Below are 122,139 nucleotides of genomic sequence, written 5' to 3' on the forward strand. Positions count from 1 at the left end.
TACATTTGTAATTCATAACCAAATGCAGATTTTCAGTGTAAAAGACTATTCAGAAGGTGTTCAAAAAAATGGTGCTACAGTCTAAACTGAGAATGTTATTTTATGTTACACTTTTTTTCCAGACAGTAATGGTGTATTTTTGTCTGAATAAGAGGACTCTGTGCATTGACTGTTTTAGAATTCACAATGCAAAAAATATTGCAAATATTCAACAATGGATATATTTCAATCACGAGAAATTGAAAAATTAGTTAAATCTTATTTAAGATAGATATATAAGTCAGTGGAAGTGGAATCCTGCAATGTGATGTCATAGTCATCAAGCACTTCATTAGGAATTTCAATTGACTTGTTTAGACTCTAGCTGTCAAACACATTCAACTGAAGTTTTTAAAAGCTAAATCTATATGTATTTTGGTTTCTAGAAAATGTATGTATTTATCTTTGTTTTATGTGGACAAATATACATTTGAAGGTGTGCTTATCAAAATGTTTAAACTTAACAATGGTTCAAGTGGCTCTGGGTAATGTAGAGGTTTTGCTCATGATGATAAACTCCTGGGAGAATTATCTGTAGTTCCCCTCAACTCTACTGAGAGTGTTAGCATCTTTAGCTATTTGTTTTGGTTTTACTGGTTTTAACTTTACTGTTGGGTTGAGGTTGAGTCTCACTGTTACTATCAACTGTATTGGCTATGCTATCAATTATGTTTCCCGCCTCAACAGGCAGCTGTAGTAGAGTAAAGCTATATAAAGTCACCTGCCGAGCACCACAGACAGGCTAAGTTAGCAACATTAGCAGCTCGCTAACGTTAGTGAACATAGTGGGGCATTTTGCAGCTATTTTTTTCCCAGGGGTTGATGGCGAGTATATTATATTATATACTATATTGGACTCATATCTATCAAGTGGTCTGAAACAGGACTCCTAATGAATGCATATAAGTATCCCGTGTCCTGGAGGGCTAACGGTAACTATTTGCTAATGCTAACATGGTAGCCCTGAACTTGTTAGTTAATAAGGAAATAACAGGTGTTGTTCAACTGCCTCCAAGTGGCCAAAAAATAAATATCATAATAGGTAAGTTCTTTAAATCAAAACATTTCAATGTATCTGCTACCGCAACATTTATTTCGTTTTCGTAATGCAGCAACTGAGTCCGGGCCTTTATTGTGAAGAGCCGGCGGCCCGGCCCCGGTGCCAGGTGGTGGTGTGGTGCGGTCCAGTTGACGCAGCTGAGGCCGGTGAGGGTGACGCGCTGACAGGACGCTGGTGGAGAGCAGCCGTCGGCGCACAGAGCTCAGTGGAGTGTGTCTGCAGCAGCGAGCTTAACGCTGGATAACCATCACACAGAGGTAAGCGTGTTCCTGCTCCATCACTGCTGCATGCGGCTCTATTAATGGTGTCTGGAGATGTATCGTTATTATTCCATGCCTACCTTCTTTTTCTTTTCTTTTCTTTTTTTTATTACATTGGCACCATAACAGCTGACTTTGTGTTATTATTATCGCATGATGCAAAACTAGCGCCACTTAATGCATTTGTTATTCATCGCTTATTGACTAAGTGCGAATTCAGCGGACTTAATCAAACGTAAGTGCTTTTTTTAAGAGTAAGTCCATTTTGATTTCGCGTCTGAGCAGAGAGCCTCTGGCTTTGGGACAGTTACTGCAGTACTCAGGCTGATCCATACGGTGCAACCCGCCATGGGGGCCGCACTCTGAAGCTAAATGCCCGGGAGAAGAGCCAAATTATCAAGCCTGGGAATTAAACGCCCCCTGACTTTTATACTTTGCAGAAAACTGCCCGGTATAAACATTTTTTTTTGAAAAAGGATAATTAACCATCCCTGGTGTGGTTGTTTCTTTAAATTGTCTTATTAGCGGCTTGTCCCAGTGAGTCATAGGGACCCTACTACTCCACAATAAGGCTGTGACATCAGGACCATTAATGGAATGCATATTATGCGGCATGAAGGTGTGAGGAAAAGTTGATCCAGTAGCATTTCACTATCATTTCTAGCACAGTGTTGTCAGATTAGACCGCAGCCTTTTGTCATTTTTCATTGGAGGACTTTGAAGGTGGAAATGCCTTGAGGGATGGATCATCAGTGCTGCATACTGAAGTAGTGATAACACAGCTTGAAGTGTCATTTCAGAGGAATATTGTCGTCCTTCCAGTGTGTGATTCGAGCAGCTGTGTTGTGTAACTGGTATAGTAGTTTTAGAGCCAGTAGTCTCTGCAGGTATTGACACAGTGGACCTGTATGTTAAACGTCCTGCTCCTTTCTGACAAGCAGGTCCGCCTGAGGCCTCGTAATGAACTGCGTGTGACACGAACAACTGCCTCGCAGCACAAGTGTGGAGCTACATAGACACACGGACAATCACATATACTGACCCCTTTGTTGCAGCGTTACAAAGCACAGCCAGAATAGGCTTTTTGAAATAGGGATCAAGCAAACTCCGAAAAAAAATAGCTCAACACTTAAAAACACTAGCAATAAAAGCAGATGTATTTGTCTCGTTCGCCTGCGTTTTCATTCATTATTTCACTACACTGGTGATTTTCTTTTTTACTCCCAAGGGATCTGAGTAACAAGACGCTACACGAGCTTGATCAAATATTAACCCCGGCGCAAATAATTCATCAACTGCTTCGAGGACAGAGGCAAAGCAGTCACACTGAAAACTTTTTTCCCCGTGTTTTGCTGTATGTGGAATGGATACCTCACTCTCTGCTGCTTGTCTTATCGCAATGGACACATTTAACAGAGATAGTGTATCGAGACAGTGTTTGCTCAGAAAGAACAGGACCTCCATTAGCTACATGTTAGAGGACTTTGTGTATGTGTGCTCTAATCCGTTCTGTTAAACAATATTTTCAATCTCCCCTAAAGGCACCGCTTGTGTCCGCTCTGCTCCTGGATACCGCTGAGTGTTATTAACTCAGTGGTACGAAGCAGAGCCCTGGCTGGTGACATGTCGGCAGAGGAGTAGCAGATGTTTACACTGAGATGGTGATGGGTTAGCGTGTGTGTGTGTGTGTGTGTGTGTGTGTGTCATATGTTATAGTGGTTTAGCCGGGAGCTATTTGCAGCAACCCAAACCCTTATGACCCGTTGCAAGCATTGTGCATTTAAAGCAAGTCAAATATGAACTATGTGACGCAGCGCTTTTGGTTGAGATTGAAAGGGTTCAGCGTACGTATGTATCCAGTTTACAGATACACAATGTATCTTTTGCAGTAGTTTTCAAAGAGGGTTATTGCTTTTTTTTTCCCAAGATGCAATAAATCAAGGTCAAAGTGTTACATCTCAGTCTTTTTGAGCCGGAACAAATGGAAGCGATAACCTGTTGAGCAAGCATGGGACCTGTTGATATGAACCCAGCACAGTTGTTAATATTTCATGAAGCTTGTTCAGAGTCAAGTTACTGCAGGTCCCCTAGATTTGAGAGGAGCAAACCCCCTCAGGGACATGAATCTCAAAACTGAATTTCAAAGATTTACCAGTCTGGCCTCCAGATCGCCCAGTCGGGCGCTGCGTAGGGAGTCTGACACCAACCATTAGAAAAGATGAGCAGTAAAATGAGTTTATTCAAGTTAAACCAACACACGTGTCATAGGAGTTTGACACATATGAGGAAGACATTGTCTTTTGTAGCGAAGGCCCATGTGTTCACAATGAGAGTAAACCTGACAAAACGGGACAATAGCGGACCTGATTGAATGATATTCTTCTCTTTGTCGAGGTATAATCTTAAAATCATCTTTCTTTATCAGACTTCATTCATGAAGATGCATATCAGCGTGACGTGGACCAGAACCTTTGTTGTGACAGTGTTTGTAGAAAAACAGCCTCGTCTTCACTGTGAAAACGGATTGCTTTGAACACCGGGTTTCTGTTTTCACTCTTCCTTGATGTTACAACAGGTTGCTTAGCAACCCTCCCCCCTCCCCGCAATCGTCTGGCTTCTCCATCTGCTGCCATTGGCTGAAGTGGATGGTGAAGTGAAGTGTTATGCTTTGGTTTTCCAAGGTTCGTGGCACAAAGGACCCCCGATCATGGACGCGTGTAAACAAGGCAGTGAAAAGACAATTTATGCTTCAGTGATGGATTTAAGCAGCACTCCTCTCACACACACACACACACACACACACACACACCCCTCCTCCCCCTGTGTTACATGTCAGCGACTGATGGGAAACAACAGTTGTTGGAATATATCTGAAAGAGAACCAGCATGTGTCCTCACTCATCATCACACCAACCAGACCGGAATGAAGAAGCGACAGTGACGCACGTTAGGTTGACAATTCACTCACCCGCAATGTATAACAAACAATAATGAAACTCTAATATCGGTGCCGCCGGCTGCTGTTGTTGATGATGGAGTGGCCTGCTGTGTGTGTGTGTGTGTGTGTGTGTGTGTGTGTGTGTGTGTGTGTGTGTGTGTGTGTGTGTGTGTGTGTGTGTGTGTGTCTGGGTGTGACGGGTCGAGTCAGACCGGGCCGGCGTTCCTCAAATAGTCGGATGATGATGGTGGGGGGGGGACCCGCTGGGGTCCTGGCGCTCGCCCCTTTCACACGAGGATACCTTCGTGGCACTTAAAATTGCTGGATTATCACATCGCTGTTTATATTCACGTTCAGCCGCCATATCCTATGACTCAATTATCAAGTGGTTGCTGTCACATAAGGCGCTCGGAGAGCTATATTTAGGGGTCAAAGCATCCAGCGGAGACGAGGCAACGCTCTCTGCACTCTCTCTCTCAGACAATGATTTGAATTGTCATCGCGGCTCACCTAATGTGTGCGGTGCGCCCCGTTAACCAAGCCAGGAGGAATCCGCTGGACGCAGCTGAGCTTGTTACCTCAATGCACGAACATCAAAGGAGCATCACGGGTTGTCTCGTATTCATATTCCCAAATTTAAATGGCAGTAACTTATTGTTGTGGATTTCCTTCCGATTATGTCGCTAACTGCATCAGTTAATGACTGTCTCCTTATTTGCTCATGAGACGTTCTTATTTTGAATGTTTCACTTTTCCGCAGGGCTGCTTGAATATTCGGTTGGATGTTTATCCTGTGATCCAGGCTCTCTCCCTCTTGGAGTGCAGCCTGGAGGCCTCGCCGTGAAGATGTATCACCCTGGGTAAACTGTCAGCTCGCTGACATTCTTGTATCACCGGCTCTAAAAGCCTAGCAGGCGCGTTATAAGCGGGACCGGCCCAGGACCCTCACGCGTGCTGGCCAAGTGTTCCCTGTCCCAGGGGGGGGGGGGGGGGATCTGGACACGGTCACGTCCGCTACCCGTCAGGGGCGTCTCGTGGACACGCTGGCAGGCGCCGAGGGACACATCTTTCACTGGCAGGTGGGATGGGTGTTTTTTCTCAGCCTCAGATAAAGGACAGTTTATTCCGAAAAGGTCACAAACATGACGGTGGTGCCATTAGATCAATACAAACTCGTCAAGTCTGTGATATTTCATTAGGTGAGGTTCAAATAATTAAGTCGTGGAGGCGGTGTTCATATAGACTCAGCGTAAGCTCCCTCCATTATCAACATGAATGCGCAATCCTGCCTCGAGGCCCATAATGACTCGCGGTGTTTAAGTTACATACATTTCCTTTTATGTTGCAGTTGTTTGAAACGGACTTCAAATAGCTCGGTGGAGGAATGTGTAGAATCCCAGGCCGCCGTCCCGCGTGGAAGCTGTTTATGGAAGGGAGTTGGAAGGGTGGGGGGGGGGTTCTTCTCAATTAGGGGGATAAGCTGCTGCTCTGGAGCGGTCCTTTCGAGCCATGTTTGGAGCTGTCTGCTGGGATCCACGCACAGCGCTGGATAGCTTCGCTCCTCTCTGCCATTTGTTGACAAAGCAGAAGTCAACCGGCGTTACGTAAGGCCCCCCCCCCCCCTCTGTCCGTCCATAGTACAGCTGAGCGTGTGGTGAGAGCTCTTTTGTGTCAGCAGAGCTCACTTTTAAGGCGGCCTCTGACTGCGACACAGAGACCCCCTGTGTGAAACCCTCCATAGCTCAACTTGGTACCAGCCCACCTTTGTTTGGGTTTCACAGGGGGGGGGGGGCTGATTCAGATATAGTGATTGTTGCTGCTCTGGTCCACTGGACATTGAACTCATGAAGCAATCCTGGGGGAAAAGATCAATAACAAAAAACTATATATACTGTATCCACTAGGGTCAGATAAATGAGTTGGATACCATCCAGTTTGTGTTTCCCAGATCTAGTAAGATGGAAGTTTCTCTCTGATCACAGCCACATAACAGCATCCATTTGATCTTATTTATTCATTTATAAAGAGTTTAACGTTGTTTCTTGCAATTTTATTTCTGAAAATGAAGTGATCCCTTCATGTCCCACTACAATCCAGAAGGTGAGGTCAGTCACACGGCTTTAGAGAAAAATGATGAATAGTGAAATAAATTGGAATGAAAATGGATGCATCATATTAAGGTCCAAATATCATCTTTGTTATAAAAACATTGGTATCAGCCTTCAAAATAACATATATGTTAGTGCTGAAATAATAATAAAAATCCAGAAATGTACTTATTCTCTTTCTTTCCAGTAGTTGGATGAGAAAACAAACTGATAGCTCTCTAATGACTCAATATGAACCAGCAGACAGTTTGCTTAGCTTAGCATAAACTGTATCCGTCTCACGTTTTAAAATATGCCTACCAACACTTTTAAAGCCCGCTAGCTATCCCATTTTATCTAGTTTATTTAATTTGTGCACAAACACCAGGCTAGCTGTTTCCACCTGCTGCTAGTCTTCATGCTAAGCTAAGCTAATCGACGCCTGGCTCCAGCTCCATTCACAAGGTCTACTTTACCAAATGTTCAGTTTTTCTCACTTTTACCTCATTGTCTTTGGCTTGTTGTACACATTTTTTTTGAGTTTTTTGTCATTGATAGTAATAGATGATTAAAATAGTTATTAGTTTTGGACCTGATATAGTTCAAACTGTAGTATCCACAACCATGGTATCTTACAATTCAATGGTTAAATAAGCAGAATTTATTTTAAAGACTTATGGCTGTCTCATAGCTGTTATCACACATTAGCGTGCAGCCAGTAACCATGTTGAAGTATTATGACCTTATGGACGGTTGACTCCAGCGGACGTCTGTCTGTCTCTCATCTATTGGCCCCGCAGGAGCTTTTCCAGGGGGCGGGGGAGGATTTTATATGGTGGTCTGCACAGTTGTTGAGTGGGTGCCACATTCCCAGGTGGCATGTGGTGACAGGTCCATCTGGGCACGCCTGTTGTCAAAAACAAACGGACCCCCTACATAGCGAGGGTCAAGGTCAAAGCCGGGACCGTCCCGCCCAGACGAGACCCTCAAAGCTGAGCCAGACGCCCCAGGAGGCTTCAGAGGGACCTGGTGTACGCGGACTAAGGACTCGCCGTGCCCACTGAGGAGGTAATGTGCTGGGATGATCGGAGTCTTTTGAGAGTTGCTTGTTTTGGAATGGCATTTCAGTTACACACTGAGCATCCAGTTGGAGAGAGTTATGTATCTGTGTGTGTGTGTGTGTGTGTGTGTGTGTGTGTGTGTGTGTGTGTGTGTGTGTGTGTGTGACTGTCATATAGTGGAGCTGAGAGCTTGCGGCTGTTTTTACGTTCTTCCTCATTTTGAAGGAAACGGGCAACATCTCGTTTGATTCTCTGTCACTGCTGGTCTAATTTAACGACGTCAGACCAAACCCCGGTGGAGAATGTGAGCTCCAACCTCACAAAGTTCTTATCTGTCGAGCTCCTCGGTTTAACTGCTGAACTTTGAGCTCGCTTTAACATCCTCATCCTCTTGTTTGTGCCCTAGACATTCTCCAAACTGACCCCGTTTGCGAAGAAGAGACGTCTAAAAGCCTCCCAGATTAGAAGGAGTGACGCCGCATTGATGGTTCTTGTCTGAAAAAAGTCAACTCTCACCACCCTGTTTGTCTCCCAGTCACTGCCGGCCGTCCCAGAGCTCTTGCACTGGTCTCATCTTTTTCACTGGCTGGACGGACGGCGTTTTTGTTTTTTTCCCGGCTCTGCTCTGAGGCATCTCTTCCTAAAATGGCCGGGGGGGGGGGGGGGGGGGGGGGGGGGGTCTGTGCTCTCGTGTGTTTATACAGCCTGCCCAACGCTGCGAACTGTCATCGTCCTTATTATCTATCATATGTGAGAGGTTTGAACACTCCCACATCACTCTTTGTTCTGTGTACTCACCATCTTGGGGTTCGTCTGAGGACGCGACAGAAGCACCCCGCGTAAGCACTCCTCAAAAGAATGTCTGCTAATGGTTTCCGTTGCGATGCAGGGGGGGGGGGAGCGAGTTGATTTTATTAAAGAGAGAAGGGGAAATAAATACACAAGAGTTTCTCAGCTCAGCTCCAAGACTGGAAGAATTTTTAAAAGGTTTTCAGCTCCGTGTCCCCAGGGGACTCGTTTGATATCGCTCCCGTTTTCCCTCATCCATTTAGGCCTATTGGTGGAGGTTTCCAGCTGGAACACGAGTCTCCTGCCAGGTTGGCTTATTCACCACCATGTGTAAACACCGTGCACACTCAGTCCCACACTAACTCACAGCGGAACAAAGCAGAGATACGACGTTAAAAGCACCTCCGAATCGACATTGTAGAAGAAATTCTAAATGGATTTAGTAATTTACTGCTTTTTCCATCATTATCATCCAAAAAACAAAAACACAGTGAGTGCGCGCCTGTGTGTGTGTGTGTGTGTGTGTGTGTGTGTGTGTGTGTGTGTGTGTGTGTGTGTGTGTGTGTGTGTGTGTGTGTGTGTGTGCGCATGCATGCTTGAGTGACCGTTTGAGTGCCTTTGTGTGTGTGTTTGTGTCTTGACTCAATCAGCGTTTTAAATGGGGACGTCTCCCTAAATCAGTGGTGCTAGCGGCGCACAATAGGAGGCCCAGCGGAGCAGTGGGAAGTGTTTCACAGCCACTCTTCTGGTGGCCTTGGTGTTCCACTGATGCAGCTCAGATTAACATGTTTGTTATCTCTCACACCCTCCCTCCGCGTCCTTAAAGGGGAACGCCGACGCAAGTTTGAATTCATATCGTCGGTCCTAAAACGGGCCAAGTTTCCTCCCCAAACGAATCTGAAGGCATGCGAAGCGAGGCTGAGATGAAGCTGCACCGACAGCACTGTTATCGGCAGTTTATCTTTTCCCCTTAACTGAGATTGAACTGGTCCCCATTGAATTTAAATGGTTAAAATAGAATCATTATACATGGAAAATACCATTCCCTAACTCACTTCACATGTTGACATCATAGATTAGATTGTTTTGTGGCTTCATAAACACAGATATCACTGTTGAATAGCGCATGAGTAACCGTAAACATTGTTCTGCTGTTTGCTCTCTTTGCTGCAAATTTGAATATCAGTGAGTTGAGCTTTTATATTATAAGGGTTTGTTAATAAGAAACCATCATTCTATATGTTAGATCTTTCCATTTGTAACACCAGAGGTCATTGCTTTTAATGTTCTTAAAGCAGACGGTTTTATGAATGAGTCAGTGATTACTACTAAAGTATGAAGTCCTGTGTGTCACAGATTAGATGTAAACAGACGAGTGAAGGTTCACCGCCTTCCTGTCTGTTGTATCTCATGTCAGTGTGTAACCCAACCACAGTACTAACACAATTTCATTAGCTGTATACGGCCCCCAGTTACATCTACTGGTGGCAGTGACTCCACTATTTCTACAGTAGGAGCTTCAGACATGTGTAACGGCGCTCCAGTACTCACATCTTCCATAACACAATACACCAGATGCTCCTATTCTTAGATCTAGATCTATTTTAGGTCTCCTTTTTAACTTTTTTTTTTCTTGTGAATTTTTATTTTATTTTATTATTTCTTTTATTTTGAATGTTTTTCCTTTCTCTTTTTACTTTGCTTGTTGCTGATGCTGTTCCTCAAATTACAATCCTATATATTTGATATCCTCTGTCTTATATCTGTGAATGTACATTAATATAATTTTATAACTTTTCTCTATAAATGGAAATGAGCATTGACACATATATTATGTCTAAACAAAAAATAAAATATGCCGCATGTTGCAGCAGAAAGGCGCTGTCCTGGTCGTGTTCGCTGTACCGATTAGTCTCTTTATGAATATTCTCGAGCTGATGTTTAATGACTTATCACACTTATTTATGTGCACTTTTCTTCCCAGACATCACTTCCTGTGTTGAATATTTGCCTCCCTGTGTCTCTCCTCCAGGGCTCTCCACTAGGGGGCAGCGTGAGACCGAGCACAACTCCCAGTAAGTCGTCTCACCCTCGAAGTACCAGTGAGTCATCATGCTTTTGCTTTAGTGCTTGGATGGAGGACGTAGCTTTTGCTGAACATTGAGAGGGGGGGACGCATCTATGAAGTGGGGGACGCATCTATGAAGCGGGGGTCTAGGGGTCCTCCCCAAGGGACATGTTGAGCTTCAAACATTTAATTTCCTGCATTCTGGGGAGTTTTTTGCGCCAATTTATGGAGGAAATGTTTTGTGTCTTTTGTTTTGGGGAAGTAATCACTATAAATGTGCCTCTGACACCTTTTTACATCCATGATACATGAGTTTAATGAATTTAATTGAATTGCTTTACAAACCCTTTAAATGTGTTTCAGCAACATTTCTGCTCATGTTTAAAACTGCATATTCAAAGTATATCCTTCATATCTGTGTTCTCTGAGAAGTTGCATCATTTTGAGGAACAAGATACTTCTTTAATCTCGTAATATTAGGAGAATTAAGTTGTAATTTAATGATAATAAAGTCATAATATTAAAAAAAAAAAAAATCGACCTGCTCTTAAAGTCTGCTGTGCATTATCCTAGGTCATTGCCTGAGCTCAGCTGATTTTTGGTAGTATTCCCTTTAGATTGTCTGACAGACGCAGAACCACGTGTGGGATTCTCTAAATGAGATCAAGTTTAGCGAAGCGGCTGTATGCTGCTCTTCATCGGCGGTCGAAAACCAAAAACAAACAGAAAACACTTCTGATCAGGCATAAATCTCACCACTGTGTGACTCATCACCCACCCAAATGTGAACTTCAACACCTCCGCAAAAGTGCAGAGCGACACAGAGCTGCCGCTCTCGTAATATCGTAATATTTGCTTACAAATACTACTTAATTCTATCAATGTCAGATTAACATTTTCTTCTCACAGTGGCCCTAATACTGCAGCGTAGTTGACAGACTAGACTAGATCCTGTCGCTTATTTGAGGCTGGACTAGAGAAGCTTTTTCCATCAAAATGATTGCTAGAGACATATACACAAATATATTCAAATCATATACACAAGCACTTTAACTTAAAGCTTTTCATTGGTGCAGAGTGTGTCGACATCCTTCATTACTTCTATCTGTTTCTACACTTTGTCCTCTGAATCGGGTAGTTTTGCATTAGCTTTGTGATTAACTGTCATTAGACACACAGAACTGAAGTGTCCTCGTCTTTCTGTGTGTGTGTGTATTGGAGTCCCATCAGGTCCCCGAACGCTCTGCGCTGTCCGGATCACACCTCTGACAACCATGAAGGGCTCTCCTGACCTGATTCCCGCCGCAGGTGACGTATCCCTCCGCCTCAGCGATCTCTCAGTGCCTACCACTGTGGGACACCTCATACTCACAAAGTCTTTAAAGTCACTTTAACAACCTGTGTTGAGACGGCACGCGCTCCCGCTGCTCTACTTCCTGCTCTGGCGGTGCGATCGTGGCAATTAGCTTTTACGGGACAGTAGGATATTAATTTGACGGCCTGGTTTTGGTGTTGCAGTTCTATTTCGGTCATTTGGGGCACGAGGTAGCAATAACTCGGATTCCCAGCAGCCCTGAAGCGGGAGTGCACTCTTGACGGCACCGAATATAGGACCGTTGTGCCTTGAACGATGAGGAGCTGTGGAAGTTGATGCTCTTATTTTGAATGTTTTTTTTTTCAGATTTGGACCCCAGCAGAGTGTGCAAGGGGAAAGGAGTGGTGACCCTGAGGGCCACCCTCGTCCACATAGACGACGAGGGCCGCATCAGCACGGAGCCAAATGTCATCACAACGCCAAGTAAGTCAGAGCGAGCGCCACAGCTGCTTCATAACACCCTCTCTCTGCACGATGACGAAATATGTAGAGGCCAGTAATAGTCGCATGGCCTTGCGAAAACAGGACACGTCACTGTAAAATGTGGACAGACAATGTGAAGGTAATTAAAAGAAGCACTTCATCATGTTCTTTAGTGGGAGAAATCGACCGCGTGCCTTTCACAGTTCTGCTTTGATATCAGGGTTATATAACGTGTCGTGTTTTTGAAGCAAAGTCTCCGAGCTGCGATATAAAAGTTCCGATTGCTCATATTTTCATGTGAGCGTTCAAAGAGCTTTATTGTTGCGGCCTGCCCACTGCTCTTTGGAGCAGGCGCCTGCACTGTGGGCTTGTTTGTTGCGTAGAGCTCAGTGGAGCCGGACTGGAGGCTGGCCAAGGCTTTTGGGGGGAGATGCTTTAATTGTTGTAGAGCCTGAACATAAAGGCCACTGGAACAAACAGCCTTTGCAGCTCGATGAAAGGCCGCTTTGTTCTGATGACAAAGTTCAGAGATTGTGGGAGAATCTTTTTTTTTTTTTTTTTTTCCTGTCCTGGACATATTAACGCCCCTGAAAACCTCCAAGGAAAGCATTCACGCCCTGCGCAATGAAACGGACATTTATTTGTTATGGTTCAAGTTCACTGAAATACGGTACTTTTTAGTGTCATCCTCTGTGTTTTTGTCCTCGCTGCGCTGGCTGCCAAACTGAGAGAGCTCTGGACTCTTTTCAGGTGGCTGGACAAGCCAGATTAATGGAGACAGCTCCAAAGCGGGATTGGCCGAGGGAGGCAGCAACATCACAGCTGATTTACCTCCTGTAAACAACACGCAGTGCCAGGTACGTTTACCTCCTCTCCGTTTACCTCCTCCCCGTTTGTGGTGTCACAATTCTGAGATTTCAGTGGAATTCCCTGTTATATCTTTGTGTGAATTTTTATTTTCTGTTACTTTCAGGCCAATTCAGCAGAGAGCCTAAAAGAGAATCAGGCTCCATCCTCCACCGACATCACGTCAACCTCCAGCTCCGTTTACCCCTGCAGCAGCACAGTTAACCCCACCATCGTCCTGCTGCAACACAACAGAGGTGAGCCCACCAGTAGGAGAGTCGGAGACGACGGGGATCACGCAGAGTTTACGAAAGCTTTTTTAAGTTTGCCGCGAACATGCTTTCACATGTCTGTGCGGCATCTTTACATAAAGGCTGACCTCCATTGGCGCCGTCGTGCTCTGTGACACATGTAACCTGTGCTCTCTCACTTTTGCTTGGTTTGCTGAGTCACATGTCACTGTGCTGTCCTTGTCTGTCTTTCTCTCACAACAGAGCAGCAAAAGCATCTTTCTCATTTCCAAGGTACACACTGGGGTCTTGGTGATGTCGAGTGGATATTTGCGACGTATTTGTCATTTCTGAGACGGCAGCCGTCCCACATTTTTATTACAGAGCAATTTATTTATTTTTTCCCTCGACTGAAGCATCTGTCACCCTCCTGCTGCCTCGACACAGCCGGCCGAATGCGTTCGCCACAAGCCTTGTGAAGTTAATGAGTCATGTTTAATTCATCATTGAAAACATTGGAAATGTTTATTAGCTGAAGGAGAACGTGCCGGACCATAAAGAAACATCACAGCCATTCACTGTACATGATCACACACTATCTGTATATCTCATGTTATTCAATGCAATACTTACATTTATTGTTGTGCGTTTATAAATGTGAGTTTTGTCTGGCTTACAGTGTTTTCTATGTGTTTTCTTTTTTTCTTTTTTTTACAACAGACCCGACCCCAGAAAGGGACAAAGGCCCTGATCCTGGGAGGGACTCGGTCAGTCCGGTCCCTGATATGGACTTGAAGAGGCTGAGGCTGTCTCTACACTCCCCGGTCCTCGGTCCTCTCAACAAGCCCATTGTCCCCGTACGGGTGAGCAACTAAACCTCCTGTCAAATGAAGACAGATCTACTCCCTGCGGATGTGTAATGGGCCATTTGTTCAGATGATACACGGGTCTCTGATGCTACAGTACAATAGTTAGTATTTATAGAGAGCACGTCGCTATACTTTCTTGTAACATAGCATTCAGCGTAACTCATTATGCTGGAAAAACAGTAGAATTTACAATGAGGAAACTATTCAAATTTGAAACACTTGCTCCCGCTGGAAAATCACAATGTTGATATAGTTGTCATGTTCGCTTATTATTAATTAAATCTCCACATCCACGTTTCAGAACACTGAAAAGTCCAAAGACTGGTACAAGACAATGTTCAAACAGATACACAGAATACCAGGTAAGAGGAAAATGCACAATTCCTACATTTATTTGTCTGATTAGTTTCGCCCGTCGTGATCCTCTGTTGGTGGCCACGCCCTGTGTGTGTTTTTTATGTGTGTTTGTATGTCATGTCACGCTGTGCTCTGTCTCTCCATCGCTGTGCTCAGAGCCTATTGAGGAAAACCCTTACCGCCCCACCTACATTTTCCCCGACAACTATGACAGTCAGATGAAATCAAAAGGTATCCGATGGCAGTGACTCCGCTCTCGCTGGCTTTACTGATCTGCAGCCAAACCTATTCCCTTTCAAATACTTTGGCTGTGTTTCGCCCGTCCTACCGGCCCCTGTGGCTAGTACAACAAAGACGCCCAAAGTCTTTGACAGGCTTTTACCTAATATTTCCCGACGTCTGTTCTCATACCATAGAGCCGCTATCTCCATAAGTTTTAGATACACTGCAGGTTTCGTGCAGATTTCCTGATCGAACTCCATTTTCAAGATCAGCAGGCTTTTTAAACGGATTACGCCTTTTTATTTTTCACAGAAGATATTTTGACATGTCCCAGTAGGAAAAGCACAGGTGTACACAATGAAATAAAAGATGGCTTGATTCCATTTCCCTGCTTCAGGGTCCTGGTATTATGCATGCTGGCCCACTGTCACGCTGTCATGACTTCCTGGGATACTTGAATAGAACGCAGCCATCATGTTGATGTTATTGGTGACGTCTGTGCTTCTCCTACTATGACAAAAGTCAAAATGGCTGCTGTGAGAAAGGCCTATGGGCCGAGTGGTACACATACAGTTAAAGTAACTCTACATTTAAAAACTGGGGGCATGCCATTTCAAAAGAGTTGCATTAGAGGAAATAGTAGTAGCCAGTAGGGACAAATAGTCAGGATATTCATTTTGATAATTGTTTTTTAAAATCTGTCTTGCGAGTCCCCCAATTTTATGGAAGCGCAATTCTAAATTGCTGGAGTCCCCCTTTGATGTTCTGCTCGGCTGTTTTTTGCTAAAGTTTGTGAAATTGCTGTATCGTCTAATTAATGTTGGCCTTCAACATCGCACACGAGACATTGACATGTTGACAAGGATGATGCACGAAGCCTCGTAGTGCCGCTCTACTTTCTCTTAACGAGTTGTAACTATTACTCATGCCTTTCTCTTTTTGCTGTTAAACATCTAACATTCAAAGCTTCAAGCTGTTATATTTTTTTCAACAATGTCATGATTCCCAAACATCCTCCTCATGTAGTGTACTGGTTTTGCCGCTAGATGCCGCTGCAGTCCTGCACCGAGGCTGTGGGCTGTGCTGCCCTGTGTACAGTCCCTCAGGCAGTATAAAGGGTTCAGGATTCAGGTTCCATTCTCGCTCCTGGTTTTAGTTTTGGGTCGGTCTGCCAGAGTGAAGGAGACAAGATTTGTATGAGGAGAAAAGAGCCTGAATGCTTAGATTTCTTCTTCAGTTGCTCTCAGTCTCAGCTTGACCTGGATTTCCTCCTTTGGTGGTTGTGACTGATATGATTCTGCAAACGTTATCTTACACAAAATATATATACAGAGATAATTTGGATTGTGGCAGTCACGACTTTTTTTTTTTTTTTGCTTTACAATGCATTATTTATTCAGAGCCTCGAAGCTCATCGATGTCTGCATCCCCTTTTTAGCTCAGTAATGCTTCCTGTAAAGTGCTTTGATTTGACACTGTTTGATTGTGTTTGGTGAACCTGTAGTGCTCGGCCTAATGGAAGGTGTGAGGTGTGTGTGTGTGTGTGTGTGTGTGTGTGTGTGTGTGTGTGTGTGGGGGGGGGGGGGGGGGGGACAGGAAAAGAGTGTTTTTAATGCCTTATGAATAATTTAGTATTCCAGCACCAGAACATAGATGTATAAAAGTTGTAATAAATGACTTGTGGTTGTTGTCTGCGCCTCTTTCAGATGATTGTCCCACTCCCTTTGGTTATTTGGAAGATGGTGAGTTTGGGATTTGGGCTTTTTCATTGATGTACAACACCAATAAATAAGTATTTATGTCGAGCATGCGGCGCACATGATTTACACTTGATGCATTCATTCAGCCTCACGTCGACATTGTTGTGCCTGTTTTGCAGTGAGATCGGTCCCGCGCTCCAAAAGTGACGCCGAGGTGGATTCGAGAGGCCGCTCGATGCCGGTGCCAACGCGCTCCTCTTCCCTCAGACCCTCCGCCAAAAGGTCAGCGTCCTCCATCTGCTCCAAACCCTCCTCCGTATGGCGTTCGCTTTGATATGAAGTACAAAAGCACAGTGCTGCTGGTGTTTGTTAGCGAAGAAAGGAGCGGTTTACAACTCAGAATACAAAGTAGGAAAAGTGATACAACTCAACATAAGTGGAGGAATCCTATTTATGTCTGTGTCTTTAACAGGGAGTGTTCCTGTGATATAAAGGCATGGCTGTAGTGGTAGCTCATAATGGTAGCTCATGTGTTCTCACAGTGTCGTTGTATTGGTCTTTATTTACATACAGTGCTAGTAAGCGTGACTAAACATGGCACAGCAGAGCAATGTCTTCTTTCTCACTTTGCAAGTCTGATGTTATTTTGTCCCCAGTGGCTTCCACTACTGTGTTTCCCAGTTTGTATTGGAGGGGTGATTAGTCCCACCCCCTTCACACACACACACACACACACACACACACACACATGTCAGCAGTGACACAAAGACGACCTGCTTTCAGAGAAATGAGTGATAGAGTGCTGAAGGAGGACAGGTGATGGAGGATAAACTGTTGCCCACTAGAGCTGCAGATGACATGTCGAGGACTGACCTTCCTCTTTCCTTCGGGGCTTATATGTATGAAAGGGGGCAGTGCAAAACGTGTCTTTGTTAAAAAAAAAAAAAAAAAAAGCTGCTTGATGTTGTTGATGCTCAGAAAGAATTTCATTCAGAAAAACAGTTGAGAGAATAAGTGTAGGATTGGGTAATTCTCATTTAAGAGTGTTATTTTGGTCCTTTTGTGAGTAGTCATTTTGGTGTTGACTGTCTATTACAGTCAGAAATTCTCCCGGGAAATGCTGCGCTCTGTTTTGTCTCACTGGGTCCAATCTTGTTTGCCTTATCGAGTTACTGATTTGGCTGAACCGTGAATTAGATTTTCTGCCATATCATCATTAGAGGAAGAGAGAGAGAGAGAGAGAGAGAGAGAGAGAGAGAGAGAGAGAGAGAGGTAATGATGGCAGACGTCATGTTCGGAAAAAAAAAACACAACAAAAAAAAAAACATCTTAGCCTCTGCTGGTTGCCATGGAGACTACTTGATAAGGATTGGCTCTCTTCCATCCCCGCACCCCACCCCCTCCCTGACACCCGCCCTCTCCACAGGAACGAGTGGGAGCCCCCGGATAAAAAGGTAGACACCAGGAAGTACCGCGCCGAGCCCAAGAGCATCTTCGAGTACGAGCCGGGAAAATCGTCGGTGCTGAAGCTGGAGAGAACGGTATGCTAGCCGCCTGCCTGTCTGCCCCTGTCTCTCTCTCTCTCTCTCTCTCTCTCTCTCTCTCTCTCTCTCTCTCTCTCTCTCTCTCTCTCTCCTTCTTTCTGTGTGCATGTCTGCGTAAGCTGTCCCCCACTCTCCACCCAACCACACACACCCTCACCCACCACCTCCGTATCTAAGCTCCCCGGGTGGCAGCCTCACTAACAGCTCGGACGGCGACCTATGTGTAGCCTGAATCGCCATGTGCGCCACATTCCTAAAGGGTGTCCTGTTGCGGTGACAGATGATCCTGCCGGGCAGCGGGGGAGTATCGCTTTCAAGGAGAGCCATTGTCTCCCCGTCTTCAACTTAAGGTTATTGGGTCGAATCGGCTCGGCGTGAGAGGATGCCAGCACAGACACTAAACATGGATCCTGCGTGTGTAATGCCCTCTACCTCGCTTCCGTCTCCAGCCTTAGCAGTTTGTGCTCAATCAAACGGAGCGGCATCATTCAGTGTCCTTGAGCGCTGTCTGTTGATGATGAGCTTTGTGCCATATGATAGATAATTGGCAGCTGCTCCCTAGATCTACGATGTAATATTTACCAAAGGAGAACGCATACATATTGCATTTCCTTTTATAATAGAGGACATGGAGGCGATCAGTGTTGTGATGAAGTAGATTTATGTAATGATGTAATTACTGTTTGTCTGATGCCTTCGGTTACATCAAGCTAGTAGATGTCGTTAGCCAAGATCCCAGTGGCAACAAACCCACTCATTAGAGGGAGTTCGCCCCAGTTCATCCTGGGAACTCTGTGAAATAACGGACTTCAATCACAAGCTCAGTTATTACGGGTCAGTGTTCCTGTTACCGTAGCGGGTCACTTTCTACCTCAGTTTTACTCTCTGGTGCTGCAAGATGCGTTACTTTAGCCCTCATATAAAGCTAATATTTTAAAGATTGTTACGTTACTTCTCCAAAAAGAATGCATGTTTTGTTAGTCGTCATCGGTATGTGTCGTCTGATTCAATAGAATAAAATAAAAACGACGAATAGTCTACTTTGAATAACAGCACTTTTTGGGTAGAAGACTTGGTTCATGTTTTTTCAAGTCTTTTTTTAATACAGTACCTATATGCCCATATGTACATACTTTAGTTGCTGAAATCAAACCTCCTGTCCAAACTGCCAGAGCCAAAAGCAATGGAAGGGATGCCACATGGCATTCAAAAGTTCAACTGAGGCTTCAGCCGTCAAATCAAATGACTATCTAACAAAAGTTAAAGCCTTTTTTGTACTAAATTCCCTCTTTGTCTGTAACTGGACAGTGTTTCTTTGCTGAGCTGCGGTGGCATAGTAACAGTATGTATAGGAGGAACAAGTACAGCGATCCGTAGCTTCCTTAATGTGTGTATGAGTATTGTGTTAAAGGAAACATTTGATATTGAGGGTAATATATGCTCATTGGCTTTCTTGTGAAGAGTTAGATGAGTAGATTGATACCGCGCTCATATTTGTCCAGTAAATATATAGCTAGAGCCAGCAGCTACTTAGCTTAGCTTAGTTTAGCATAAAGACTTCAAACTAGCTAGCCTGGTATCAGCACCTCTTAAGCTCAATCATGGTGTTACTGTGGGAGCCGCAGACGGTTTCCAGTCTTCATGCTAAGCTAAGCTAATTTGCTGCTGGCTGTAGCTTCATATTTATCGCACAGACTTAACAGTGGTGTCAATCTTCTCGAGTAAAGTATCAAAGTATCAGACTTTTCCTTTAAGATAGACTTGAATAAGTGTGAACCGATCCTTCAATGAGAACAGCTACAGTGCTGCTGATAATTGATGGTGTTGGGCTCATTACCGTGGTGTGTGTATTCTGTGCTGTCTGAACTGTCTTCTCTTTGTCTTTCTCCTCCTCCTCTTGTTGCCATGCCCCTAGACTCAGGATGTAAACCCAGAAGATGTAGATTTAGAGAATGAGCCTTGGTATAAATTCTTTTCAGAGATGGAGTTTGACAAAGCGGTAAGTGGTCGCTGTCTTTAAAGTGACAGTATTTCATTGCATGTGATAACATCCATGTTCAAATAATGCCTAAACAAGCTGTGTCTATATGTCTATGAAGACTACTCCAGTTTCTGCTTCCACTTTGGATATTCTACTGAATAATGGATTTATTGATCGGGCACATAAAAGGTTATGTGACAGCATGTGTAAGGGATAACCGTGTTTCCTCTTCACCTAAATTTACTACCACGTGTCCCATCAACCAACGTTTATACAACCCTGTTTTTAATCATAAACTCTTTGTTAACTTGAACTGTTTTTGGATGTATACCAGCAATCCCATCTGCAGCTGAACTTTTTTCAAAGCATTTGTCATCCCTCGTCATCGCCTCATACAAAAGGATTTTGTCCCTCTTAGTGTCTAAAATAGTCAACTGAGATCTATTTTTGCCCTCTTCAAACGTGTCTCTCAGCTATTTGTTTGCATCTGTGATGCTGAGTGAGCACAATCAGAAAACCACTGTGGCCTTTACCCTGTGCAGTTTAGATAGTTCATATTTAATATTGTTTAGGGTTTGTTATACTCCAGTAGTTGATAAAGTATCAAGTAAATCATCACAGAGTAGTTTTGAGTTATCACCATCCTTTCTTGTGATCTCTTGCCAACCCTGACAGTACCCCTGTTCTTCCATGTTGTTAACTCAACGCCCGTCGTTTGGTTCATTTTTGATGTCCACCTTGCCGACTGGCTGAGGCCTGGCCTGGATGATTCATCCAGAAGTCACTCTTCACGTGGAGAGTCTGCGGTCCTCTCGAGCATTAGGCTCCAGGATAATAACAATTGCCGCCCGTCTGCTGTCTGGTGTATTTACCAAAATACCCAAACGGACTCAGGCGTGTTGAAGCAGCATACGGTGCCGCGACAAAGTCCATGCCTCGGGCCTCAGCTGGCACCAGACAAGCGTGGCACCGTCCGCCTACAAACAGATGTTGGTTCCCCTCGCTCCCTGTCAGTCAGAGCCACACTGCCACACCCTGGATCATACGAGGTGGCACCGCTAGCTCCCACATGAGGTCATGTCCTAGCATCGGGCCAGACGCAGGGTCTCCAGCTCCAGGTTAGTGTATATGTGGAGGAGGTTTAGCGGTGGAGGTCTCATGGCAGCCTGGATGTTTGCCAGATGATCTGGGCTTGATGACTGGCTCCTGTTTAATGTCAAAGTCACTTCTAAAGCTGCTCCTGGTATGCGTAGCATTTGACCTTAAGGCCCAGCCAGACACTCTGGCTCATTGGAGTTTGATTGACATATCAGCACTCGCTCGGTTTTACCGGGGGGGAGAGATATGGGTGGAAGTGTGCAAAAACCACAGTGCTCCGGGGTTAAATGAAGAGCTCTGGTCCAGTTTGGTCTTATTGATGACCTTCAAAGTGCTGTGGTGAACCATTTCTACTAATTAAGTGGTATTACTCGACAGCATTAAAAGTTCCTCTGATCAACATCTTTATAACAGTCTTCTTATGGTTTCACACCGCTAATTAGCCCGTTGTCAGCTAAATACCTCTAAAGAGCAGGCTTAGTGTAAGTAACACATTAGATAATCCGAGCAGACTGCACTATTTCCTCCTCCTCTTTATCCCGTCCTGTCCAATCATCACTCCGCGTCACTTAATAGCCACTGGGTAAGAGTGACGCCTGTGTATCATCACAGTAATGGTCCTCTTGATTAACATGACGAAGAAAACAGTCACAGTTACGGTCAAACAGAGGCTCCTCGATGCACGTGGTCCACACTTAGCTCCGGTCAGGAAAGAGCCTTCTGGCCGCCTACGACCGACACAGTGACTCCATCTGTGGAGCATGTGCTGACGAGAGGGCTGCTGCCACACTGTCTCAGCGCTGAGTTACATAGCCCCCCCACCCCCCCACCCACCCCCTACACCGCCACCTGACATATTCTAAAGGAGGCGACTCTGTAAGCCCGCCAGCTCATTGTGCTTTTATATTTAACCTCTGTTACACACTTGGCCTTTTACCTTTAAGCGTTTAGCGGAGATGAGACGAGGGGCGCTCGCGGCTATAACAGGCCCTTCACACTGGGGGAGCTGTTTGTTTTCATGAGTACACATCAACACAAATAAGGTGCTGGAAAGAATGAGATTCATGTTACCATGACCTACTCATGATCGCTATTTTGAATATGAAAGTGGCTCCGAGTGGCACCTGTTAGGAAACATGCACCAAGGAATTCTGCAGAAACGTAGTCATCGGTGCTCCACTGACTCACGAGGCTTTCACTCACGTCCATGTCACGCTCTCGCTGCTTTCATCCTCTGTGTGCGTCTCCATCTGATAAGTCGGGCCAGTTTTAGCATCTCGTTTATATACGCTCTCTTCCTCTACCTTCTATTTGCCCCTTGTATTTCATTAGCTGGATGAAAAATGTCTCTTCCTCGTAATATGTTAAGTGATGTCAGAGTAGGATTAGTTTCAAGCGGAACAGTTTTACCTTTTAATATAAAGAAAGGTTCGCATAAAGTGACACTAATCAGGCATCTTGTAAATAACCAGATTAAGATGCCATTCCTTTACTCCAGATAAGCTTTCCATGCTTGTTTCCTGTTTACTTTCCACTGATGCCGTGTGTGTGTGTGTGTGTGTGTGTGTGTGTGTGTGTGTGTGTGTATTAGCCCAACTACCCAGGGGTGCAAGAGGACACTATCTTCTCCCCCTGATATCAGTTTTGAGGGAGGGGGTGTACAAGGTGTGGCGGAGCGAGGAAGAGCTGCAGATTATTCAATGACACTGCCGTGTTCCCCCGAGTCGACATGGAACATTTGGCTTTATAAATAGACCAGACTACAGACCTGCCAGCCTGATGTTCTGTTCTTACAAAGATTCATTCTGAAAGGTTATAAATGATCATCCTGCCCTGGCAACTAAGTGGAAAGGCATGTTGTGGCAAATGTCGCCGCGGAGAATGCTCCTTGTCTGGTCATCGGCGCGCGTGGAAGCGGACACTTGGCCGTGCGGTGGGGAAGTGGACGTGGTATTAGCGGCAGGGCCAGGCTGGCTGGGATGGGGATTGTGCAATCGTATTTGCAAACAACACTTGCGCTCTTATTCATAGTGCCCCGTGTCACATCCGTTATTTTTACCTGCTGTGACGTCTGAAAAGAAGGGAGCAACAGAAACAGTGGGCTAAAATTAGTTGGCTCTAAACCATTCAAAATGCTAGTGGGTGCCACCACACGGAATGACCACCCCTGTGTTTTGGAGATAATATCTGCTTCTAAATACTCTACTTTTACTCTTGTAGTCCTTTAAACAGTATTCACTCACTGTTTCCTCTCAGTTTATTTATTTCTGCCTTCATGTTTGTGCTCTTTGTCTTTATAACTGTGTTATAATGATCTGTTCCTACAATGAATATGTTTGACTGTATTCTTTACTTTGTCAGTAAGCATTTGTTTCTCTTTTTTGGCTCTTTAAGTGTGTGAGAGAGAGTGTCGAGTGTGTGTGTGTGTGTGTGTGTGTGTGTGTGTGTGTGTGTGTGTGTGTGTGTGTGTGTGTGTGTGTGTATGTGTAATCCGGCCTGCTTCCACCACCAGCTGGTTAATTGTCCCCCGGTCTGGTCCAGTGGTAATGAGAGTGACTCAATACCAGACAAAAGAAACGGCTTCGCTGGGAGACAGCAGCCCATTGGCTGAGCCCATGACAGCCCCCTCCCCGCATGGGTGCCCCCCTGACCGATGCACGCCCACCCGCCCATTTCCCCCCTCCCCTCCCCATCCCCTCTTCTCACTGCCGCTTGTTTTCTCCAACTTGCATGCAGGCCAAAACACACGCTTACTCCTCCATGCCGAGCCCAGTCCGGAGAAGCTAAGAACCCCGGCTGCTCGAGACAAAAAAAACCCAGAGCAGCAGAGTGAACGCCAGCGAGGAGAAGAAGAGAGAATCTGACCATAGCTAATGCCCCTGCCTCTGTTCTAGCTGGAGGAGAACCTTCCTGTGGATCTATCAATGACTTCTTTGTTTGGTTTGTTGCAGAGTGCCCCCTCTTTCAGCCCCCTGGAAACAGCCTCCGACCTGCAGCAGTAGTAAGTCCATGCCTCCTTCCCATTCCAATACTTGAGCTTTCAAACTTGCTTTCCTCCCTTCAAGCGTGCCGATGATTATTTAAGGCACGTTATGGGGATAAATGTCAGTGAGAGATTTTCTCCAACCCTGTAGAGCTGGCCCAGCCTCAGCAGGGGGAACTCCTGCTTCCTGAGGAGATCCTGTTAATGAGGCAAAAAGCTCCCAGAACAGTGTGTCCTCTGTCTGTATTTCACGGTGTTTGTTGGGAGGGTGGGAGTCATGGCTGCTATGTGGGGGATTTATTTAAAGACAGCAACCTGGATGTCACTGGGAGAGAGGGAACTCACCCAGCTGCTGCATAACTTAAAAACCGTTATCTTCTTCTGAATGGGCGTGTGCACAGAACTAAGAGCGGCAACTGCGTTGTGAAAGAGGATGCTGGCGGTTACTAAAACAAAGCCCTCCGAGCCCTTGATCTTTTTTGTTTTTGTCCGATGAGATTGACATATTCTATTTTCGTTTGCGTAATAAAATGTAAGGAATTCGGGACTGAGCCACGGTGACTGTCTCGCGCTACAGTCCGGGGGGAAAATAAACTTCCTCCCTCCGTTTCTGCTGAGAGCTTTCCATCTGCTACAATCATTATGTCACCGTGGCCAAGTACTTGAAGACAGATTCCCAATCCAACTTTTTAATCCAGCGTTTTGTTGTTAGTATCGAAAGGAAGAGGCTCCTGGTGAAGGGGAGGTGGAAGTTCACTCACGCAAACTTTTCAAAGGAAACCTCAGGTCATAAAGTGGCTTCCTTCAGAGGCACACATGTTTAGGGCAGGATGTTGTTTTTATTTCTCTGGGGTCTGTTTGAAATCAGAGACATTCTTGTAAATATATCATTTGATTGTAAAAATGCAAAACCATATAAATGAATGAATCTCTTAGTAAATGTGTGTGTTTTCAGGACTCGGTTAGACACACACACACACACACACACACACACACTGTGTTTGCATGCATGATAGCTGTTAACAGTTAAAGTATTTGGAAGATTGATTTAAATAGTCCCAAATTGTTTGAATGGCCTCACCACAAGAGCTGCCACGGCGATGCAGTGGTACAGACTCAGAAATTGGCATTTCAATGAGCTCCTCGTCGTTCCAGGGAAACAGATGAACATTACAGTAACCTGCAGTAGGTTCAGTCAGCGGTTCTCTCACAGGCTGATTGCTGACTGTTGACTTAACCAGAACCATAACAGGAGATGGACTTAAATCTCACACGGCTCCTGTCCTGCAGACTTCCTGTACAGCATTTATGTGAATTCTTGTAAGTAACCCAGAACCAACCTGATTTTTAATGGCCCTCTGCAGTCAGCAGTGCACACAGCTATGAAAGAGCTTTTTGTGTTGAGGTTAGGGAACAAGGAGCGCAATGTAGCCTTACGTTGGTGTAGGCTTGTAAATCTCTGACTTGGCAACACCGCAGATGTAAAACACATTTTGGAAAATAGTAATTCCTCTTTTTCCTAAAGGGTTTGTACGGGTTTTCATGTCGTGACACTGGAGTCTCTTCTCAGCTTCATCAACATGTTTGTCCGCACAGATAGACCCGCGGCGTGAGTAACACGTGAGCGCCATGTGAAGCGGAGTCAACCTGACAGCGGTACAGGTGCGCGGCAGCGGCTGATGCACCATGTGGGAATGTTCAGAGAATATTTATAGAAATGTGTCCCGTCGGCCTCTCTGGAATGCCAAGATATGTGCGGTAGCAGAATTCCTCCAACTCCAACTCAACGTCGCCCTCCAAATTTCTTCACTTTCTTTGTTTTTTTTTCTCTGTCTCTGATTATTTTTTTGTCTCCCACCAGCCTGTGAAAGACAGGAATTACCTCAAGACGCACTAAATGTGAACCATATGACAGCTCATTACCCAATTGGCGCCCCTCTGGTTATCATGAATCGGGCTGTGTTTGATTAGCCGTCTGCGTTCCTCTTGTCTAGCTCCTCGAGCAAGTCTGGACACAGCGAGGTGGAGAAGGACGGAGGATCATCCACGGGTGAGCCCGGGGCTCCAGAATGCGACCGCCATGTTTACAAGAGCGTCCTGGAGGGCGGCGACATTCCCTTACAAGGTCTGCGGGCCCTAAACAAGCGGCAAGCCAGCTCCTCCTCATCTAAAGGTAGGATAGCAGCCGCGTTATGTATGCCGCCAGTAAAAATGGCAGGTGTGTGTGTGTGTATGTGTGTGTGTGTGTGGATGTGGATGTTTATGGGTGCGGATGTGGGGCTAGACAGCACAGCGGGCCATTTAAGGCCTTTCCTGCTGGGTCAGAACCAATGAGTTACAGACTTAATGTTAGACCACTCAGTGTCAGACGGGGATACATGTGTTCCCAGTTACCTTTGTGTTGGAATCCAAACCGTTTGCTTTCGCCCAGACCTCACAGCATCGGCCAATCACCTCGCAGCTTTTCATTCCCCCCGCCAACTTTTGATTTATTATTGATGCCATGGATGTTTTCATCAAACGTGTACCGGCCATCTGCTTTGGAAAACTCATGGAGGGAGTGAGGTTGTCTCGCTAAGTCGATGGAAGCTAACCTTGGAGAGTTTAACACCACCCCCCACCCCCACCCACACCCCCATCTCTTGCTCCAGTTGTGGGCCGCCAGTCGCTAGGCAGGCTTAGGGCAAGACTCCAGAGCGTTTCAGCGCCAGAGAGCGGATGGATGAGGAGCGGAGATAAACAGACAGGGGTGAGATCAACAGGAGGGACACAGAGGGTGGGTAGGCATGAGGAAGTCAGCTGTCAGTGTGAGGTCCGGGGGGCTGGAATGCATGCGCACATGGCCGGGGGGGGGGGGGGACGCTGGGGGAGGAGAGGTGAGGAGATGTAAGGAGGAGAAAGGGCAGAACAGTGTGACCCAATACTGTACATTACATCTGGAAAGACACTCCATAGATAGACAATGGAATAGAAAGTTTCCACTCAAAGTTTTGTATATTTCCACAATAATAACGAATGTGTTGACGCTTGGAACTAAAATCAATCCCAAAAGTTTAACTGTGGAGCCCTTGCAGTAAATGCATTTGGCTCTCCAGTCAACTGACTAGCACGCTCCTTCATTAGCCTCCTGCCCAAAGAGATAAAGCACAAAGTGCCAGAAACCAAACACTTCATCATGTGTCTCTGTCTTGTGCTCATAAAAGACAAAAATATCCGTATAAATCTTTGTCTTTTGAAGAGCTGAGCCTCCTGGGGGGGCATTTCAGCGACCGGGACTCTTCTCTCTCTCTCGCTAGAATATCTAGTCTACTTCCTCAGTGTGTGTTTTCTCTGCTAGATATGAATGTGACAGATGGGTCACTCGTGCTGCTGAAGTGTCTCGCAGCATGTGAATGTGTTGTGTCACTTCCCGGCTCCATCTGCGGCGTTATCGCCAGCAATGCTACAGCCGGGAACGCAACGCGGGTATTCATCAGAGCTCTCTGACAGCCATATTTTTACCGGGCAGGTTGACTCAGGATTTATTTATTATTTACAACCGTGTAGGGGAGCAGCGTATTAACAGAGGTGCCATTGGGCATTTATCACTGCAGCCACCTGTCTGATTGCTAAAAGTAGAAGAGAAGAGTATACGGTGTGTAGGAGGTTAAAGCGGAACAGGCAGCGGTCATGTGACAGAAAGACGTATGAAAACAAAAGATTTGTATTTTATTTCATTTTTTTATCTTTTTGTTTTTAAATGTACTGATACTGCAGTCAGTGTTAATAATTCCTATACAACCTCCAACATCACATAACATCTCATGGCATATTGCTGTCTTAATACTTTATGTTCCACTTGTTATGTTTCTGTTAACAAATAATATTGATAATGCAAGAATCTTTCAGACAGTAAATATCCCCTTGTTCCATTTTTACAAAGCATTATTCTTCATGCTGTTAGTATAGAAGTCATATTTTACTTGATGCACAACGCATCAAGTCTGCTTCTTCTTCTCATCCACTTCTAATGGAACTTGGTCTTTACTTTAGAAATGTGCCTGACTCTGTTTTAGTGTGTGTGAACCTGTGACCATTGTAATCTAATATGTTGTTTATTCTGTTGTCCTGCATGCTTGCCAGTGGATTATAAAGGTGGGAATGGCTATATAATTTCACCCTGCTCCTCTGTAAATAGTCGATCGGTTCTTGCCAGTAATGCAATAGGTAACCAGTGTAAGAATATGAAGCCTCTGTCTGCTGCCAAAGCCTGCATACCCCAAATCCTGCCCTCTAAGTTCAAGCCCAAACTGCTGCCGCCCAGTGGTGACAGTCAGGAAAGCAGGACTAAAGCTGCCAGGCACCCGAAGGCCCACAGCTGTGAGGATCTGTACACGGGGCCGTGTGACGCAGACTTTGCTGGAGCGGAGGAAAGGCAGCGTGGGCAGCATTCAGACTCCAAGTCCAACTGCGGCACAGAGTGTGAGGACGGCCTCGGGAATGTTTCCCCCGCAATTAGGAGGAGCGCGTCCGACTTCTCCAGCCTGTACAGGACCATGCATCAAATCCAGCGGCCCAGCTCGGCCGGCTGCAGCCCCCACGGCAGCGTCCGCAGCCTGGCCTCCCTTTTTGAGAAGTCAAAGGCCGACGGGGGCGAGAGGTCAGAGGCGGACGACGGGGGCAACATTCCGCGGGATGCTGTGTCGTCACGGGTCAGCGAGTTTGAAACGATCATCCAGCGGTCCGGCTCGGCGCCCAGCCGCTCCTCCTCCCTGCCCACCCTGCACTCCGGCCACAGCCCCGGCCACAGCCCCGCCCACGTCTACATGGCGTCCGCAGTGTCAGCGGAGTCCCTTTTGGTAGCTGACGCCGCCCAGATGGAGTCCGAGGGCGGGAGCCGTGGGGAGGAGGCCCCGTCACCAGGCGTTGTGACCGTGGAGGAGGACGGACACAACGTCAGGACTGATTCCCCCTCCAACACCGAGGCCGAGGTCGAGCTGATCTTCAGTAAAAGTTCCCCAGAACTGAACCGCCAAAATGTGGGCGGATCAAAAAGTCCCTCTGCCCCGCTGCCGGCGTCGCCGTTGCAACACAACAACCTCCACCACCACCACCTCCTGCACCACCTGAATCACCAACTCCTCCTCAAACCCAGCAAATGCAAAGGCTCCTGCCCGGCCTCTTACACCCGCTTCACCACCATCCTCAAGCACGAGAGGCAGCAGGCCTCCACCCAGCAGGAGAGGCTGCCGCCTCTGGAGAAGAAGACGGCGCTGCCCGGGAACCTCTTCCTCATGGGGCCGGCTCCCTTCAGGCTACGGAAGAACCTGCAGTCCCACCAGAGTCGGAGGAGCCTGCTGGCCACCAAGGTGATGGCGGGCACCCAGAGGCCCAGCGCTTTGTCTCCCGAGCCCAGGCCTCTGATCCCACAGCGCCTGTCCTCCCTGGAGGTCCTGGAGAGGCTGAGTAACGGAGAGGAAAGCAACACTGACCACCTGAGTAACGGGCAGGGCTTGGACGCCAACGGGAACCTACTGCAGCCGCTGGCAGCTCACCGCAGAGGTGGCTATCTCCATACCTTCACCACTGTCACCCTCCTCTCACCCCCCCCCCCCTTCCTCTGTGGTCACCCCATTTATCTCGACTCTCTCTTCACCTTGTGTCCCTTTTTCTCCACAAAGTGACGCCGCCGCCCTCCCATCTCTAGTCTGTGTGGTGTGTTTACAAAGTGACAGGGAAGCCTCCATCTCATTGTGTCAGTGTGCTGTTTGGTGCTCTCCCATTTCACTGTGAATGAGTACGATCCCGCAAACACATCAAAACACTGCAGTGACTGTAGGAGGTTCAGGCCGCTTTTGGTAATGTATATATATCTCTCCTGGTGACATCAGATTTGAGTTGTATGCAAGAGTGCTAGAGCCTGCGTAAGCATTACATCCATACAGACGGAATCCTGTGTTTTATTACACTGCTACAGCGTAGGATAAATGTACATGAAACATGACTTTGGTCTTTTTTGTTATGATCCACAATGAGACGTCAAATCCTGTCCTTACATAGCAAAGAAAAGAAAGCCTCACCTAAAACTACAATCCCAGCACCCCTCTGTAATGGTTAAGCAGGATGTATCGATAAAACATTGCATACACTCTCTCAGACTGATGTCTCACCATGTCTGTATCTGGTTTTTTTTTGTTTTTTGTTTTGGGAATAATTTACATCTGCCGTCTTTCATTCTCTCACCATGAAAGGTTTGTTTTAGCCAGACAGGAAGTTCCCCTGCTTTGATTTCTTTCACATAACAGAATGAAACATCTATGGTGGGGAACAAATTAAGTCATGAAGACATCTAGCTAATATATAAAAAGGTGAAACTTTAGTAGACTAGTGGTGGATGCCGATTGGTCGATCAGTAAAACCATGATGTCATGTTTATTCTTTTGGCCAAGAAGCAGTAGGTTCCATATTTCCTTTCCTGCTTTTGTTTTTGTTTTTTCCATGAACACACATCGGATCATTCTGTGTTCATTCCTATGTGCATGCAGGAATACATTTGGTTCTTTGGATGTGTGTGTGTGCTTTTTGTTTTTAGTGTTACAGAGATTATGGTGTTGACTCAAAGCATGCCTACTTGTATTTATTCTATGTTTCTATGATTCTATTCTTTGGAATTGGGGAGTTGACTGCAATATCATCATCTTCTATTTGAAAAGTGTCGTTATCTCAGTTGGATTTGCCTTGAGGGTTTGACGGTAGAAAGGCTTCCCGGCGTAATCTCCATGCTGTTTCTGTTTCAGACTCGTCCCCAGTCCTCGGGGAGAGCCAGGATGAAGTGTTGCGAAGGCGTCACGGGGACAAAGAGGTGAACTTCCTTTCAGATTTAAGCCAAACTTTCATAAATACAGAAAAACTTTAGTCCAGAGAGCTGGGTTATGAATGAGGAAATCATATATTATGCATAACCGCTGTGTCACATGAATAAAAGAGTGGAGGAGACCCATATCTGGAGGGGGACAAACAGTTCGGTCTGGTTTCCTGGCAGAAAATCTTGGAGGAGCAGCGGCGGCTGAAGCGGGAACAGGAAGAGGCCGACACGGCGTCCAGGCGACACACGGGCATCGTCCCGACGCACCACCAGTTCATCACCAACGAGCGCTTCGGAGACCTGCTCAACATCACAGATAACACGGAGAAGAGGAAATCGGGCATAGAGGTACAACGCGGGGCCGCGTCTTATCCTTCTGTAAGCAGGAAGCCGGACGGCGGATGCTTTGTCAGTTTGTGTGTGAGCCAGGAAAACGCAGGGCTTTCTCCTCTGGGTCAAAGGCTCAGAGGGGGACAGCAGTGATGGAAGACACGCTGTTTACCGGCTATTTATCTATATATCGACACGTAATGCGGTATTAGTTGCACCCCTGTGGTGTTTACCGAGGCGTGTGCCTCCAGTCTCACTGTAAACAAAGGGCAACAGATTTACAGCTCATAGAAAATCTTCTCTTAATACACGTGCATGACAAAGCCCAGAGGGTATCGTAACCAGAAAGTGTCAAAAGAGGTCGGTCCATAATGGTTATTTAATCCTTTGGATAACTTTCATTCACCGAGTGAAATGTTAAGAATAACACTTGAGTCATGAAATAAGAGTGAAACGGGTTTCCTTTTTGTTTCTGCACAGAGAACTCCAGCCATGGCTCGCTTCGACTTCAGAGCAGAAACTCTAAAGTGAGTAAGGCGTCTGTTACGGGTCTCACAGCAGGTGGTTGATGCAGGGACGTTGGATTTTAAGATGCTGGTTGATTGATTTACGTACGAGCCGACCTTGTCAGCATTTGTTCTGTCTCATAGGTGGGGTAAGCAAATTCTGACAAAATGCCAAATCATACAATCGCAGGAAGTTACTGTTTAGACTAGTAGAATCCTAATAATAGATTTACAAGTTGCCTTTTACTTGAACGTGAATGAACCCCACCCATGTGGTGTTAAACACAGGTCTCACTCTTCCTTCATTCTCGTACTGTAAAATATTGCTGCTTTCATTTCATGTGAGTAACTACTCTGTTTGGGACATTTCTAGGGAGTTGCCGTTTCAGAAAGGAGACATTGTCTACATTATTCGACAGGTGGATCAAAACTGGTATGAAGGGGAACATCACGGAAGAGTTGGCATTTTCCCTCAAAGTTACGTCGAGGTACGCGAGTTCTCTCCGTCTTTCTCGAGTTATTGAAATACTGTTGTTTTTTTTCAGTTTATCATTTGTGTGATTCAACTTGTCTTTTCTCACTCAAACCTTTGTTGCTCGTTGCCTCCTTCAGCTCCTTCCCCCAACAGAGAAAGCCCAGCCAAAGAAAAGTGCCCCGGTGCAGGTGCTGGAATACGGAGAGGCCGTCGCCCGCTTCAACTTCAATGGGGACACGGTGGTGGAAATGTCCTTCAGAAAGGTGTGCAGTGGGAGTTAGTCATTTCATTTCGGAGCACTTTGAAACAAGTTTAAACTATTTTCTAACACGTAGAGATGCTTTTGTCTCTGCAGGGAGAGAGGATCACGCTTATTCGTAGAGTCGATGAAAACTGGTATGAGGGCAAAATCTCGGGCACCAACCGCCAAGGCATCTTCCCCGTCACCTACGTGGAGGTGAACAGACGGCCCCGCATCAAAAACGGGGTGGAGTATCTCGACCCCCCTGTCAGCCAATCGCCACAGCGCAGCACCAACGCTTCTCCTCAGGTAGAGAGGATGCATTTCGATGCGGTGAAGAGGTTTTCTTACTGCTGCGTCTCTTGAATCTATACATTTTCATCGATGTTCACGTTGACTTCACTTCTGATTTTATTCTTTTTTTTTGCCCAGTGAACTTGTCTCATCTTTCCTTTCCTTTTCCTTCTCTCATCCCCTCGTCGCCTCCATCTCCTCCCACCTTCCTGTTGCTCTTAAAAGCTGTATCGTAACCGTCTGACCACCTCCCCGCTGCCCCTCCCTCGCTCCCCCCGCCGCTCCGTGTCCCCCGAGGTCCACGCCATCTCCTCTGAATGGATCTCCCTGACCGTGGGCGGAGGGAGCCCCCCCTACGCCCCCACCCCTCCCCTGCCGCCGCTGCCCTCCGTGTCCTACCGCTGCGGCGAGTACCTTCCCCCGCCCTACTCCGCCAGCCCCGTGCCCCCCATCACCGGCAGCCCGTACTGTGTCTCCCCCATGGCGTCCCCGTCCGCCTCGCCTCTCCCGCCGCCTTACCCGCCCAGGCCCAACTCGACCACCCCCTTCCTCACGTTCACCCCGCCTCAGGGGGGGGACTTCCTGCTCTACCCTCACTCCCCGCGTCTGTCCCGCAGCGTGAGCCCCTGTGGGGGGCCGGTGCTGGAGGGCTGGGTGAGGGGGGAGAAGGAGTCGACGGAGGGGGAAGGTGCAGAGGGGGACGGGGGCCACGCCGCCCCGGGCGGCAGGCGACATAGCCCTGCAGAGGTATCTTCTGCATGGTGTGCGGTGTTGCATCCCAGGCTCACTCAGAAACACGGGCTTTTGGCCACCGTTTGATTCCCTAAGATCGAAGTGTGATGAAGTACTGACGCTGACGTTTGTGAGTGGAGGAAGGGACACAACTTGTAGATTTGACCTGAGGTTGGCCACATGGAGGACTCTGCTGCTTTAGCGGAGGCAGATTAGGTTCAAAGTGGTCACACCGCTTAAAGCTGCAAGTCTGCATGTTGTTGTGTGTGCGCTACTAACACGCAAGTGTTTTACAGTGTTTTACAGTGTCTCTCAGTGTCTTTCAGTGTTCATGTGGTGCGCTGCAGGTTTCCTAGCTGAAAGAGGAACTATTGTGTGTTTGCATTTTCAGGATCGATTTGAGAGCTCCAGTTTCTTCCTCTTCATAAAATTCAGCATGTTGTTGTTGTTCCATTCGGAGGTGTGATAACATGGACGCCGTTGGAGTTTGGAAGTTTATTTAGGACAGTGACATATTTATTAGTGCGTATTTATAGGTTTCACATGTTGCCTTGCGTTTCAAAAGCTGCTGCGAGGTTGAAATTTCCACCGACAGGGAAATGCAACCTGACAGTGGCTGAGGTATGACGGTATTCACAGCAGGTGGTGGGTGTGTGGTGCGGGCTCTAGAGAATAGCTTCTCTTTTTTTCTTTTCTTTTTTTATGTCCTCGCTGATTTGACATTTTTGTGTTGCAGTTTGTGAAGAACGAGGCTGACCATCACGGCCGGAGCTCCAGGAGCCCTGTGATGCTGTTTGACATCCAAGATAACAACAATGTCAACTCTTTTGCGGTAAGGTGGAGTTTTAAAAAAAGCAGTGTGTAGTTTCTTTAGTGACTTCATCATCTGTTTAACTTATTAACCCATCACCTTCAAAGATCATCTTTAACTCCCGTTATGTAGAATTTGTCCCTGACTGTCCCTTAATTAAAGGAGCAGTACAACATTTTGGGAAAAAGATATATATTTGCTTTCTTGCTGAAGAAGAAGATCAATATCACTCTCATGTTTGTCTGCTCAGTATGTAGCTGGAAGTACAGGCCAGTTAGCTTAGCTTAGCATAAAGCCCCCAAACAGGAGGAAACAGCTAGCCTGGCTTTGTCCGAAGCTGATATGATTCACCTACCAGTGCCTCCTCACTAATTAACATGATGTGTTTATTGGTGTCTTGTTTGTTTAATCCGTACACAGCAGTGACGTGCGGTGAGGTTCGTGGCTGGTGAGGCACTGACACTACATAAATCAGATTTACAAATATATGAACCCATTAGAGTAACTTAAATCACCATTCAAGTGGCAGCTTGCACATTGACTACTGGTTGTTTTTCATATTTCATATCAGCATTCTTTACACACACATAGGTAACGTACATATTTGATTCCACCGGGAGCGTTTCAGAAGCAGAGCGCTCGCGGGCGCCACCCGCCAAAATCGTGAGATTCCGCGATAATCTGCGTAACAACCCCGGATGTATAAAGAGAACAACAAACACATAAAAGGTTACTTTACCTGTCCGACGTTGAACTGCTGTTGATTTGGTCATATTTCCCTGTTTTTTGAGACATTTTAAAGTTTGGATATAGAATATCTTATATTATTGTGGTCAAAGCAAAATATAAGAAGAAGAAGAGAAGTGTAGAAGAAGAGCAACGACAGAACAAGCATGAACCCGACCCGTAGGCTCTCTCTTCTTTGAGGCAGAGGTAGTGTTTGCCTCTGTGCTTTTTCACTGCGGTTTAATGTCAGATCAGCAACACTAAATATGTTCTACACATACATGAAATACATTACCTATTCTATGGAAAGAAAGGACATCTAATAAAAGAGTCTACAAATATTACAGTGGTGACAAACAATGAGAAAGCAAAAAGGCATGCCTTCAATCCAGTTAGTGAGGGATTGCGCAATCTGAGGTGAGTCACAGCTCGTCGCTGCCTCACCTCACTGTCTCCTTTGAACAGGACATGCGCTAATTCAGCGATTTTGATTATAAAAATGCTTGAAATGATTGGAATCATACAGAAATTACATTTATAGCACAGATCAGTAGAGAAATATTCATATTTATTTTATTTTAGCATTATTTGACCCCTCCCCTGACCGCACGTCCCTGGTTCACAGACCAAAGTATTTGGGAGTTTAGGTACCGCATGACTGAAGGTGAAAGTGACTACAGGGCTTTTTTTAATTCCGCCCCCCAATGTAAAGGACAGATGAGGTGGTTTGGCACCGACAACTTTAAAAACAGTTGTTGAACCAGGTCGATAAGCGGGAGAAGTTATTAACAAAAGGTTTACAATAAAACAAGAGGCAAAAAATGTAGCTAAGCTAAGCTAGCCGGCTGCTGGCTTCAGCTTTAGATAGAATGGACGGATATGGGAGTGGAATCGCTCTTCTCATCTAACGCTCAGCAAGAAAGCAATTGAGAGAACACAAGAGTACATTTACCCAAAACATCAAGCTATAACTTCCCTTAAGCACTGCATGATCATACTGAACCTGTATCCTGTTAAAAAGTGAACTAATACCTCATGTTTCCTGTCTACATGCTCTCACTCTGCTGTCTTGCCTTTCCATGCCTCTCCTCCCGGGCTCCACCAACGTCTCCTCTGTTTTTTCTCCCGGCTTTTAACGGATCACTTCCTTTCCTGCCTTGCTACTTACTGGACCGACCTTCTTGTCTCGCCCCCTTCGCCCACACCCCTCCCCCCTCCCCCATCCCTCTCTAACTCTTCACCTCGGCCTCCTCCGGGACTGTCTGTCTCTCTGACGACTTCACCCACTGCTACCACTACTACTACTAGGAGGCAGTGTGTAATGAGATCTTGAATATAGCTGAGACCTCGGTGAGGTACTGCAGCACCCTGTCCCACCACCCTCATGACTCTGTCCATAGACTGCACCCCCACCCCAGTAAACAATCTCTCATCATTTCCCAGCAACCCCAGTCTCACAGCAGCAGCCCGGAGCCGAACCGTCTCAACTGTGGAATGTGAGTAAGATCGCTTTCGCTTTCACGCCATGTTCTTTTCATAATTTCATCGCTGCTTTCGGATTTTGTGTCTTCTTAGCTTAGCGACTTTACCAGTCTAGTTCTTTCCTCCAGTTTCCAGGCTCTGTACAGTTACGTGCCGCAGAACGAAGACGAGCTGGAGCTGCAGGAGGGCGATCTCGTCAGCGTCATGGAGAAGTGCGATGACGGCTGGTTTGTCGGTATGTGCCTCGCAGGCCTCCGGGGGCTCATTCCTCAGGGATGCAGTCACACTCGCTGTGTCACATTAATCCTTACTGGGTTTCTGCACAATGACAGCAAAGGACTGTACGCGTGCAATGTGCATGCTCAGGGCAGAAGTAGAGTCATTCTCACATCCTTCCATGTAGGGTTTCTAAAGCATGACAGCGGAGGATTGAGTGCAACATGCACAGGACTTGCCATTCATCTTAAATATGTTATTTTTGCTTTTAAGTCAACGTCATTTTAGCCTTTAATCTGAGAAAGAATCCTTTTTTTACTTGATCCTTGTTCTTTCTTTTCTCTACAGGAACCTCAAAGAGGACGAAACTGTTTGGGACGTTCCCGGGGAATTACGTGAAGGAGGTGAAACTGTAAAGACGTCTAATCTGGCTGTAACACATGGTCGCCTGTCAAGCTTGGGAAGTCACTACTATCGCGCATGGCTGTTGGTTAGCGTAGTCATTTAGCCGGAGCGAGTCCATTTTGTCTGGGAAAGTGTTCGGTTGGGCCTGAGGTATGTCAAACTGTACGTGGGGAGGCGGAGCCAGAGACAGCTCACTGCCCGGACCTCTGTCTGGTGAACACCTCGACAACGCTTTGCACACTCTTCTTGACAGAATTTCGTCTGTCTCCACGTGTGGAATTTCTCCGCGACAACCTACCGCAAAGTAGCTTTTATTGTACAGATAAATAGCTTCCATCTTGTCCATGTAATCTACAGTACATAAGTGTTTACGTAGCACCTGAGTCCGGAGGCCGGCAGCAGAGCAGTGTGTGGATTAAAGAGTGGATCTGATTACCGGAACTGGACTTGGGAGGATGCAGGATGTGTTTTTATGAGATGTGTGGTTGGAGCTGTTTTGCCGCGAGCTACCTTTCAGGACCGGAGGTGTTCATCACGATTAGCTAAGTATGAAGCGAAAGAAAACCTTCAGTGTTAACAGACATTTAATCCAATGTGGTGGTCCGTGCTTCCCTTTAGATTATGTATGAAGCCCCTCTAGAACGTGGTCTCTGACAGACCTGTTTTACTTTCTGTTACATGTCATGAATCTTCATTTTTCAGTATTTGAAGAACGTCACAGAACATTCGCAACTCAGTGCAACCCCAAAGCTTTAGATACCGGTGCAGTATTGCCTTCATTTTTCTATCTCAAAGTTGTTATACGACAGTTATTACCAAGTCATGTGCTGTTAGCTCCTCAACAGCAAACACAGGACAGGTGGACTGTGTTGAATGTGTGATAAAAGTGAAGAGGAACGGTGTGTATGCACAGCCTATATTTTCAACCTCTATTTATTTGTCCTTTCATACCTCTTCCGTCTAAATAGAAGTGAACCGTGTCTGCTGATGGCGAGGCCTGTCAGGTAGCTGGCGGCAGACGCCACGCTCCAGCGCAACCACAGGACAGGCGCGATAGCACTTAACTTCCTATTTGGTCATTAAGGGAGATCCCACCTAACAACATGATAGCAGATTAATCACAACAACAAAAAAAGGTATTTCATGTTTGAAGTGAAGCCAACGAGGTGTCTTAGAATATAATCATTTTTAAGAGCATATTGAGGTTTTAACCACGCCCCTACTGACAGGATTGTATGTTTTTCGCCATGTAAATGTGTACAGAAAACTTATAAGAGGCCTTCCAAATGTGGCTCCATATTTTCATATTGTAATGAATACAACTTGGCTTACACAGTGAGCGGAATGATTTGAATAAGAAGCATTAGCACAGCATGCACAGAGGTGGACGGATCAAATCGGAGCATGAAACACGATGAGCCATCGCCTCGACATTGGCCACCTTTAGCTTAAAGCATTAGAAGCGATGACAGTCCGCTGTTTGAGCTTCCATCGCTTCCCTAATGGAAGATCGCTTTGAATTTTTGATCCGAGGCCGTCTTCCCCCGCGAGCACAGAGCATGTCAGAGTATAGTCCACGCGGACAGGTTGAAAGACGATAGCTATTGTTTGTTCTCTGCTCGCATCTTCATCGGATTCCTCGTGCTCATCAATCCTTTGCAGAGCTTGTCAAATAGCTCTCGGTGCTTGTTACGACCTGCTCCGGCTGGCTGTTGTCATGCTAATTGCTAGGGAAGTATTTTAATGCAGTTTTGTTTATACCAGGTGGACTAGTGTGACTATCTGATCCTCCAGGTAACCGGGTCCTTTTCCACCCAAATCCACACATTTCTAATCAAATGGTGCCGGACCATCAGTGGGCCGACCCGTTACTAGAACTCTTCACGAGTGCACACAACCACAAACATGAATGTGAAGTATTAAAAAGAAAAGAACAGTAGCTCTCGCTTACATCTAGAAGTGTGTGTGTTTTCTACGGCTTTGTCTTTTCAATGTGTTAGCTACAGCTGTGCAGTGATGATAAACATTTGGAACATGTATGTGGCTGCCACATAAATGAAGTTTAATAAGCGACAAAGTGCATTCATGTAACAAAAGTCAGTAGCAATCAGCGTTTCATCCTCTCTGACAAAAAACTGTTGTTTTTTTTCTCACCGCCGACAATTTTGCCAACATCTGCAAAGGAATGTTTCCTCAAGATAACACGCCGCACTGTGGGTCTGCCTGTGTAGCACTGATATAATATTCAGGTATTTTGTTACACCACAAAAGCATGTTTTCCCCTCCACTGCTGGCTAAACGTTTTTTTTTGTGTTTTTTTTTGTTCCTGTGTAACTTCAGCTCCGCGTGAAAAGAAGGAATGATCCGCTCCATCTCAAACACACTACACGGTGGACAAATAAACAATCACTATTTAGTCTCACACACACACACACAACTCACTCGATACTGTTCCTGTGATATTGTGCTGCAGAAACAGGGATGTATGAATGTATTGAATATATGAATGTGGCGCAATGCACACACAATATGTAAAAAAAAAAAAAAAAAACCATGTCTGTATTTTCATCTTGAATGAACATGCAGACTACTGAGCAGCAAGGCACAAGAAGGATTGTAAATATGTAAAATAAAAAATAGACTGCGAGCAGACTGAGCTGTCCGTCACTCGCAGCGCTTTATTTACCTGAAGGAGGTTTTTTTTGGGCCAAGCACAGAGTGGAGCGTTACTGAGCACAGGAGGTTTGACGCATATGAACATTACGCTGCCATTTGTGACGATCATAATGCCTTATGTTAGAAGCAAAAGTGTGCCTCATTTTCATTTAGTTTTCTTTTTTTGGCTGGGGGGGGGAATCATTGAAATGTACCCATGACATATTTAATGTAACCATGGTTTTCCCATTAGTCCTTGTCTCTGTGATGGGAGAGCATTTACTAAGAACTTGTCAGTTACTGTGCGAGTACCTAAAAGTGTGACACGATGCTTTAACGTAATGATTAATAATCATAAGGATGGACTAGTTTGATGAGACACACAACCTGCAACAGGTTTGCTTTGTTTGCTTCAATTTGCAGTGCTGTTACATTGATAATATTAAAATAAAGATACTATACACTGCTGTGACTTTCGGTATTATGCAATATTTAATAAACCGTTTAAACCATTTGGTGTGTTACTTGTTTTCTGATTTCTGGCAAAAGATCTGAGTTAGTTTGACATATAAGCTCATTTGGCATATAAATGTTAACGGAGTAAAGTCAGCAGTATAAAGGTTTATGAGCTAAGAGCTACACAAAAGTGTTTAAAGGCTCATTCTCTGTGGCTGTGTAATCGTGAGCGGATGCAAATGTAGTGTGAGCTACAGGAGCTGTTAAGTCTCCGGGCTGCAGAACTGTATAAATTATTAGGGCCCGAGCAACCGACAACGTCGGGCCGCGAAGGCCCTATTGAAATTCGAATACACATAGTACATCGGGCGCATATTTAGGAGACTTGCCATACACGAAAACTCACCAAATTTTGCACACTTGTCAGGCCTGGTGAATATGTATATAGATATATGTTGCATATTTGTGTGTAAATAAATGGCTCTCTAGCGCCCCCTAGAATTTGGACCGGCGACACCCCCTCAGCCAATATGTCCGATTTACTTGAAATTCAACATGCATGTCCACCTCCTCTAGATCTACAAAGAAGCCTCTCAGATCCTTAAACTCCGCCTTCTTAGATTTTCCGCAATTTTTAATTTTGTTATTGGATCTACATCATCAAAAGTTATCAAAAGCTTTTTGATATCTCTTTGCGTTTACAAGATATGGACCAATAAACTTCTTAGGGGTGTGGCTTATATAACATAATATAACATACCCTGACATTTTTATTTCATTCAACCACTAGGGGGCACTACAGTAAACCCGCCATGTTGTGCTTTTTTGTCACTTTTCGCAGTTTTCAGCCTTTGTACTTTAATGAACTCCTCCTAAAGAATTCATGGGATCAACCTCAAATTTGGTCATGATGCTCTTCAGGCCTTTGTGATGAAAAGTTACCAAATCGGTGAGTTTTCATGGAAGAACCTTGACGAACCTTGACATGGTGGCTATTTTGCCTTCAGCTTGAACAATAAAGTTGTTATAACTCCAAGGTACATTATTCAATCTGCAAAAAAAAGTACATATGCATGATGCTAATTCAAGAATGAGCATATATCTATGCCAAAATGTTCAATAACTCATACCACCACCTACTGGCAAAAGGAAATGTCACATTTTCTACTTTTATTTACTCCTCCTAGCCAGTTGACAAGATCAGTCTCAAATTTAGTAAGGAAAGCCTTATGACATTGAAGACACTTCATCATGAATATTACAAATTAATAAGATACATTTATTTCCAGTTTTGGGTTCAAAGCAAAGGACGATGGTGACTATCACTTCTCGCACCCGCGTTGGTGACCGCACGTCACGTAGACGTCACGTCAAGAACAAGAGCAAGAACAACTCCACAAGATCATTTTTGTTACAAAGTATTTCTTGGGAAGATGAACACTAGAGAGACCTTCTTCCAAGGCATACAGGTGTCTTTACAGTGACAACAACAGATATTTAAACATAAAACATAAAAAATGGCTGATATGACACAATTCTCTAGTGGGCAAGAAACAGTACAAAGTAATATTTTGTTACAAAGTGTTTCTTGGGAAGATGAACACAAGAGAGACCTTCTTCCAAGGTGTACAGGTGTCTTTACAGTGACAACAACAGATATTTAAACATAAAAAATGGCTGTTATGACACAACTCTCTAGTGGGCAAGAAATAGTACAAAGTCATATATTTGTTACCAAGTATTTCTTGGGAAGATGAACACAAGAGAGACCTTCTTCCAAGGCATACAGGTGTCTTTACAGTGACAACAACAGATATTTAAACATAAAAAATGGCTGTTATGACACAACTCTCTAGTGGGCAAGAAACAGTACAAAGTCATATATTTGTTACCAAGTATTTCTTGGGAAGATGAACACAAGAGAGACCTTCTTCCAAGGCATACAGGTGTCTTTACAGTGACAACAACAGATATTTAAACGTAAAACATGAATATAAAAATGCTGAATCGACACAACTCTCTAGTGGGCAAGAACAACTCCACAAAATCATTTTTGTTACAAACATTACATTACATTACAGTCATTTAGCAGACGCTTTTATCCAAAGCGACTTACAATAAGTGCATTCAACATTGGTAATCAAAAGAACTACTAGTCACCAGAAGTCATAAGTACATTTCCTTTTCCAAACAAGCATCTAAGAACATGAAGCAGAGCATAACTCAGAGCCAAAGTACAGTACAGAAACAAAGAAAAACAGTTAGTGCTATAAGTAGTACGAATACAATAGGTGCAACAAGCTAGTATGAATACAATAAGTGCTAAGTGGAAGGCTCAGGGTAGTACTTCCTGAAGAGGTGGGTTTTCAGCCTGCGCCGAAAGATGGGCAGCGACTCTGCTGTCCTGACGTCAGTGGGAAGTTCATTCCACCACTGTGGGGCCAGGACAGAAAACAGCCGTGATCGGGTCGATCGGCCGCCAGGACCTCTGAGCGACGGGGCGACCAATCGCCCCGAGGCAGCAGAGCGAAGTGGTCGGGCGGGGGTGTAAGGCTTGACCATGGCCTGGAGATAGGAAGGAGCTGTTCCTTTCACTGCCCTGTAGGCTAGCACCAGAGTCTTAAACTGGATGCGAGCTCTTACAGGTAGCCAGTGTAGAGAACGGAGAAAGGAAGTTGTGTGGGAGAACTTGGGGCGATTGAACACCAGGCGAGTTGCGGCTTTCTGGACAAGCTCCAGAGGTCTGATGGCCGACGCCGGGGCTCCGGCGAGTAGAGAGTTGCAGTAGTCCAGGCGGGAGATGACAAGAGCCTGGATGAGAACCTGCGCCGTCTCGTCAGTCAGGAAGAGACGAATCCTCCTAATGTTGTAGAGCAGGAATCTGCAGGAGCGTGTAACGGATGAAATGTTTGCTGAGAATGACAGTTGATCATCCAGAGTCACACCCAGGTTCCTCGCAGTCCGAGTTGGCGTCACCACGGTATCATCAATGGTGATGGACAGGTCCCGGTGCGGGCAACCCTTCCCCGGGAGGAACAGTAGCTTAGTTTTGTCTAGGTTGAGCTTGAGGTGATGTGTCGTCATCCACTTCAAGATGTCAGCCAAGCATGCAGCGATTCGCGTCTCCACTTGGGTGTCACCGGGGGGAAATGACAAGACCAGCTGGGTGTCATCGGCATAACAATGGTAGGAGAAGTCATGCGAGCGAATAACAGAACCCAGAGATGTTGTGTAGAGCGAGAAGTGAAGGGGGCCCAGGACTGAACCTTGCGGAACCCCCGTAGTCAGCATGCGTGGTTCCGACACGGCCCCCCTCCAGGTCACCTGGTAGGATCGACCCATCAGGTAGGATGCAAACAGGTAGAGTGCAGAGCCTGAGACGCCCATCCCCTCGAGGGTGGAGAGGAGGATTTGATGGTTCACAGTGTCAAACGCCGCAGACAGGTCCAGGAGAATCAGGACAGAGGAGAGAGAGTTAGCTCTCGTGGCGTGAAGCGACTCTGTCACCGCAAGGAGGGCCGTCTCTGTCGAGTGACCCACAAAGTGTTTCTTGGGAAGATGAACACTAGAGAGACCTTCTTCCAAGGCATACAGGTGTCTTTAAAGTAACAATAACAGATATTTAAACATAAAATATAAAAATGGCTGATATGACACAACTCTCTAGTGGGCAAGAAACAGTACAAAGTAATTTTGTTACAAAGTATTTCTTGGGAAGATGAACACAAGAGAGACCTTCTTCCAAGGTGTACAGGTGTCTTTACAGTGACAACAACAGATATTTAAACATAAAACATTCATATAAAAATGCTGCATCGACACAACTCTCTAGTGGGCAAGAACAACTCCACAAAATCATTTTTGTTACAAAGTATTTCTTGGGAAGATGAACACTAGAGAGACCTTCTTCCAAGGCGTACAGGTGTCTTTACAGTGACAACAACAGATATTTAAACATAAAAAATGGCTGTTATGACACAACTCTCTAGTGGGCAAGAAACAGTACAAAGTCATATATTTGTTACCAAGTATTTCTTGGGAAGATGAACACTAAAGAGACCTTCTTCCAAGGCATACAGGTGTCTTTACAGTGACAACAACAGATATTTAAACATAAAACATGAATATAAAAATGCTGAATCAACACAACTCTCTAGTGGGCAAGAACAACTCCACAAAATCATTTTTGTTACAAAGTGTTTCTTGGGAAGATGAACACTAAAGAGACCTTCTTCCAAGGCATACAGGTGTCTTTACAGTGACAACAACAGATATTGAAACATAAAACATTCATATAAAAATGCTGAATCGACACAACTCTCTAGTGGGCAAGAACAACTCCACAAAAACATTTTTGTTACAAACATTACATTACATTACAGTCATTTAGCAGACGCTTTTATCCAAAGCGACTTACAATAAGAGCATCAACATTGGTAATCAAAAGAACTACTAGTCACCAGAAGTCATAAGTACATTTCCTTTTCCAAACAAGCATCTAAGAACATGAAGCAGAGCATAACTCAGAGCCAAAGTACAGTACAGAAACAAAGAAAAACAGTTAGTGCTATAAGTAATACAAATACAATAGGTGCAACAAGCTAGTATGAATACAATAAGTGCTTAGTGGAAGGCTCAGGGTAGTACTTCCTGAAGAGGTGGGTTTTCAGCCTGCGCCGAAAGATGGGCAGCGACTCTGCTGTCCTGACGTCAGTGGGAAGTTCATTCCACCACTGTGGGGCCAGGACAGAAAACAGCCGTGATCGGGTCGATCGGCCGCCAGGACCTCTGAGCGATGGGGCGACCAATCGCCCCGAGGCAGCAGAGCGAAGTGGTCGGGCGGGGGTGTAGGGCTTGACCATGGCCTGGAGACAGGAAGGAGCTGTTCCTTTCACTGCCCTGTAGGCTAGCACCAGAGTCTTAAACTGGATGCGAGCTCTTACAGGTAGCCAGTGTAGAGAACGGAGAAAGGAAGTTGTGTGGGAAAACTTGGGGCGATTGAACACCAGGCGAGCTGCGGCTTTCTGGACAAGCTCCAGAGGTCTGATGGCCGACGCCATCAGACTACCAAGTTACCAAGTATTTCTTGGAAAGATGAACACAAGAGAGGCCTTCTTCCAAGGCGTACAGGTGTCTTTACAGTAACAATAACAGATATTAAACATAAAAAATGGCTGGTATGACACAACTCTCTAGTGGGCAAGAAACAGTACAAAGTAATTTTGTTACAAAGTATTTCTTGGGAAGATGAACACAAGAGAGACCTTCTTCCAGGGCGTACAGGTGTCTTACTAGTAACAACAACAGATATTTAAACATAAAAGATTAAAATAAAAATGCTGAATCAACACAACTCTCTAGTGGGCAAGAACAACTCCACAAAATAATTTTTGTTACAAAGTGTTTCTTGGGAAGATGAACACTAGAGAGACCTTCTTCCAAGGCGTACAGGTGTCTTTACAGTAACAATAACAGATATTTAAACATAAAAAATAAAAAATGGCTGATATGACACAACTCTCTAGTGGGCAAGAAACAGTACAAAGTAATTTTTTTGTTACAAAGTATTTCTTGGGAAGATGAACACTAGCGAGACCTTCTTCCAAGGCTTACAGGTGTCTTTACAGTGACAATAACAGATATTTAAACATAAAAACACACCAACATTTGAATAAAGGGAGAACTGTCACTTTTTTCCACTTCAAGCACTGAATATAACAAAATAACAATAAAAGAAAATCAAAGAGGAAAAACTTACCACAATAGGTGTGTGTACCTGTGAGAGAGAGAGAGACCTATACCTACCGTATACCTGCTGCAAGACTTGAACTAATCTTTACAGCTAAACTAACCAACAAAAGCTATTCATGAAAGTCATTAAACGCCAGTCATAAAGTGAAAAGTGGTGTCGTCTTCTCCTTCCACGAACGATGGACATTTCCCGATGTTTCTTGATGATCCACTGGTATCAGAAAGTTAGGTATAATGAGAAAAAACTCTAAGTAGTATCTCTAATCCCATCAGCTCCAGAAAGTATTTCTAGAGCGGCAGACGGCTAGAGCGACGGCTAGAGAGGCAGACGGCTAGAGCGCCATTAAATTAAGAAACATTACAGTAAACAGTGAATTTGAACAAAACTCTTGCCTCCCTTTAACAAAAAGCAGATGGCTTCACAAGTGTAGAACCCATTTGCATCTCTCTTTGGTTCTGCTCAGTGGTTTTGTTTATCGCTACTCTCAAATGTTTACGAGGACAAAAATGTCTAGTAGGTATTAATATAGAGTCTTCAAAAGGCAAACGTTAAAGCGCTTTGCCATGGGATTCCACCATTGAATGACATGGAAGGACTCATTGTTATGGATACCAGATTGAATGTTTTTGTTTATGTTTGAATATAATGATTTCTGATTCATTTGTTTATGTTTGAATATAATGATTTCTGATCCATAAAATATGGAAAAGAATAAAATAGAAAACATATTTCTATTTTATTTCTCAACCTTTTAAAAACTTTTCTTTCTTCTGATTGAGGCCATAGTTTCAACAACCTTCTGTACTCGAGAGCCCCCACCGGCGGGGGCACAAGCGTTCATCCAAAAATTCACCCGCTCATAATGCCAAACAAGTGCACTCATCAGTAACGAATATAATGATGTCGTATAGCTACTCAAACTGCAGCTCCTGCCCTACAAAGTCATCTCAGCTGTTTGTACAAACTCCAAACACAACTCAGAAAAAAGCTATATATATATTACCAAATATCAATATCCATATAGGCAGATCCTCCTAGGCAGACCCACTCGCCACATTTATGCCAATAACTTTTTGAAAATTAATTCAATGCTAACAGATTAAAAGATCGCTTAAAAGATCGCCAGCAACCTGACGATCGCAGCCATATTTATCATATTCCGCTACGACACAGCATTGCCGAGTTACTTACAAAACAAAGCCATCATCACAATCCACATTATCGATTCACATCAACAACAACACCTGTTATCAGTTCTCCATGCTGAATTAACCTGGTAGTCGACCGGTAATCAAGACTGTTGTTGTTTGTGAGTGGCGAATCAGGGAAGGACATCACGTTACGTTGGGTGGGTTGCCATGTTTGAGCGCAGTGGCTCCACCAATTTCAGCTATATTTTTTTTCAAAAGCAATTTAATATTATTCAAACGTATTGTTCGGTTCATAATGCTTACCGAACCGTGAGCCCCTTACCGAAGGGTTCAATACGAATACGTGTATCGTTACACCTCTAGTAATTGAGCATCCCGATTGAGAGACTGCTCCTAAAACCAGAATGTATAGTTCACACACCTCAGCTCTTTATGCAAACCTGCCTGTCTGGCTGCTACTATTGATTTCAGGTTGTATAGGCATCCTATAATATATCTAAAAGCAACACTACAGGCTACAAATATCACAGAAAATCACTTTAAGTATTAACACTATGGGTCAATTTACAAAGGTACCACCTGAACCCTCCAATGTTACAGTTATTATTGGAGTGTTACAGGGCTGCTATAGAAGATGCATGGCCCAAGTATATTAATATAATGATAAAATCTCAACATGATTATGAACGAGGCAGAAGGCTAAAACATGCTTAAAGAAAGAATAAATGAAGTAGAGAGATAGTAAAAGATAGCTGAAACCGGCCAGTACACACGCCAACATTTGAATAAAGGGAGAACTGTCGCTTTTTTTCACTTCAAGCACTGAATATAACAAAATAGAAATAAAAGAAAATCAAAGAGGAAAAACTTACCACAATAGGTGTGTGTACCTGTGTGAGAGAGAGAGACCTATACCTACCGTATACCTGCTGCAAGACTTGAACTAATCTTTACAGCTAAACTAACCAACAAAAGTTATTCATGAAAGTCATTTAAACGCCAGTCATAAAGTGAAAAGTGGTGTCGTCTTCTCCTTCCACGAACGATGGACATTTCCCGATGTTTCTTGATGATCCACTGGTATCAGAAAGTTAGGTATAATGAGAAAACACTCTAAGTAGTATCTCTAATCCCATCAGCTCCACTGTGTGACTGCCAAGTGGTTTGTCCAATATGTAGAGAATACCTTCTAGTAGTAGAAGGAGTCCTGTCACTCAAGTCCTGTCACTCCTGTCACTCAAGATGTCAGTGACGTCACTCGTGACGCCACTGACATCTTGAGTGACAGGACTTCGCATAACTTAGAACACGGAACAATTGTCACACACACACACACACATACACAAAACTTCAGATACAATATATGTATACACATATGTATATATGTATATATATATATACACGTATGTATATATGTATATAAACATATGTATATGTATATGTATAAATATGTATATATATATGTATATATATGTGTGTATATATATATATAGATGTGTCTATTGTAAAAAATACAGTGCAGAAATAAAATATATATATATTTTATTGTTGAAGCTTTGCTAAAAATAGATACTTTGGAAAGTTTATTCCATTTGTGAACTAATTTACTGAGTTTCTTCAAATGGCACTAAAATAATGTTATGAGTTTAAGATTGTGAATAAGTAGCCTGACTGTTACAACCAGAGCCTCCTCATTACACTCGCTTGTATTGACATGTTGGCCGTTTCATAACATTGAAAAGGTCTTTCTTTGGTCATGTGATATTTGCTTTTTGAGGAAAAGGAGAGGAAAGTGGTCGGTCATTAATCTGTATGTAACTGTCCGCATTTATGGAATGTGCATAATGACGCATTTAGTCCTGCACTCATCAAACTGGCTATATCTCAGCATTATACATAGTTCAATGTGAACCATAGGCAGTATTGAACACGGTTCACTCAAATAAAAGTGGAAAATCTGTGATTAAAATACACATCTGGTCGTGAACAATTACAAAGTGTCATCAAAGTATTTCGTGGGAAGATGAACACTAGAGAGACCTTCTTCCAAGGCTTACAGGTGTCTTTACAGTGACAATAACAGATTTCCTCGTCTAAAAACACAACATAAAATTCACTATATTATATTCACTATATCACCACTCTCAAGTTGGCAACTAAATACTCCCAAACATCCTTTTGGTCAGACACTCTCCAGTGGACCAGAAGTTTGGCCAGTGTGGTTAAAACTTGCGTCACCTTCATTCAAGAAAAGTCTCTTGGGGCCATGCTCTAAACCATACCGGAAGTCGGCAATGATTTTGATTTTTGTGTCATTTTTTGATAGATTTTTGTTCATTTGTAGTCGCTATACTTTAACAAACTCCTCCTAGGGAATTTGTCTGATCCTCTTCAAATTTGGTCAGTAGCCTACAATCTGAGAACCTTTGTGATTAAAAATGATTAAAAGCTTTACGTTTGGTTGAATGGCTTAGCCGCAGCGGGCGGCTACTTTACGTGATTCCCCGTCAAAAAAGCTGATGTAACTTGTTCCAAACGGTCCTAAACGTCCCATGCTTGATAACACTCATGGCCTGAGGATGTCTACAAGCTAATTTTCACTAATACTCACAGCGCCACCTGTGGGCGAAAGGAAATCTGCGTTTTCTGACAAACGACATCCGATTTACATGACTTTTACGAGATGTGGTTTACACTTGATATAGAGCAACATAATGCATGTTTGCGCGTGTTCTGTAGCGCCACATAGCAGATACAGGACGCGGTGGACTATTTGCAAAGCATAATTTCCAGCGTCAGGCGGTCCACGCGGGAAAACAAATTCCGACGCGAGGGCCCGTTCATCGCTGCTCGCAGCTTTAATTATCTTTGTTTTTTATTTGGTGTGGCACATAATTTAGGCTACACCGTGGCTAATTATTGAGATTAATGAAACAAGTTTAAGTGTTAAAGAGGATAACGCAGGTTTACATTAACATTTGTGGAAAAATGCCATTGAGGTGATGATGTTGCCAGATGTGTTCGTACAGTCTGAACAGTCAGGAGCAGATGTTTTTTTTGCACTTGACTTGACGTTAAACACTTGAAGGGCTTCACTTTAAAGCCCTGACAGACTCCAGTGGCCCGGAGGCCTGCTGAGGATGCATGTAACCCCCACAAGAAAGGACGCGTTTCATTCGGTCAGTCTACAGAGCTGCTTTCTCTCCACTTTCAGCAGAGATCCTCTGGCAGGAATTCAAGTTTTTGGGAGCGGCACATTCCACATCCTGGGATTTAGCTCTACCATAAATGGTAAGCTCGCATATAACACGGTGACGTATACCGGCAGGCCGACATCCCTAAAACAAACACTGGAGCTCATCTGAGAAGAGCCGAACACGAAGAGGACTCACTCTGCTCTGCTTTTACAGTATTTCCATTAAAGGTTCTGTCGAAATGGTCATCAGAGGCCCTCTATTAAAGGATAAGTCTGCTGTCATCCTTAATTATTCTTGTTGTCAGTAAATCCCAATTAAGAGACAAAAAACAACAATGCATTTTTGTCACTCACCTTTGTGACTTCCATTACGGTCTGTGGTATTCAGCTCCACTCCCTCTAACTGAAGATGTTTAACATTAAAGTTACTCTGAGGAACTTTGAACTGGTTATGAAACAGTCTAAATGTAATACTGATGTCTCAATACACCTATGTAAGTAAATTTTGCTGCAGGGTCCACAAGGACCGCTAAAAACAAAAAGTCAAAGTTCCTTGCAGTAGCTTTAAAATGGGGTCCAAATGTATAGTTCCATTGAGGGAAAAACGGCTCAAAAAGGTTCTGATTATGGGCACTGTAGTTTTAGCAACTCAGACAGGAGTTTATTGGGCACTATTTTCAGATGCGGTCCTGCAAATTAATACACATTTATTGTATTGGTAACTATTTATATTAAAAAAAAGAGTGCCCATGTGTATTGTATTGCAGGAACAGTGCAACTCATTTATGTGTTTTTAGTAGGGTTTTTTTTTGGCACAGAAGAATAAGCTTTATTGGGTTTTGGATAAACATCAGTAAATTCAAACAATTGTTGGTTTTGTACTTTTAATCAGAACTGTATATAAAGGTCTGGTTGGGTCCTATTGTTGTATAGTAGTATAGTTGTCCACTAGGCTTAAATCACCTGTCATCCCTGTTAGCTTGGTCAGCTTTCCCGACACACATTACGTAGTGATACCTGTTCTCAATATACGATCTTTGCGCTCTCATTTATCAGCGAGGAAACTTCAAAATCTATTCGTCCAAGTGTAACCTGAGGGTCCACCCACTGCTCTGATGCTGCGGAGCCAGGCTCAAACTTGTGGCTATCGATCTCTGCACATGTCACATGCAGTAGGAAGTGAGCTGGTGGTCTGAGACGGATCTTTAAACACGGTAGCAGACTCCCTTAATAATAAACACCAACAATACTGCTATGCCTCTCCGGGTCGTAGTGCAGGGTCCTGGGCCCTGGGGCTTCAGGCTGGTCGGAGGAAAGGACTTCGAGCAACCGCTGACTATTTCCCGGGTGAGTGTTCCTGTTAGCTGCTACATGGTTACATTCATAACCACACCTGGGCTGGTCCCGACGAGACTTTCCCCTCTCACTGTTTCCTCCACTGAGAGCAGACAGTTAGTTCACGTTAGCTCGAGTTAACAAACGGCTAACGTCACTTCTCAGACGGCTAAGTTAACTGATATCACTTTAATTTAACGTTAGCTAACTATTGTTACACTGTCGGTGTATTGTACTTTGAGCCACTGACAATAATTGTCCAGTGTTTTTAATTCCTGCACTTTTATACAGCTAACGTAACATTTCCCCATTTCACTTCTTGTTATTTGAAAGCTCAACGTTATACGATTTTTTGAGAACGTTTTTTTGCAACCGTAAACTGCGTACCGGTTTAACAAAACTAGTCGAAATAGGAGTAGTCGACCAGTATTTCATAATGTCTGCAGACTTAATTATATACGTGGGCTGTCATATTTTATATATATTAGTCCTAACTTCAAATTAAAAGGGTAACTTAATATGGAGGAAACATTTTTTTTTTTTTTAATTTTGAAATTCCCGAGTGTCCCTGAACCTCTAAACCCCCCTTTTAACTTTCTGGTAGCTCGTTCTGTTACTTTACTAATAGCGCGTGTGGCCTAACGTTACCTCAATGCAAAGCGTTACTCTGCATCCTGCACGTTTCACAGTGTGACAGTAATGAATTAGAATATGACCCTCCATTGTGTACTCAGCCTGAGTGGCGGCTGCTGTTCCTATTGTAAATGTTGTTCCAGTGTGAGCTCCATTCCGCCCATGGAAAAGTGATTAGGAATGCCTGGACTGACTCTCTGCTTCATGCCGTTATCGATAGTGTGTCTGCCCTCTAGGCAGCTCTCGGCCTCACCCGTGTTTACTGTAAATAATGAGCCGTGTTAAGGTCCTTGAAGGTAACCGTTAAACAGTCCAGCTGTAGACCTGAGCTCTGGTTAGACTATAAGGTTGTATCTGACTGTAAACCAAACCTGTGTTCTCAACATATTCATGATTCAAATTATTTTATGCGTAAGTGCTGATTTAAAGAATATTTACGGAAATCTTTTTTTTTTTTTTTTTTAAATATGAAAAAGGTTGGGCTTTGCCTCTACAAGTGTCATATACCTTCCAGCTCATGCAAAGTCCTTGTTTCTTATCAGCTGTGTCCCCGTGTTGCAGGTCACCTCCGGCAGTAAAGCCGCTCAGGCCAACCTGTGCATCGGAGACATGATCCTGGCCATCGACGGAGAACCCACGGAGAACATGACTCACCTGGAGGCGCAGAACAAGATCAAGGGCTGCATAGAGGAGATGGTGCTCTCCGTAGACAGGTGGGATGTAGCGGCATGTGCAGAGTCTGACCAACGCTGAGTAACGTGAGACGGCTCGGCGGCAGTCCAGGTGTTTTTGGGGGAGTGACGTGGTGTTTATTCGTGTCTTTTAAAGGACAAGTCTTTCTTTTGTTTCCGACATCTTTACTTTGAGACAAGTATGTATGCTAAGCTGCGTTGTAGTCCTGTGTTGTGTCAGTATATTGTAACTTACTGGAGGTGGAGGATTTCTGGAGGATTGTTTTTATTTTTCTAAAGCCAATTTGTGTAGTACTATTTTGTGATTTCAGCATAATTTTAAAAAAAAAATAATAATATTCACGAAGGCTTCTTGTCCGTCCTCTGTTCCGCAGGTCAGAATCTAAAATGTGGTCACCGCTTTCCTCTGAGGAAGGGAGGACACATCCGTACAAGATGAATCTTGCATCGGAGCCAAAGGTGTGTGTGTGTGTGTGTGTGTGTGTGTGTGTGTGTGTGTGTGTGTGTGTGTGTGTGTGTGTGTGTGTGTGTGTGTGTGTGTGTGTGTGTGTGTGTGTGTGGGTGGGTGGGTGGGTGGGTGGGTGGGTGGGTGGGTGGGTGGGTGGGTGTGTCTACTGTCTCAACATCACAATGACCCCCCCCCCCCAAAAAAAAAAAAAAAACCCTCTCTCATTCAGCTTGGAATGTGGAGTCCTCACAGGTAGCCTCGTCATATGGTGTCTGGAAGCCTGCACGATCCTCTCCCACCACACCCACAAAGCCTTGTGGGTTTTTCTTCTTCTTTTTTTTTCTCTCTCTCTCTCCACACTGCCAACGATGAAGTCATTGTTTACTTCCCAACAGGAGGTTTCCTAGGAGACAGTAGTTTATCAGCCAAGCTCTGACGCAAGCCTCAGTTCCTGCCTGCTGACTGGAAAAGTGTGAATTCATGTAGGAAACGGCGTCTCGGGCTCCATGTGTTTCACAGCTCACAGAATGTTGTGCATTTCTCTCTCTCACACACACACACACACACACACACACACAAAATAACACGCGTTTCAGCAGCTTGTCTGGATTTTGTCACTTTTACTGCGTGTTCACTGTTTTATTGCTTTAAACCTTTTGCTTTGGGCCGTACGGTCACTGCTAGTGTTAGAGTTACTCGCTTCCAGAGACTCTGAGGTATTTGTGCAGTTCGGATGCTTGAAGCATGAGCTATATCTGGAGGCATTTCCGTGCTCCCACTGTGATGCATGAGCTAGATTTGGTGGTATTTATGTCTCCACTTTACATGGCGTGCCAGTGTCATGACGTGCTCCTCTTAAAAGAGACCGTTGGCTATAATTAAGTCTGAATCCACAGCCGTACATTATCCCGCTAAATTATGTGTGACTTTGAGTCAAACTAGAAGCAGCGGGCGAAGAAGCAAATGTTTTTGACGTTTTCAGTTGAACAATATTTTCCATCATATATTGAAGTAAATGTTGAGGACACCAACGGATGGGTGTTTTCAGATATTGAGAAAGAGACCTAACGGTCCTAATTATCTGCTGCATGTTCGTGCAAGCTCTTACTCTTTTCCATTTTTTAATGAAATTACAGTTCATCTGAAGGCGTCAAAAAGTTGTCACCACCGTTGCACAACGAGTGTTGCATGTTTCAGACCTCGCTCCCTCTTTTTGCTCGGTTACTCACTGAAAGCTCTAAAGTGTTACCGTCTTTCTAACAGGAAGTGAGACACATAGGCTCCACCCACAACCGGAGCGCTCTGCCGTTCGCCGGGTTTGGCCCCAAAGTTGTGACCAACCAGTACAACAGCCCGTCCGGTCTCTACTCTTCAGAGAACATCAAGGACTTCAACTCGGCCGTGGACGAAGTCAAAACCATCACGACGGCCAACGAGCCCAGCAACAAGTAAGCTGAGGCTCACTGCGTCAATATAACAACAATCTGACCGCGTGTTAGCTTTTAAATTGTACGTATTTATTGTGTTTGTTTGGTATCCACATCTACATGTTGCTCTATTGGTTCTTACTCGGCTCTGATTGGCCCTCTACTTACACTCCACAGTGTGTCCACATCCGTCAGAATCAGCAGGTCAAAGTTTAACTACATGCTCGGTGTTTCCGTGTCACATGCTTTTTATTCATGTGTGGGATGTGTTTGCCGTGAGGCCGTCCCTCCGCTCTGATCATCCACTTTAGCTCCAAACATTAAGTCCACAATATCACTGTTTGAAAAGTTTGATCAAAGAGGTCCAATGTTTCATCTTCAAAGAAAGAAGCCCAATACGTCTAAGAATCGATGGCATCATTGATTGGACACGTAGGTGTAAGTGCATCCTCAGTATTTCTGATCAGTTCGCTCAGCAGAAACTGAGTTCCAGAAGGCTGGGTGATGCATGTCTTTACAAGTCACAGTAATGTGGTTGTGGTGAGGTATTCACTCAGCTATTGGCAAATACAGGTAGCAGATTGTATCACTTAATGTCACCTTTTAAGACTAGGAAACGCAATATTACACTATATCACAAAAACAGAATTAAGAAAACACAACTCTAGAGATTATAGGTCTTCGATCTCATCTCTGTTGGCTACTAAACAACAGAATAAGTCTTATTTTATACACAAAAGAGCAAAGGTCTTATGATCTCTTGGACTTTATGGATCAACATCAGGAATAACGACGAGACAAAGCGCTTTGCCGTTTGTTTCCTAAGAACGCGTTGACATTTCTGCCTCCTGCAGACGTATTGAGATGAACCTCTTGCTTCGTAGGTCTCCATCAGATCCATCGCAGACGGGCAAGCGGCCGGCTGTAGCAGCAGATTCTGAGGTTTACAAGATGCTGCAGGAGAACCAAGAGTCCGACGAGCCTCCGCGCCAGTCGGCTTCATTCAAAGTGCTTCAGGAGATCCTTGAGACGGGTACGGAGCCCGCTTATTACGCCCAGCTTTTAGATTCCATTACAGAATTCTTAGGGGACTCAAAATCCCAAAGAAAAACGCTGTGTCATCGATGTGTGTAGAACCAGCAGAACCCCGACGTATGCTGAGGTGTTCCTCTGTGTTTGTAGGTGACCCTGATAAACCGTCGGGGTTCAGGAGCGTGAAACCGCCCGCCACAAAGATCGGCTCCTCCGTGGGGAACACGGACAAGTTACCCTCCTGTGACAAATGTGGCTCCGGGATTGTGTAAGTATTCTATGTTTCCTCTGCACATGTTCGTTTTGCAGCACTGAAGAAGTTCACCACAGTCATCTATTGCTTCATCTGAACAAGTTTCTAAGACGTCCACATTGTGACAAAATGTAGTGACGCAACACAAAGGCCTGAGAGTGTCTCTGTCTGGAGTTTGTCTCCCCCTTGTGGCTGACCTTCGTTAGGACCGACGTGACGTCTTGTTGCCGCTGTGCATTGTTACAGCAATAGATTTCCCCCAAATTCCCTTAAATCTATACTTTTTTTTTTTTTTTTTTAAGATTTAAAATATAAGATAATGTGTTACAAAATATATCTATTTTGTCTTTTTGTATAAATTGTGAAGTACTGTAAAGTAGAATCTTTTCTTTCTGTGCCATTTGAAACCTAAAATGAACCTAAGCTCTTCTACATCTCTTTTAGTTGCTCTAAAATATATCATATGTCAGCCCTGGTTCAGGTTAGGACTTCTTCTACACACTGTTGTCTGAGACAGTTCACAGTATATGAGAATCAGAATGGCCGAGAGTTTGTTGCATCTCTGTCTTTCTTTGTTTCCTGACGTTTCTCCCTCCTGTCCGTCTGTAATAAAAGCATAATAAGGCCGTTTTCTTTTTGAAGGACATGTCCAGCAATCACATATCGGTGCGATGTGAGCAGTACTGTTGGACATGTGGTCAAGCTTCTAACCTTTTTTTTTTTTTAGCGCTGCACATACCATGAAAACCTGATCCAAGTCGGTGAAACCCAGCTGAAGGTTAAGTGTCTGCATGAACGACATAAAACAATGTGATCTGTGTGATGTGTCTCCTTCAGGGGGATGGTGGTAAAGCTGAGGGACAAGTTCCGTCACCCCGAGTGCTACACCTGCACGGACTGCGACGTCAACCTCAAACAGAAGGGACATTTCTTTGTGGAGGAGCAGATTTATTGCGAGAAGCACGCACGCGAGCGAGTGACGCCTCCAGAGGGCTACGACGTGGTCACCGTCTTCCCCAAGTAGAGCGCTGAGCTGAGCTCCGCCTCGGACTGCACGCCACTACGGAACCCAAGACATTCCAACATTTAGCTCTTGCTACTCCTAAGACTCTCGAAGGGTCTTTCTCTCGCATTCAGCTTCAGTACAGTCACTGGTAGGCAGGACGGTAAAGAACTACATCTTTGAAAATGTTGATTTGCACATTGACTTTGGCATCTACAAAAGGAATATTGATACTATGAAATGATGGCATTCATTGTTTTCTCGCCCTAAAAAAACATGTCGAATTTTCCATTTGATTGACAGCCACTGTGTTTAAATGATGTTTGTCTTTGTACATGTTCAGTATGTTTGTTTGAATCCTGGAAACAAAGGAAAGCCACACTCTTTCACCCAGAGGGACATGTTTTATTAAATAAATAGACGTACTTTTATGCAGCAGAAACACATTTTGAATATCATTACCAAAATAAATATTTTTAGCTCAAACCAATTGTCTTGTCCTCCTCAATGATTGTGCTTCACGGTCTCAGAGTGGGACTGATTGTAAGTTGCTTTGTCTTGAAAGGGTGTTCTTAAACTCACTTTGTGAAGCGCTTGGTTTAAGTGCTTTAAAGAACTACGTTCACACTGAAGGTAGAGAAAGCTGCTGCAAGTGCAACATACCACAGAGCAGAGCAGCAGCTTTCTAAGTTACTCACAGTTCCTTCTAATAATAATAATACAAAAATAAAAATGCTCGCGATCATAAAGAGTCAAAAGCGCCAAGTGTTTTTGGGATCATCTTCCCCACAGACTGACTTGAAATAGAAGGTAACGGGGATGACAGTTGACGGGTCTCTCGATAACATCTTACACTTCATCTGAGGAGAGAACGTGTAACGGTGTGTCTGCTCGCAGACTGCAGAGGTCCCACAACCGGACTCTGCAGGTGACGCTGAGTCCCACTCCGCAGAGGACACGCTGGTCGGGCTGCTCAGGTCGGACCCCACCGGCGGCAGGTACTCCGGCGCGCGCCCGTGCTGGTCGGCCATGCGCAGAGTCTCACTCAGAGCCCAGATGTAGTTGTGGGCGAAGCGCAGAGTTTCGATCTTGGTCATCTTCGCGTCCTCGGGCAGAGCCGGCAGGATTGTCCTCAGCTCGTCCAGAGCGGAGTTCAGGTTGTGCATCCGCGAGCGCTCCCGGTCGTTGGCCTTCGTTCTGCGCCTTCCCCGCTGTCCGGACTGCTCGCGTCTGCTTTGGGGTCTCGGGTTTGTCATTGGGGAGGCTTCGTCTCCGGTGACAGTCGGCGGCTTTCGTGGCTCGTGTTCACTGGTGTCACCGGCCTCGTCCACGCGCCTGCGGACAGTTGGAGGAAACCCGCAGAGCGTCACTGCGGCTCCGGATGTGCGCAGGTCGTTTGGGGCGCACGGTGCTTTGGGAGACATCATCTGCAATAGAAAAATAATTGACATAGAATCAAATATCTGATGCATAACCATAAATATAAAAGAGCATTTCGCCGACCACGGTTTCGTTTGCAATAAGGAAATGATGTATTAAAGAGTCAGTTAATCAAGTTTTGTATAAAAATACAACTTTATTTTTTAAAGCTTTTGAGTCTGAATTTGTTTTCGTTGAGCCTCTAACATGTTTATGAAATTATTTCACCTAATGATATAACCAATGCAGCTTTTTTCCTCAAACTTGTTTAAGCGTTAAAACAAGAGTCATGTAACTGCGCTTCCATCAGCAGTCTATCAGTAAAAGACCAAATACCAGATATTTGAAAATGGATGAAGTGGATGGACTTATTTGCACTTACCTGACAGTTGATGCTTGGATATGGAGACATCCAGTCGTCCTTGTTAATCCTCTCTTGGAGCTGGAGGCAGCAGACGCTGTATGTGCAGCTGACAGTGAGGGATGGATGCGCATCTCTGCTATTTTATATGGCCTTTATCTTATCTTTTTTCCCGGTGGACGCCTGAATCAACAGCGACTGTCAGGGGGCCAATCAGCTTCCAGGCAGCGCGTCCTTCACCCTCTCCCCCTCTCGGCAGTCTTCACACTGCTCTATTTCTTTGTGTCATCTTTGTAATTTGAGTGGTGAATTGCCATATATGTAAGCCGTGGTAACCAAATGTTATTGTGAGATCAAAGTTGATTTTGTAGAAGAGATTTGTTTGGGGCTTTTCCCAAAAGTCTGCCTTTAAAACCAGCTGAGCATTCTGGACCGCGGCTGGTCCTGAGTTGCTTCTTTGGGGATCTTATAGTAACTGTCTATATACTGTTCGTTATATAGTGATCCCACAGAGCAATACGTGCTGGACGTCTGGTAAAATAACACTATTGGGAGCTTTATCGTGGGGTTCAGTGAGGACACGCGTGTTTCTGATGAACAACGTAGAGATCATCACTCAGCCTAGCTGGACTGTATTTTTCACATTTAGATTTCAGTCAAAGTTCATGAGCTGTGGAGTTCCAGGCATTAAAGAAAAATAAGTATATAAATATGTCTTCTTTTTACGCATAGCAACTCTTCATCCACATCCGAGCATTGTGAGAATGACCTGGTCCACGAGGATGGTACATGTTAATCTCCTCTGGAAGCTCTCAAGGCCGATCAGTTCTGTGTTTTTGCAGCATGCAGTAACGTCTCCGTGTTAATAAAGAGACGCTGGAAAGGTAGTCAACTGGTTGTCGTATCTTTTGCACAAAGGTTATGGAAAAATATTTAACACATCACTGTATTTCTCTCCAGTAAGATTTTTTTTAAGCACGAGGTGTGAGTTTGCATTCGCAGGTGTTACCAGATCTCTATCTTTAAGGATACTTGTAAGGCCACATTTTACGCACTCGAAATATTGGCACATGCCGTGCTGGGTACATGGTGGGAATAATAACTTCTTCTAAAATGACCTTCAGATGCACCACAGTACTGAAAACCGAGGTAGAAACAACAGCAGCTCCTCAATTTATTTAAAGTTAATTGCTTATTAGTACGTATACAGTTGCGTATTTTTGGTTGTGCGCATATCACATGACCGGGTAAGGTTGGCATTAAATAGCTTTAAGATGGTTGCAAGTTGGTCCTTGCTTAAATGTTGCCAACATTTATTTTAAGGAGTCACTTGTCTTCGTGTTAGCTCAGAAAATCTGATCTACATCAAAGGAACTGAGACGTTTAATGCCACATATATTTGGACAAACATTCGCTCAATGCCTTAGAGCGCAAAGCTCAGGTACTTGGACAAGGACAATTACGCATGGGGCCACCCAACGTAGAGTGTTCGAAAGGGAGAAACCTTTTGTGTGAACTGATAGCACAAAGGGTCCTGTTGTGTGCCACAACAATAAAAGCCCGATTTCTTCTGAAATGTGAGCCTACATGTGTGCGCTATGACATCTCCAAAAACATGTCCACTATCGCCACAACTCAGGGGCGCATTAGATTAAATTTACTTTTGGGGAGTTAAAGATTAGTAAAATATGTGAACAACACGCAGACACGTTTCAGCCCTGGTGGGGGAGGAGGAGAGGGAAGAGGGGGGAGTGTGGCAGAGCTCAAACATGATTTACAATTGCCAACAAAGGATCACAAAAAGCTCTCCTTAACTTTCTGTCTAAATATGTGTTTTGGAAACAATCTGATAACCATATGCTTTCAATAAACTGGACAAATACACCGGTGAGATATGAGATGGTGCCTTGCTGTTATAAAAGGCACAGAAAGTCTAAAGTAAACGGAATATTACCACTTTACAAATATCCATTGATGCCAAATCCATATTCGGATAGCGTGGACAGGTGTGGGTTTGAAGTTGTCAGTCTCTCTTTTTATCAGTGTGCCGTATAGTGTCCTGCTTGTTATGCAAAGTGTAAGCAAACATAAGCGCCCAGTTGCTGTGGAAATAGCAGATATCGGAGCAGACTTGGTACGAAAAGTGATTTAACAATATTTAACAATAAACTGAGCAAGCTCCGGAGCAGGTGATACCTGCCCGATGCTCCTGATTAATACTTCCTCAACTGCTTCACTTTACAGTCTCCTTTGATTATTTATTAAACGAAATCTATTTATTATTATTTTAGCAAACAGAGGTACCAGGTGGGGCTTTATTTTCGTCTTCAGCTTTTTGTTTGAAGGACGTTTTGAGGGGGGCAATCAAAGTCCAACAACTCGCTGACCAGATTGTTGTCATCCCGAACTAGCAGCGAAGCCTTTCAATGTGCCCCCCTTCCTCTTCTTCTTTTTCTGGCAAAGAGCTGCCGGGTGGGAAAAAAAAAGAAAAAGGAAACTTCTTCAAGATAGAAAAAACATCTTAAAAACATTTAATTGCAACCCGGATGCCATATGTACACCTCTTGTGAAACCCCTCAACAATGTGACTGCCTTTTAGAAAGTATGGAGTGCGTCTTTGGAGACGTGTGCGCTTTTGGAGAGGTGCGCGCATCGTGACCAGAATGACCCCGAACACACTTTACACAAGAAGTAATTCACTTTTAATGTGCTTTGGAGTTCCCTTTCACAGGCAAGGCATTGTACCTCTTACCTCAGCTTTAGAAGACAGTGTACACCAATTACAGCGGAATAGCTGTCCTATGGACACAGTTTGTCTTTTAGAAAAGACGTGAAGCACGAGTAGGGCTGTGGCTGCAAGCCGCCCTCTTTCTCCTCCTAAACTAATGCAGAATGCTTTTTCTTTCTTCTGATAGCTTGTTGTTGTCTATTAGTGGGTCTTCGTGGAAAAAAAGAACAAAGTTGCGTTTTCTGCAAATGGATAAAGACATGTTACCTTCCTTTTAAAAAAAAAAAAAATCATCAATTTAGTAATTGAAAATTAGTATATGTTTTTTTATCGTCTTTCTTTAGTTATTTCTTGCAGTTCATAATACAGAAATATTAATTTAGCTGACTTCAATTTCAAATTTGGACATATTGCCATTTCTTTCTCACAATTCTAATAGATTGAAATTAGTGAAATCAACAGAATCATTATTTGTTTAAGGCAGCCTGCTCTGAAGGTTGATACAGCAATTATAATTTGCTTTAATTAATATCTTTAGAGAAAATTATGACAATAATTAATATCATTTTTGTCTTTTTTAAAAAAAATGTGTATGTGGAGCTCAGTGGTGCACAACCTACCCGGGACAGTTTAACCACTATGGACCTGCAGCCATCACTACTGCACCATTGGGGATAATAATCAGCAGCTCACTGACTGAGTTATATATTCAAACAAGTTGGTCCATTCATATTACATCGGGGATCATTGTAATACAAGGATACTTTATAGAGCTATATTTCCACTTCACCAGTCCAGCTGCTGCGTTAAAATAAAAACAATACAACTCGCTTCTAAATAACGGAATGTATCTAAAGCAGAAAGGAGATGTGTTTCTGCTGCACGTGTCCTCATTCTATAGCTGTTGGGGGTGTTGTCGCAGTGCCAGAACTCGGCTGCTTTCACTCCTAAAGAGAAAACAACGTTTCATGTCATTATAAAGGCGAGACCAAACGATGCCTTCACGTAATGTCGGAAATATGGAAACTATAAGTAGAATAAAGAGGAACAACCCAAAAGAGTTGTAAATTTGAGTGTGCCACAAAAGCATCGCCATTTTCAAAATGCAGAGGGTCGAAAATACATGGCTGTCAGTTCAGTCGTTACTTTTTTTTTGTTTGAAACAGTGCTTGGTTCATAAACAGACATCATTATCACTCCCATCAACCCACACCCACCCGTGTATTTTGTTTTCCTGCTACTATGAGGGTCTAGCAATCTGTGGAAGTGTGGATTCTGGTTCCAATATGGTTTTCACTACTTTGAGGCCAATAAATAACTACATAATTAATGCTGTTGTGAGTGTTAACCAGAGTCGTCCAGTAAAAACAATGAATCTCCAAACTTGGTAAGTTTACATTTTTCAGAGAAACCCAAGTGTTATTTTATGGGTTGAGATAATTGTTTTACTTTCTAAAGTAAAAACCCGTTGGATTATGTAAAAAAAAAAAACATGGTCACAAAGATGGAAATAGATCTGTTTTTGTAAGCTCACGAAATTAAAAAGTAGAAAAATAAATGGATAAACAATGATAATTGAAAAGTACTTTATCGGTCTAGTTGTGTTGTATTTGTGATTATATGTATTGAACGCACAGACATGACTGGGAGTTGGAGTTTACGAAGAGCATTAGAACGCAGCATCAGCTCTTCGCTAACACGTTTAGTTGTGGGAGTCAAAACGTGCGGCGCAGCTGCGTCCTCCTCCTCCGTTGTTAAAAAGTAGATCTACACAAGGATGCGGCGCCACGCGGACGGCTCTCCAGCGCGCGATCAGACCCGTACGCAGCGTTGTCAGATCTACTTTGACTTAGACCGCGCGCAGCTTATTAGGCTGCTCGTTACTTCCTGAATCAGGGTTAGCTTGCTGCTGTTTTTTTTTGTCGGTAGCATGTTAGATGCGAGCCGGAGACTCAACGCAGGCTACTGGAGGCGACTTCCCTAAGTGGCACACACGAAAAGAGCACTTTCAGCGACAACATGGATGTGTGGGTAGGTGTCGCTTCACTTTTATCTGTTATTTCTTTCCCCCAAATTACAGACACACTGTGATACTGCTGCGAGACGCTGGAGGAGGAGAAGACTTGTTTATCTTTGTGAAGTGAGCTGACGTTAGTTCTGAGCCCACTTGTTTTGCTCACAGAGATGTCCCAAGTCCACGAAACTGTGTGTGTGTGTGTGTGTGTGTGTGTGTGTGTGTGTGTGTGTGTGATAGTGACCCCTCATGTCGAAGCCTTTCGTTACAGATTGATGGCTGTTTTTATGAAAAACCCTTTCACCCACATTGATTCTTTTGTTTTCCAACTCCTCTATAAGACAATAAAGGGAAGTACAGTGCAGCCACGTGACTTCACCATAATGCTTCTATTAAGCTGAATGATTATTTTTTTTTATATGGTGTCTGCTGGTAAGATTTACAGCTCTTTCCTGTTGTTTATTGCACTGTTTAAAATTAGAACTCCTGTTGATGTTAAACCTGCAGGAAGCTTAAACAAAGCGTTGCTCGTAGCACTGCCACCAGAGAGCTGTTAAGATTTGGGATTTTTTTCCCCTTAAGGGGCAGAATCCAGCTTTGTTGTCAACAGCCTTTAGACAGAGAGGACTCAGCACTAGGGGGCATCTCGTCTGTCACATATCTGCTGTCAGTGCAACATGAACCATCTGTCACAGGCCGCACTCCCATCTGATCAATACAAGGAACAAAAAGAAGAAGTCACACAAAAAAAAAAAAAGCATTTTTGTTTGCCCTAAATAAGACGATGTCATGTCTCTGGATCCAGTTAAAGAAAACACCACAGCTGTAATTATTCCCCCCCCTGAGTGATTTCTGGATCTCTTGTGATGTCGTGCTTCACAGTCTGTTCCTCCCTTGATGTATCCAGGAGCAGCCACCTCGCACCCAGTACATTTCCATGAGAACATGACCTCCCCTCTGAGACAACAAAAGCTCTCCTTACAGAATGGTCAAATGTTGTGCGAGTGAGGAGGAGGAGGAGGGGGGGGGGGGGGCAGCAGCAAAGGAATGGGCGTCCACTGCTCAACAATGAGTCGGACAACACTCGCACAAGTGTCTTTGTGTGAACTCCGAATAAAGTTTTCCTGAGATGCAAAGATAGCGTTGAATGCTCTGGAAAAGTGTCGGTGGAACCTGATAGGCCCCGAAAAGCGTGTTGGATAACAGAGAGAGGCCTGTGAGTCGAGGGACAAACTTGCCTTTTGCACAGATCTTAGATAACGCCGGTTTAATCTCGTCTTTATGACGGATGCGTGACATCGCCAGCCCTCGTATCTTCTCAATCAAACATGATAGGGGATCCCTATCATAACAGCTGGAGTCAAGCCTCCCAGTCTCACACACACACACACACACACACACACACACACACACACACACACACACACACACACACACACACACACACACGGTAATGGCTTTTTTTCCCCAGTGCTTCCTGTCTGGTTCTATGCAGCTGGTCTGGCCCAACCTGTATGAGAGCATGTCATCCAAACAGGCAGGTATTACAGCTGTGGTGTGGGCAGAGGGGTGGACTCCTGCGGCTCACCGGCAGCCCTCCATTAAAGCCTCACTCACTTAAAGCCGCTTGATATTCTCACCGGGAAACTCTTTTATGCATGAATCAAACAATGAACTCAGTGTTTTCAATAGCTCGAGGGCACTCGCCCCGTTGTGCTATTACGGCATGTTTGTATCAGACGCGGATTACTCAACATGTTGTCTTTTGAACCTTAAGCTTTCCTCCATCTGATTGTGGCTGAGTTGGAGAAACAAGGGTCCACGTTATCCAACGACCTGCTATTGTGTCATAAAAAAACACAAGTAGGGAGAGATAATGGAAAGATCATTTCGCTGCACTTATGAAATAGCATTCACGGGTCAATTTTTTGTGGTTATGTCTGTGATTTAGGCTCAGTTTGATCTTCTCAGGCTGTGAAGAATTCACATTCAGACTGACAACAAATAGCGCAGTGTTTATTGGGGATAATTGTAATAATTGTACATAATATCCCCGATAGTTCTGTCTCTCTTGAGGCAGACTTCCTGTCCCGTCTGATGGTGGTTGATTGCCAAACATCCCCTCCGCTGGTTGGATGTGTTGTCTGTGCGTTTCATTGCTGGGGAGGAGTCTGCTGATAGTTCTCCAGGCTGCTGATAGTGTTCTCTCACTGTCACCTGGAGAACGAAGGGAACACTGACAGATTAGTGTGAGGGGGGGAAACCGACAATGTCTTCTCATGTAAGTACTTCCATTTGGGACTCGTGGAAATCTTTAACTTGGAAAATGAGTTACTTGCCTTTTTAAAATCGTAAATTCAAGACAAATCTCTCTTTTGGTTCTGAGCAATTGTAGTTCACTGTTTATCAAGCTAAACTGTAGCGTGTTTTTTTTTTAATTAGCGGCAGCATGGTATTTATAAGAAATCCCATAAGGATGACGATAACTGTCACCAACACTGATTATTCAACAGTCACCCCCTCATATTGACATGTTCAGAGAAAACCAGCTGTCTATGTGATGTACGGTAAGCTTATTGTAAGACATGCTTGTGTCTCTGTGTCCAGAGTGCCTTGGAGGCGTATAAGGAGATGGTGCTGCTGTACCTGGAGGAGGGCCGGCGGCAGGTCAACTCTGGCTGCGTGGACCTGGAGCCGTGGCAGATCATCGGAGCGACGGTCTTCACCACGCTGGGAGCGGTCTGGATCAAAGGCTTCCTCTTCCAGCGAGAAAGTAATCTGTCACACGTGTAAAGTAGGGGGATTAAATCGAACGCGGCGACGCATGACTCAGGCCAACTTTCCTGAGGCAAAGAGAGCAAATTGTAACGCTGTAATTTACAGTCATATCCTGTGAAAATGTTAACATGTTTACTGACTTTTCTTAAAGCACTTTCCCTGGGTTAGGTACTTGTTCCTCTAGTATGTTTGACTGCGTCAATGCCATCAATCAACAAGACTTTCTAGATCTGCTATCTAGCCATCAATCAGTCAGTGGTTGAATTCCTCAGCAACAAGGCCAGCTCCTCCTTGTCGCGGCGTCTCAAAGGGAGCTGTGTGTCTCTGCTGCTTTGTGTAATCCGATTCTCATCGACCACATCTTGTCTTGACGCGTGATTAGAGGTCACAGTCAGCTGTTTAATGTCTGTGGTTGAGTGTGTGCCAGTCTTTCACCACAGCTGCTGCCTTGTGTTTTTTTTTTTTTTTTTTTTGGCCAATAGGTCTCCCGTCCAGAATCAAGAAGCTGTGCTTTCGACTCGTCAGAAAAATACCCTTTGTTGGCGCAACAGTAAGTATCAGTGGTGAACGGGTTCCTTCTTCCCCCCCCCAGCAGATGTGCACTGACTCTGGCGTCTGAGACTCTTTATGAGTCACTCTTGGATGACTTGAGTTCAGCACGTCAGCGTGGGGGGAGAGGGAGAGAGGGGGGGGGGTCAGACCTTTGGCACACTTTACATCATGCTCCCGTGATAACGTTCGGTTACTTCTGGTCCTTATATCACCAACGGAGAGCTCGCTTTCAGGCTTTTATCAAAAGCAGACAGGGAGTGTTGACAGTGAAGTGGACGTGTTGTCAAGTTCAGTCTGACACGCGTCTCGTTTTAGGGAATGGCATATTTCCCTGTTGTGGTTTTTGTAGTCGACGCCTGTAAAGTAACGTCGTCCTCTCGTTACGACAGATCCAGAGCCAGCTCAACAAGGCTTTGGATGACATGTCTGCCAGCCTGTGCACGTTGAAGGAGGGGATGAGCTACACCAAACAGCTGCCCTCTAAAGGCCTCTCCCAGAGCCAAGTGCTGGACAAAATCAGAGAGTACGAGACTCTGAGTAAGTCATCACTCGTTCCTGAGCTTCATCGTCTGTGCGGCTGACTTCCTGAGGAGCATGAGGAGGAGTGTGGCCCTTTTTGTCATATATTGAATAGAAAGAAATGTCTCATGTGGTTGCAGATGAGGTGCAGTGGGAGAAAGGCTGCGTTTCGGGGGCCGTGTACTGGGGTGATGAATCACTGACCAGTCTCCTGGTGAAGGTATGCATCTTTGTGTTATACATCTCCGGGCTTTGGAATTCCAAGCACGAAGAGTCACGGTTCAACTTGAATACATTTTCGACACAGTTAGCAGGGCTGACGCATTCATTGTTTCTTTATTTGTATTTGTTCATGCCTTTTTTTTAAAAGAGACTGCTGCAAACCGGCTATTTTAACTTCTTTTGTCACTTTTCTTTTGTTTCCTCTTTTGATCCCAGGTATATGGAGATTTTGCATGGAGCAACCCACTCCACCCAGACATCTTCCCCGGCGTGAGAAAGATGGAGGCAGAGGTTGTCAGAATGGCTTGCACGCTCTTCCACGGTGGACCGAACTCCTGTGGCACAGTAAGTCCTCATAATTGTGCTCACAGATTGTGAAAGCTGAGGATGCATCTAAACGAACTCTCTGCCTTCTTGTCCAGGTTACTTCAGGAGGAACGGAGAGCATACTGATGGCCTGCAAGGCGTACAGAGACATGGCGTATGAGCGCGGTGTGAAGTACCCTGAAATGTAAGACGAGCCTTATTACAGATGGTTGATGAGAGATTTCAGTTTTCTTGTTATGAATCATTGTGCCTTCTTGGGTTCTTCGTATCAGAGTTGATCCGGTTTTGGTCTGGATCATTCATGGGCAGTTTGATAAAACATGATAAACATAAATTCACACAAACAGACTCAGACCTTTTCTTGTATAAAAAGGTTTTAATCTTGTTTCTCAACCAATATGTAATGTTCTCTAGAGGTAATTGGTGCAGAGTCTTCTGATACCTCATCTTCTCTCAAATTGTCCACCCTGAACAACATGACATGGCAGTACTGCACTAAATGATGGTCATGACAAAATTGAAAAGACTTTTTTTTTTTTTTTAAGGCTTGTTGTTGACTGTGTCTTCTTCAACAGTTCTAACATTATCTTTGTGTTTTTTTTTGTTTTGTTTTTTTTTCCCTTTGTGCAGTCTCGCACCTGTGAGCGTCCACGCAGCCTTCGACAAAGCGGCGCATTACTTCGGGATGAAGCTTGTTCACGTTCCCCTTGACAAGCACAGCATGGAAGTAGACGTGAAGGTGAGAATACAGTACTGTGTGTGTGTGTGTGTGTGTGTGTGTGTGTGTGTGTGTGTGCGCGCGCTGATTGACTGCTCCCCTTAGACTCTAGTTATTCCCATATTGTTTCCTCTGTCTCAAGGCTATGAGGAGAGCCATCAACAAGAACACCGCCATGCTCGTGTGCTCGACGCCTCAGTTTCCTCATGGAATTGTTGACCCAGTTGAGGAAGTAGCCAAGGTCAGGAGTGAAACATTTTTCCCCTAAAACACTTCAAAAATGAGTATGAGGAAGTGAGCTCTCTGACACTTTCCTCCGGTGCGTTCCAGCTGGCTGTGCGCTACAACCTGCCGCTGCATGTGGATGCCTGTCTGGGAGGTTTCCTCATTGTCTTCATGGCTAAGGCTGGCTACCCACTCGCCCCGTACGACTTCAGGGTAAAAGGTGTTACCAGCATCTCTGCTGACACACACAAGGTAAGGAGTGGTTTTGTGTTCCCTTCAAATCAATTATGTCTCCTTTTGTTGATTTCCAAACTTAAAGAATACAAAGAAAGTTATGATATCTACCAACAAATCTGGAAATGGTCATTGTGAATGTTGACTGGCTCCATACTTTTGTAATACTGCATTGACCGCTACATGTCTCTCCAGTATGGCTACGCCCCCAAAGGATCCTCAGTGATCCTCTACAGTGATAAAAAGTACCGTCACTACCAGTACTTCGTGGCTCCGGACTGGCAGGGGGGAATCTATGCCTCGCCCTCTGTCGCAGGCTCCAGGCCTGGAGGAATCATCGCCGCCTGCTGGGCGACCATGATGCACATGGGGGAGGACGGATACATAGACGCCACCAAGAAGATCATCAGCACGGCGCGCAAAATCCAAAAAGAGTAAGACACTGGCGCTTATTGACCCCGAAGTAGAGATGTGTTACGAAGAACTTTGATTTCATGCATAAAATTATCACCCCCCAACATTCACTTTTTCTTTTTCTTCTTTTTTTTTGACAGAATCGGCAAGATAAACGGTGTGTTTGTTTTTGGGGAGCCAAAGGTGTCGGTGGTGGCAATAGGCTCAGATGTTTTTGACATTTTCCGTCTGTCTAATGCGCTGACGTCAAAGGGCTGGAATCTGAACACACTGCAGTACCCATCCAGGTACATATATTGAAAAAAAAAAAGAATAATATTATAAATATTTCAATCAATAGTCCAGAGTGTAATGTTAAGTGCGATGTTCTCTTCCACAGCATCCACATTTGTTGCACAGTTCTGCACACGCAGTCGGGCGTCGCTGATCATTTCGTCCGTGACGTCAAAGAGCAGGTGGCCATCATCATGAAGAACCCCAAAGAGAAAACCACAGGAATGGTGAGCTCGCTCTGCGTGTTTGGAAATGGAGCTAATCCCTCTGACTTCTACACACACACACACACACACACACACACACACACACACACACACACACACACACACACACACACACACACACTTCCATTGCGTTCATACACTGAATATACAGTACAACTTAAAACTTATAAAAAAAGTACAATCATCATATAGATACAGGTACACACATTAGATTTTGAGTGTGTATTCAACCTTGGCATCTGTCGTTGAGCCAAGTGAGAGATGGTACAATTTCCATTTGGCGTGAGGCGTGACGAACCATGTGAAATATGTTCGTCACTCTCTATTGTTTACAATGCCGTTGGTACACGTGGTATTTTGTTTTTCTGTCGATTCACGTTGACACACGCTGCTCGTGTGTGTGTCTGTCTGAGTGGAAACTCCACCCAGCAGACACAAACCTGCTTTGTGCCAGTCGGGTTCGTTGGGAGCACTCCCACGACTGAAGCGTCGACAACAGTTGAATAACGATCACATGATACATGAAGCAAAGTCCTACTGAAAATAGAGATCATGAGATTATAGTTATACATATGCACTATACATTCAGTTCTTACGTTACTGAGGCTCAGAGTGTCCCATTGATATTTGGGATGGGCTCAGCTGTCTCGGTTTTGTCTAAAACTCCTGCAGTGTCAAACGACACAATTGCTTTCCATCCGCAGTATATACAGCTCAGACGAACTGCATTCTATGGGGTTTGTTAAAATGTATGCTGGGAGATCTAGGAAATCATTAAAGGAAGTGCAAAATAGTCGAGGCACGTTTTTATTAGAAAAGCAAATCATCAAATATTTCCTGAAATGCTGTAAATCCACAGAGTGTGTTTTTTCTTTCGGTACTGTGCGCTTGTTAACTCATTGGTGTCGTGCTGTCGTTTCAGGGAGCGATCTACGGCATGGCCCAGTCCATCCCAGACAGATCCATGGTGACGGAGATCTCCCGAGGTTTCCTGGACTGTCTCTACAGCACGGAGGTTTCCAAGCCAGACACCAGCCACATGAACGGCAACGGCAAAGCCCACTGAAGCAGGACGGGGCCGTCCCGGCTCGCCCCCTCCGCACGCAGGGAATCACGCTCGCCTCCTCCCTCCTCTCAGAGCTAATGGCTCAACGGTTGCCTTATCTTGCATACCTACACCATACTGAAAACATCTGCAAAGATCTTAGAAGCACAAGCCACCGCTATTTACAATCGCTTGTATCATTGTGCCGCAGAGAAGAAATGATTGGTTCCAAACGAGTTCGTCTTTTCATTTGATTTTATTAATGTAGTGGAAGTGTGTGTGTTAGTGTGTGTGTGTGTGTGTGTTAGTGTGTGTTATTCTATTTGTTTTTTAAAAAATTCATTTCAATTTCAGCTTTTGTTAAATGCATATGTCTGTCATCTCAACCAATTTACATAGCAAAACCATTCCTTTTTGAATTTTTTTTTCTTTATTTTTTTTTTTACTGCCGGAACATTTCAGCTTGTTTCCATCACCGCTTCACCATCTGTTATGACTCGGCAAAAAACACAGACCACTGAATGCGCGTTAGAAACGCTGTGCTGCCCTCTAGCATGGAAGTGGATGTACTGCTTTAGACTGACTCTACCTGTGGAGGCCTGACGAAGGTGAAAATCATCATCATCATCATCATCCCCATCATGCCATAGTTCTCTGGAAGACAGCATTTTTTTTAATGTAAAAAGCACTGCAAAGCCCTGAAGAGAATTTATCAGGTTAATCTGTGAATCACTTGAAACAACAGCTCTGATGTTATAGCAGGGGTTTGTCCGGGAGCATGATCATGCATGTCCTCGTTTTTTAGCACTTAGTATGATGACGATCGTTTTGTTTTAAGTCTGCAGTGGTGGGATGTGTAGACAGAAGGAGAGAGATTTGGATAGTGGGACTTTTTAATGTCATTAATATTCAATAAAATTGTCTTTTAAAGTTTAAATAAGGGAGAACTTGTAACCAGGCCATGAATATTTTGAGAGCGGTTAGTAGAAGCCAAAGTGTTTTTTTTTTTTTTTTTTTAGCCGCTTTGGTTGTTTGTAATTGTTTTTCAGATTTGGTACTTCCACTCAGTAGCTGGCTTGTAAAGTAAAGCAATGAAATTTAACATACTTTAACAATCCCGACTGGAGGCTGTTTCCAACTCTGCTCCACTGTATTTTATCAAGAAGCAGAAACTCAGTATTTCCTGCTAGGATTCACCTGTGTACCACTTGTTCTAATCATTTGTCTCCTAATTCAATCTACCTCAGTTTGTAACCAATGCAATTATTCATCCACTGAAACATATTCCAACAGGACAACTGTGTTTTTCCCTCCATTTCTAACATAATAAACTTCACAATGTTGGGGCATTTAACAAACTGTTATAGAAGTGTTCTTAGATATACTGAAAGGAAACCGATCCATCCTGTGATGGAGGTTTTTTCATCCACAGACTGACAGATTTGATAGTTCTATGTTGAGAGAAACTCACTCTGCTCTGTCTGAATGTGGCTATATTTTGGTAAATATCCATTCAGCAGGATATTTACACATTTACTGACGGGTTGACGGCTTAACGGTGCATTCTGTAACACCAAAACGACCGTCTGTTGGTCTCTTTCTTTCATGTGTTTTCCTAATATTGCTTGTTGAAATTGTGTATTTTCCATTAGATTAATTCCATGTTTGTGCAATATATACCTTTTCTTTTGGAGTGAAACGGCGGGAAATACTCTACTATACATGTTTAGAAGAAAACTAATTAGAAGCATAGTATTTAATGACAGCTTATTGGCCTTGTTAGTGTAATTTAACCATTTGTGTGACCACTGGGTGTTTTTTTTGATCACTTAATTTGTGAGTGTTTTGTGTTTTCAGCCATTGCTTTTACACGCCGAGCAGTTTTAAAGAGATTAGACATGAATGTATTAAGGTTCTTCGTATATGTTCGGGGATTTTAGTTAAGAGACTGATGACAGACCGAGGACACAACATCCCCATTAGCAATTGAAGCGTATACCATCATGTGTCCATGCATCAATACTGTGTCCAGTGATCAGGTGTGGAAACCCTTACTGTTTCAATCATGACTCATCCTGTCTGCTTTGGAGAAATATCTTGTGACGATTGAACGGCAAAGAAATCTCTTTTGAATAAAAACATTTAATTCAAATTCCTCTTCAAGCAAAGTGACTACAAACTGTATCGGAGGAAATCTAAATGGGGACGTTATGTAGCAATAATGAGCGTTCACCTCTGTGCCTTCAGAGGTTTGAAGCAGATTTTCTCTCCAAGATCTTCAGGGATTTGGCTTTATAACTACAACATCATTAAGCTCCACTCAAACATGCACATGGTGCGCTAAGTAACACACAAACACCTTGACATATAACGCAAACAAACAGCACTTTACATCAGTCTTTAAATGTCTAATTCTGTATAATTAGTTTATTAGAGTGCTGGAAGGCATCTTATTGTAAGGTGTTTTGTACTTCTGTCCACCCCTGAACACGATGTCATCATGCGAGGTTCTGAATGTTTAAAGATTTGTCTTCATGTCAGAGTGCATGTTCGAGTGAGGAAGCACCTGCCGGTTTCACATGATCCACAGCAAACACTGTTAACCCACTCTGGCCAGTTAACACAGTCACACTCGTAGCTGACTACAGCAGATGGTCTGTTGTGTTTTTAATAAAATGCATTCAGTCCGATAAGAAGATCGTTTTCTGGTCGTTTTTTTTTTAGTTATGACAAAAACAGTTTGACAGAGAAAATAGCATTTACTGACAGTAAAGTACAAAAACATTGGCACATAAGACACTAGTTGTGACAAAGGGACACATGTACCATTGTGAATGTTATTTGTAATAACTGGAATGTTTGCTGAGAAAAATTACTTGAAATCTTTACTGTGTAAACATTATTTTACCTTTGGTTCACAATCTATTTATCACGTGCAAAACTAACAACATATTTTTGTTTTAAAAACACACACTGGACCCTTTGCACTACCTACAGCTACATTTTCCACAATTCAGTGGAAGAAGGTATTCTTTGGATTTGCAGGATTTCTCAGAGGAAAGAATACATGAGGAGGCGTTGGCTGATAAAGTGTTGCTCACATCAGTGATGCCTGGTCAATGAAGGTGGCCAAAGTGATGTCTTGCTGGGACAGCCCCCCGCAGTCATGTGTGCTGAGAGTGATCTGGACCTGGGGGGAAAGGGAGCAGGGAACTCATCATATGACAAGAAAGGATTATTTTGTATCAAGTAACCGTGTGTTTGCTTTAGCCATTAGATGGACAGACAACTTTATAAAAGCACCATCCAATCTTGCCTTCCCATTGACATACAGCAAAGCCAAAAAGAGATTCAATAAAAGCAATTTTGACACAGACACGTGCAATATTAATAAACTTTGTATAAATTGGCATTATCAGCACAACGCAATTAAATCTACTTCCCAGAAAAAGGATTTTAGGAAAGTTAGCAAGAAGTTGTTTTCCTAACATTGCGCGAATGTTCGGGTGGTTGTTCTTTTCTAATGTTTCGCGAACATTCGGGGAACGTTGTAATTCTAACGTTTACGAACATTCCGTTAGCCGCTCTATTGCAACAATCTTGGGTTGGAGTAATGAACATTTTCTCAAGGGTAGGGTTAATGGCTGTTAAAAGGTGGAGCTTTCAATTCTATGATGCAGTATAATTTAATGAATAATGATGTGCCATATATATATATATATATATATATATATATATATATATATATATATATATATATATACATACATATATATACATATACATATATATATATATACATATATATATATATATATACATATATATATATATATATATATATATATATATATATATATATATATACATACATATATATATATATATATATATATATATACACACATATATATATATATATATATATATATATACACATATATACATATATATATATATATATATATATACATATATATACACATATATATATATATATATATATATATATATATATATATATATATATATATATATGTATTCAAATTATACATAACCAGTGACATTTCTCTGTCAGGTAAATGTACTACAATGTTTTCCTCTGACAAGAGCACAGTAATGAGTGGTATGTTTAAGTGCTTTGGGGGCCTTTTGTAAGTAGGTTATGATTAATATCGTTCATATCTAAACACCATAACACATATACAGCAGTTTGGTTCCTCTTTAGTTGGGGAACCCCACTTAGACGTGTAAGGCAAACTATGTCATGTCAGGTGCGTTGCTCAGGACCAAAGCACGCGCAGTGTTGAGTGTGAAACTGTTCGTATGAGCGGTTCTTATCAGCAAACCACACAGGCATGTTTTCAACGGGCACTGAAACAAACATCAGTTAGCATTCACTTGCTGTCGTGTTTCCGGCCACCTGATGAACGTAAGTCCAATATCCACTCTCTTTGAGCTCTGCTTCAGTCTCCACCAACTCCATCTGTCAGCTGCGAAATGCTCCACTGTGTTCAGCAGCTAACGTCAGTAGCTAGCTAGCTAGCTAGCTAAACCGCGTCTGAGCAGCGTGCAGTGAGTTCACACCGTAAACTAGGGCGGTAGAAGTGAACCAAAACGGTTCAGCTTTAGCTCAGAGACAGACTCCTCAGTGCTTTTACAAGGACACTCGCGTTGCACGAACCCTTTCCTGTCTCATTAGCTAAACAAGACGCACCTGTGAGATCTTTGTGTGACAGCAGGGACATGTGTCCAATCAGCCAACTTCAGTTATTGGGACAGTGCTTTTAAATGTATGTCAGTGTTTTTCATGATTTTGCCTATAAATGTTGATAACATTAGTTGAAAGACTGCTGAATATGAAGCTTATGGTCACAATATTGACCGCTTCTTTAATAAAGAAAGCCAGTCAGGACCAAGCCCAGCTGTGCTCTCATGGAACCGTTTTTGCATGTGTCCTCTTTTACCTTATTATAGACATTGAACCACTCAGGGTGATGGTCCATCTTCTCTGCTTGCAAAGCCACTCTGGACATGAAACCAAAAGCCTGAAAAGGTAAAGAAATCATGCAGTCATGTATGTGCATCAGACACAGTAGATGCTAGTTATGTGGATTCTGTGAGTTAACTGTGACATGTTAGATACCTGATTGAAGTCTTTGAAAATAAACTCTTTGTAAATGGCGTCCCGCCCCACGACCTCCACCCACTGAGCATTGCGCAGCAGGGGGAGTAGGTGGGCCCTCTCCTCCTCAGCCAGACTCTGAATTTTACCAGCCTGGTAGGAAAGAGCAGAAGTAACAGATCTGAGAGGGGCAGTTTCACTAACACAGACTGTGATTGGTTGCACAGGATCCCATCTGGAAACAATGAGAGGCTGCATTCCTGGTGTAAAAGACTAGCTGGTTCAAAGGTATGTTGTGGTGGTGGGAGGGGAGGGGGGTGGGGTGGGGTGGGCCTCCCTTTTTGGTCACTCAGTTCCTAATCTTGACACATGATGCGGGGTCACATGGATTTAAACTTCTGCTCCTTTCATGCAGCCGTCGTGACCCTGACTCTAAACTGCACTTTCGACATTTCACAACATTCCTCAAATAGATGTCCAGGGGGGGACTTTTGAGGGCTTTGTCCCCAGACGAGCGGTAAAGCCTACAAACCAGAGCGAACAGATGTCACGACCAGAGAGCAATGACATCAACAGGTATCATAGCAACAGTCTAATCTGCTCAATCAGTGGAGAGAATGGGCAGCACAGACACACAATACCCACTGGCTTAAACCTCTTCTACTCATCAAATGCGGTGTTGCGGTTAATGTCGTTCTTAACCCTGCAGAATTATACGGGCACATTATAAACTTTGTATCAAAACGATCTGCATTTCTCAGTCTGCCATAAAACATTATCTACAGGAGTTTTAGACCGTGAGAGTGGCTTATTGGCAACAACTGTGTGAGGCGGTAAGCAGCTCTGTGTGGCAGACTGAACACACACACACACACACACACACACACACACACACACACACACACACACACACACACACACACACACACACACACACACACACACACACCATAGAGAGACTGTGTACTCACCATGTTTGCAGAGTGTTTTCATGCACAGAGGAGGTTCAGCTCCAGCTCCCCGTTGCACAGATCAGCCAGTGAGAGCGACTGGAATGAGTCCGTTCAGCAACAGTTCGTGTTTAGCTGCCCCTGCAGAAGCCTGCGCAGAAATCCTCACTGCTGATAGGCCACATGTCGGCATGGGCTTAATCATAACCTGTCATCTGTTGCGCAAGGCATGCGTGAGGCCAGCTATGAAAGCAGGATTCTGCACACACTTGTACACTGGCAGTGTCTGCTGTGTGATGAAAGAAGGAAGCTACCGTCAGTCATATACACTCTTTAATAATATATGTTTTGTTGTATATGCACACATATTAAAACATGAACTTCAATTTTAGAAATAACCGCACACTGTCAATGATGTCTCTGTTCAACAGGACAGCAGATTTTAAAGCAAGCGCTGCTCTTCAGCTGGCTGGAGTTCATGTCAAAGGTTAATGAGTTGCTCCTCGGAGACGGCCCCCCGTGAACTCATCTGTCACGGCGAGCGCTCAGGGAAATGAGCTGCTTAATGAAATGAGGAGAGGGACAGGATGTGACAAGTGATCAACATTTAACAGTTGGCTGGGTGGGGAAATGAGAATGGCGCTGCGATTTAGAACATAACCATTAGATTGGAGTCAAATGGTTTTGTGGATTGTGTTTGGAAATGGAGCTAATCCCTCTGACTTCTACACACACACACACACACACACACACACACACACACACACACACACACACACACACACACACACACTTTTTAAACTGCTCAAGTGTCTGTTTTCATCATTAATTCTTATTTTATTCATCATCTATGCAGCTAAGTTGCAGACTAATATTACCCCAAACAGGATTCCAAACATATGCATCACTAACCAGTTTAAAGGAACCACCAACCACGCATGCATGCTGCCCTTTGACCACTTTTTATATTGGTGTGAGTGTTATAAAGATGAGCGGTGGAATTGGCTGTTTTCAAGCAGCAACATGGAGCCCAGGAGAACGCTTCAAGCAAGTCTCACTTTGTTAATCCTTGTAAGCAGCAGCTATGGAGGACTCTTGAAATCAGGTGAGTCTTCTATAGGAGTCATTAGTGGTAGATGTGGATCCTTCTGCGGTTCAGTCTTCAACAGTCAAAAGTGTTATTGAAGATTTGGCGCATGACTCTACCAACGAGCTGCCTCTTGTGACAATCGGAGTAAGGTCTCCGTAATCAAGGTTAACATTCAGTCATGACAAATGGACCTGTCGGTAGTACGAGAACTTACTCAGTCAATAGTATTTAGTCAGTGTTATCTTAGTAATGATGGTCATCTGATACACCCTTCTGCTATCTTATGTTTATGATGTACAAAAAGCTTTGCCTACATCATAAATGAATGCTGTTTTTGAATCTATGCAGGGCCCACTCTGAAAATTGACCAGGCTCTGTTAACATTGCATAACCAGCTGAGTGAAGAAGTGCAGGTCTTCTACACATCAGATTACTGCTACAAGGTAAAGGATGTGTACTGTCTGTTTGTCTCTTCCCTCCATCGGCTTGTTGTCCAGGTTGTCCAAGATATCAGCGAGTCAGCAAAGTTACTAAAGTTCTCTATTTATATATTTTCGAGGTTCATAGTGATGGTATTTCTCAACCAGATCAGGAGGTACTCCAGTGGTTTAGCGTTGGACCCTTCTGAAGTTGGTGGACTCACAAGACAGATTGGAAAACTTTAGTCCCTAGTATGAGTTGAGCTTCAAAAACGCTGGAGCCTACATTTCCCATAGTGCAACACAATGGCATTTTTGACTAGACTAGTCTGTCAAACCCCACATCCTCAGTGTGTTATGCATCTTTCTATTAAAAATCTGAAGTCGAGATACTACTGATGTCATAATGTTAGGTGGAGGACTTTGAGGAGCTTTGAGAATGTCGGTTTGTACAAAAGCTGCGTCAGCTCATATCCTTTGTGAGTATAGTGTAACCGAGGCTTTAGGAGCATTCCACATTGCATTTCACTACATGTGTATATAACAAATAAACCATATAATCCTTGAATCCCTATACCTTTAATCATCGTGAACCCTTATATTTGTCTTGAGACCCCTTTGAGTGTGCCGTACATTAAGCCAGTGTTTCACCTGTTTCTACTTCCCAGTGTGTGTACCAGCATTTAGTTACTGTGAAACCCAACAACAACAATGCATCTGCGGTGGTCAGCACTAAATTCGTTCTGACTCTGCAAGTGAAATCACAGAGCAGGAATGCGACTCTTTGCAGGTAACAAGTTTTAAGATTGTAACAAAGCATCACTAACATCAAACCAACTTACGATCCTCAGAGGTAAAAATGCTGATTTGTTTCCTGTTGACTCATCTTAACTAGCCGTGGGAGTGTATTGCTCTTGTTTCCAGCCATGATATAGTGCGGTGGCATCCGATGATTGCATCAGCAGTCTGTGGGATTATTTACAGGGCTGGGGGAGTAATCCTGACCTGCTTTCTGGACCTGACTGATGCCCTCCCTTAAACTACCTCCCCGGGTATCGATCAGGAGCCTTTTTGGGGTTAATAAGACCTGACATTCCAATATTGATGAAAAGGGCTCATTAAAGCTTCAGAGCTGCTCGTCCTTTGGAAGCCTCAGCGGGGATGTTAACTGGAGGAGACAGGCGGCATATTTATAAACAATCAGGATTGACAAGACACCAGGGCAGAGCTTTCCATTTGGGGGTCACCTGTAAACATGGTGCCAGAGATTCGGTTGCAACATGACAAGCCTCTGGTGCTTTTTCTTACCCTCTCAGAGGTCTGGTCTTGAGCTCCCTAGATCAATGCTGAGGTCTCTAACAGGACTGTGCTGCTATTGATTCCCTTTTCCCCTTTGAAAAAAAAAAAAACACTCCAAGTGATAGCTAGTATGTCATCCCAACAGTGAATCAATATGAGCGTGTAATGCATGTTTTTGGGGCCTGACACTGGAGATGATGAGAGGACAGAGGGATGCACTTTAAGTCTGCAGACACTAGGTGGTGCTCCTGAGCTTCATGGTGTTAAAAACAAGGCGATAGGAAGACCATTTTTTATAGTCGGGTCAAAAGGGAAACAGCAGTAAGTGGATGGAAAAGGTAATTTAATATATGCTGCTGAGGAAATATCATTTCAAAATAAAAACAGCCTGTAGTTTTATGTGCTTTTAAGGGAAGTGTGTCTCAATGTTTCACTGTTTTGGATGCAGGTGGAGTCAGACATATGGAGAAGGCGGTCATTACTCCGTTTGGATCCAGATGTCCGAGGCCACCAGTAACCCCAGCTGCACTGACGCTGTGGATATTAAACCAAACAATGCACACCTGCGTAAGTGCACCACACTGATGAAGATTACAGGACGATGACGTTCCGTAATCAGTCGCATAGTTATGAATAACATACTGGAAGCGAAGGTGATTGCTTTGCTGAGACACAGTGACAGTAAAGGAACCTTGGTCCACGCTCCGGCCAAGCCTTTGATCCGCTCTCTACTTAATTGAGTCAGCAAAGAGGGGAATCACTCGGCCTGTCCACATCTACCGAGCAGTAATACTCCTCCATCTCCTGGGACATGATGCGTATTGATCAGATAAGACGTGCTTTCTTGAAAAGGGATAAAAGAAAAGCTTTTCTGTTTGTTTTGAAGGCCTGGCTTCAATGCGTGGAGCATTGTGGGTAATACATTAGGGAGTGTGGAAGGATTAGGGCGTAATGGGATTTTGAAAGCGTCTCTCTCCATAATGTACACTGTACTTAACAATATTGCAGATTATGTTGTAGATCAGACTTTTAAGGCCAAGTAGCCATTATCCAAGCAGATGTATGGTCAGCGTGACGGCACCCCTCACCGTATGATGAGCTTCCATTAGCTCCGCAGACCAGTGATTACACAAACTCCCCATAGGACTTGCTCAGCTTAAGTAATGGTCTGGTCAGCAGCTCAAGGCAGGTTAGAGTTGCCCTGCTAGGGAATTTCAAAGTTTACTTCAGCGTTTCAGATTGATCGGCCGTGGCTCTCTGTGAGGTCATTTGACGGATGCGGTATTCTTCAAGGATGTGTTTCTGTGCAGCCACTATCAGATCCACCCTTTAATCACGTTAGTACTGTATTCTGCATTGTTTCACAAACCACAAGTCACCTGCCGAGGATGAGGGTGAACCTAATCGAGTTGTTCTGAAATGAGTCCATTCATTTTCTATTCATTCCGACAATAACTAATAGAGCGAGCATGGCAGACGTCTGGTGTTGTTCCACTTCAGGCGGCAGAGATGCCGCGACTTTTCCGAGGCGATATAGTGACCACTCTTTGTTCAGAGTGGATGTCGCCGTGTGGATTCAAGCTCAGGTTAAAATGGCCGCTTTTTGTTTGTTTTTCCACTGAAGACAAACACGGCGCGTACAACCCCCTTAATTCCTGTGCTTTGACGCAAGAAGACCATACTGATATCACCCTGTGTCATAGTTCTGTGATTGGTAGCACAGCTGTAAAATGTCTCGGTGACTTTTCATTGCTGCTGGTGCAGATGGTGGGTGAGCAATAATGTAGTAAACTTTCATTTAAAAAGGTTTAAGTGTTTTTTAGCATAATGTACATTGGACATATGTCTCTATCAACATTTGTATCCACAATAATCAGTGAAACAGATGCAGGAACAGAAACTCTTTTTTTGTCCTTTTTGTTCCTTAAACAATGAATATGTTTTATTCTATTCTTTGTCCTGTGATCTGGGTAGATTTCAACATTCTTTTCGCAAATAAAAGACATTTCAGCTGCTATGTTTGTGCCCTCTCGTACGATTTACCTCATCTTGACCTCGCTCCTTTCTATGATGCCCTCTGGCAGACCTGCTCTCTCCCTCAGTCTTTGTTTTCTTGTCCTTGTTCCAGTGTAGCCTTACATTTTCCTTTTTGTACGCCTGCAGGGTTAGATTACCCAGATGGATCGACCAAGAGTTTTCCATTAGGTCCTTGTTTGTCACTTGAGGGATCCCCTTTGACACTGGTTGACTGACAGAGAGCCACAAGGGAGTCCAGAGGCGAGTAAAGCGGACAGTTTGGAGTGCTAATCAGGCTTTTTATCCCCAGTCAGATCCCATTCTGATAGAGATGTACAGCATAAAGCTCCTGACATTCCAGACAGACGGACTATGGCGTCGGATGGTACAGTCTGATTACACAATGTCCATTTTTAAACATTTCCTTTTCTTATTTTCCAGCTCTTCTGGTGGCAGCTCTCTTACTGGCCATAATTGCTCTCTTGTTCGTTGTGTCACCCTACATCTACAGGTACCCATATGTTTTTTACATCATCCATAATGAAAATACCGTCCTGCACCTCCTCCTCCCTCAGAACAAGACAGCTCAGACTTGTTGTCCCGTTTACAGGAGGCGTTGTACATCCAAACTTATTAAGACCATGTGCTGCCAGAGCCCACAGTACTCCATGGATAATGTAAGTAGAAGCTGCCTCTAATGAATGCATTAGATTAATATCTTAATAAATGCATTGAGATGACACAGAAGAGTGGTTTGATTGATTAGATTTAAATCAATCATAAACCAATCAAATGAAATGAGTGGCAGTCTCATCAGTGCACACTGTAAAATGTTTGAGATACTAAACATCTCTGTATGAACCATAAAATACACAGTTGCATTCATGGATAATGTGCGTATGATAATGATTTTTTATATCCTTGCTTGGCCCCTAAACTCCTGGAATTTCCTAGAATTTGAAGCGTTCAGAAGAGCGCTTTACAAAGCAACTCCACCACCTTTATATCTTCACTGCAGAAAAGTATTGACTTATAATCAAACATTAAAGTTGCCTTAATCCAACAGTAACATTGCGTTATTTTTATTGGCAACTACGCAGCCTGAGCTGCATACCAAAATTGCTCTGAGACTCCAGTCATCAAGACGTTTAGGAGACACTAATGGAATGATTGATACAAATGTTAGCAGAGCCAATTGTACAGCAGACTTACATGGAAGCGATGCAGCGTCGTGTCCGTCCAATCATCTTGCTTGATGGCAAGAGCTGCTGTGTAATTTCTGTGAGCATGAATGGCTCCTCTCATTCTTCCATGCAAGATGTCTCTGTCTTCCATATGCTGTCTGGATGGCATGCAGATCCATCATGACATATTAGCGCTGGTGTCTTCCTGCTCTGGCTCTTTAAACTGCTGCGCAGAGGCCAGCGAGTCAGGCTAATCCAACTGAGAGGGCAACAGGCCAGAGTCATCTCAGTGCTGCCTTCACAGAGAGAGGGGAAAAGAGGCGCCGACACACAGCACAGAGGATGACCTGTGTAGAAAGATATCCAACATCATTTAGAGGAGTTCTGACCCATGTGACAATTTGGATTTTGGGTTTTGTCAGCATTTCTACATCTTGGAACAATTCTAGTTGCATACAAGTTTCAACTACTTTTATTTTGTGCTACAAGTATGTGATAGTGTTGCCATTTTATGTATTTCTAATTGTGTACTCTTTTTCGATTTACACACACACACACACACACACACACACACACACACACACACACACACACACACACACACTTTGGTAGAGAGAGCATAAACACTGCGCTACAGAGAGCACTCGGGCCTTTCAGCCACTGTTTTGATTCACTATTTTTGTTCAGTATTTCTGTTCTCGTCAACCTTAATTCCAGCAAAAGCAGGCAGCGGTTTTGAGCAAAAAAGCTCCAATAAATCTTCTGTACGCTACCTACTCTACTCGGCACCAAAAAACTGTCAGACAAAGTTGGCAGCGAGCATAGAGCACTATTTAGCACCATCTTTCTCAGGAGTCAACAACTAAAAGAGCTAAAAGTAGAGTAAATATTGGACTTATTCATCAGGTGACCAGAGACGTGACTCCAAATGAATGTGGATGTTTCTCCTTGTCTGCCGCTAAGTGAATGTCTCGCCTTTTCCCTGATCATCTGTAGAAGTGAGAGACTTTCAATGTTTACACTTTGTTCAGTTGCCCCCAACTGGACAAAAAAAAAATCTGTCAATACTGCTTTAATACGTTAAACTGAATAGACAAATAGCAGTCACAAGTTGAAACAACACACTACATTCAGTAGTCCCATACAGTAAGTTAACACATGTTCAACTTTTCATAACACCTTCTATGAGCCAGACTGGTGTTTAGTTACCCAAAAGCCACATTATTTTGTCTACCCTCTAATGGTTTCTACAGGACCCAGCACAGGCTTGTGAAGCTGAGCACAATACCGCTAAAGCTAAACCAGCACGTCTGCTCTCACTGGACACTTTCCGAGGGTATGTACGCCATCAACAACCATCCTGTTTATCAGTCTATCACCACATGGGGCTCGTTCACATGCTTATTCTTTTTAGAGCAGTCTGGGGCATGATGAAGATCTACAGGCCCAATGTAATGAATAATTACAGGGGTCACAGTCTGGCCACATGCTCCCCTAAGCTCTTGTTATCAGGCGGTATAGCTTTGGGCAGGATTTCTGATATCAGTGCGTCTCGGCTTTGGAACAGTGTGTTTCTGTTGGACAGGAGTGATGCATGTGATTGAATCTGGGCTCCCTGCTAGCCTTAATTGTGGCCTGGGGGTAGACACAAAGCACGCCTCTCTGGAAACAGGATGCTGGTGTGGCTTTGACCTCCCCCTTGCCAAATAATTGATGTAATAATACCGTCAACATATCAGCACACATCCACACGGCCATAGATCTCCTGCCAAAATGGGGAGCGAAAGGAAATCCAGCAGCATCCAGCAGACAATTGGCATCTTCTCCATCTGTGGCTTCCTTTTTGGATGGAAAGCCATCTGAAAACGAACCGTGCATGTGCTGAATTCAAAGTATCACATAGTTTTATGTAGTTTAGGAGCTGAATTAGTTGAGTACACTTACACCAGACTTTGCAAAGGTTCAAGGAAAGGCTAAATTTCATGTCCGTTCAGTTACACTGCCTGTCGCAGTTCTTATTAGCTGACATGTCCCTCTGGTGTTACAGGTACTTGTCACATATTGATGTCCTGATACTACTGGAACCTGTCATACCTGGCAACACACTTAATCAAACTGTGACTCAGCACTCAAGATTAACGCTGCGTGTGCCTCCACGGCCTTATGACTTATGAGCCATACTCCCCAATAAGTAACAACTTTCTGCAGAGAGCAGACGCATCATCGACATAAACGCTGAGACATTTCTGAAAGCAAAAGGCTTTTCTTCTGAGCTGAAAGGTTTTCCTGATCATTGCTCAGGCTGCTCTGACATGATATACAGAGAGCGGCGGGGTACGGTTGCGCGTTAATTTTTCTAAAAGGATTTGGTTTTTAATCTTGTGCCGCGCTGCTAAAAGCCTGTCGCCGGTTTCCACGCTGTGGAAAATCGCACCGTCAGTAGTTAGCAGTGCCATACGACAGAGGGAACAACTATTACAGCAAAACAATGAATTGTCAGCTGCATTTAACACCAGCTGGCTGACTCATTCTGTCCATTATTTTGACTGAGCTCCAAGTTTTCCTCTGATTCACTTTCAGATATGCTCAGATGTTTGGCCACAAAAAAAAAAGAACCTTGGCATTTCCACTCAAGTAGTAATTTATTATGACTAGATTGGATGTCCGCGTATTTGATATGGCCGGCACAGTAGGTAACTCAATACTCTGCAGTGATAGAGTGCAACTATCCATTTGCAACGGGGAAATGTACTAAGCTAACACTAATTGGTAATGCATGTACAGTGATTCAAATCAAAGAAGTCCATAAGCGTCTATCAGCGAGTCATAACCAGTTGTCACTGCTGCAAGAAAGACACATCCATATGTAATCTGTTAGCTATAAATCACGAATGCCGAATCACAGACATAAATTAAGTCTATTACTGAAGTGACAAATGCTCATTGGAGAGCTTCACGGGGATATTTACAACTTCAACCTGATTAGGAACCAAGAAACAAGCCTGTGGTGTTTCAACCTGGACATTATTAACTTTGGTGCGAGAGAAAGCAAAGTGACGTCAGTGCACATTGTATTAATAAGCACTTGTATTTTCCCTTAATCATAATTAGCCACCACTGGTGTCACATGTGTGTGGTATCTGTAATGTAAAATTGAGCTCAGCGAGTGCTTTGATTAAAAAGATGGCCAATAAGCTCTGATATTGCAGGGTTTTTCACCGGGTCTCATCTGGCCAGTAATTTACCTCTTGTCTTTGTCACTATGGCGACTAATGGATGTGTTCGTCAAAATTTAAATGATGGCCTGCATTCATATGTGTGTGTGTGTGTGTGTGTGTGTGCGCGCATTAGAGAGAAAGAGCACATGGACACATGCCGCAAGGTTTACTCTACTTTAATAGCCCTTTTGAGATGATAGCGGACGATTAAAATCTTGTATCAGCAGGTTGGGGCTAAAAGAGCAGTAATGGCTTTGGTGCACCCCTTAATTGAATCTAGGCAGAAAAACAAGAGGAGGCAGAGGAAGATACAGTGCATCTTATCAGGGAGTCTTGTTCTTAGAGGTTGTCCTGATCTTGTTATGTCTCTTAAAGACCCCCTCGATGATATTTCCTTTTTCTTTTTGATTCAATAAAACATAAGTATTTAGGAGGGCGAACGGTTTTAAATTTGCCTCAGAGCAAACCTCTCGACCATGCAACCGTTTACATTCCCCCACAAGTTTTGTGTTGTGTAATGCCCCCCCCCCATCCATACTCTGACATGCAACGCAAACACCTCTCTTTCCTCCGGTGTCTGATTCAGTGGAGCACTCTATCACGTGTGCTGTGTTTCAGCAGCCTTGGCTAGTGCTAAAGTATAAAGTGTATCATATATTAGACGCAAAGTCTTTAGTCAGCACTCCTGCTTGGGGAGATCCAGAGGACAAGTGTTCATTTCCTGAGTGATTCATAATGCTTAGATTGCATTACCTTGCATTTGTGAGTGTGACAGAATAAAAAGCCCCTCCTCTGGCCTCTTTAATTCCAAACTTGATATTGTATTAGCTAGATGGTAAGAAAACAGTTAGATATGAATGTTTTATGCTTTATTTATAATTGTTTTAAAACAGTTTTCACACATATTTCCATCATTCTACTACTACTAGCGTGATGGTTAATCCAATTGTTGGTGATTTGCTCAACAGTGTGATATAGTGCTGACTCATTGTAGTGTCTTTGTAGGTTTGCCCTGACAGTGATGGTGTTTGTGAACTATGGAGGAGGAGGCTACTGGTTCTTTCAACATGCACCATGGAATGGTTGAGTAAACTATAAGACATACACTATTCAAGTAGATTTAATAGCTGGAAGGACAACAGCTGACAGCAGTCGTCCTGTTTCAAGGAAAGCGCCGGTACTTCTGACATTAATGTACGCCTTCTTTCACATGAAGCCAAATGTGAAATGAATGTGTGAACCCAAAGCTATTAGTCAATGGCAGCGTTCTCCTCATCGTATCTGCAAGATTTTCTGACCCGTTGTCACTAATTATGATAAATGACGTCTCAAACCAAACACACGGAGTGCCATTCCTCAAATGAGCCAAATCAAAGGCGCAATCCATAGATTTAGATTGTTATTAACAACCAGGGAGGAGACGAGAAAGAGGCGGGACGAATGTTTAACTGGCAGCTGGGAGAGTATGGGAGGGGCAGTGCGTGTGGAGAACTCGCCTCCTGCAGCAGCCGCTCTTGAGAAAGAGACGGTGGTGAAAGGTTAAAGCGATGTAAACAATGTAAATAAAAGTTTTTAAAAAAACAACAGATGTCACCGCAGCTTTTATGAAATCCATGTCCTGTGTTTAGGAGTGATCTCAATTTAAATCTTATAATAGCCTCTTTGCCACATCTACAAGGGTGTATTGATGTTAGGGGTGGTTTGATTAATCTTCTCTTTGCTGCTGTCACAGGAGTGTAAACATGTATTCACCTTTTAAAAATGGAAAGTTAATGACTGAAGCGGCACTTTAAGGACATAACATCGTTTTTAATTTACCTTGTATTCATTTTGGATTGCAGGGATTATAACGGCAACCAATTCCGGTTTGTGCGTGTCTATTGACACGAATGTATGTTTCTGGATTTATTGCAGGTCTAACTGTGGCAGATCTTGTCATGCCGTGGTAGGTTTGCCAAAGAGGACTGTCATATATTTTCAATTCTATTTTAAAATATACAAACATGCACATATATATATATATATATATATATATATATATATATATATATATATATATATACATATACATACATACATACATACATATACATATATATATATATATATATATATATATATATATGTATATATATATATATATATATATATACATATACATACATACATACATACATACATACATACATACATACATATACATATATATATATATATATATATATATATATACATGTTTTAATCGCACAATACTGTTGTTCCTTCCAGGTTTGTGTTTGTTATTGGGACTTCAGTGGTGTTGGCTTTCAGATCCATGCAGAGGAGAGGAGTTGGCCGTCTGCAGCTGCTGCGCAAAATCTCCTGGAGAACAGTCGTCCTCCTGATGCTTGGCTTCTGCTTCCTCAACTACTCTCCACGAGACGGACCACGTAGGTGCAAAACATGTAGCACAGGATGGAACAAATACATTATGTTTTGTTCTGTACTGGAGAAGATGATTAGAACACAGACTCTGGTATGTCTAATAATATGTCCACTTGTTACATGTACAGCACATTAGCAGCATCGGAGAACAGAAAAGAGGCTTCTCTTCTCTTGTTAATGCACCTGTTAGTCTGAAAACTGAAGCTGGGTAAAAAACAAACTGCATAGACTGTATTATGTAACATCTAAAGATTCATTCCATATTATCTCATACAAACCTGCAACAATTGGTGGTTAAATCGAGTAGACAGATGACAGAAAATGCATCAGCAACTATATGCAAAACATTTGATTATTGATGAATTCACACTTTTTCTTAGCTTGATAGCAAACTGAATATGTTTTGGTTTTTGACTGTTGGTGGCACAAAACCAGACATGTATTAGTATTAGCTTGGGTTCCAGGAATTTTCACGAGCATCTGTTTCTGTTTTCTTATGTTTTACAGACCAAAAGAATCAGCAGACTGATTGATTTGGAAAATAATCACTATCTACAGCCCTAATATAGTAGAAGATACGTGTAATATAGTTCATATTTGGTATGTTCATAATAAGCACAAACTAAATGCCTTGTTTTCTCAAAACTGCAGTTAGTCGTGTGACAAAGACAAAGATGTGTTTTGATCCAGATGTGTGATAAAAGCCAAAGCTGCAGGGCTGTGTTGTGGTTAAAGGAGGGAAAAAAATCCCCATTTCATCGTCCACCTGGGGATGCACAGGGCGCCCTGCACACATTAGCCATCCCCAGTGCTAATGGACTTTCCTGGGTGAATCTCTGCGTAACTGGGTTAACAAAAATATTATTATTGTGTGTGCAGTCTCAAAACCCAGCACCAGGGGACGTTTAACGGGCAGATTGAGCAAAAACAACCGCTGCGGTAATGGACAATTACAAACAGATAGTGTTACACTCTTCAGCCCCGTGCAGCTGCTGTAGAGGCTGCTGCTGATCATAACAGCATAGTGACTTTTACCATAAACTGCAGCTTTGCCCTCCATCTCCAAGGACGTCCTCGGCAGTTCAGTCTGATCTAATAAGAGAGTGGAGTCATATCGGCTCAATACGTTAAAACGCTTCAATGTCAGGCGGGACGGAGGAAGGTGTTAACCTTTGACAGAAACCATGAGTCATTTCTAATAAACGCCGCTACGGTTAGATCATCATTGTCAAAGCAGTCACCTTGAAACTCCAATTTTTGTTATTTCATTTTTATTTTGCCACTCAAATTACAGACTTACACACTACGTTGTTGGTTTAGACGATTAGAAAGCACTTGTTTAATGGATGAATTTCACATTCAATTAGATAAACTAAAAAAACAAATTGTGGTGTAGCTAAACACATGGCCCCTTCTCTTGACTGTCAATCAAAAACATTATTTTGCTCAAGGCAACAGTGTGTTTTTTTAACATTTAATCTTTGACCATTCGACATGTTTTTTGGATGATGACAAGTTACAAGGAATGATCAGTCAGATGAAGATGAGGTCAGAAAGTCAGATTCAACCTCCTACTGATGCGCACAGAGTGTTCAAATAAGAAAAACCCTCTTTTTAGAAAAGTTTTTGGCTCAGCTATTTGCTCTACTTATGACTTTATTCCGTTCTGCTCACTTCCTCCATAGAATTGTTTTATTCAATCTATCACTGAAAGTGCTCAGAGATGGGAAGTAGACAGCAGAGCTTTCACTTCTTAAATGATATTGAACGTCAGAAAGGGTCTCAATTCCACACCCAAAAAAACCCACATAAATTAATCAAAAAGTGAAACAAAAGATTTTACAGTCTCCTGCTAAACTGTGACTTTCACTTTAATTTAATTGACAAATGTGTGTGTGGAGACAGGTACAGTTAGTTATCTGGGTGGAGGTGTAACCAGCAGATGCAACAAATGTGTCATAAGTAAGAGCTTCCTCCTTTCCCATGGAAGGAGAGATTTCCGCCTCTTATTTGATTTGTCCGGATCAATGATTGGGATTACATGATTTTCACGGCACTTTCTGCGGCAAAGAGGTTTTCAATTAACTAATGTCTAGATTACCATCAATCTCTCAACCACCAGCCCATTTTACCCCCGCCCCCCCCAATTTGTCGAGACAAAGAGATAACTGGGAATCTTTGATTAGCTTCCCAGGTTCTTGACATGTCCGTATCCTGAAGGCTGACACCATTTCCCAGTGTGGCCAGCTGTCCATCATCCTCCTTCAGGAAGTAGTAGCACTGTATAGTGGAACGATAGAGACGAGGTTCTCATGTCCTCCACTATCAATCTCCTGATTTATAATTTGCCCAGATCAGCAGGAAAAGCGCCACACCACTGAGTTATATCTGTGCTTGTACAAGAGTTGTAAGGTCACGTGTTCATCATTGGGTGTCAAGGCACTTGTAGTTGTTCATGCTGTGTGTCGTTGACTGTGTTTCAGTGTCCTGGTCCTGGCTGAGGGTCCCTGGAGTGCTGCAGCGTCTGGGCTTCACCTACTTTGTTCTGTCTCTCTTGCAGACTTTCTGGGGCCAGAAAGAAATCCCACTGAGAGCGGTGAGCAGCTCTGTCAAGTCCACTTTAGTCTGTCATTACACACCAGTGGGACAAAGGAAAAAGTCCAGCCTGAGACAACACATTTATAAAAAGCTAATTTGCTGCCAAGGTGCACCTTGGATTCTTTAATCTGTTATTGTTGCTGCGATAGCTGGCCAAACGTGCATCCAAATACAGTTGTTAAACAGTGTCAAAGAGGATGAGCAGAAGATTATTTGTGTGCTGTGATGCAGAATCCCTGGTGGAGCCCCGTCCAGGACGTAGTCCTCTACTGGCCACAGTGGCTGATTATCATCCTGCTTGAGACTCTGTGGCTCTGCATCACTTTGCTCATGCCCGTACCCAACTGCCCCACGTAAGTCCAAACAAGGTTCCCACTGTTATGTAGCTGACCAAGTGCAATCCTCTCATTAATCAACTGCACACATATGCTAAAAGTGTAAATCTCTCCATGCTGAGGTGATCTCCAGTTGGGGCTGCAAGCAGCGGTGTTAATGTGCACCTTGTGTTGCCGGTGTTATGAACCGCCGTGATTTATGGGCCTGTGGTGGATGCTTCAGAGGGCATAATTAGCCAATCTCAGTCTGTCATGTGCAATAAGAGGAGCGGAGGCAGAGGATCCATCTTCCTCGCTCGGCGTCTTCTGCTCAGTGCTGCTTTTTTCGCTGTGTGTTTTTTTCCCCCCATTTCTGTGGCCCTGCATGGCATCAGTGTTAAAATAGTTTGAGTTCAAATAGTGGCACTGTCTCTTCCAACGTCTAATTTGTTTGTTTGTTGTTGTTCATATTTTTTTTTTTGTGTGGAATGTGAGGATGATAATGATGCGTTTTATTTATAGGTGCCCTCAGGGACACCTTACAGGCACAGTTATAAAAGAGCAGCACTGTATCATAAAATCAAACAAAACAGAAATATACAATAATAAGTGGATGTGTTAATTAATAAGTGAATATCTTGCGAGAGAGAGTTTCAAAGACGGGGTGCAGAGCAGCTGAAGGCTGAGTCTAGACCCCATGGTAGTCAGCGATATGTGGTGAACACAAATCTTAAAGCAGTTGGATAGACACTTTGTGTCACGTGTTCCATGCATTTTGTTTAATTATTTCATCATTTATTATTCTGTTACTTTTTCAATCTTATAAAATGCCCTTTTAATACTGATTATTCTATAATGTTTGCCATCAGAGGGTATTTGGGAGCTGGTGGAATCGGTGATAACGGTCTTTACCCAAACTGCACTGGAGGTGCAGCAGCATACATTGATAGCTGGATGTTTGGTGACAACATGTACAGATACCCCACATGCAAAGTAAGGTTTTTTTCACACACACCATTCATTATTTTATCCATCTATCTCAAAGCCTTACAGGTGGAATTAAAACAGCCTTGCTGATCCTTTTCATCTTGCTTTTTCCAGGAAATGTATCGCACCACGCAGCCCTTTGACCCAGAGGGTGTTCTGGGTACAATCAACTCCATTGTCATGGGATTCCTGGGGATGCAGGTACGATGGATCATTTATTTCTCCTGATCGGAGTTCTTTTTAAGGTGTCAGCAATTTAGTTTTTATTTAGTTCCAAATTTCCTATTGCTTGGAATTGGAGGAATGTTTTTCATGATACTGTATTTTGCAAATGTGTAGTTGAGCTCAGTTTAGGTTATTTATTGAATAATTATGAAGGAATTAAAGGGGTCAGGTCACCCTTAATGGGTTTTTTGATATCTGACATTTCATTTGTGACGCTGAAACCATTTTAGCTTCACATTTGAAAAACTCCAGTTCAACACTCTGTCTTTGCAGAAACAGTGACAGTCAGTGAGTGTAATCACAGACCCCACCATTTACCATTTTCATAGATAATAAACGTTTCAACTAGCGTTTCCAATTAGTATGTTTGTTGGCACCACTGTCACAACTGAATCGCTCTCCATTTTTCCCCCAGAGTAAGTAAGTACAAATAAACGGTTGCAAGCAAGTGACCTGGAACAGTTTCCGGAAATGTTGGTTTTGTGTTTCATAAATTTATTTCAACACTTTCAGCAAACAAAATGTAATTACAAGACGTGCTTAGACAGATTCAGGAAATATGGAGAATCTAATTCTATCTGTACATTTTGTCATAATGAAAGCTGCGTTGTTATATTCTTTTTTTTGTTGTTGCTGCGAGCAGGATCCGAATCTAGTGCAGCAGAGCGCTGCACTCACACATTGCCCCACTGTCGCACGTCAACGCAACTTATAGGAACATCTTTTATTAAAACAATGTCCTACGTAAAGTACCAGTGCTAATAAAACGGGCCATCGTACCGTTTTTACCTTTTCTTTCTAGTATCGGTGCAACACTGGAGGAGAGGGGCCGACGCTAGTGAGAAGAAACCCGTAAATCGTTCTAAAGCACAAATGTACACACCCACACCTCCGAGCAGTAGTTAACTGTGTACTTAAACAAAGATTATGTGAACGACTCTTTCCCGCCTAATTGTAAGTGCACAGCTGCCCCCCTTTAATGACAAAATGTTGTGAGGAAAAAGTGAGGAGAGAGAGCTTTAGGTCTTTAGACCTGAGCTTCTGATGGCGACTGTGTCACTTATAACCATTTGTGTTGTGGGAAGTAGCCATGCAAAAGCAGCCACATTGCTCAATTCCCGGTGGGCGGTTAGCACTGAGCCCTTCAGTCAGCGAGTCTTAGACGACACGCCAGGTGTCCGTTGCCCTCCTCTGTGCTAATGTCCTCAGCTGAAACATATTCATCATCACCAAATTAATCAGAGGGTGTGGATGACTTCCACCCCACATCTGGAGAAATGTGACCGCCACGTCAGGGACACGGCATTGACACCCACATCCCAGGCATATTCGGTTACCCAAGGACAAATACATGTCCACACCGGTTGATGGTGTTTACATAGTATTTCTCATTAAATGTATGATTAAATGAGTTGCGGCGTCTGTGCTTATCTCTGCCTCCTTCTACCACAGGCCGGGAAAATCATCATTTTCTACAAGGGGAAGAACATCCGCATCCTCTGTCGATTCCTAGTGTGGGCCGTCATCCTGGTACGTTACATCATGCGGAGACTTTAAACACAGCTGGTAGAGTAAATGAGTATAAAAGTAAATTGATCATTTAAAACCGAGACAACAAATCACTTAAAACATCTTCCTGCCCCTATGACTCACACAGAACTTTTATGGTTTCGCCTTGCAACTTGTTTTCCTGCCACTCGGGTATTAGTCATAGCCGCCGAAGCCAGTCATTAGCAGGACTTAGTTGAGGACATGTGTGTGATCTCCGTACAATTAAACAACATCCATGTGTGGCTGTGTTTCCGAGCAGGCATGGGTATCCAGTGCCTCAAGGGCATATACACTGTCTCTCATTGCCTGTGTGCCTCACATGTGGTTTTAGATTAGAAGAGTTGTGCATATTACTGACAGTCTACTGCATCTGATGAAGAGACTGGCTAATTCATAAACCTGCAACAAATATTTACAGACCAATCACATGACTGTATGGATACAGTGGAATAACAGAAATAGATCAAAGTCCATTCAAACCCAGAATAAAAAGATGAATTTCTCCATAAATCTGCAAAGAGAGCATTTGTGGTTATATTTGTTTTGGATCTGTGTTCATTCTGGGTGGTCTCAAAACACAAGAAGAGGCAAGCTGGCCTCTATTTCATTGAGAGGGGGAATGCGTCCCACAGGGAGAAGCCAAGTGTTATACGAGACGGCCCGTTTTGCATTTCTAAACCTGTGACAGGAGGCTGTGAAGTCTGCTCTAACGAGATTGACAGATATCCATGTAGAAAGGCCTGGCTTTGCGGAGCTCTGCTTGGCCGCTGTCTGTATGCACGTACAGCGAGATGCTGCAGAGATGTAGCCGGTTTGCAAAGTGTTGTTGGTAGGAGCCTGCATGCCGTGGAGGCAGACATCCTGAGCTTGGCAGTGCTGTGACCTGAAGCGATGATGGAGCTGGAGGAGCTGGCGGCATCACTCAGCCTTCGAAATCAAACTGTGCAGGATGAAAAGGAAAAACACAGAAATGGATCCAATTAGTTTTAGGTTATGTCGTTGTACAATACTGTGCCTTTTCTACTATTTTAGATATCAGGTTCCTGCAGACGTGCATGTGTAACTGTTTGACCAATGTGATTCAACCACACTGAAGGTTCTGAAATAAAGCAAACAATTTCATCCATTAACTTAGTTGTATCACCGCTACGTCTGACATGTAGGTTTGTCGCATCAAGTCGAGTTTATTTGTGTAGCCCAATATCGCATTCAATATCTCAATGGAGTTGTCAGGCCCGTGATACTAATGGCTCCTCTTCTAGCCCATACTTTCCACAAAGAAAAAAACCCCTCAGCGTGTGAGGAAACAAGAGGAGGAGTCTACAGTCACGCTCACAGCTCTGTGAGGCTGCATTTAGCCACAGCAATGCTTTGCACTAAATGCTAACATGCTCACAATAACAACATGCAAGCAGTTATGTTTACCGTGTTAGCATGCTAACTTTTGCTAATAGCACTAAATACAAAATATAGCTACGGCTGACTGTAATATCATTAGTTTAGCAGATATTTGGTCATAAACCACAGTATTGAATATTAAGATTTTGATTTTGAATATTAGGATCTGATGATGTAATATGAAAAGTAAGAGAATCACCAAAGTTATTACAATTAATCCTCAGGGGAGCGTGAATGTTTGTTCTACATTTTATGGCGCTCCAGACATTTCACTCAAAACTACACATTTTGACCTCATGCTAGCAATAGAGGAAAGTAAAGTCAGTGCTCCGCAATTCTTTAAGATTCATCATCTGGGAACCATGAATGTCTGTACCAGATTATGCAAATGTCTTTTGTAGTTGTCAAAACTATACACATTGTCACGACAATTCATTCATTAGCTGTTGGGTATTTCAGTCTGGAGCTGAGTGGTGGACAGACTGACAGACAGAGCCACGCTAACAGCATGGCTGAAAACAACAATTACTAAAAACTAAAAGGTTGTTTAAAACTATACTAGAACAATGTTGTAATCTAATAAAGTTGTAATAGGTCAGGATGTGATCAGGAACAATCCTGTTCATATATGTGAGAATCAATTTAAATTCTGTCGTGAGAATTGAATGTCGTTAACCTCAATTCTTAAATGACAAATCTCCCCATTATGTCTCCTGGTGCTGAATCTTATTGACTATCATTGTGGAGCGAATGACTGGAGGGAGGTGAAATATATTAGATCCATTTGGCTTCTCCCAGAGGCACCGAGTGATAAAGTAACACATGAGGAAATAAATAAACATTAGGCTTTTATGTTTTCCCACTGTAACTCTTGGTTCACCGGCTAATGCTACATAGACGGTGTGCATGCTACTCAAGATTGTGATGCTGGAGATGTTATATTCAGGATCATACAGCGTTTAGTGATTGATCAATACAGGGACTTAAAATCCTGCTTAACTGAAATGGAGAATAACAATAAAATAGATTTTCTCACGTTGCAATGGTTGATAGAGAGAGCTGGCCTTTTTTTTTTTATTGATTCTGGGAAGAGATACAGACCATGAGGAAAGTATGAATACAGCCTATGATCGCCCCACGTGTTCTGCTGCGTATCTATCTGTACTTTAGTTTCTTCTTTAATCTCTAGTAGCTAAATCAGCTAAATCTTTTTTTAGTCCCACGAAAGAAAGAAAGCTAAATAAGTTTTTGGCCTGCTCTTCATATTGACATTTGTAATCCGATTTGGCCTGAGAGGGGAGGCAGTGCAGAGTTTAACTGCCTCTAGTTTCAGACATGTGCTCTTAACATTAGCAGGTCTTCTCGGTGGAGGAGGGAGCTCATTTCTGCAGGCATCCAACCACAGGATTGATATTATGCACAGGAGATTCACCAACCAGAACCAGAAAGTGTTGATACAGTAAAAGACAAGCCAGGTTTTACACCACAGCTCACTGTGGTTTGATTTTTTTGCGGCGGATTGATATTCAGGGGCGACCATGCATCTTCCTCCTAATAAACAACAGCCCCTGTTAATTAAAATACAACGATCAGGCTCCAGAAGTGAGATTGAAATTGAGCGATTGCCCCACATACCAGCCCCATCCCACATCCTGCTGCCTGGATAGCCTGGAGACTCAATCGTGCCCTGGCTAGGCTATTTCCACACCATCGATTCTGTCATCTATACACATGATGGATATGCACCTAACTAGCATGTTTGGACTCTGATCCATTGCCCTGGGTTTCTCTCTGGAGCAGAAAACGTTTCCTCAAGCATCTAAATCACATGTAAAGGTAAATAGATGAGACAATAAAAGCTTCTATTGATCAAAGAGTTATGGAGATCATACACAGTTCCTCTGTATCGTGGCTGATAAGACTGTGGAGTTGACTACAGATGGGTGTGACTCTGTAGGTGGCTGTCTTTGAGGTGCACAACATTCCAGTGTGGAGGATCAAACTGCCGTGTTTGCGTTCCGATATTGTGTGTGTGCGACTTGATGGACCTTAATCATCTGACTTTCAGATAATCGGTTAATCTGCCGGACTCTCTTTATTCTGTTGCCTCACGTTTTAGCAGCCCAATACTGCTTGCTTTATCGCCCTCCATCGATTTGAAATCTGTTTCATTTCCACCCTCAGGGAATCTCTGCAGCCATCCTTTCTAAGTGCACACGAGACGGAGGATTTATACCTGTCAATAAAAACCTTTGGTAAGTGCTTCCTGACCCTCTAAATCCAGCCACTTTTCCTCACAAAAGAAAGGATGGTTTTCCAACAGGCACAAATCAAGGCTGCTAAAACACGCGTTTACTTACCTCTAACGACAGCTACGACTGTAAATAATCACCCCCGCTGTCAGGAGTGTGAGGAGGAGCGGTTATACATCCTCACAACATGATCACTCTTCCTTACAGCCAGGAAAATAGAGGATGCTTTATCCCCTCTACTCACTCACTACACATTTTACCAGCTCTGTGTGATGGAATGAGATCAAGCTCTGGGAAAAGCATCTATATAACCACAGTGTTGTCTAACCGCTCCCCAACTGTCATATGCCTTTTTTGGTAAAACAAGGCGCGGCGTCTTTATAAGTGTGTATAATGGTTTTGCATGAAATGCAGCGTAATTGCTACCTCAGATTAATTTACGACCTATGCATTTGTTCCACTCCCACATTCCCCTTAATATGATGTGAATCATTTTAATGTTGCAGCAGGAAGAATACCATTTCATCTGTGATGTGTAAGCAAATTCTTCATGATGTTCCACAGGGGCCCCCGCTAACGCTGTGCTCATCCCTCGCCATTACCTGCCTGGCTTTTATAGGCAGTTCATCATACACAGGTTATTGAGCTCTTGAGTACGAGTCCCTGCCTGGATGTCTAGAAGTAATTAACTCCCAGCTAAGAATCCTTTTTGGCCCCACTTCAGCTGAGATAAAAAATAAATAAATAAAATAAAAGCCCACTGTAAGGAGGCTCCGGGAGGCAGCCATTTTACATCAGATGATATTACATCAAACATTCTTGCACTTAGGCACAGACAGGGACATGGCTGGCTGGCACGGCTCCACGGGGCACGTGCCAAGGATCCACCGCTGATGCTTTACACCAATCCTGCAAACTGTCCCGCAGTTTGCAGGATTGGCTCGAGACCCCTGGGTGTTATTTAGCTGCAGCACAGGATTGATAGACTCTGTGTTTTTTACACCCTTGTTCACACCGCGCCACTTACGTTTTAGTGATGTCCAGATGTACGTTGTTGTAAAGTGTTGCTGATGGTCTGTCTCTCCAGGTCGTTGTCCTATGTGGTGTGTATGGGCTGTTTCTCCTTCCTGCTGCTGGGAGGCATGTACTTTGTCATTGATATTAAGGGCTGGTGGGGCGGACAGCCATTCATATACCCAGGTACTGTTTACTCACAAATCAACGGGCTCAATGTATTACACTGGTATATTATGCTTTGGTTACAAAAAAAACAAACTCAGAAACATTACTGGCACATGATTAAGCACCTTGACTACATTGAAAAATGCAGTTATTTTCTTAAAGTGGTTATTGTTAACATTTGTATATGAACAATGGGTCATGTAACTACTTGTAGTGATGAACTAACACATAATTATCACTGGACTGTGCAGATCTAAACAGCTTTATTGAACGTTGTTTTATTTTTCTAGCCTGTAACTGTAATGTTTGGGTCTCACCCCTCTCAATGTTGTTTCCATAAACAGGCAGCTGGATTCAGCTAAAATGCTCTTGAAACCCTCTGTACACGGCCTACCCAGCAGCAGACAGACTTAGTTAGCGACTAGCTGGTGAACATAGCGGAGCATTTAGCAGCTAAAGACTCATATTTCCCACAGAAGTTGGCAGAGAGCAAAACAGAGCTACAAGGAGAGTGAGTCTTGAACTAGAGGCCAAATTACTGCGTACTTTTCTTTGGATATGTCGGATGTGTAAATAGGCAACTGTTTGCTAACAAGTTTGCCATATCAACTTTAGATATGATGACATATCAGTGTTTCAGGTGTAAAGGAAAAATTCTGCTACATTTCAAGCTGGGAGAAATTATTGCAGCCATGTTTAAACACTTTAAGTTAACTTTACACTCGCTACCTCCATTGAAGTAATTAGGGAAACAGGAATTCTGATATATCAGAGCAAGCAAATGCAAAACGAGTTTTACATTTATTTCTTTAGTCTTGGTCAGACTCAGAGGTGAGCATTTAAAATCATGAATGTAAAATGTATCGCAAGTTTTCCAAATCTCTACAGCAGAGGTGGTGAGAGGTACAAATACTTTACATTAGAACAGAGTAGTCCTGTTTGACTCTTCTCCTCTCCTCCTCAGGGATGAACTCCATCTTTGTCTATGTTGGCCACTCTCTCCTGGGTTTCTACTTCCCCTTCAGCTGGGAGATGCGCTTCCAGGAGAGCCACTGGGAGTGGCTCTTCCAAAGCCTGTGGGCGACCGCTCTGTGGGTGCTCATCGCTTACCTGCTGTACAGGAAGAAATTCTTCCTCAAAATATGACCCAGGATGATCATACCTCCCCTTTTCATTCTATTGATGCAATTTCTTTTGTTCGAAGCAAACGCTATTCATGTTAAATTATATAGATTATCATAACTTCAGTGGGGAAGATCTGGCCTACTGTTGTTTGCTTACTCAGTTGAATTGGCAATGTGCTCATGTGCATTTGAATGAATTGTACTGATGCTAATATCCAAGCCATCTGATAACGCAAGCAGCTCAGAGAAAGTGCTTTTAAGTTTTTATCAAACATGCTGAAGCACAGCAAACAAGTATGAATATGTTCATCCATGAAACCCATTAAACCAGCAGCTAATTTCTAAAGAACATGTCTGATTCATCGTCAGTGTGGGCAGCTGAGGATTTATTTGATGCCACTTGTTTTGTGCACTGAATAGGCTGATTAAATCAAATATACTGAGGTGGTACTTAACAAATTACGCCGAGTGATTCCACTACACACCAGGCCAGCCATTATGAGTCTGTTGCCATGGCCACTCCTTCTCCTTCTGTCTGTGTGTGCGTGTGTGTGCGTGTGTGTGTGTGTGTGTGTGCGCCGATACCATCTGCTGTCCAAGTGACAGTACTTTAATAGGGGTCAAGATGCACAGCTCACAAAGGAGTTTCATTAATGGGACCGACACCTCTTGCACTCATTGTATTAGAAAATCAGGGAAATTACACAAATCCAATTCATCAGAGAACAGCGACGTGACCCCTCATAGAGCCTGAGCTCGTTACCGGTTTCACATTCTACATATTTAACACATTGAGCTACTCACCTGCTGAAACCGAGTTTATTTTACCGTTTGGATTATAACATTTCCACATGGTTGACAATCGGGTTGAGTGATTTATTGGTGTGTAGAATGCACGCATGACGGTCTTGAACCCTCAGATCAGTGTGCCCTCAGCATCAGGTCAGGTGGTGTGTGTACATCATGAAATGAGCATCTAGTTAATGAAATGGAAAAGCATCGTGCTCTTCTTCCAGAGTGAAACCATATTACACACTGCTCAGTAATGACATTGCGTAATATGCTGCAGTGGTTTTGGTAAGTGTCTTATGAACAGAAGTTGTTGTTTTGAATCCCTGTAGGTGCATCCTGCCTTCTTGAACAACACTCAAGTTCATAATTGCTTTCCCAAACTACCGACCCAGCGAGCAATGGAAACGCAGAGCTGCATCTTCTTGAGATGAAAATGAAATCAATACAAACTCGCCACAGAGATCTAAAGATATCTTTTGTGTGTTTACATGCAGTGATGAAGCTTTTTATTTAGATATTAGCGTTTAGCTGACTCAATGTGAGCGACTTACAGGAACTGCAGCAGCTCAAAACTCATTAGAAACATCACAAGAAGTTGTTAATACGGATCAGAATTAGAATGTCGAGACAGCGGAGATGATGAATATTCCGCTTGTGTTTCAGATTGAATTTCTGCTACAGAAACATTGTCAGTACAAGCCCATAAGAAAGCGTTGTCGTGGTTCCATAACTACACCACAACATTTCCGTGTCTCTATTGATTCTCAATGAGCATATGTCTCAGGATACCTATAGTCCGTCATATGGAAACTTTATCCCATACAATGTTCTCATTCAGACCGCTCGACTCGTCTTATATCGCATAATGATCCCCACACTCTCCCTTGATACAGCCAGCAGCATTGACGGTGAACATATGGGTATAGTGTCTGCTAACGTATTGATGTCAATATTATATCTGAAAGAAAGTGACACATTTCTTGGAAATTGTTAAGCAGTACCTTTATTTTATATTCATATATTGGGTTTTAGATAGAAGTTTTCTGTAGATAAGTGAAAGATAAATCAGTGTTGTGTGGCTGTGTAACAATAAAACTGAATATAATAGTAATATATTCTGGATATTATTAGGCTTTCAACTTGTATTTGTCCCGACTTGTCCCAAGTCATTATAATTCAAATGAATGATATAATACACATAAATATAAACTGACTACAGCTATTTCTTTTACTTACTCACGTAGGATTCTTCCTCTTTATATACAGTCTATGGTTTCTTCTAGTGTTTCCTTTTTTTTTTAATATAGCCTATAGTTGATACAAATGAGACAAATTGGCCCAAAGACAGCAGGTGCACATATATAATAGCAGTGTTTTCTTCCTCTTGGTGGAAGTGGCTGGAGCTCCTGAGAAGCCCTGCTGTCCCCTCTGCAGCCCAGTGAGCTCCAGTGTTTGTGCTCCATGCAGAGACATTGATTGGCGAGCGATTGCTGTGTGAGTGACTGGTGTCCTGCCCCGAGGCTGCAGCCATGCATCACTCCACACACCATCCAGTCACACAGAGATCCCCCACTTGAACGACGGCCTTTAGCTACATACACTCGATACCTTGAGGGGGGGGGGGGGGGTCACACTGCTGGTCTTAGGTGATTTTGTTCTGGGACTTAAAAAAGTGCAATATTCATGAGCAGACAGACACTGCACATGTCTGGTAGTTATTGGGGAAGTATAACTCATTCATATGGTGTTTTAGGGCTGCAGCTCATCAGTGAATTGGTTCATCATTCAGCCCTGATACGTCCCCGTTGGCAGGACTTAATCAGATGCTGGGCCGCTGACTGAAACCTTGTTCTCAAATAGACCTTTTAAAAATGGTATCCACTGAAACATGTTAATGTCATTGATGCTGCTAGATGTGAAATAAGGCTAAACTTCATTAATGATTCCAGATCTGTTATGATGATTAAAATGAGCTCACCTGATACCCTTTTTAATAAAACAGTGCCTGTACCTTTAAAATGCACCATTTAATGATAATTGTTAATAATTTTCTCCCCCCGCGGAGTGTTAATGAGGTGACTGACCTGTTAAATTATGCTCTTAAATTTCCTGTAGATGCTGTGCTGCCTGCTGCTGCGGAAGCAGCGGGGCAGTGAGTAGTGAAGCAGTGAGCCTCCTCCCCCTGTCCAGCCAGCCAGTTAGCCCAGCAGCAGCCACTGGAGCCGCACACAGCAGCGCGTCTATGGGACACTGAGGATTTCATCCCCCTGCCCGGAGCCGCGCGCACAGGACACACACTGGTTTATACAGCGCCTTCATTGCTTTGAACGATTTGATTTTTTTGGTGATTTTTTGTTTTGTTTTTTGTATTCGTCGCTCTAAGGAACTTTTTTGAATCTCATTTCCATTCAGAAACTTTCACTTATGGTTCGCAAATATGGGGTCAAGTTGTGGTTTCTCTCGGGGAAACATCGTTGTGCTGCTGCTGCTGCTGCTGCTGGAAGGTAAGCGTCATCTGTACATTTATTGGTAGACTCGTGCACATGAGGGGCCACAAGATGAAATTGGAAACAATTTTTAAATGTGTGTTGCACTGAAGAGTGTTTTCAATTACTTGAAAAAGATAGGGAAACATGACAACAATAATATATATTTTTTTTTAAATAAAATAAAACTAAATGTTAAAGAGGAGAACATTTAAATTGTGTTGTATAATCCTAAATCCCGTTTGAGACATTATCTGTTAATCTGACAGCATCAGTTTTTGTTTAAAGCATCCTCTTAATCTCCTGTCAGTCAGAAAGGCAATTACTTGTGGTATGAAAATACGTTTGGTTTGGGATGCACTCTAAATTCACAAAATGTATGATTCTGTGCAAAACTGACAGTCCTATACGGAGGGAAAAAATGAAAAGAAATACAGAGAGGAAAGATTTCTGAGCTGCAACAAATTGAGCCAGTGGACCTGAAGTCTAGATGGCAACTGACAAATAGACTACACATGAAATTGGCTGCTCATGTGTGAAGCTCAATAGCTTTGCTAAATTGCAACATTTTGGAAGCTGAGTGAGTTTTAAGGCTTTTCCCAGAAGAGTCTGAAATGGCACCAACACAAAGTTGGCATTGTTTCTTGTTGCAGAAAGTGATACTTGCATTGTGCGCTGTCTGTTATGCGTGGTATGGCACTCTGAAACCTGGAGTCAAATGAATACGGCCGTATATCATAATATTATAATCCCGTTCACAATCCCACAGCCCAACTGTACCAACAGTGTCCTCCCATGCCGTCTATATTTAAAGTGTCTCTCATAGCTCAGGAGTGTGCAAATCTCAGTGTGTGGCAAGTATGTCGAATGTGATGCTTGGACAAATATAGGCCATTGTGTGGAATTCCTGACTTTGTTTTTGGACTTTGTCTTAACTGAGGTTACTATCAGCGCTTTCATACGGGATGTAAAGTGTAAAAGTGGGACGCTCATCACCGTCTTTTAGTGGCATTGAGATGTAAAGAGGGTGTTCATTTTCATGTGGATGGGTCAGAACTGTTTCATGTCTGCAAAACTGCTCTTACACTACTAATAAACTACAAGCCTACGTAATCGCCCAAGGGAGCACTTTCCTGCAGTGTTGTTAAAATGATTAATGCAATGTTTTTTAATTAAGGTGCCACAGTTGTATGTAATGCTCCCTGCTTATTTTTCACTGTGACAGACAGTGTGGCTCTCGTTGCACGGGGCCCGAGAGATGTATTCTCACATCACACTCACAGTAGACACGATGCTCCTGCATACATTTACATCTCGGCTCTGCTTTGTTCTGCGCGCATTGTCACTGAGGCAGGCGTCCCTCCCCGGTATTTATAGACGAGCACAGTTGGTCCAGTTCGATTTCATATGTCAAGGACGTGATGGTAATTAAATGGGTGCTGAAACCTACACCTTACGTAAACGCCTCACCTGCCTGTTTGCTGCAACAAAAGACCTACACTTGTACAGAGGAGAAGAGGCGAGCTGCAGGCAGGTGTGCAGCAGCTGCTCCTATCTCTAGGCAAACACTGGCTGTTTGTTTTCTTTAGGAAAATATCGCCTGTTATACAAGTACACACAGTGTTCAGATTGCACGACGGTCGTTAACTACCCTCAAAATGACACATCAGATTGATTTAGCTGTATATGTTGAAGCTGATTTTCTTAATTTATTTCACTTTTTAGAGGATGCTCTCGCTGTTGACGTCATTAACAATATGGCCATTTCCTTCTGTACACTTCTTTATAAGTTATTCAATCTCCAAATGAGTTTCATGAATGTGTGGGTCCTCATCTTCTAAGTAATCTAATCATGTTGTGATGCACTTTTTTGTATCGCATAAACCTCTTATGCGAGATTATATCATTATACAAGTCGTTAAATATTTGATAGAATCTAAGGAAGGGTCAGATTGTAGAAAACGGAAGATAGTTAGGGTTTGGTAATTCCCATCATCACGGTTCCAGGTAACTCATTAGTTTAGTGTTTCTTGCTGAGGTAATCAAACAGTGGAAATTGGCAATCAGCGTTGACTATAAGAGTAATCAGCATTTTTACATTTGGCTGCGTCGCCAAGCACTTACGAGTAGAGTTAAGCAGAAGAAGTAGAGCCGTCATCCAAGTTACTGAAATCCTCTGGTCAGTCATGGCTTTGTTAACATTTGAACCTCTGATTTTGTGTGTGTTAATGATATCTCATGACTTAGACTAGTTTAAAGAAACGCTGGGGCCTTATGGACTGGTTTGCTTTTCAGAGGTTAACAAAACGTTCAGAATTGAAACTCAATAATACCGTATGTGACTAAACCTGGCATAAGCCTTCACTGAAATGCACCAAATCCTTTTAACAGACACTTCTGTGTAATCCATCACTTCCACAAGAAGAGCCACAGATGTTTTCACATAAAAGCATCGATCCGTTTATCTTCCACCGTGACCTTGCTGCTGCAGCTTTGACCCTGCTTTGCCCTTTGACCTCTGAAACCTTAACCAAGTGGTAATCCCCAGTGATGACCCCACCGTCCAAGAGGAAGCCATGATGCCTCTCCTCCTCCTTGCCTTAGAATGATCATTTTCATCAGCATCTTTCCCTTTTGAGGAGGATCAGACCAATAAATCTCATTTGATACGTGCTGCTATTTGATTTAGCTCCTTATTACATTACATGATTTAGTAAAGCTTCTGTCTTGCGCTGCCTATGGAGGCATGATAAATCTTGTCAATTTTCTAGTCTTGCTGTCACTACGTCTCTTTTAGGATAATTGGAAAACGTCAGGAGACAAGTTCTTTGCTGTAGAGTTTATCTTTCTATATTTAATTACGTAAACAGCGTTGTTTCTCTTTCTGTATCTCTGAAAACTCAATAATTTCATTACTTGTCTACGACACTGGCACAGGGACTCTATTTTTTGGTGTTTAGTTTATTGCTTTTTGTAAAAAATGGTGGAATACAACAACAACTGGCCTCAGCTTCCCTTCATCCGTCTCGCCGCGTCCCTCCCTGTCCCTGAAAGGCTAATAAACTACAAATGATCAGAATCAGAGCAGTGATGCAGCAGTTTCACTCTTTCAAAGTTTGACGCTTTGTCTTTCAGTTATAGCTCCTCCTTTTTGCCAGAGCATGCAATTTTTAATCAACAAAATATCGGCAAAAATGCATCATCCCATTTTTAAGTTTTTGATCAAACTGAACCAGTGTTTGTTTTTAGGATCCTGTCTGATGGAGGGACACCGACCACTGCGTTATTACTTCCATTGCTGAGAGTCTTAGCTCCCTAACTCTGGACTGTTGCTTCTGCTGCCGCTGCATGGATGCCGCTCCTACCTGTCAAAGCTCTGCGCCTGATCCTCTAGTCAGTTCAGGGTCACACTTCCCTCTCATGCATGGGCAGAATCTAATTTGCTGTGGTGAAAGGACAAGGAGACATTGATTGAAATTCTGCCCTCTGGGCATTCAGTCCTCTCGTTTCACATGGGCCTTGACAAGTTATTTTCCAGTCGCCTAGTGGTGCGCGCTGTGTTTGACCCGTCGTTTACAACAATGAACAAAACAAAAGAGCGAGCTTAGCACATTTGATTCCACATGGTCGTGTGTCACTGCGGAAGTGCATGCGGGTGATTTTTTAACAGTTTTAAAGGTGCTAAGTGTACGAGCTTGAAACATGAACATCTCATTTATAAATTCATTGTAATTAACGTGACAGTCGTTGGGACTGATTTCTTTTTTAAAATTCAAACCTCATTTAAACCCCGTTGCTTTTTGTCAGAATGAGAATGTTGCTGCGTTCCCCGTCCTCCACCAGCCCCACCCTGGCATCACCCTGTGTCCATTTGTTTGCTCCCTCACTTTACTGAAGTGGGTAAACATGTTGGAAATTATTTTTCCACCACCTGCCAGTGCCAGAAACTCTGAGAGCTTCACTTCCATTTGTGCTGGAAGATCAGCGCTCTCCGTTCTCTGCCATAAAGCCACGGCCCTCCCTTTGTTTCCATACTGTAATCCATCAGATTCACTGTGAAACCTGATGTGGTGACACACTATGGAGCAGCAGTCAGAAGCTAAAAGTACTAGTCATCTCCACACTGCTCGTTTTGGTTCAGGTGCTGCACGATATCTCAAAGTGGTAAATGTTTAATGATGACATAACTGTATTTTGCCACAGCCAGCTAACGTCTTTGTCTACTTCTGTGTACATGTCAGTGAATCTGATGGCTTGTTACCACCGCTGTGATGAGGATAGAGATCAAGTCTAATGACCACTGCGTCAAACTCAGTCGGGAGCTCTATGATGTACCACGTGATCAATTTTTGATGCCACTGTCACTCCCACAGGAATTCTTAAACTGAATTTGTTCATGCAGCTAACCTCTGAGGAGATGTTCTATTAGATTTCTTGATGACTGATGAACATGGTTCATTGGATCCTAGCTCTTGTATTCTCTGAGGGCTAATTGGGTTACATTATGGTGTAATTGATTATTATGTTACGGTATGCATCATGGTAACCTGAGTAATCTACCTGGAGCCTGACTACCCCTCCTCCCAACTGAGATCAGATATCGTATGACTCTGATGAAAAGTTTAATGACTCTGTCATCATAACAGGATATGACTCTCTTTCCTTAATTACACCTCATTGTTTTGAAATTGAAAGAATCACAATCAGGACTATATTAAATCCAGGTTCTGGATCCAGTATGAAATAATGAAGCAATCATGCACGCTGGCACAGGAAACCAAGAGGAAGAGATTTCCAAACATTATGATCAATAAAAGCTTTTATGAGTGGACTTACAGCTCAATGTGCAGAATTTTAGTTAATTGAATCCTTGACGAGAACCATTCCCATAACTGTTACATCTTTGGAAGCGGAGTAATCGTGATAGGTTTTAGAGTGATTATGATATTTATTGTGTTTATATCACCATGACATGCTCCAGCTACTTTGTAATAGTTAATGGATTATTTGAAAAATGGGGATATTGAAGGCCTAAATTGCGGCTGTGAAATGAACGGTAGCTGAAATACGTCTGTGGCCATGCAGCTGAACAAAAGGGTTTAATATTATGTGCAACGGAGATGAATGCACACATGCAGCCATCAGCCCCCCCCCCCCCCTCCAGTCTGTCTCATCAGTAGAAAACAATCAGCATCCCTGTTGATTAGTAAGGTTATTGATTGGTCTGTTGCCAGATACAGGGCCTTTTCAGTGGGTCGTTACCAGGGACAGATACAGCGCACCGCTGACCTTGGGAGAGGAAAGAGCATCGGGCTGATCTCTCACCGCAGGGGCCCCAGTCTACGAGCAAGATTAGTGAGGGAATGAATCATACACTCCTCCTGCTGTTGACAAGGATGCTCTGTGAGGACGTCTGGGTGGGAGATCCACGTTTTATTTCATTGAGACTTGAGGGACATTCAGAGAGGTAGAGGCAGCCTGTGGGTTAGTCTAGCACATGAGCTCATAGCTGGTAAATCTATCAGCCGAAGCACGCATTGAGCTAATTGAGTTCCTGTCTTTGTCTGGGACAACGGAGAGGGCGTCCCACCCTATCAGCTCGGACCAGTCCTAGACACGCCGTGGTCCGTGGCTGACTGAGCACATGGCTTCAGATTTTGTGATGAGCTTGTGTCCTTTTTGTCCTTCCACGGTTAAAATATGAAACGGAACTGACACAGGCCATAATTAACTCAAGGAAAACTGCCATCGTCAAAGGCATACGTGTATAGACCAGTGAAAGGGTTTTTTTTTCCGTCGTTGTTTTTGTTTTTTTCACCAAACAAGCGACGTACGAGTTCAGTTTCGGTATATCCACTCAGCAGTACATGATATCTCTTGTAAACACGGATTCAGTCCTCCTGTTCAAACACTGGCTTGGTTTGCAAAATTACTTACTCTGGCTTTTGAAGAAATGACACAGTATATGGCAGCTAAGCGTCACTTTTATTGGTGTTTGAAGGCTGTAAAAGGTCTGCTTATGATGGTAATGTTTACACACTTTGAGTTATGGGAGGTCAAAGCTGTTCCAAAAACATTGTCTACGTATATGTGAAAATCTGAAAAGAACATTTCAGTGTTCCTAAGACACAGAGTTGAAATTAAACCTGTGCTGCATCTTTTATTTTTTTAAATCATTTTTGTGCGTGGTCATCAGAGGTGAAATGTCGTTACGATCTGTATTTCCGTTATTCCTGCGCATCATTTAGGGAAGCTAAGGAGTCATACTTTTGGAAAATCTTCATCATGGCTACACAGACCAAAAGATGCCATTTGCTAAGAGAGGCATGCTTGATCCATTCAATTAATTAGTTTTGATATAAACTGCTTGCTTTCTGTTGGCTTCAGTCCTGGAAAGAAATTGAATTTTGAATGATATAAACAAATTGTGTTGTATGGGGTCCAGCCACCGTGGCTTCGAGCCAAGGCCGGCGTTCATAAATACATTCAGCTCCCACTGGTTCACATGTTGGACCCTGTAGTTTTATTTGTTGAGCTGCTGTCATCCGCTCTGTTTGATTCATGACGTTGTCATGTGTTAGTTGTCTGTGGATTAAATTAATTTCTTTATTAATATAACACAGGGATGTTGAAAGGAGTATATTTCTAGCTTGATAAAGACACAACTTAATCCAAGATCTTTAGCATCTTATCAAATTAATACAAGCATTAGTCTAATAATAATGTATTATGATGATGGTTAAGCTGCAGTTCTCCACTCTTATTGGGCCTTTGTCAGTAAGATAATGGCTCCCTCTAATGGCCATTTTGAGTATACAGCTGGAGACCTACGCTGAGATTGCATGATTTTTTGCAATTACCTTCCTATATTTTCTCACAAAGAAACATCATATTCAGTTATTTTAACAGGTGCTGTACCATGTTGCACTACTATAGTAAGGCCATCCAACCATGTTGAACCATTGTGTTCCGGCCTCCCAAGGTCTTGCAACACTGTACTATTTTATAACACTAGAAAAAGTACAATGTTTCGAGTAAAAACTTGGCTTTTCATCAGACTCAGAGGTATCAAACAATCTGTGGTGCATTTGAATCAATGTTGTTTCACAGGAGGAAACTTAAGGTCATCCTTTCATGCTGTTTTGGTCTGGTTTGAAATCTCCACCTTGATAACATCCTAAATTCACTTTGGATATCCTCTGTTATGCAACTCAGGAAACAAACACAGCCAATTTGATTAACCTCATTTTCACTGCGGGTAGATATCACATCCATTGCTGCAGATAATTTCCCTTTTCTACAATGATTTCTCAGTCAGACAGTTGATGAATGGCCTATTACAGTGGCTGCCTTTTATGAAAGAATGTATATGAGAATTCTTTCATCTTCACATTACTTTAAGCCATTCCCAGCTTTTGCTTGTATGTTTTTTTGAGTATATTATTAAAGATACTTGATTACGTTGGCGTGTCAACCAGAACGACCAAGACAGGGCATTGAACACATCTATAAGGAAACCATTTGGGGTGGCGTCTATCGGGTCTAAATACCTAACAAAAAACAATATAAACCAGATAAAGCCTCAAGACATTTTTCAAGCTGAATGGTTGTGGTAAATTTAGCAAAAGAAAAACCATCCCTCAAATCTGAGTCATGGAACCCACCACCCCAGAAAGATTAACATACAAGTGGCCTGCAGTTTGTTTTTGTCTCAGGAACACTTTTTAATAAAAAGGGCTGCAGCCTCCCTGAGTGTATCTCCATCCTTCAGGAAGGACGGCCACATTTTATCCATCAGCTCGGCCTCCTGTCATCCAACCCCCCGCAAAATTAAATCAATGTCTGAAACCAGAGCCGAGGCCTCAGCTGCACCAACAGAAATAGAAAATCTAGTTTTGCTGTCTGCTAATGACATTAGTGCGTTCCCTAAATGGTCGCCTACCGTCGTCAAAGAGGAACATAACAGGGGTATAATTACAGGAGGAACACTTGCATCTCCATTTTCCTGTAAAACACACAGCCTGCTATAGCTCTTTATGGATTTCCTCAACACACATGCACACATATCCCCCCCCCCCCCCCCCCCCCCATGGCAGGTAATGATTCAACTCTCCTCCATATCGTGTTATCCCTTGTAATTAAACATCTCAAGGTGAACAGAAGGAGAATCGGAAACCACATGTTATTGACCGTATGAGAAATTCATTAAAAGAGCTGCATAAGTGTCATTTGAGCCCTCCTTTCAATATCCGCTGACGGGGGAGATGACGGACGTATCGGAGGAGGAAAAAAAACAAATGAATCTGTCATATTCCATGTATGTGTTAATTTCCATTCAGTGGCCAGACAGCATTGTCCGTGGGTATTGTTCCCACAGTTAAATATCCAGAAAGAGATATCTGATAACTGCTCTGTAATATTACCCAGCATTATCTACTGCCAGACCTTATTTTCAGGGATCACAATGTTTCCCTTAGAGGTAATATAACTAAACCCCCCTGTGATTCACTTGGCTGCCTGCTTTTTAACATCTGCTTCTTTCTTCTTTCTGCAGGAGCAACAGGGCTGTACTTCCCTCAGAATGAGTACATTGAGACGGTGTATGTTGGCCAGCTGGCAGGGACGCCGATCCTCCAGGTCCACGCCATGCTGGACAGCGACTCTGAGCGGCCGCATTTCTACCTGTGCTGGACGAGCTCCCTCAGACGCCCAGCCTACAGCTCCTGGTTCAATCTGGACATCAACACTGGAATACTGTCCTTGAACAAAACCCTGGAGGAGAGCGACTTCGCCTTGCTATGTGAGTTGGATGCGAGCATTTTGACGGCAATGTATGTATAGTCTCTTTTCAGTGCCGCACATGCGAGTGAATTAGTGTCTTGACGTTTATCCCTTTTGCATAATGCTTTGGCTCCATGTGCAGGTCTCTGCCCTCAGGATGATAATGTAATTGCATACAGGCAAAAAAAAAAAAGAGCTTAGTCATCAAAAAGAGCACTGCCTGAGATTAAAACGCTGCTTCATTTTGTCTTGGCTGTTTGTCCCGTCAGATCAACACTCATGGTCCGTGAAGAAGTTGTTCCTGCATGCCATGGTGGTACCGAACTTCACCAGGAAGTCCCAGTGCATCAGAAACTCCCCTCGGTTCAGCCTGGACTTTGTCAATGCCACGATGCCTAAGTGTGCTCAGACGGATATGAAGGAGCTGTGCTTCCCTCACAGAGACACCTCCAACCCCCACATCATGGAGAACAGGTTCCCCGGGGCCCTACGGCAACTCAGGCGTCTCACCAGACTCAACGTCTGCTCCAACTACACCATCACTTACAATGTGGAATCAGGTCGGACACTTTAAAGAGAGACTTTGTAACATGTTGAAGAGGAAATGGCATGTTCTTCCTCTTACAAATTAGCAGTCGAATTAAAAAGCAACAAAACACACCATTGTTCAATTTAATATACTCAGGTGTTTTGCCGGTACTGGTATGACCAGTATGATGTTTAAGTTGACTAAGGTAACTATTGCTGTATAACACAATACTGATCATTTTCTGACTGTATGACTCTTATCAACTTGTGCTACTGTTAAACTAGTTAGCATTTTGGCTAAATGCCTTTATTCCATCACTGTCACTGGTAAGCACCGTGGCAACTGTTAGTAGCCTAACAAATCACACCCATACCAGCTCTGACTCGGTATCCTGCATTCAGACTGTAGACTGTAGGCATGGTGGCTGTAGACACACACACACACCTGACTTTGGTTGTTCCCCTCGTCTGCAGATACTCCAGCACCATTCGCTGTTGATGAGAACACCACAGAGCTGGTGGTGACGGCTGCGTTGGACCGCGAGGAGAGCGAATGCTACCGACTCCTGCTGGTTTGCACAGTCCGGACGGAAACGGTCATCACCAAGGTGGAAACTTCACTGGATGTTTTTGTCAACGATGAGGACGACAATGCGCCGTACGTGAATGGAACAGACACAGCAGATGTTGTCATCGGCTTCAATCGGACAAAGGTGAGGAGGAGACCAATATGACACGGATCTGATCAGTTTGGATTGTTTTATAGACACAACCCAATGTGGGCTGATTTTATCTTCTTTACATGTATTTATTTATTTTTTCATCAGGGTGGCTCCTTTGGGGCTTTGTTTGTCTTTGACCGGGATTTAACCCCCATCTACCCCATCGACCAGAGTCACAATAAGTATGTGGGGACCTTGCTCAATAATGACCCATGGATAAAGGAAACATTTGGCATAAAAGGCACCTTCAGTGAAAAGAAAGCTGCTCTTGGAGGAATTCGAGAGACCGTCCACGACTACCGTAAGTAATCCTGGGGCTAATACAAATCATCTGTTTTTATGAAGACTGTAGTTTTTCATCCACATTTGCATGTTTGGCCCTTGATTTTAGAGCTTGTCCTGAAGAGGAACCTGTACGTGACTGAGAATCGCACCCTGCAGCTTGACTACCTGGTCAATGACACCACCTACCCCGGTCTGGAGGGAACAGTGTCGCTGCACTTCAACGTCACCATCTTACCCGTCCACATCCGCTTCGCCAACATCACACATATGTTCACATTGATGCGACGAGCTTCTTTCTACGCTCAGGTACTTATCTACACTATCATACCAATCTATAACTCTCTGTTTAGTCTGCTGCCATCTTAAAGTGTAGGTAGACATGCTTTCATGTTTTTAGTAACTCACATCAAAAGCTCACTGCTGGATGAGCCACACCTGTTTGCATCACATCAACATGTTTGAAGATGATAAAGATGTCCAGCTGAGGAGCTCAGGCTTGCTAAAACAGAGCCTCGATGAAAGATTTAAAAAAAAGATGTGCTGGGAAGCAAAACATCAGCAGAGCATGAAAACTCTCTGTAAAATAGCATCTGGCTTAATGTCACTGAAGTGGTCAGAGCTGCAACATGCTTCAAAGTTTTGATGCTGCAATGATTTTATTCCCTAATAGGATTTAACTCTGAAATGTTATAGTGTTATTTCTACTCACTATTTAGAAATCCTAGCCATTCAAACAGGTGTTATTACACTCTTAGACTTAATGAGACTGCCACCTGCTGGCTCAGTAAGTAAAATAGAAAACGGTAATTCTTTAATCAGTATCTCTGTAATAAAAAAAAGTTGTCCATAAAGCTGTTTGTATTATGCCAACCTTCCACTTAAATTACATACCGTCTTTTTAAATCTCTCCTCCCATCTCCTCTCAGGTCGGCAGAGTCTGTGTGGAAAACTGCCAACAGTTCGATGGCTTCAGGGTCACATACCGGCTCGTGGTGCCAGATAAGAACGTGTCTGCAGACGTGCAGTCCTGCTATGCAGCCATCGGCATCACCCAGGCCCCGGACGAGATGTGGGGACTGCTCTATGTGAACGACTCGGAGGCGCTGCGCAGACCCGAGTGCCAGGACCTGCAGTACCTCGTTGTTGCTCAGGAGGAGCACACGCAGTTTGAGGCCAGCACGCAGATACACATCATACTGGATGGTGAAGGTGAGACCGTAACAGTCAAGGTCCACGTCATATTTCATGAGGTTTTAAAAAGACAGGGTTTAGTCTTCACATCGTAATGAAATCTGAGCTGTCTTTTGAAGATTTGGTTATGTGTGTTTTTGGCACTTGTGGCACACAGCAAACAAGGCCAGTCAGGAGAGCCAGCAGTTCCCGCCCTGTGCAGAAAACAGACGGCAAGGAGACTGTGAGTCTCTCCGAGGCCTGGGGGCGACAACAGGGAGATGCCAGTGGAGGCAAGGCACTGAGAAAGGTACATTTTATTTAATGGAGTCATAAACCTCATTGGCTCATGTCCATTTTAATTATGAGGCCTTGGAGTCATTTAACTAGAACCAAATGTGGTGGTCTAAGGATCAGAACCAGCATGTGCGTCCTTCCCAATAACATCTTTTTTGCAACAGGAATAAACAAGAGTCAGGAAAAATGTGGTCTTCATTTTGATAATTACAAGCTCTAACGACTCCATATGATGGCTATTGAGGACTTAAATTTAGGCTAACAACAAGACAAGCTGATCATACTTCGACATTTGTTTGTCATCTGGTAATGTTTTCCCACTTATGTTTTTCTCTCCTTTGTGTCAACGTTCCAGGAATTTCTGAAAATTACTCAACCTGCTCCCCTGACCTGCGGACATGTCCAGATAGCTTTTGTGATGCAGTTGAAAGCAAAGACGCGTCAATATGTCCGCAAGACTGTACAAGTAAGAAACGCATGCCTATACTGATGGATTTCTGCACAAATGTAAACATGTAAAGGACATTTTGTATCACGTTATTATTTATTATCTCTGAAGAGGAAACTGTTACCGGAGGTCATGAACGAGGCCTGAGGAACGGGATCCAGGCTGGATATGGAACCTGCTACTGCCTCTTTGAGAGATGCTTTTGTGAGAAGGAAGTTGTCGACAGTGAGTCGTCATAAATCACACAAAACTGTCAATATTAAAGTGAAATACAGTCTCTGAGAGGGTCCTTATTCATGTCCTCTCAAGAATGAACCAGAAATAGATTGCTACTTTCTTGAAATCCTCCAGAGGCGATATGTGACGACATGTGTAAGACCATCATCGCCACGGCTCTGCTCCTCTCCTTCATCGTCTCCATCCTCCTGTCTTCATACTTCATCCACCGGTACCACAAGAACTCGCCTAAGCCCCCGATCGCCTCTGCCGAGATGACTTTCCGCCGGCCAGCTCAGGGTTACCCCATCAGCTTCCCTGCTAACAACATTCGCCGTGGCTCGCAGGATTCTATCGAGACAGACACCTTTAAAATACCTGTAAGCTGCTTCTTTTGACCTGATACCGACTTTTCTTAAGCAAAGTATATTGAACTGGTTGAGAAGTCAACAATTTTCCTATGTTTTATTTTTTTAACAGGAGGATCCTAAGTGGGAGTTTCCTCGTAAAAACCTTGTACTTGGCAAGACTTTGGGAGAAGGAGAGTTTGGGAAAGTTGTCAAGGCAACAGCATTCAGGCTGAAAGGAAAGGCTGGTTACACCACTGTGGCTGTGAAAATGCTTAAAGGTAAGACAAGCCTGCCAGAGGCCAGACATGTTGGGGAAGTAATTGGTGATATATGAGAAGTGAATGTCTGCAGAGATGAATGGTTTCATCATTACATTCCCTTCTTTTCCTCCATGACAGAAAACGCTTCTCATAGTGAGCTGCGCGACCTGCTGTCAGAATTCACTTTACTGAAGCAAGTCAACCATCCGCACGTCATAAAGATGTATGGAGCGTGCAGTCAGGACGGTAAGACCTCAAGTGCTCCTGCTATCCCCTTTCAGGACATGTGTGTTGCACATGGACTCCTAAGTGCTGCACTTCTCTGAATAGGTCCATTGTACCTGATCGTGGAATATGCCAAGTTTGGGTCACTCCGCAACTTCCTGCGCGAGAGTCGGAAAGTTGGCCCCAGCTACATGGGCAGGGACGCCAACCGAAACTCCAGTTACCTGGAGAACCCAGACGACAGGGCGCTCACCATGGGGGACCTGATCTCCTTCGCATGGCAGATCTCCAGAGGCATGCAATACCTGGCGGAAATGAAGGTATTTGACAAACTAAAAAAGTCCAAATTTTCACAAAAACAAAATATGTGTGCTCACTGCAGAAATTTTGCAGTTGAAACGTTTGAAGTAACTGAAATACTGAGGCAGTTGTCGTTTCAGTCAGGATACAAATACTGAAAGAAGCTGAAATACAAGTTAACATGGAAGTTATGAAAGAGGTTACAAGTTTTAGTTTAATCATTGAGTGAGATTGAAATCCCTTCAAGAACTTCAAAAACTGCTGATAGGTTTTGAAGATTCAGTTGAAGTTCAAGCATTGAAAAGTATCAGTTAAAGAATAAGAGATGAAAGCAGTTCAAATGTCAAATGATGTGCAAACACTAGAAGATCGAAGCACTTGAAATTTCAGTTTAGGAGTAAAAGATGGATGTAGTCGAGATGTTAGTTGAGGTGTTTTGGCGAAATAAGTTTAAATTTCAGTCGATGTGGAAGTGTTGAAGCCACTTCCAGTTGTTGATCTGTAAGCATTTGCAATGTCATATGGCTTTAAATGAGGATTTTGGTCCGACAGCTTGTTCACAGGGACCTTGCAGCACGAAATGTTCTCGTAGCTGAAGGGCGGAAGATGAAGATCTCAGACTTTGGACTCTCCAGAGACGTGTATGAAGAGGACTCGTATGTTAAGAGGAGCAAGGTAAAGACCAGAGACAAAGTAGTAATTTCGGTTTATTTACAACAATCTTAAAAAATGTAAACAAACTCTCTTGCTTATTTCCAGGGTCGTATACCCGTTAAATGGATGGCAATAGAGTCCTTGTTTGATCACATTTACACAACACAAAGTGACGTGTGAGTACAAAAAACATTTAAAGAAACAGTTTGTCATGTTGGGAAATACGCATATTCACTTTCTTGCCAAGAGTTAGAAAGTTAATATTTCCCAAAATGTTGAACTATTCCTTAAAGCCATTTTTAATCCATTCTCTATATATTGAAATATTGTTATGAGGCCCTGTGCTCTCTTCCAGCTGGTCCTTTGGTGTGCTGTTATGGGAGATAGTGACACTGGGAGGAAATCCATACCCAGGTATCGCTCCTGAACGCCTCTTTAACCTACTCAAGACTGGTTACAGGATGGAGAGACCAGAGAACTGCTCGGAGGAAATGTGAGCTCCACTCTGTCACTCTGCAGCATCTCCTCATCTCCTCAGAGTGCAATAACTCCCCTCCACCACATTAAGACAGTCACGGAAAATGACTGTTGGGAGGATTAAACGACGCTTATTCTCACCCGCTGTAAAACTTTTTCCTCTGCAGGTATAATCTCATGCTTCGATGCTGGAAACAAGAAGCAGAGAAGAGGCAGACATTCTCAGACATCAGCAAAGAACTGGAGAAGATGATGGTGAAAAGTCGGGTATGGTGAAGCTACACAGTACATTAATATAAGTTATTCATATTCTTCCACAGGAAAGCAGTGGTGGAGGGGGAGCTATTAATCAGCCTCTTTCCATGCAATACTGGCACAATTGTGATGCAACACTTTGGTGATGCATCATTGAGATCGGGCTGTCAGACGTTTTATGCTTCCCGCTCCTTATGGATTTGCAGCTGGCCCAAAATAAGCAGTATATCAGTTCTAGTGGACATCATGTACTGTTGGCTTGCTGTTTAGAGTCACATACACACATGCTGCGTTACGCTGCTGTCTTGCTGTATGATCTGTCACTCTTCCAAAATGCTTTAGATACCATAATTAGTGTTTGAAGAGCAATCCTAAAATGTGGCCTTTGGCCGCGTAATCACAGAGCCTAGCAGTCAGGCCCCTGCTGTTGAAGTGAGGCTAAATATAGAACATTTAAGGACAAGGGAACGCAGACGTCCCAGAATACAGCAGGCTAGTTCATCCCTGTTGATGTAATAACGAGAGAGCGCTTGCACAATTTTCCCCAGGACTTTTGTGAGTAGACGTCACCGCACTGTGTGACCTTTAGCATGAGCACGCTCAGCCTTAGCATGCGGTGATACCTCGTCCTCACTAATCAGCCTAATCCCACCTTCATCTGCTCTTGTCAGGATTACCTGGACCTGGCGGCGTCCACGCCAGCCGACGCCCTGCTGTACGACGACGCCCTCTCTGAAGAGGACACACCACTAGTGGACTGTAATAACGCCCCTCTCCCTCGAACCCTCCCCTCCACATGGATTGAAAACAAGCTCTATGGTAGAATCTCCCACGCATTTACTAGATTTTAGAAACAGGACACACAACACAAGCTCTCTTTTTTGGCAAGTTGTGATTGGCTTTTCCGTAGTCAAGTGTGCGTGACTGTGATCTCGGCATGCCTTTTGCTGATTAATGCTGACATATCTCCCATTTCATCGTAAATGAGAGGCTCAGTGAAAAAAAAGATCTTGTGTCTTGACTTTTCTGTTTAACTTGGACCTGCTTCTAATGTACATGAATGCTGACCAAAAGCGCTACATTTGTAAATATTGAGTTTACCCTTCATTCTAATTTATATGGCACTGCTCATACTCATGCTTCATCTGCATTTTATTTGTAGATAGTTAATGTTTTCACTCCATCACATTTCTATTGTCATCATTCCATTATTCGTTTACATTGGAAGAAACAGTATGTAACATTTGAAACAGGTCCTTGCTGAATCAATCACTCACTGTGTTTTTTTAATTTCAGATTGTCTTAAATTTTCTGACTTTCTAATGTATATTAGCTATTGATATATACTGATTTCACAATGCTGAACGGAGAAACAGTAAGGCTTTTGAACAAAACTCTCAGGTGACATTGATTCAAAGTAAAGAATACATTGGACTCGCCCATCTGCACTTCTGAACAGTAACATCAAGGGAGTCATAGGTTAAATTAGGGGCATGAACATAGCCTCAATTCATCACGAAAGCTCAATAAATAGTAAATTATACGATATTTCACTTGATGTAACATATAAGCCATAACTGTCCACCTCTGAGAGTCAAATCAGGACTTGTTTCAGAGACCGTCACTAAAGAGTTTGATTTGAGAGCCTTTCTGTCTGCACGCTGTTAATCTTTCACTGAGTGCAGAAAAATGATATGTTCTCGTTTTTAGGCATGTCATACCCCAACTGGCCTGAGAAGAGCCCGGTACCGCTCAACAGACATGATGCCACTAATCCAGTCTTTACAAGATATGCCAATGATAGTGTTTATGCAAACTGGATGGCTTTGCCCTCACCTGCAAAAGCTGTGGACAAGCTTGATAGCTAAAGACAAACCGACACTGTAGAAAAGATGACTAATTGGTAGATGTGTATATTTCTATAAGACTGTACATATACAATCTGATGCTAAAGTTGGTTCCCTTTTATTTCTGTTGCACGGGTATTCAATGTTTAAAACTGGGGTCTTTTTGCTGCAGAAGCGGCAGGATCAATGTAGACCACGCTTCATTCAGCTCTTCAGTATGTTAATTATTACCTCACGGGTCATGTTGGCCAAGTTGTATCACTGCATGACTATTGTACCAGATTGTATGCCAGTGTCAATGTCTTTTAAGTGCCTGTGCCGCTTCTACAATAGCCTCCAATTATTAATGTGCGACTGTGAAGATCTTGTTCCAGCCCAGGAATTAAAGGGGACGTCTTTACCATCACCTGCTGTAGACAGCTGGGATTGAGTGGACAAAAGCAAAAGGCTGAACTTGTTCTAAAAAATGTAAAGTTTCTACTTTGGAGCATTGTTCTCCTCAAAATGTCAGAGACCCTTTTAGTGTTTCTCCCAATAGATGTTTTCAAGCTGTTCTTGCCAAAGAAAAGTAACACAGACATGATAAGTGAACAGTTTTCTTTGCTTTTGTTCTTGTATTTTTTTTATTTTTACATGAAAGATATCAAATAGTGAGTGCTACTCCAGTGTAAGGACATAATGGACTTAATGTAGATTGTGACCATGTCCCGTGTCAGACTACAGTTCACTTTTGGATTCACTGTAATGGCAATCTTTGTGGAAGACGTATGATTATGTAAACTGAGTGTTGTTATTATTTGATTAAGTTCCAATTAATAATAAACATTAAAAATGTGCAATTTGTCTACTCACCTCATGTCTCTAGAAAATAGATCTTTACTGATTTTTTCATTTTTTTTTGCACATTAAAAAATATTCCAAATGCAATTTATGCAATCACACGAATCATATCACTCCAAGCTTCACTGTAATAGATACTGTTACCACTTTTAAAGATTGTATACTAATTTAAGCTCCATTTTGGTCTCCACCTCTTTTTTCAGGATACACTGAGCTGTCAGAGTATACGCGCTACTGTGACGTCACATGAATGTATATATAGTTATATCACCATAAATACAAAAGAAAATCTAAATGGAGATTGAATTTCAGTGATACAGCCCTCAGTAGGCTTCAGCTAATGGCTAACGACAACAACAACTCCTTTCATCACTGATAAATGGATAACTAATCACAGAAGACATTCTTTGTTGGATTTTTTTGTTTTATAAAGTCGTTGAAAGGGACATGATAGCATATGAAAGTTGCTCAGTGCTGCATGAAGCAGAAAAATCTATAAAAGGACCCGGACCTTTGGACCAACCTTTGTTATCGGGTTCATTCACATGGTCGGAGAAAAGAAGTGTTTGTACTGGGAAGTTGATTCATCTAAAAAAATTATCTACTGAGTTACAAAGTATATCTATGAGAAAAGTCTTTTTGGGCCCAATGGCATCACACGACGGATCCGGAAATTGTAATTTCCCAATGTATAATTTGCTTCAAAGCCCGGCGCTCTTATAGGGGCTTGGGAGATACAGCTTTAAAAGCAAACAGCAATCAGTTTTTG

The 122,139-nt window shown here is 43.4% G+C and overlaps 6 protein-coding genes across 9 annotated transcripts; 5 read left to right on the top strand and 1 right to left on the bottom strand.

The window, feature by feature from the left end:
* Window positions 1-1,278: 1,278 nt before the first annotated feature.
* LOC137884352 (sorbin and SH3 domain-containing protein 1) lies at window positions 1,279-40,159 on the top strand. 2 transcript variants are annotated; one of them, XM_068726134.1, is made up of 27 exons: window positions 1,279-1,356; window positions 10,267-10,336; window positions 11,524-11,610; window positions 11,984-12,100; window positions 12,851-12,957; window positions 13,074-13,203; window positions 13,897-14,039; window positions 14,347-14,407; window positions 14,559-14,633; window positions 16,331-16,366; window positions 16,504-16,606; window positions 17,751-17,865; window positions 19,784-19,867; window positions 23,899-23,948; window positions 25,925-26,103; window positions 28,053-29,471; window positions 30,707-30,771; window positions 30,952-31,122; window positions 31,585-31,631; window positions 31,984-32,098; window positions 32,223-32,348; window positions 32,441-32,635; window positions 32,846-33,367; window positions 34,089-34,184; window positions 36,198-36,385; window positions 36,500-36,606; window positions 36,936-40,159. In XM_068726134.1, the coding sequence occupies exons 3-27, from the start codon at window positions 11,577-11,579 to the stop codon at window positions 37,001-37,003; spliced, it is 4,353 nt and encodes a 1,450-aa protein (XP_068582235.1). In that variant the 5' UTR covers window positions 1,279-1,356; window positions 10,267-10,336; window positions 11,524-11,576; the 3' UTR covers window positions 37,004-40,159. The 2 variants fall into 2 exon arrangements, with proteins under 2 accessions (XP_068582235.1, XP_068582241.1); XM_068726140.1 differs by lacking the exons at window positions 1,279-1,356; window positions 32,846-33,367 and adding an exon at window positions 6,576-7,452 and having other exon boundaries at window positions 10,267-10,309; window positions 36,333-36,385.
* Window positions 40,160-51,305: 11,146 nt separating this feature from the next.
* pdlim1 (PDZ and LIM domain 1 (elfin)) lies at window positions 51,306-57,515 on the top strand. The gene is made up of 7 exons (XM_068726152.1): window positions 51,306-51,549; window positions 52,732-52,883; window positions 53,237-53,321; window positions 54,574-54,758; window positions 55,622-55,770; window positions 55,920-56,037; window positions 56,860-57,515. Exons 1-7 carry the CDS (start codon window positions 51,457-51,459, stop codon window positions 57,044-57,046), a joined length of 969 nt encoding a protein of 322 aa, XP_068582253.1. The 5' UTR covers window positions 51,306-51,456; the 3' UTR covers window positions 57,047-57,515.
* A 5,918-nt stretch (window positions 57,516-63,433) lies between these two features.
* sgpl1 (sphingosine-1-phosphate lyase 1) lies at window positions 63,434-73,233 on the top strand. 2 transcript variants are annotated; one of them, XM_068726194.1, is made up of 14 exons: window positions 63,434-63,564; window positions 66,155-66,320; window positions 66,808-66,875; window positions 67,267-67,414; window positions 67,537-67,616; window positions 67,835-67,963; window positions 68,041-68,129; window positions 68,576-68,684; window positions 68,806-68,904; window positions 68,994-69,140; window positions 69,318-69,556; window positions 69,677-69,823; window positions 69,916-70,036; window positions 70,959-73,233. In XM_068726194.1, exons 1-14 carry the CDS (start codon window positions 63,553-63,555, stop codon window positions 71,100-71,102), a joined length of 1,698 nt encoding a protein of 565 aa, XP_068582295.1. In that variant the 5' UTR covers window positions 63,434-63,552; the 3' UTR covers window positions 71,103-73,233. The 2 variants fall into 2 exon arrangements, with proteins under 2 accessions (XP_068582295.1, XP_068582303.1); XM_068726202.1 differs by lacking the exon at window positions 63,434-63,564 and adding an exon at window positions 63,593-65,828.
* Window positions 73,234-73,820: 587 nt separating this feature from the next.
* On the bottom strand, window positions 73,821-77,280 carry pcbd1 (pterin-4 alpha-carbinolamine dehydratase/dimerization cofactor of hepatocyte nuclear factor 1 alpha). Its single transcript, XM_068726213.1, has 4 exons — window positions 77,178-77,280; window positions 76,228-76,359; window positions 76,049-76,129; window positions 73,821-74,271 (listed from the first exon to the last, which is right to left on the bottom strand). Exons 1-4 carry the CDS (start codon window positions 77,178-77,180, stop codon window positions 74,179-74,181), a joined length of 309 nt encoding a protein of 102 aa, XP_068582314.1. The 5' UTR covers window positions 77,181-77,280; the 3' UTR covers window positions 73,821-74,178.
* A 34-nt stretch (window positions 77,281-77,314) lies between these two features.
* On the top strand, window positions 77,315-102,342 carry si:dkey-192p21.6 (uncharacterized protein LOC565246 homolog). Its single transcript, XM_068726182.1, has 18 exons — window positions 77,315-78,261; window positions 78,595-78,689; window positions 79,334-79,455; window positions 80,413-80,531; window positions 82,422-82,491; window positions 82,591-82,657; window positions 84,418-84,500; window positions 87,388-87,464; window positions 88,297-88,327; window positions 88,651-88,811; window positions 91,290-91,402; window positions 91,636-91,757; window positions 92,588-92,711; window positions 92,820-92,906; window positions 94,383-94,460; window positions 98,064-98,134; window positions 99,219-99,331; window positions 100,278-102,342. Exons 1-18 carry the CDS (start codon window positions 77,835-77,837, stop codon window positions 100,457-100,459), a joined length of 2,142 nt encoding a protein of 713 aa, XP_068582283.1. The 5' UTR covers window positions 77,315-77,834; the 3' UTR covers window positions 100,460-102,342.
* A 662-nt stretch (window positions 102,343-103,004) lies between these two features.
* Window positions 103,005-121,369, top strand: ret (ret proto-oncogene receptor tyrosine kinase). 2 transcript variants are annotated; one of them, XM_068726170.1, is made up of 22 exons: window positions 103,005-103,103; window positions 103,345-103,529; window positions 103,642-103,733; window positions 112,270-112,515; window positions 112,766-113,056; window positions 113,499-113,737; window positions 113,852-114,047; window positions 114,138-114,337; window positions 114,958-115,240; window positions 115,380-115,511; window positions 115,854-115,964; window positions 116,058-116,171; window positions 116,298-116,542; window positions 116,643-116,790; window positions 116,911-117,018; window positions 117,103-117,317; window positions 117,850-117,972; window positions 118,057-118,127; window positions 118,307-118,444; window positions 118,596-118,695; window positions 119,355-119,502; window positions 120,394-121,369. In XM_068726170.1, exons 3-22 carry the CDS (start codon window positions 103,667-103,669, stop codon window positions 120,549-120,551), a joined length of 3,333 nt encoding a protein of 1,110 aa, XP_068582271.1. In that variant the 5' UTR covers window positions 103,005-103,103; window positions 103,345-103,529; window positions 103,642-103,666; the 3' UTR covers window positions 120,552-121,369. The 2 variants fall into 2 exon arrangements, with proteins under 2 accessions (XP_068582271.1, XP_068582265.1); XM_068726164.1 differs by having other exon boundaries at window positions 103,345-103,733.
* The last annotated feature ends 770 nt before the right edge of the window (window positions 121,370-122,139 follow it).

The sequence above is a fragment of the Cebidichthys violaceus genome, unplaced genomic scaffold (genome assembly GCF_023349555.1).
Source record: "Cebidichthys violaceus isolate CVI_PGR_0920_01 unplaced genomic scaffold, fCebVio1.0.p SCAF_10, whole genome shotgun sequence".
Classification (NCBI taxonomy): domain Eukaryota; kingdom Metazoa; phylum Chordata; class Actinopteri; order Perciformes; family Stichaeidae; genus Cebidichthys; species Cebidichthys violaceus.

Excerpts from the sequence above, each read along its gene's own strand:
- si:dkey-192p21.6 (XM_068726182.1), top strand. The coding sequence starts at position 77,835 with ATGGTTTTGTGGATTGTGTTTGGAAATGGAGCTAATCCCTCTGACTTC. Across the intron at positions 82,658-84,417 it reads CACAGTACTCCATGGATAAT|GACCCAGCACAGGCTTGTGA; the intron begins GTAAGTAGAAGC and ends TGGTTTCTACAG. Across the intron at positions 88,328-88,650 it reads GCAGATCTTGTCATGCCGTG|GTTTGTGTTTGTTATTGGGA; the intron begins GTAGGTTTGCCA and ends TGTTCCTTCCAG.
- pdlim1 (XM_068726152.1), top strand. The coding sequence starts at position 51,457 with ATGCCTCTCCGGGTCGTAGTGCAGGGTCCTGGGCCCTGGGGCTTCAGG. Across the intron at positions 55,771-55,919 it reads TCAGGAGATCCTTGAGACGG|GTGACCCTGATAAACCGTCG; the intron begins GTACGGAGCCCG and ends CTGTGTTTGTAG. Across the intron at positions 56,038-56,859 it reads AAATGTGGCTCCGGGATTGT|GGGGATGGTGGTAAAGCTGA; the intron begins GTAAGTATTCTA and ends TGTCTCCTTCAG.
- LOC137884352 (XM_068726134.1), top strand. The coding sequence starts at position 11,577 with ATGAAGGGCTCTCCTGACCTGATTCCCGCCGCAG. Across the intron at positions 13,204-13,896 it reads CCTGCTGCAACACAACAGAG|ACCCGACCCCAGAAAGGGAC; the intron begins GTGAGCCCACCA and ends TTTTTACAACAG. Across the intron at positions 23,949-25,924 it reads GCCTCCGACCTGCAGCAGTA|CTCCTCGAGCAAGTCTGGAC; the intron begins GTAAGTCCATGC and ends CCTCTTGTCTAG.
- sgpl1 (XM_068726194.1), top strand. Across the intron at positions 68,905-68,993 it reads CAGTTGAGGAAGTAGCCAAG|CTGGCTGTGCGCTACAACCT; the intron begins GTCAGGAGTGAA and ends GGTGCGTTCCAG. Across the intron at positions 69,141-69,317 it reads TCTCTGCTGACACACACAAG|TATGGCTACGCCCCCAAAGG; the intron begins GTAAGGAGTGGT and ends ATGTCTCTCCAG.
- ret (XM_068726164.1), top strand. The coding sequence starts at position 103,667 with ATGGGGTCAAGTTGTGGTTTCTCTCGGGGAAACATCGTTGTGCTGCTG. Across the intron at positions 113,738-113,851 it reads TCGGCTTCAATCGGACAAAG|GGTGGCTCCTTTGGGGCTTT; the intron begins GTGAGGAGGAGA and ends TTTTTTCATCAG. Across the intron at positions 114,048-114,137 it reads AGAGACCGTCCACGACTACC|AGCTTGTCCTGAAGAGGAAC; the intron begins GTAAGTAATCCT and ends CCTTGATTTTAG.
- pcbd1 (XM_068726213.1), bottom strand. Across the intron at positions 76,130-76,227 it reads TTTTCAAAGACTTCAATCAG|GCTTTTGGTTTCATGTCCAG; the intron begins GTATCTAACATG and ends TTACCTTTTCAG. Across the intron at positions 74,272-76,048 it reads GGTTCAATGTCTATAATAAG|GTCCAGATCACTCTCAGCAC; the intron begins GTAAAAGAGGAC and ends CTTTCCCCCCAG.